Genomic DNA, 121896 nt, shown 5'->3' on the forward strand with positions numbered 1-121896 from the left:
TCGTGGTCGAGCTTCTTCTCCAGCAGGTGCATTCGGGCTGTGGTCTCCGTCAGCATGTCCATAAGCAGTTCCTGCTGCAGCTTCAGGTAGTTGTTCTCCTCCAGCAGCACTTGGCTCTTGACTCGTTGCACCTGTGCCTTCCAGCCCGCGATGGTTTGCGAGGGCAGCTGCGGCCGCGACCACACTGGCTGGCCTTCGGAGGTCCACCGTCCGCCGCGGAACACGAAGGCCTCGTCGTTGAGGCGCGTGCGGGGCGAGCCGTAGCTGAGGCCCAGCTCCGCCTGGCGCGTCTGGTGGTCCAACAGGTAGAAGGTGGACATGGAGGAGATGCGGCGCAGCGGCGGGCGTCGCGGTGAGAAGCGCCGCGAGCAGTGGTCGGTCCAGAACTGCCGCAGCTGCTCCCACAGACGGCTGGTGTAGCCCCAGCCCAGGCATCCAAAGGCCTCCAGGGCGAGGGCCGGCCGGGCCTTGTCAGGCGCACGGATGCCCGGAGCGTAGCCACGAGGACCCGGGTGACTCGGGCTGCGCCCTTGCTTCTCAAGCCCCGATGTCCAGAATGATAAAGGCGAGCCAGGGGCACTGCTGGGGAGCAAGAGTATGGGTGAGCAGCCTGCTCAGGCGAGCTGTTCCACCCCCTATTCCCTAAAACCACGAGGCCTGGTGGACAGGGCTCAGGCCTGCGACGGTGCTCAGGGCTAACAAGCTGCTGGCCACTGAGGAGTCCATCCCTGCCCACTCGCCTAGCAGCAGTCTTCCCGGAGACATCTCCAAAGACCACTTTCGGGTCTTGGGGCTAGATAGGCTGATTAAGCACCCCTGCTCTCTTGAGTGCTGAGTGGCTGCTGGAAGGGGTTAATAGGCCCTTAGGGAAGGAGGGAATGATAGCAGAGACAAGTAAAGAAGCACAGGAATTTTGACAGGTACGTTGGGGGTGGATAAGGGAGAGCCTCTAGGCAGAATGAAGGGCTGCCAGTGTTGTGCATGTGAGGAAGAGCTTGGGGTAGAAAGCTGGAAAGGGAGACCAGGGCGCTCTGTGAGGGTGCTGTACAGGCAGTCTCCAAAGTTTAGGCTTCCTTCTGTGGGTTAGAGGGCGCTACTGAAGGACTACAAAGGCAGTGCTAGGTCTACATTCTGAAAAGTATCTGGTGGACGTCTAGCATACCCAGCAGCGTTACTGCCCTTATCAGTCCCTCATTTTACAACTTTGAACTGACATCTGCTTTGTGCCAGGCTGTGGTTTGGGTAGAGGGTCCCAAGCATAGCCTATGCCTGCCCTCAAGATATTCCTGGTCCATCTGGGAAGCCTGATGTGTGTGTTTAGATCACAGTCCCTTGTAGTCAGTTCAGTGGAGGCATGTGCCATGGGCTAGGACCGATATATGCTTAGGACCTGAGCCAACAGTGGTTGTGCAGACTGGGCATGACTTTTATCCCAAGCAGACTACATGCTCAAGGAAACTAAAGTCCAGGTAACAGACATGTCCCATACGCCCTTTCCTCACTCCTATAAGTGCTGATTCTGTTATGTGAGAAAGAGGACTATGTTTTCTTTTAAATTCCTCTTTGCTCCATGGAGAGTGAAAAGAACCCTGGGGCAGGGTTCCCTCTGTTAGGTCTCCATTAATTCAACACACGCTTATTTTTCACACAAACCTGGGCAGTACTGTCCCCTTGATGTGGTTCAGGGACATGTCTCTGGAAGACCACATAGGGCCTTAGGATAGAGCCAGGCCCACCCTTGAGGTTGCATCTTTCCAGAGGACCCTTCCCCCATAAATCCTCACATGTCGTGCCTCACCTGGAGGATGTGTCGAAGATGCCAAGCTGCTGTCCTAGGCCTGGCCCCATCTCTGAACCACTCAGTTGCTTTTTACCAGCTATGACTCACAATGCCTCTAGGCCAGATCAGCTAAGCTATAAAACAGACCCCAGTGCACGCCCCTGTATTCATTCAGCACACAATTACTGAGGGCCTACTGTGTTCCAGGCGCTGTTCTTAGGGTGGGACAAAGATATTCCCTCATTATTCTTAGATGGGGAGAAGGTCATAAGCAGAACCTAAGAAAAGAATATGTTCCAGGGGGATGAGCAAAATAGTCCCTCATGAAGCTAACCAAGGGTGTCATGGGTCAGATTTCCCAGAAGCAGAGCCTGAGATGAGAATTTTTTTTTTTTTTTGAGATGAGAATTTTTTGAGGGATTTATTAGGGAAGTGATGAAAGCAGGACAGGGCAGGGAAAAAAGGTAAAGCTAAGCAAGAACGTGGCCTCAGGTGGAGACTAGCTCTATTCAGATCTCAGGGAACTGCACACAATTGTGCCACAGAGTTAGGGCTCCTTACTGCCAAGGAGCCAATCTTTTGTGCCCTTCTTCCCCCACCCACCTCTCATTTCAGTCAGTCATTCACAGGGGCAGCTGTGAGTTGTCAACCAACAGTTAAGGCACCTACAGGGTACGTGCACCTCCTGTAAAGGGATCTGTGGGATGTCAGCAGCATAAAAGAGGGAGGAAGCAAATAGATAATTGAAATAACTACATTAATAATTTCTGATTGTGATACATGCCATGAAGAAAAGAGAAATACAGGAAGTGCCTCTAGGACAAAATGAGGGATAGGAAGCAATTTAGAATTGGCACTCAGTGAAGGCACTTGATATTCATACCTAGACCTGAATGATGAGAAGGGGCTAGAGGTTCAAAGGAGCTAGGCTTATCTGAAGGACAAGTGCTGTGTTGAGCAGTGGAAGGAAATAATGTCAGCCCTGTTCTCCAAACATGCTCAGTCAATTGCCATCACCTCTATTTAACTTTGGGAGAAGGCAATGACACCCCACTCCAGTACTCTTGCCTGGAAAACCCCATGGACGGAGGAGCCTGGTAGGCTGCAGTCCACGGGGTTGCTAAGAGTCGGACACGACTAAGCGACTTCACTTTCACTTTTCACTTACATGCATTGGAGAGGGAAATGGCAACCCACTCCAGTGTTCTTGCCTGGAGAATCCCAGGGACGGGGGAGCCTGGTGGGCTGCCGTCTAAGGGGTCGCACAGAGTTGGACATGACTGAAGCGACTTAGCAGCAGCAGCAGCAGCTACTTAACTTTCCTTACCCCAGGGGTGTCCAGTGTCCTGATGGCTCTAGAAGGAGTCACCCAAGCTCCAGAGGAGCTCACAGTGTAGCAGAACCAAGTGGTATTGCCACCTCCCAGAAAACTTTTTTCTTGAACAGGTATGATTGACACAATAAACTACACATATTTATAATGTACTCTTTGATATGTTTGGATAATTTGATGTAAGAAATCATCACCAAAATCAAGATAATGAAGATATCCATTACTTTCAGAAGTCTCCTCTGCTCCCATGACTGTAGAGATTAGTTTGTATTTTGTAGAATTTTATATAAATAGAATTATTTAGTATGTACTTTATTTCTGCAGCATAATTATTTTAGGTTGAAATTCATTCATTCATTTTTTAGTGAGTAGTAATCCATTACTTGGAAATACCACAGTTTGTTTTTCCATCTACCTGTTGATGGAAGTTCGGGTTGTTGCCATCTGAGGGGCTATACAGCTGCTATAAATATCTGTATAACGTCTTTGTGTGGCCATATGCTTCAGTTTTTATTGAGTAAATACCTAGGAATAGGATGGCTAGGTAATATGAGGTGTATGTTTGCCTTTTCATGAAGTTACCAGTTTTCCCAAAATGGTTGTACCATATCCCCACCAGCTGTGAAAAAGTTTCTCTTCCTGTTCTTCCACATACTTGCCAACAGTTAGTATGGTAAGTCCTTTTAATTTTAGTTATTCTAGAGGGTGTGTCTAAATTGTGATTCTGATTTCTTTTCTCTATTGGCTGATAATGTTGAGTGTCTTTTCATGTGTTTATTTGTTACCCACCTTGCTGTTCATCAGTTACATGATGAACAATAAAGTTCAGGTCGGTGGCCTAGTCCTGTCCAACTCTGCGACCCCAAGGACTACAGCACGCCAGGCTTCCCTGTCCATCACCAACTTCCTGAGCTTGCTCAAAATCATGTCCATCGGGTTGGTGATGCCATCCAACCATCTCATGCTCTGTCATCCCCTTCTCCTCCCACCTTCAATCGTTCCCAGCATCAGGGTCTTCTCTAATGAGTCAGTTCTTCGCATCATGTGGCCAGTTTTGGAGCTTTAGCTTCAGTATCAGTCCTCCCAATGAATATTCAGGACTGATTTCCTTTATAATGGACTGGTTGGATCTCCTTGCAGTCCAAGGGACTCTCAAGAGTCTTCTGCACCACCACAGTTTAAAAGCATCAATTCTTTGGCGCTCATCTTTCTTTACAGTCCAACTCTCACATCCATACATGACTACTGGAAAAACCAAAGCTTTGACTAGACGGACCTTTGTTGGCAAAGTAATGTCTCTGCTTTTTAATATGTTGTCTAAGTTAGTCATAACTTTTCTTCCAAGGAGCAAGCATCTGTTAATTTCACCATCTGCAGTGGTTTTGGAGCCCAACAAAATAAAGTCTCTCACTGTTTGCTCTGTTTCTCCATCTATTGGCCATGAAGTGATGGGACCAGATGCCATGATCTTCGTTTTCTGAATGTTGAGCTTTAAGCCAACTATTTCACTCTCCTCTTTCACTTTCATCAAGAGGCTCTTTAGTTCTTCTTTGCTTTCTGCCATAAGGGTGGTGTCATCTGCATATCTGAGGTTATTGATATTTCCCCCTGCAGTCTTGATTCCAGCTTGTGCTTCATCCAGTCCAGCATTTCTCATGATGTACTCTGCATATAAGTTAAATAAGCAGGGTAACAGTATACAGCCCTGACATACTCCTTTCCCTATTTGGAACCAGTCTGTTGTTCCATGTCTGGTTCTAACTATTGCTTCTTGACCTGCATACAGATTTCAGGAGTCAGGTAAGGTGGTCTGGTATTCCCATCTCTTGAAGAATTTTCCACAGTTTGTTGTGATCCACACAGTCAAAGGCTTTGGCATAGTCAATAAAGCAGAAATAGATGTTTTTCTGGAACTCTCTTGCTTTTTTGACGATCCAGCGGATGTTGGCAATTTGATCTCTTGTTCCTCTGCCTTTTCTAAATCCAGCTTGAACATCTGGAAGTTCACAGTTCACGTACTATTGAAGCCTGGCTTGGAGAATTTTGAGCATTACTCTGCTAGCATGTGAGATGAGTACAATTGTGCAGTAGTTTGAACATTCTTTGGCATTGCCTCTCTTTGATATTGGAATGAAAACTGACATTTTCCAGTCCTGTGACCACTGTTGAGCTTTCCCAATTTGCTAGCATGTTGAGTGCAGTACTTTCACAGCACCATCATTTAGGATTTAAAATAGCTTAACTGGAATTCCATTATCTTCACTAGCATTGTTCGTAGTGATGCTTCTTAAGGACCACTTGACTTCGAATTCCGAACAATAAAGACATACCTGCAAATAGTGAGGGAAGGCTGCTGCTAAGTCACCTCAGTCATGTCTGACTCTGTGCAACCCCATAGACGGCAGCCCACCAGGTTCCCCCATCCCTGGGATTCTCCAAGCAAGAACACTGGAGTGGGTTGCCATTTCCTTCTCCAATGCATGAAAGTGGAAAGTGAAAGGGAAGTCACTCAGTCGTGTCCAACTCTTAGCGACCCCATGGACTGCAGCCTACCAGGCTCCTCCGTCCCTGGGATTTTCCAGGCAAGAGTACTGGAGTGGGGTGCCATTGCCTTCTCCAGAGGGAAGGCTAGTCTTTTATAAATGGTGCTGAGTCAACTTGTCATCCGTATGAAAAAACACTATCAACAAAAATTAACTGAAAATGGAACACAAAATGTAAAGTTAAATGGTGAAATGTCTAGCTTCACAAAGCATTCTTAAATATTACACAAAAAGAATGACTCTCAAAAGTAAAAATTGATAAACTGGACTTTGTTCTTATCTTGTTGCCCTTTTTTTTTAAACTGGATTGTTTCATTGAGTATAAGTTCTTTAATGCTGGAAAAAGTCTGTCAGATATGTTTTGCAGGTATTTTCTCTCAGTCTCTGACTTGCCTATTAAAGCAAAAGTTTTTAATTTGAATAAAGTCCAGTATATCAAGTTTTACTTTTGAGAGTCATGCTTTTCACGTAATATTTAAGAATGCTTTGCCATACTAGAAATTTCACTTTTTAACTTTACATTTTGTGTCCCATTTTCAGTTAATTTTTGTTGATAGTGTTTTTCATATGGATGACAAGTTGACTCAGCACCATTTATAGAAGATTAGCCTTCCCTCACTATTTGCTGTTATGTCTTTTTTGTCCATCATGTGACTGTGTATGTATGACTGTTTCTGGGCTGTGTGTGCTCTTCTATTGATCTTTCTATTCTTGTACCAATACCATATTTTCTTAATTATTGTTTACAGAAAATCTTTATTTGGGAATGTTAAATCTTCAAACTTTTTTTTAAAGATTGCTTTGGTTTTCTAGGTCCTTGGAATTTTCATATAATTTTAATTCCACATAATTGAATTTCTGTCCCAATTTTAGAATTAAAATGTCAGTTTCCACAAATAAATCCTTATGCTCACTGTTCAGAGTTCTCTCTTATCATCAGGATAAGCTTGAATCAGCCCTCAGAAGGTTGTCTAATAGACATGGAATCAGAGCCCAGGAATATTTTAGTCCAGCCAATCACATTTTCCCCTTCTCTTCCTCAGTCCCTCTTCTGCTCCTCCCTAGTTGTGTCTATGTTATTAAAGCTAATTTTCATTTATACTCATGACATTTCAGGAAGATCCTGAGTGGTCATCACGAATGGTATACAGCAACTTTCAATTTCCCTTATTCCCATGGTCTGCAAAAAAGGAAAAGCTGCAAAACCCAAAGAAGTCTTTTTTGATGGTCTGAACAGAAGAAGTTTAGAGGAGGAATAATTCCGACTTAACATGTTAACTCCTTTCACAAGCAGACCTTACGTTTGAGGAAATTTAATGAAAAATATAAATTTTTTTTTTTTTTTTGGCCACACAGTGCTACATGCAAGATCACAGTTCTCCAACCTGGGATCGAACCCATCCTTCCCCCCAAAAGTGGAAGTGTGGCGCCCCAACCACTGAACTGCAAGGGAAGTCCTGTAAACTGTAGAATTTAAGGATCCACAATCAATAAGAATGGTCCCTGGCTTCTTTGAGGGACTTGGTCTCCAAGTCACTGAAAAGACCAGACTTGGAGCATGTGAGGAAAGGAGTGAGGAAATCAGATCTTGACAGGCCTGAGTTTAAGGACATAAAGGTCATTCTGATGGCACAGAGAAAAGGAAGGAGGTCCTAAAAAAGAATTTTCTTGTCTTCACAGCTATTAATAGCTGTAAATATCAGTGGAGCCCTTCTCTTAGCAACCAAGAGTACTTATAAAGCCATGAAAGCAAAATCTTGTTCACCCTCATGATCATTTCAACCCAATTTCTAAGATAATCTGTTAGTAATATTTACCCTTCCCTGAAACAATGAAGGGTTGTTTGTGCTAATAGTAGCTTTTAAAAACATAAATATTTGCATTCATATTAAATCTGATAGAAACAGTAATTCAAGAGGAAAACATACAAAATACACATGCTTTCATTTTCCAATCAGTTGCCTGAAGTGACCTCTAAAAATGATACACTCTTTACTTGACCCAGAAAACCTCACAAAATCATGCAGATCAAGAGGTTCAGATCTTTGTGTTCACTTTAAGAACATTCATCAAACTGCCCAGGCCATTAAGGGTGTGCATATCCAAAAAGCCACCAAGTATCTGAAGGAGGTCACTTTCAAGAAGCAATGTATACCATTCCATCATTACAATGGTGGAGTTGGTAGGTGTGCACAGGCCAAACAGTGGGGCTGGACGCAGGGTCGGTGGCCCAAAAAGAGTGTGGAAGTTTTACTACACATGCTCAGAAATGCAGAGAGTAATGCTGAACTTGAGGGCTTAGATGTAGATTCTCTGGTCATTGAGCACATCCAGGTGAACAAAGCCCGCAGGACTTGCAGAGCTCATGGTCGGATCAACCCATACATGAGCTCTCCTTGCCACATGGAGGTGACCCTTACTGAAAAAGAACAGATTTTTTTCTAAACCAGAAGAGGAGATTGCACAGAACAAAAAGATATCCCAGAAGAAACTGAAGATACAAGTGCCAGGAATAAATGCCACAAAAAATTAATGCAAATAAAAGTAAAACCCCAAATACACATGCTTCACCTTGTACCTCCATTTTCTGCAAGGTTCCTTTTTAGAAAGAACAACATTAGCAGGAAAGAATGCCCATCCCCTATTTGGTTCACACTTCCCTTGGGCTTTTTCTTCTTTAGCTTCTCCTTCAGCCTTCCTCTTGGGCTTGGTGATTTCAGCAGGGCTGAGATGCAGTACAAGGGGGGGCTGTGGTGGTGATCGAGGGGTTGCTATTATTTCCTCTCTCATACATATGCTGCCTTAAAATTAGTTACCTCCACGTTCTTTGGAATCTGGAATACTCTGTGGAAAATGTTTAGATTTTCTGTTTTAAAAAAATAGCTGAGTCATATGGCAGTTCTATTTCCAGTTTTTTAAGGAATCTCCACACTGTTCTCCATAGTAGCTGTACCAGTTTGCATTCCCACCAACACTGTAAGAGGGTTCCCTTTTCTCCACACCCTCTCCAGCATTTATTGCTTGTAGACTTTTGGATTGCAGCCATTCTGACTGGTGTGAAATGGTACCTCATTGTGGTTTTGATTTGCATTTCTCTGATAATGAGTGATGTTGAGCATCTTTTCATGTGTTTGTTAGCCATCTGTATGTCTTCTTTGGAGAAATGTCTGTTTAGTTCTTTGGCCCATTTTTTTTTTTTTGGCCCATTTTTTGATTGGGTCATTTATTTTTCTGGAATTGAGCTATAGGAGTTGCTTGTATGTTTTTGAGATTAATTCTTTGTCCATTGCTTTGTTTTCTATTATTTTCTCCCATTCTGAAGGCTGTCTTTTCACCTTGCTTATAGTTTCATTCATTGTGCAAAAGCTTTTAAGTTTAATTAGGTCCCATTTGTTTATTTTTGCTTTTATTTCCATTACTCTGCGAGGTGGGTCATAGAGGATCCTGCTGTGATTTACGTCAGAGAGTGTTTTGCCTATGTTCTCCTCTAGGAGTTTTATAGTTTCTGGTCTTAACGTTTAGATGTTTAATCCATTTTGAGTTTATTTTTGTGTATGGTGTTAGAAAGTGTTCTAGTTTCATTCCTTTACAGGTGTTTGACCAGTTTTCCCAGCACCACTTGTTAAAGAGATTGTCTTTTCTCCATTGTATATTCTTGCCTCCTTTGTCAAAGATAAGGTGTCCACAGGTGTGTGGATTTATCTCCGGGCTTTCTATTTTGTTCCCACTGCTGGGCATACACACTGAGGAAACCAGAATTGAAAGAGACACGTGTACCCTAATGTTCATTGTAGCACTGTTTACAATAGCCAGGACATGGAAGCAACCTAGATGTCCATCACCAGATGACTGGACAAGGAAGTTGTGGTACATATACACAATGGAATATTACTGAGCTATAAAAAGAATGCATTTGAGTCAGTTCTAATGAGGTAGATGAAACTGGAGCCTATTATACAGAGTGAAGTAAGCCAGAAAGAAAAACACCAATACAGTATACTAACGCCTATATATGGAGTTTAGAAAGATGGTAACAATAACCCTGTATGCGAGACAGCAAAAGAGACACAGATGTATAGAACAGTCTTTTGGACTCGGTGGGAGAGGGCGAGGGTGGGATGATTTGGGAGAATAGCATTGAAACATGTATATTATCATATGTGAAACAGATCGCCAGTCCTGGTTCAATGCATGAGACAGGGTGCTCAGGGCTGGTGCACTGGGATGACCCAGAGGGATGGGATGGGGAAGGAGGTGGGAGGGGTTCAGAATGGGGGACACATGTACACTCATGGCGGATTCATGTCAATGTATGGCAAAAACCACTACAATATTGTAATTAGCCTCCAATTAAATAAATTAAAAATAAGTAAAATAAAAATGAATACTTCTAAAAATAAAATAAAATTTAAAAATAACTGAAAAAAGTGTTGATAATGTTCTGTCTGCTCTACATAACCACCAGGAAGTGCCCCAGAACCTGAGAGTTTTCACCTGGGTTTGAGTGGTGGCGGCTAACCAGAGGGGAAGGCAAGCAGATAGGCATGAGAGCACTGAATTTCCCTATGAACGGAAGATTTTAAGGTCTTCTGAAGAGTGGAAAGTGGACTGAGAATGTGCATCATGGCACAGCGTGAAGCGTGTACCAGCTGAACTTGAAAACATCTGCCTCAGGTCATTGGGAGCAGATGGCAAGTCAAATAGCACTTATTTCCAGCAGAAAAACATTTTTTGTTGTCCTATATAAGTATTAATTTGAATGTTTTATAGGTAATTTATAAATCATGGTCTTATATTTGTGTAACAGCTGTAAATAAATGTATGGTACGTTTATGTTTTTAGGCATTTAAACAAGAATGTGTGGTGGGTTAATATTTTGATTAGCCCATACATAGTTGTCCTGAATATTCCTTTTTACACAGACCTATTACCATTTAAACAGAGAAGGCAATGGCACCCCACTCCAGTACTTTTGCCTGGAAAATCCCATGGACGGAGGAGCCTGGTAGGCTGCAGTCCATGGAGCTGCTAGAGTCAGACACGACTGAGTGACTTCACTTTCACTTTTCACTTTCATGCACTGGAGAAGGAAATGGCAACCCACTCCAGTGTTCTTGCCTGGAGAATCCCAGGGACAGGGGAGCCTGATGGGCTGCCATCTATGGGGTCACGCAGAGTCGGACACGACTGAAGCGACTTAGCAGCAGCAGCAGCATTACCATTTAAATGAAAATCTGAGGCTTTCTGCAGAAAACAGAATTATTTGGGGGCTTCTAACTTTCAAAATAGGCTCTATAGGCTATGAATAACTCTAATAATCGTCTTGAATTGTGAGATCCTGGCTTTTTTTTTTTTTTTTTGCCATGCTGTGGGGATTGTGGGATCTCAGTTCAGTTCCCCAACCAGGGATTGAACCTGGTCACAGCAGTGAAAGTACCAAATCCTAACCACTAGACCACCAGGGAGCGCCCCTGGCCTTTTTTTTTTTTTTAACGTTATTTAAATTTAAAAATTGTGCAAGGAGGACTTCCCTGGTGGCACAGCAGATAGGAATCTGCCGGCCAATGCAGGGGACACAGGTCTGAACCCCGTTCTAGGAAGATTCCACATGCCGTGGAGTGACTAAGCCCTTGTGTCACAAGTCACAACTATAGAGCCCATGTGCTGCAGCTCCTGAAGCCTCACATGCCTAGAGCCTGTGCCCAACAAGAGAAACAAATGCAGTGAAAAACCTATACTGGCCAAAACTAGAAAAAGCCTGAGTACAGCCAAAAATAAATAATACGTAAAATCGTGCAAGGAAAAAAAATTTTTTCAAGATAACTTGTGCAGAGAACAATATACGCTTTATCTAGATTCTCCTACACTCAACATTTTACCCTATTTCCTTTGTCATTTCTGAACCTTTTATATGCATCATGGCCCTTTGCACCTAAATACTTCTGTGTGTATTCTCTTACAGAACCATGATACACAGTTATAACCACAATACAGTTACCAACCTTATAAATTTATGTTGATATACTACTTTATAATCAACCATCCATATTTCAATTTTGTCAGTTTACTAATAATGTCCTTTATGGCATTTTTCCTTCTAGAACAGGATCCTGTCTAGGGACAGGCATTGCATTTAAATGTTGCAAAGGAACCTTCCCTACTGTGGGTACTTTTAAGACCATTTAAATATGCTGTTCCTCAAAATTCCCCCTAAAGTTAGCATCCTTTGGTGACTCTTGTGTGATCCCATCTTTACCTTTATAATTGCCAAATTATGCTTTTCCAACACTAGCATTCACTTCATACTTATAAATTGGCCCTCAGCGTTCTACTGTAAGCAAGAGTTCTTTTGCGAGATAATAGAAAATATATGTCAGTCTCTGCCCCCAATTTCTGGCACAGAGTTCCTAAAACCCTTGTAATTTCCTAAGTGTTAAGAGCATTAGGCATATCTTTTGTTTTAATATTTGGTCTTTGACCCCTGTTCCTGACACAGTTTCTAAACCCCTTGGAATTTCTTGAGTTACAGCAGTGTCTTTTGGACTAGAGAAGTGAGTCATGGTGCACTCCTAGATGGGAGCTGTTTACCAGAAAGACCGAGCCATGAACTTTCAGCCCCTCCTCCCCTCCATCATTCTCCAGAGAGGAGAGGGGCTGGAAATGAATTAATGATTGATCATGCTGCCATAAAAATCCCTTAAGTACTGGGTTCAGAAAGTTTCCAGGTTGGTGAACACATCCATGTTCTGGGAGGGTGACAGGGACAAAACTTGGTGCTCCAGACCCTCCCATACCTCACCCTGCTTATCTCATCTGACTGTTCATCAGTGTCCTTTATCGTATCCTTTAATAAGCTGATAGATGTAAGTAAGTGTTTCTGCATTCTGTGAGCTGTTATAGTACATAATCAAATCCGAGGGGAGGAAGTCATGGATACCTCAAATTTATAGACAAATTAGAAATTGTGGATAACTTGGGCTGGGGCCATGGTATTAGGCCTAGCTAGGTTTTGTGACGGAGAAGGCAATGGCACCCCACTCCCGTACTCCTGCCTGGAAAATCCCATGGATAAAGGAGCCTGGAAGGCTGCAGTCCATGGGGTCGCTGAGGGTCGGACACGACTGAGCTACTTCACTTGAGGATTCACTACTTTCGATTAGCATCTGAAGTGGAGTCAGTCCTATGGAACTAAGTCCTTAACCTGTAGGATCTGACACTCGCTATCTTCAGGTGGATAGTGTCAGAATTGAGTTACCTGGTAGGACCTGGTTGGTGTCACAGAATTGCTTGGCATGGGGAAAATTCCTACACATCTGGTGTAGGAAGTATTGTGAATGTGTTGGTAGTGTGACATTAAAGAAGAAACACAGGAGGAGTCTAATTTTTTATTTATAGATATAGACCTATTAAGGCTTCCCTGATGGCTCACATGGGAAAGAATCTGCTTGCAATGCAGGAGACCCAGGTTTGATCCCTCAGTCCAGAAGATGCCCTGAAGAAGGGAATGGCTATGTTGCCAAAATCTTGGCTCTCTGTGCACCAATGCCAAACAGAAATATGGAGACAGAGTTATGGAGGAGAAAGAGTAGCTTTATTATTTTGCCAGGCAAAGGGGGAACACGGCAGGCTACCACCTCAAGAGTTGTGCCCCTCTCTCTGCTGAGTGAGTAAAAGTCGCTCAGTCCTGTCTGAGTCTTTGCGACCCCATGGACTGTACCGTCCATGGAATTCTCCAGGCCAGAATACTGGAGTGGGTAGCCTTTCCCTTCTCCAGGGGATCTTTCTAATCCAGGAATCAAACCCAGGTCTCCCGCATTGCAGCCGGATTCTTTACCAGCTGAGCCACAAGGGAAGCCCCCTCTCTGCTGAGTAGGGAAAGGTTATATAGTCAGGCAGGAGTATGTGATTAAGGATCAAGGCAGTAACATTTCATTCTTTCTTCTGCAAAGTTTCAAAACCACAGGGTTGCTGTCAAGTTAGGGTGTGTGCAGGGTCATAGGTGGTCTAGTTTTTCAATCTTGATGAGCCTCTCTGATCCTTTAACCTTGCCTCAGGTGGTTTCATTGCTATTCCTCCTTTGATTAGCAACTGTTCTGCCCTTTTGGAACTGAGAGGTCATGAAGGCTGGAGTCTTCCCTACAAGAAATCAGGGACAAAAAGGTCTCCGTGCCCTGGAGTCCCACAGGGTCCTGCTCGGCATCAGCTACCCACTCAGTATTCTTGCCTGGAGAAGTCCATGGACAGAGGAGCTTGGTGGGCTACAGTCCATGTCTCAAAGAGATGGACAAGACTAACACTTTTTATGGACTTATTAATTTATATTTTTCTTTTCCTTTTTAAAAATGTGCTAAGTAAGTGAAGTCGCTCAGTCGTGTCTGACTCTTAACGACCCCATGGACTGTAGCCTACCAGGCTCTGCCGTCCATGGGATTTTCCAGGCAATAGTACTGGAGTGGATTGCCATTTCCTTCTCCAGAGGATCTTCCTGACCCAGGCAAGAAGATCTGCTGGGTCTTCCACATTATAGACAAGACGCTTTACTGTCTGAGCCACCAGGGAAGTACAGTTCTCTTTTTCAGTGGTTTATAGCTTATTTATTTTGATTCTCAGATGGCTGGGCCCTCCCCCAGAGATTCTGATATAATGTTCAAGAGGTATAGCTTGGGCACTAGGATTTTAAAAGCTTTCTAGGGGACTTCCCTGGCAGTCCATCAGTTGAGACTAGGTGCTTCCAATGCAGAGGACACAGGTTCGACCCCTACTTGGGGAACTATGATCCCACATGCCTCACAACATGGCCAAAATAATTAAATAATAAAAAGCTTTCCAGGTACTTCCAGTGTGCAGCCAAGGCAAAAAACAAAAAACAAAGCAAAAATCTTAAAATGTAAAACATAGAGACCAAAGCATGGAAAACGAAAAAAACTGAGAGAAAACACATAGAGAAAACAGTTGTTGATTAAAAAGTGGTCTGCTGCAGTGAGGAGATCAGCAGATTCTCTCCCCAGAAAATAACTATGAGAATGGGAGGGAAATTTTTTTTGAAAGATTTCAGGTTCTGGAAATTGACCAAAAGTCATTGAGAAATTGAGAAGCATTTATTTATCCATGAAAAACTTCTGAAATCTGGTTAGAACAGTGAGCATCTGTGGCATTCTTGCCTGGGGCTGCTCACATTCCCATAGCTTGGGAGTGACAGTAGCTGTCCCAAAACTGGGTGGCGGTGGTCGTGTCCGACTCTTGTGACCCCAGGGACTGTAGCCCACCAGGCTCCTCTGTCCATGGGATTCTCCAGGCAAGAATACTGGAGTGGGTTGCCATTTCCTTCTCAAGTTCTCTGTCTTCAGAACTGGGGAGACTGTACAAATCAGCAGCTTCACTGCCTGAGGGAGCTCACTGAATCTGAAATAAATCACAGTGAGATACCACTCTACATCCACTGAAATGGCTGTAATCAAAAAGACAGGGGATAGCTGGTGTTGGTGATGATGTAGAGAAACTGAAACCCTCCAACATGGGAATGTAAAATGAGCAGCCAACTTGGAAAACAATTTGATAGTTTCTTAAACAGTTAATCATAAACTTAGCATTCAAGCCAGCAATTCAATTCCTATGTACTACCCAAAAGAACATGTCCATATACAGATTTGTTCAATAAACAAGGATGTCATCAGCAATTGCAGCCCTCCAGAGTGAGCCGGTGAACCCCGAGGAAACTCAGGAAAGAAAAGAATACCTGTCATCTAGTCGCCATCAGACTGCAGCCCCTCCATATGGTGCGCCCCGAGGAAACTCGGTGTGAAAACATACAATACTAGTCCCAGATAGCTGAAGAACATATCAAAGGAATGATTCAGTGAGTCCAGACTCTTGCATCTTTCCATACATAGAAAAGTGCTAAGTTCCTTAACTTGACATAGCTGATTTCTTTAATTAAGAGTAATCTTTTGATGTACCCAGACTACCCGGCCTTTGCTGCTAAACTCCTATATATCCTAGCTCCTCCCCTTGCCTCCTTGAAGCAGTTTCTCAGAGCTATCTGAAATGTTTTCTCCTGGGGTGTAGTCCTCATTTTCCCCCAAATAAAACTTACCTTGTAACTCTCACACTGTGAAATTTTTTTTCAACATATGCAATGTAATATTCAATAATAAAAAAGAATCAATCCTTGATACATGCTACAACATAAATTAAGTGCAGAAACATTATGCTAAGTGACAGAAGTCAGATATGATTCCATTAACATGAAATATCTAGAAAAGGGAGAAAGCAGTTTCATGGTTGCCTTGGTTAGCTGGGAATTAACTACAAATGGGGAACAAAAAAATTTTGATGATGGAGTTACTCTAAAATTGGATTTTGGTAACTTCCATAAATTTACTAAAAATCAATGAATCATTCACTTACAGTGCACAAACTTTATAGTATGTTAACTATATTTCAATAAAGTTAAACTATGTGAGAATAGAGTAAAAATACTTTTAGATGTGCAAGATTTCAAAACAATGACTACACTTTTTTTGGATGGATGTAACTATCAATTGAGGCAGTAAACCAAGAAAAAGTGAAGATGTTGCGTTTTAAGGGGAAAATAAAACATATGTTTATACAAAGAGTGGTACACCATGTCCATAGTAGTTTTATATCATATAGCCAGAAATTGGGAACAGTCCAGGTGTCTATTACGTGGTTAATATATAAAGAAACTGTGGCATACTTGTATAAAACACCACTACTCAGCAATTCAGTTCAGTTCAGTTCAGTCGCTCAGTCATCTCTGACTCTTTGCAACCCCATGAATCGCAGCACGCCAGGCCTCCTTGTCCATCACCAACCCACAGAGTTCACTCAGACTCACGTCCATCGAGTCAGTGATGCCATCCAGCCATCTCATCCTCTGTCGTCCCCTTCTCCTCCTGCCCCCAATCCCTCCTAGCATCAGGGTCTTTTCCAATGAGTCAACTCTTCGCATGAGGTGGCCAAAGTACTGGAGTTTCAGCTTTAGCATCATTCCTTCCAAAGAAATCCCAGGGCTGATCTCCTTCAGAATGGACTGGTTGGATCTCCTTGCAGTCCAAGGGACTCTCAAGAGTCTTCTCCAACACCACAGTTCAAAAGCATCAATTCTTTGGCGTTCAGCCTTCTTCACAGTCCAACTCTCACATCCATACATGACCACTGGAAAAACCATAGCCTTGACTAGACGGACCTTTCTTGGCAAAGTAATGTCTCTGCTTTTCAATATGCTATCTAGGTTAGCCATAACTTTTCTTCCAAGGAGCAAGCATCTTTTAATTTCATGGCTGCAGTTCCCATCTGCCGTGATTTTGGAGCCCAAGAAAATAAAGTCTGTCACTGTTTCCATTGCTTCCCCATCTATTTGCCATGAAGTGGTGGGACCAGAGGCCATGATCTTAGTTTTCTGAATGTTGAGTTTTTTTTTTTAATTTAATTTTATTTAATTTTTAAACTTTACATAATTGTATTAGTTTTGCCAAATATCAAAATGAATCCACCACATGTATACATGTGTTCCCCATCCTGAACCCTTCTCCCTCCTCCCTCCCCATACCATCCCTCTGGGTCGTCCCAGTGCACTAGCCCCAAGCGTCCAGTACCGTGCATCAAACCTGGACTGGCATCTCTTTTCATACATGATATTTTACATGTTTCAATGCCATTCTCCCAAACCTTCCACCCTCTCCCTCTCCCACAGAGTCCATAAGACTGTTCTATACATCACTGTCTCTTTTGCTGTCTCGTTCACAGGGTTATTGTTACCATCTTTCTAAATTCCATATATATGCGTTAGTATACTGTATTGGTGTTTTTCCTTCGGCTTACTTCACTCTGTATAATAGGCTCCAGTTTCATCCACCTCATTAGAACTGATTCAAATGTATTCTTTTTAATGGCTGAGTAATACTCCATTGTGTATATGTACCATAGCTTTCTTATCCATTCATCTGCTGATGGGCATCTAGGTTGCTTCCATGTCCTGGCTATTATAAACAGTGCTGCAATGAACATTGGGGTACACGTGTCTCTTTCCCTTCTGGTTTCCTCAGTGTGTATGCCTAGCAGTGGGATTGCTGGATCATAAGGCAGTTCTATTTCCAGTTTTTTAAGGAATCTCCACACTGTTCTCCATAGTGGCTGTACTAGTTTGCATTCCCACCAACAATGTAAGAGGGTTCCCTTTTCTCCACACCCTCTCCAGCCCTACAGCTCAACTCCAGAAAAATAAATGACCCAATCAAAAAATGGCCCAAAGAACTAAATAGACATTTCTCCAAAGAAGACATACAGATGGCTAACAAACACATGAAAAGATGCTCAACATCACTCATTATCAGAGAAATGCAAATCAAAACCACTATGAGGTACCATTTCACCCCAGTCAGAATGGCTGCGATCCAAAAGTCTACAAATGAATGTTGAGTTTTAAGCCAACTTTTTCACTCTCCTCTTTCACTTTCATCAAGAGGCTCTTTAGTTCCTCTTCAATTTCTGCCATAAGGGTGGTATCATCTGCATATCTGAGGTTATTGATATTTCTCCCGGCAATCTTGATTCCAGCTTGTGCTTCATCCAGCCCGGCACTTCTCATGATGTATTCTGCGTATAAGTTAAATAAGCTAGTTGACAATATACAGCCTTGACGTACTCCTTTCCCTATTTGGAACCAGTCTGTTTTCCATGTCCGGTTCGAACTGCTGCTGCTTGACCTGTATACAGATTTCTCAGGAGGCAGGTAAGGTGGTCTGTTATTCCCATCTCTATAAGAATTTTCCACAGTTTGTTGTGATCCATACAGTCAAAGGCTTTGGCATAGTCAAAGCAGAAGTAGATGTTCTTCTGGAATTCTTTCCTTTTCTATGATTCAACAGATGTTGGCAATTTGACCTCTGGTTCCTCTGCCTTTTTAAATCCAGTTTGAACATCTGGAAATTTTCGATTAATGTACTGTTGAAGCCTGCTGCTGCTGCTAAGTCGCGTCAGTCGGGTCTGACTCTGTGCGACCCCATAGATGGCAGCCCAACAGGCTCCTCTGTCCCTGGGATTCTCCAGGCAAGAATACTGGAGTGGGTTGCATTGCCTTCTTCACTGTTGAAGCCTAGGTTGGAGAATTTTGAGCATTACTTTGCTAGCAAGTGAGATGAGTGCAATTGTGCTTCTGTAATTCTCCTTCCATAAAACCCCCTAAGTAATGGTGTTTGGAGAGCTTCTAGCTTGTTCAACACATGCAGGTGCTGGGAGGTTGGCATGCCTGGAGTGGGTCTAGAAGCTCTACCCATTCACACACATATACACCCATAACTTGCCCTATGCATTTTTCCATTTGGCTGTTCCTTAGTGGTAGCTTTTTACTTTAGTAAACCTGTGATAGCAAGTAAAGTATTTTCCTGGTTCTGTGTGTTGTTCTCTGAACCTGAAGAGGTGGTCATGGGAACCCCCAAATTTGTAGCTGGTCAAGGTGACCTGTGGATAGCCTGTGTACCTCATCTGCAGCTGAGCATCTGATGTGGGGGCAGTCTTAGCCTTTAAACCTGTGGTGTCTGTGATTAACTGGGTAGTTAGCATCAAAACTGAATTGAACTTGTTACCAAGTCCAAGCTCACTCTGCTTGGCCCACAAGACACACCAGTAAGTCCACAAAATGAGGTGTTAAGCCTTGTAGACCTAGAAGATGGCAGACTTATGTCTCAAAATTACCATCTTATCTGGGTTTGGATGCCAGTTTCTTTTATAGAACAGAGAAGTGAGGAGGTAAAGAAAAACGGCCATTAATCTTAGAAATATCTTCTGGAATGGCCAGCCTGCAGGGATTTGTCCTCAACTTCTTAAGAACATTATGCTTTAGCAGAAAAGTCCCTAGCAGGACCAACAGTCCTGTTCTGTCTTGGGCCCAGACTCAGGATTCCCAGGATCAGCTAAGGTTGAAGTCCCCCTCTTTTAGGGCTCTGTACTTTACCACCAGTCATCTGGACTCACACTTTCACTGTTGCCTTTGGTTCTTCTTTTCCTAGATTTCTGAGTCCTGTGGTGCAGTCTTCAGCATCAACATTTAATGCTTTGTTTCTAGACATCCTGTCGTTCCCTAATTCTGCCCTTTAATCAACTTCAAGAAGTAGTTTCCTAACCAGACTCATAGCTGGTAGTCTCTCTCTCTTTTAGACTCCCTGGAATAATATTAAAATAAAGCTTCCCTAGGGAATTTCCTGTTGGTCCAGTGGTCAGGACTTGGCTTTTTCACTGTCAGGGCCGGGTTTGATTTCTGGTTGGGAAACTAGGATCCTGCATGCCATAGGCTGTGTCCAAATTAACAAATAATAATTATAATGCTTCCCTAAATATCTAAATCATAACTGAAATTTAAAATTTAACCTATCTCCGTAAAGACTCATTGACTAGGTCTTAACCCAACTCTCGAGCTGAGCAAGCTCCCATTACTTTAATGAACACGTACCTTTCTCCAGCCAAAATACATGATGTCCCCAAATATATGATACCCATTTTCCTGCCTTTTCGTATGCTTTTTCATATTTAAAGGAGCCTTTCTCCAACTCTCCAACTACAGAAAACCTGCATATCCTACCTTATCCAGTTCAAGTCACATATTTCCCTGTCCATTCTAGATGAAAGCAGTCCTTCCCAATCCCCTTAAATTCCCTTTAGTACTGCCATCTTTTAACATTTACCTTCTCATTTTCCCTTCCAAGATGGCAGGAGGGAATAAAGCTGGCTCCTCACCTAGAGCCAGACATCCTGGAATGTGAAGTCAAGTGGGCCTCAGGAAGCATCACTACGAACAAAGTTGGTGGAGGTGATGGAACTGCAGTTGAGCTATTTCAAATCCTAAAAGATGATGCTGTGAAATTGCTGCAATCAGTATGCCAGCAAATTTGGAAAACTCAGCAGTGGCCACAGGACTGGAAAAGGTCAGTTTTCATTCCAATCTCAAAGAAAGGCAATACCAGAGAATGTTCAAACTACCACACAATTGCACTCATCTTACATGCTAGCAAAGTAATGGTCAAAATTCTCCAAGCCACGTTTCAACAGTACGTGAACTTCGAGATGTTCAAACTAGATTTAGAAAAGGCAGAGGAACCAGAGGTCAAATTGCCAACATCTGTTGGATTATAGAAAAAGCAAGAGAATTCCAGAAAAACGTCTACTTCTGCTTTATTGACTACGGCAAAGCCTTTGACTGTGTGGATCACAACAAACTGTGGAAAATTCTTATAGAGATGGGAATAGCATAACACCTTACCTGCCTCCTGAGAAATCTGTATACAGGTCAAGCAGCAACAGTTTGAACTGGACATGGAACAACAGACTGGTTCCAAATAGGGAAAGGAGTATGTCAAGGCTGTATATTGTCACCCTGTTTATTTAACTTATATGCAGAGTACATCATGAGAAATGCCGGGCTGGATGAAGCACAAGCTGGAATCAAGATTGCGGGGAGAAATATCAATAACCTCAGATATGCAGATGACACCACCCTTATGGCAGAAAGCAAAGAAGAACTAAAGAGCCTCTTGATGCAAGTGAAAGAGGAGAGTGAAAAAGTTGGCTTAAAACTCAACATTCAGAAAACTAAGATCATGGCCTCTGGTCCCACCACTTCGTGGCAAATAGATGGGGAAGCAATGGAAACAGTGACAGACTTTATTTTCTTGGGCTCCAAAATCACGGCAGATGGTGTCTGCAGCCATGAAATTAAAAGATGCTTGCTCCTTGGAAGAGAATTTATGACCAACCTAGACAGCATATTAAAAATCAGAGACATTACTTTGCCAACAAAGGTCCGTCTAGTCAAAGCTATGGTTTTTCCAGTAGTCATGTATGGTTGTGAGAGCTAGACTATAAAGAAAGCTGAGCGCCGAAGAATTGATGCTTTTGAACTGTGGCATTGGAGAAGACTCTTGAGAGTTCCTTGGACTGCAAGGAGATCCAGCCAGTCCATCCTAAAGGAAATCAGTCCTGAATATTCATTGGAAGGACTGATGCTGAAGCTGAAACTCCGATACTTTGGCCATCTGATGTGAAGAACTGACTCACTTGAAAAGACTCTGATTCTGGGAAAGATTAAAGGTGGGAAGAGAAGGGGATGACAGAGGATGAGATGGTTGGATGGCATCACCAACTCAATGGACATGATTTTGAGCAAGGTCAGGGAGTTGGTAATGGACAGGGAAGCCTGATGTGCTGCAGTCCATGGCGTCACAGGGTTGGACAGGATTGAGCAACTGAACTGAACTGGAGAAGCTGGGGTGTGTGTGTGTGTGTGTGTGTGTGTGTGTGTGTGTGTGTGTGTGCCTGCGCGCGCGCTTGCTAAATTGCTTCAGATCTGTCCAACTTTGTGCAATGGAGTGTAGCCTGCCGGGCTACTCTGTCCATGGGATTCTCCAGGCAAGGATACTGAAGTGAGTTGCCATGCCCTTTTCCGGCCTATCTTCTGGACCCAGGGATGAAACCCTGGTCTGTTACCTCTCCTGCACTGGCAGGCTGGTTCTTTATTGCTAGCACCACCTGGGAAGCCCATGGTTGTTGCTACATTTACCAAATACAGTTTTTTTCACCCTACCATTCAGCCTTTGGGTATCCAAACAAATGGATGACAGAAACCAGGACATATAAAGGTCTAAAAAAACCACACACCACTTCCATTTTCTGAGGTTCTCAGCATATTGAAAACTGAAGATATGCTAAAAGTGAGTTACAAAAGTTGTGGTGTGTTTGAAATCTTTCCATTGCACCATCTTTTTTCTCAATATTGTTGTCAGTGTGTCTCTGTGCGCTTTATGTCTAATTTTACTGAAGAAAACACTGAAAATTGAAATAAACCTGGAGTGTAATACTGTCGACTGTATTTGAGCTTGGGTAACAAGGTGGCCTCAGGCTGCCGGGCCTAGAGCAATGACACTGCAGGAACCGTGGCGCCTGCTTACACAGCGCAGTGCAGTCGACTTTAGGCCGGACCGAGGGAGCCGTTAGCGCTGCGCACTCTCTGCATCGGGGGCAAGGCCCTTCCCGATGGTTCACCAGACTTCCCATCCCTTCTTGCCAGGTGACATCTGACCCCCAAAGAAGGGAACGGAATGCTAGATTCTGAGGCCCGGGTCTAGGCACAGAAGGTGTGGGAACCACAGAGACAGAGAGAGAGGCAACTCCTGAAAGCGCGCCCACTAAGGAATCAACGCAACCGCGCGCGGGAACTCCCGAACGGCTGGTCCCGCCTCAGGGCGCGCGCGCCGGGGAGTATTCCTTTCCGCCCCAGCCCGCCCCCTTCCCTACCGCCCAACCAACGGCCACTTCCTGCCTCACTCCCAGCCAATCCCCACGCTCCACGAAGAATAGCCCTAGGGGGCGTATGGGAAAGTCCTCAGAGCGATGGTCGCATTGACCAACTGAATTCAGAAGCTGGCGCGGGGGGGCTGGCCTTGGCCCTAGCCGTAGCTACTCAGGAGCGAGGGGCGGGCTCAGGGCCGGGCTTCGTGCGCTGGGGCTAGCTCGCGCGGCGGCAGCGGGAGTCAAGGCCTCTTGGTTCTGCGGCACGTGACGGTCGTGCTTCTTCAGCTGCTGTGCTGCCTCAGCCGCTGTATTCTCTGCGGCGCGGGGCCAGTTGTGCGGGTGGGAGCAGGCGCGGGCGCCACCGGCCGTCCCGCTGAGGCTCGAGGTGAGACGGGAGGCCTGCTTGTGTTCGGGCCTGCGAGGACCCTTGGGGGCCTGGATACACGGCGCCGCGACCGGGGGCCCGAAGAGTCGGGCGTGGCCGGGGCAGTGGGGTCCGGTTGGGTTTCGAAAGCTCAGGCCCAGGCTGGCGCTCCAGCCGTGTGGTGTGAGGCCGGGACCTGGGCCGCTTGAGTTAGGGAGCCAGGCCCAGGCCGCACCACCGGGGTCGGGAGGCGTGGCAGGTGCCTTAGAACCTCTTTTGACCTCTGAGAAAGCTAACTTCTCCTTCTGGCTTTGCTTCTAGGGCTTTCTTAAGCCTATTGCTGGCTACCTGTGAAGCTGGGAAGTGGCCTGGAGTAACTGGGTAAAGGTCTGGAATAGGATCGGGCCTAGTCGATGTCCCTTGTAGTGGGGAAGAGTTGATAGTGGGTCGAGAGAAGAGAATATTTAGCATTAGAGGTTCAGTATTTGAAAATTAAAATCACAGAGTGAAGAGTGGAGTATGGAGAATGTGCTAGAACACGCAGTGGCTGGAAAACTTAAGCCCTGACATTTAATTATATCTCTTCATGGATGAGGAGTAAGTAATCTGGTTTGTAAATTCACAAAGACTGGCAGGAAAGCACCCAAAAGCTCTCTGGGCAAGTCATTTTATAGTGGAGGAAACTTGAGGCCCAGAGCTCTGAAATGATTGGCTCAAGGTCATAGGATTAATTTTATGATCACGTTGGAGTTTTAGTTGAGGCAGTTTTGATGTAGTGGTTAAGGCTAAGGCCCTGGTTCAAGTCGTTAATCTGTCATTTGTTGCTATATGAACTTAGGCAATTTACTTCTCCTCTGTACTCCATTTTTCTCCAAATAATGGATATAAAATCTGATGGTGGTGTTGTTAGAACTAAATTGTGTATAAAAAAGGACAGGAGGCACTTTGACTACTTGATAAATGATTTAAATAAATTAAGGCCTGAATGATGTTGGTCCCCTACATCAACATCCTCCTTTTTGAGTTGGTTAAGTTCTGGGACCTGAAGTCACGTTTATGGATATAGGAGGAAGAAACTGGACTTAGTGGATTAACTGCTGGGTATGACACAAGTGAATGCTGGCTGGAGGAAGTTAAACTGAGCTGAATATTAAAAGCTTGGGAGGACAAAGGTGAGCCACAGTTAGGTTTCTTTACCTGAGTTAGGAAATGGAACATTTTGCTAAATTTTTTAATAAGAATTAGTGGGCGGGAGGATTTGTTTTGTTTCAGGGTTTTTTTTAAAGGGAGGAACTGTATTGATCTTTAAAATCATTCTGTATATCAGTCTTTTAACAGCCATGTGTAAGTGCCATGACTAGAATCACTGCTGAGTTGTCCATTTGCTGTAGTAAGAGCAGAGGTAGAGAATTGTGTGGGCGTTCTCCTGTGCCCCAGCACAAGCAAACAAGTCAGGGAACTGGATTATGAGATAGCTAGAATGAACGGTGTATTGGAGTAAACGTGCCGCACAGCAAATGCATTTCCTAACCTGTCTGATAATGAATGTCAGCAACTCCCTACCTGACTATCTTGACTCAACAGTTTCAACTAGCACATTATCTTCCAAGGACCTTGAGGGGTAAACGTTTTGACGGAAGTTGTTGCTGCAGTTTTGGCAATCATGCTCTTGCGTCCTTTCAGTTACAGAGTTCACTTTGCCCTGAGAGATAGCTTAAGGGGATGAAGTGACAATTGGTAAGCACAAAAGCAGGCTGGAGAGACTTGAATTCCAGGCCCAGCGAGGTAACTGGCTTAATGAACAACATTAGTTTCCACATCTTAGAACAGAATGAGGAGTGCCAAGGATACCTTACCATTAGGGATCTTTTAGGAGAGACAAATAAGATGGGGAACATGAAACCGCTTTGAATGGCGTAATGAACTATGCAAGTAGAAGAATTGGCAGCTCATAACAACTCCTAGGAAATAACAGTGCCTGAACATAGTTACAACCTGTACAGCTTACTGTAGAGCTTTGTCAGAAAAGTGCGGGCTGAATGCTTTGTAAACTATAACAGATGATTTTTAAATTAAGCTTAACTGTGAAAATTATTTGGAGAATTTTATTTTTTTAAGTAACTTAGAATCTTTAGCAATGTTTTTGGAATCCACATTTTAAATCGACTTAGTTTATACGAAAAAGGAAAGTGCTATGGAAAGATACATTTTAATGTTCCTGTCAATCAAAAGCAGAATTCAGAACTGAACTAGGCAGTGTACATCTATTTTTTTAGTGGATGAGCATTTACAGTAAGGACCACTTTGAATTTTATGTACTTCCCTCCCACTATTAAGTGCTTTGATGTTTCGACTAGATGTAATCAAGAGGAATGAAAAGTAGTAGTAAAATAGTTATCTGTGACTGGAATCAAATTCCTTTTAAGTGGTTCCTTTTCAATCTAAGACTTCAAGTTTCTTATCGCTGTTAAAATTCAGTGTTTTAGGACCATCAAAGCTTAAACGGTGTCGCTGGGCAATACCTAGTAATAATAGAAATCACTGATAATGTTGCACATTACTGTAAGCCAGGTACTGATATGAACACATTGCATGCATTTTGTTTATATAGCTATCCTAAGGTGTACACAGTGTAAATGTATCCCAGTGTAAATGGCTCAGATGGTAAAGCATCCGCCTGCAATGCAGGAGACCCGAGTTCGATCCCTGGGATGGGAAGATCCCCTGGAGAAGGAAATGGCAACCCACTCCAGTACTCTTGCCTGGAAAATTCCGTGGACTGAGGAGCCTGGTAGGCTACAGTCCATGGGGTCCCAAAGAGTCGGACACTGAGCGACTTCACTTTCACTTTAAAAAGTACACAGTGTTGTTGTTTTAGAGATGAAGAAACTGAGGCCCTGAAGTTAGTAATTCACCCAATATGCCAAGTTATTAAGTAGAAGATTAGGGATTGTGACTTCTGAGTTCCTGCTCCTTGTTGTACAGGAACAAAAGTTGTGTCTGACTCTTGTGACATTGTGGACTGTAGCCCGCCAGGCTCCTCTGTCCTTGGGATTTATCAGGCAAGAATACTAGAGTGGGTTGCCATGCCCTCTTCCAGGAAATCTTCCCAACCCAGCGATCAAACCGCGTCTCCTGCTTCGCCAGTGGATTCTTCACCGTTGAACCACATGAGAAGCCAGTCCTGCTCATTAACCGTACTTTTAACTGTGACCTTGGACAGTTTAGCTTTAGTTTCCTCATGTGTCACATGGATGATAGAAGCTCCTGGGGATCTTATGAAGATTAAATTAGACAATCTAAAGGTGTCTAAAATCAGTGAGACATAACATTTTAAAAGGGTAGATAAATGGATAGCCTACATGAAGGAAAGACTGCCTCGTTTTTTAATTACATTCAGCCTTTGGAAAAAAATCACTTTGTGGAATTCCCTGGTGGGCCAGTGGTTAGGACTTGGCTATTCCATTGCAGGGGGCACGAGTTCAATCCCTGGTTGGGCAACTAACATCCAGCAAGCTGCGCAGCCAAAAGGAAAAAAAATCACTTAAAAAAAAAAAATAACCAATTCTGCCAGCTAGGTCACTTCTGTTCTTTTTTCTGATTTCTCATGGGTTAAAGGAATTAGAGGTGACATTTCCTAACTACTTTTAAGAGATAAAATTCCAAAAAGGAAAGCTTCAGAACTGAATGATTTCACTAGTGAATTCTACCAGATACTTAGGGAAGAATTAATACCAATCCTTCACAAACTTTTCTAAAAAATAGAAGAAAGGAAAACACTTCTAACTCATCCTTTAAGGCCAGTATTACCATGATAACAAAATGAAAGACTTCACAAGAAAACCATAGAACAATATCCCTTAAGCAAATAAATGAAAAGTCCTCAAAATGCTAGTAAGTGGGATCAAGCAACATATAAAAAAGAATTATACACCACAGCCAAATGGGATTTAACCCAAAAATGTAAGGTTGGTTTACCATACAATAAAGAATGTAATATACTGCATTAATAAAGGACAAAAAACCTACACGATCATCTCAGTTTGATAAAGTGCAGCACCCTTTCATGACAGAAGCACTTAACAGACTAGGAATATAAGGGAACTTTGTTGACCTAAGAGAGAAATTCCTTTTGTGGGATTTGTTGTTCCTTTCTAATTTCTCATGGGTTAAAGTAATTAGAGGTGAAATTTCCTAACTACTTAAAAAAATGATTTATTTGGCTGTCCTGGGTTTTAGTTGCTTAGATCCAGTTCCCTGACCATCTGGGGCCACCTGCATTGGGAGCACAGAGTCCTAGCCATTGGACCACCAGGGAAGTCCCCCTAACTACTTTTAAGAAACAAAATCTTAAAAAGCCCAGAACCATGTGGGTTCACTGGTGAATTCTACCAAATGCTTAGGGAAGAATTAACACTAATCCCTCACAAACTCTTCCAAAAATAGAAGAGAGGAGAATAGTTTCCAATACGTTCTATGAGGCCAGTATTACCCTGATACCAAAACTAGACAAAGACTTTACAAGAAAGCCACAGACTAATATCTTTATGAAAATAGATGCAAAATAGACTATCTTGAAAATATCAAACTTTAATTTTAAAATAATTTGAGACTCCATTTGTTTTAAAAATCTTTTTTTTTTGATGGCCCCCTTTGTGAGCATAAAGATACTGCCTATGAGAGGTGACAAATTTAATATTTCTTTAGTGTTTGCCAGTTCCTAAAGTTGCTCTAAATCAACTTTTGATTTGTTGAAATTCAATGCAGAATGTGTATGTTTCTAATAGAATATTTTGTGTTCAGTTGAAGTCTCATGTGTATTTTTCAGTATGTATAGTAAAATAATAGGACTCTTTAGAATGTGTCCTGAGAACAGAGTTATCATTAACCAAAAATAAATTTGGAGGAATTCATGAAATTGGTGGCAGAGCAGAAAATAAGAAAGTCACAGATAAACAGGGATATTTCCCTGTCCAAATGCTACAGTTGTATATACACCATTGCAAGGAAGAGTTAAAGAAAAAAAATCATAGAATATAATGAGAAGAAAGCTAGTTCTTCTTGTTACATAAAATCATTCACCTTTGTTGAAATATGTAGGAGGTGTAGGCAGTCTGGGAATTGAAGATGTGGTTGTACTAATTGTGTATCAAAAGAACAAACCATTTGTGTACTTATGAAGTACTGGACTCTGATAGACTGTGTATTGTCTTTTTGTATTTTCACAGCAAGCCTTTGAGCTAGTAGTACTACTAGCTACATTTATAAAATAGGGAAGAAAGACTCCTGTAAGTTCAATAAGCTGACCAAGGCTACAAAGAGAGTCAAGAAAGCCTTGAACCCAGATTTCTCTGACATGACAGTTTACACCATCACATACACTGTACTGCCTTTTGCATAAGGCCTTAATTTTCTGAATCGTCAGTTTTAAAATAGAATGCTTCCATTTCTAGAATAAAAGGTAAATTCACTCTTAAAAGTTAAAAAGTGAATAGATTAAGGTCTCTTGAAGAATCCTTCTGACCCTGAGATTTTGAGAACTGGGCTTTTTGTTCTGTCCTTGGAAAATTGAGATGCAAGTTGGAAATCATTTATATTATTTATAAATGTATATTACAAATATGCATGTATTTTCTTGGCTTTGTGTACATTTCTTGGCTTTGTGTACATTTGTCCATGTGATCCCAGTGGTAGAGATTCTTTGCCTTGGATATAGGCTGATAATTATATTTGATTATTAAAAGCAAAACACTTATTAACTGGAAGGAAGGGGGCAAGATGTTCAGATTTCTAATCCAACTCACACTTCTGGGTCTTTCTCTGTACTTCTGTGCTTTGAAAGACTGGGTCGATTGAAAGCTGGTTTCTATACAACTTTGATCAAGTCTTAACGAACCAACCATACTGATCCAGTAATACATTTTTTAAGAGAAGCTTTCAGGTTTGAAATAATTACAGACCTACAAAAGTTGCAAAATAGTACAGAGAGATCTCTTGTACCCAATACCCAGCTTCCCAAATAACAGTATAGGTAGATAACTATAGTAAAATATCAGAACTAGGAAAAAATTGCATTGGTACAATCTACAGACCATATTTGGATTTCTCCAGGTTTTACCTGCCCTTGGGTGTACATAGTTACGTACAGTTTTATCATGACACTAGTTGATAGTTAACGTTTTTGCTTTTTGGTGTTTTTTATAGACAAAATATTCAGGCTGGAGTCTTAAGTAGTACTAACAGCTCTCTGCATGTTTTTTCCTAGTTAGATAAAAGGTTATGAGTTTATGTTATCCACCTCCAACTCCCCTGAAACTTGATTGGTAGAACTAATGGTACAGAATATTCATGAACTCTGAAAACATGGGCAAATACATTTTATGTTTCCAGACTTTAAGGACACCCTTTATTGATCCTGAAGGTCAGAGTTTTTTTTGTTGTTTTTTTTTTTTAATATTTGATAACTAGTTGGCCCTCATGGAATTGAACACTATCAGCAAACATTCATTTAGTGTTTAATATGTGCCAGGTTTGCTGCTGGGCATTAGACCCATTTTCTCCTTTAACCCTTTGTAATACAGAATTCTCACACTTCAGTCTTGTGACTGCCAGGAAACAGTCTTGAGCCCTACCACCCAGTATTTATTGAAAGTCCATCTGAGGGAATTTCCTGGCAGTCTCACGGCTAGGCATTTTCACTGTTGGGGCCTGGGTTTGATCCCTGATGTCTCAAGCTATGCGGCACGGCCAAAGGGGGAAAAAAATCTAGCTGAGAAATATTTAATGAGTATTTGAAGGAAGTGCAGTCTGTTCACTTCTCTGGAACCTAGAAATTGTAAGTTTTATTTCCAGATCAAGTTCTGAATCAAGAGAAATCAGAACTTGGCCTGTATAGTCTTGGCCCTCATATTGTTGGTTTTATTGACTTCACTTTTGCTCTAGTTAAGGGATACTGTACGATAAAGCCACACAAAACTATATTTACATATAATTTGAGGGTATTTTTAAGAAAAGTTCACTTTGGTAGACTCATAAATGTTAAAAGATTTTCTTGTTTGTGGTTTTGATTTTTAATTGCAAGTCTCCTGGAGGTCTGTAAGTGATTTGTAATTTGGCCAAGACAGGACTTTAAACGGGCGCACTGAGAGACAGCTGGTGGCACTAAGCAGTTTAGTCATGAATTAGACATCCACCTAGCATTTGTGCCCAAGCTCAAAGGGGCACTGTGGTAGAGTTTAAGGTAATAGCCTTGCGGTGATTAAGAATAAAAATAAAAATGGCTCTTAGAGGAAAATCAGGAAATGAAGTACTCCAAGAAAATGATGGCTTTCAAGCAAAAAGTATGAGAGAAACTGCTATAATGGCATTCAGGAATAGGAGAAATCTTGCACTGGAAGAGGTAGCTTAGTGAGCATGATTCTTTACTGCTGGAAAGTGTTAACTTGGTTTACAGGCACATAATTTCTTTACTTTTATTCTTAAATATTTTAGATTTAGGAGTCATTTGCTCTGGGACTTTGGGGAAGTGGGGGAGTGGGGAAAATGTGCGGTTTATTTTTTTAAAGCATTATTGCTTTGTTATTGAGCTTCTTGTTACATATTTCCTGTTAATAATCTTAAAAATAGTGACAACAGAGAAATACGCTGTCTGCTTTGTTGTTTAGTTGCTAAGTCATGTCCCACTCTTTTGCGACCCCATGGACTGTAGCCCGCCTGGCTTCTCTGTCCATGGGATTTCCTAGTCAAGGATACTGGGAGTGGGTTGCCATTTCCTTCTCCAGGTTGGGATTTTCCCGACCCAGGGATTGAACCCACATCTTCTGCATTGCAGGCAGATTCTTTACCACTGAGCTACCTGGGAAACCCTTACACTCTCTGCTTAGGAGTTTCTAAGTGTTAAGACATGTGAGTTCTATTTATTTATTTTCCCAAAGTAATTAATTAGGCTGCAGTGGGTCTTCGTTGTGGGAGAGGGCGTGAAGGATCTAGGTCTCTAAACAGGGATCAAACCCGGCTCCCTTGTGTTGGAAGCATGAACTCTCAGCCACTGGTCCACCAGAGAAGTCCTTGAAGAGTTCTAAAGGGAGAAAAAAGCTGCTTCTTAGATGTCTTCTTGAACATTAATATAAGTGAAAAAATCATTTTGTGTATAAGACAAAAGTGGTGTAAAATTATCAAGTAAAGTATTGGGAGACAGGAGACTTGGCCTCTGCCCCTCATTTGCCAATAACCGTTTTTGGCAAGTCAGTCTGTTGGACCTCAGTTTCTTCTCTGAAAAGAGATTTAGACTAGATTCCAATAGTATATATTTCAGCCCTGGAATTTTTTTTTGGAGGCTGCTGCTGCTGCTGCTAAGTCGCTTCAGTCGTGTCCAACTCTCTGCGACCCCAGAGACGGCAGCCCACCAGGCTCCCCCGTCCCTGGGATTCTCCAGGCAAGAACACTGGAGTGGGTTGCCATTTCCTTCTCCAATGCAAGAAAGTGAAAAGTGAAAGTGAAGTCGCTCAGTGGTATCTGACTCTTAGCGACCCCATGGACTGCAGCCTACCAGGCTCCTCTGTCCATGGGATTTTCCAGGCAAGAGTACTAGAGTGGGTTGCCATTGGGATAGGAGACAAATATTTGATGCATAATAGTGGAACATCCTTTTTTTAAAAAATGAATTTTTTACAGAATCGTTTTTAAATCTATAGAATCATTTCTGCCATGATTAACATTAGTATAGTACATTTATTATAAATAATGAACGGGTAATGGTAATTACCAAAGTCCATATTTAATTCAGATTTCCTTTGTTTTTATTTGCTGCTCTTATTCCATGGTACCGTGTTACATTTAGCCATCATGTCTCCTTAAACTCCTCTTGACTGTGACAGTTTTTAAGATTTTCTTTGTTTTTGATGTCCTTGAACAATTTGAGGACTACTGGTCAGGACAGCAGTCCCTCTGTTGGGATTTCCTTGATGTTTTTCTCATGATTAGAGGGAATATGGATTTTGGGGAGGAAGACCACAGAGGTTAAAGTACTGTTTTTTTTTTTTAATATAAATTTATTTATTTTAATTGGAGGCTAATTACAATATTGTATTGGTTTTGCCGTACATCAATATGAATCCGCCACGGGTGTACACGTGTTCCCCATCCTGAACCCTGCTCCCACCTCCCTCCCCATACCATCCCTTTGGGTCATCCCAGTGCACCAGCCCCAAGCATCCTGTATCATGCATCGAACCTGGGCTGGTGATTGGTTTCACATATGATATTATACATGTTTCTCAATGCCATTCTCACAAATCATCCCACCCCTCTCCCTCTCCCACAGAGTCCAAAAGACTGTTCTATAATCTGTGTCTCTTTTGCTGTCTCTCATACAGGGTTATCGTTACCATCTTTCTAAATTCCATATATATGCGTTAGTATACTGTATTGGTGTTTTTCTTTCTGGCTTACTTCACTCTGTGTAATAGGCTCCAATTTCATCTACCTCATTAGGACTGATTCAAATGTATTCTTTTTAATGGGTGAGTAATACTCCATTATGTATATGTACCACAGCTTTCTTATCCATTCAAAAAATATAGAATGCTTCACGAATTAGCGGGGCCATGCTAATCTTCTCTTTATCATTCCAATTTTAGTATATGTGCTGCCGAAGTGAGCGCTGAAGTACTGTTTTCAATGACATCACTTTTGGTCTTTACCTTGAGCACCTGGCTGAAGTAGTGTTTGCTGGGTTTCTCCCCTGTAAATTCCTGCTTTTCCTGTTCCCGTATAGGAAAGATAGCGCTCTGTGGAGCCCACTTGTAAGGGTAGGGAGTTACGTTTCTCCTCCTTGACAGTGGACTGTCTGTATCTGTTACGTGGAATATTTCTGCCTGGGAAATTTGCCTCTTATTTGTTTAATCTCATTTATTTATTCATGCAGTAACGTAATGCGTAGATTGATGGGCATTTATTCTGTGCTTTGGAGTATGATCCACCAGCACTTACTTACTGCTCATGTTTTCCAGCTTTGGCCATTGCTCTTCCTTTTGTTCCTTTGATGTAGCCCCCCATCATTGTGGGTGTTTTTTTGTTTTGAACACTTCGTCACTTTCTGGCAGTACAAGATGTTCCAGGCTTGTCTTATATGTTTGCTGCCCTAATCCTAGAATCAGTCAAGGAACCCTGTTTCCTTTTTATTGGAGATGATATTGGAAACCAAAATCTTTGGTACTAGGGTATTTATTGTATTGCTACTGAGGTGTAGTTTCTTGTATGCCCTCTTAACTGATAGAGCAAGAAAATATATGTGTGTATACTAAGTGGTTTATATGCACATATCTATAAATATTTCGTATGTAACCCTCTGTATATTAAGATAAACGTGAGTTCATATTGTAGTCTCTTAACTCTTGCCCATTACCATGTGGATTATCTTAGCCTCTTTCCCTTGCTTGTCCGTAAACTTCCCACGCTCAGCATTGAAAGTGGCTCCTACCATACACCATCCATTTACTTAATTGTTCAATTCTGATATATATGTATAGCAGTATCCCAATTGTTAACCTGTATACTCATGTGACGGAGAAGGCAATGGCAAGCCACTCCAGTGTTCTTGCCTGGAGAATCCCAGGGACGGCAGAGCCTGGTGGGCTGCCGTCTATGGGGTCGCACAGAGTCCGACACCGCTGAAGCGACTTGGCGGCAGCAGCATACTCGTGTGAATCAGCGTAACTTGAATAGCGCTTTTGTATAGTGTGGTTTTTCAGACTTGACTGATTTCCAGAGCTACTTAGGTTAACGTCTTTTCCCGCCACCTCTTTGAGTGAGGTGGTTTCATACATTTGTAATACAGTTGGGTTGTTTTGTCACATCCTGTGTGTATCCTGGATCACTCAACCTCTTAAATGATGTTTTGTAATTTCCATACATCAAGATTCATTCTCTGTGCTGTTAAGTTTTATGGGATTTGAAAAATATGTAGTACCATGTATCCATAATTACAAGAGTATACAGAATAGTTTCTCTGCCTAAAAGAGCCCCCTGTGCTTACCTATTCAACCCGACCGCCACCTCTAAACCTCTGATTTTTCTTTTTTTTCTTTTGATATCTAGGGTTTGGCCTTTTTCAGAATGTACTCTAATTGGAATTATATAGCATTGGCCTTTTCAGACTCAGCCTTCTCTCAGCAGTATCCACTAAAGATTCAAGTCTTTTTTTGGCTTAACAGCTCTTTTTTTTTTTTTTTAATTGAAGTATAGTTTATAGTTTGTTTACAGTGTTATGATAATGTCTGCTGTACAGCAAGGTGATTCAGCTTAGGAGCTAGTCTTGTAATTCGGAACAATATTTCATCGAATGGGCATACTACAGTTTGTTTACTCATTCCCCTACTGCAGAGCGTTTTGGTTTCTTCAAGTTGTGAGTTATTATGGATAAAGCTGCTATAAACATTTGTGTGGCAGGTTTTGTCAAGTCGTAAGCCTTCAGATCAGTTGGGCAAGAACTTGGGAACATGATTGACAAATCATATAGTAAGTCTATGGTTAGCTTTGTAAGAAGTTGCCAGATATGTTCCAGAGTGCCTGAAATTTTAGATTTTCACCAGCACTGAAATGAGTTCCTGTTACTTCACATCCTTGCTAGTGTTTTGGATCTTAGCCGTTCTAATAGGTGTATTGTAGTATCTCATTGTTTGCAGTTACCTAATGGCAGATGAAAGCGCTTCCCCGGTGGCTCAGCGGTAAAGAATCTGCTTGCAGTGCAGGAGCTACAGGAGACCTAGGTTCTATCCCTGGGTCAGGAAGATCCCCTGGAGAAGGACATGGCAACCCACTCCAGTATTCTTGCCTGGAGAATCCCACGGACAGAGGAGCCCAGTGGGCTATAGTCCATGGGGTTGCAAAGAGTCGGACACGACTGAAGCGACTTAGCAATGGCAGATGATGTTTGATCTTCTCATATGCCATCTAAATATCTTGTTTGGTGAGTTTAGATGTTTTGCCCATTTTGTAATTCGGTGGTTTGTTTTCTTACTGGTTGAGTTTGTGTTCTTTGCACATTTTGGAAACCATTTCTTTATTAGATATTTATTTTGCAAATATTTTCTCCTAGCTTGATTTGTTTTTTAATTCTCAAGTTTCTTTCATGGAGTTAAAGTAAGTTCAACCAATTTTTTTCTTCTGTGTTTCTAGCTTTTGATGTATTGGAAACTCTTTGTCAAACCCAAGAATGTTTAAAATTTCTCCTATGTTTTCTTATAGAAATCGTAATAGTGCAACATCCTTTTTGATACAAGGAATGTGGGTAGGAGGACTGAAATGAGGGTGGGTTTTGTTTCTTGATAATATTGGATTTTTATTAATGAAGTGGAGAATTAAGATCACCTTAAAATATAGTGTTGAATTATTTCTAAGTGTGACCAAGTCTTTAACAAAATTTGGAATGTTTGGGCTGGCTTAATAGTGGCTCTTGAAACTAGACCTGTTTACTGTAGCATTTTCTTGGGAGTATTGGCAAATTACTTTGGCAAGTATTGAAGTAGCGTATGTAAAACTAGCAGTGGCTTAGGCTTATAAACACACAGCTGTGAGAATTGATTTGTCATGGTTTGGCAGTGGTGGTTCCTCCACGGCTTTAACAACCCTCTAGATGATGTGAAAGTTAACAGATATGTGCCTGAGACTTCTCAAACCTGAAAAACCAGGTCCTGAAACTCAGGGTGTAGGGGAAATGGTGGTGGAGAGAAGTGCATTTCCTGTTGTTCCTGACTGGGATGGTAGCCTTATGCTACCGGACAACTTTTACTTTTATTCTGCCTCCCCCACACAGATGCCATCTTTCCTGGGTTCCTTGGTCCAGCAACCTGTTCCGCAGTCACACTCTTCTAAACCCTGCCTGAATCCTCCATTCCAGACCACTCCCTTCAGGACCCTTCCTGACTAGTCTTTCTATCCTCTCTATCACACATGTTCGGGATGAGCTACATTTTGTCTAGTGTCATAGAAATAGGACATTTGAATTCTTTGACTCTCACTTATTGGTTGTGATATTGAGTAAATGATTGGGTTGTTTTCATTTCACTACATCTTAGTAATACCTCAAGGGAGGTTTACAAAATAATGAACTGCTTTTATAAACTGGAAAACAAAGCACAGGTTGATTGTTCATAAACCCTAATCAGTGGTTCTCAAGGTAGCAACCTTTGCATCCCCTGGAACCTGATAGAAAGGTAAGGGCCCAGCGCGCACACTGAATCAGCAGTGTGTTTTAAAAAGCCCCCTGATGCATGCTCAAGTTAGAGAAGAGCTGCCTTGTGACTATGCTTAACCTAAGGAGAGTTGTATTAGGCTGCTTGGACTGCCATGACAGTACCACAGGCCGGGTGGCTTAAGCAACAGAAAAGTTTTTTCTTACAGTCTGGAAGTCCACGATCAAGGCGTTGGCAGAGTTGGCTTCTGGTGTGGCCTTTCTCCTCAGCTTGCGGAGGGCCACCGTCTTGTGTCCTCGTTGGACTTAACGTCTGTGCACATGGATTCCTGGTTCTCTTCCTCTCATTATAGACACCAGGCCTATCGGTTAGGGCCCCAACTTTATGACCGCTTTTAACCTTAATTACTTCCTTAAAGGTCCTATCTAGTTATGTTGGGAGTTCGAGTTTCAACATACAGATGTGAGGTGGGAGGCACAGTTAAGCCTGTAACAGCAGTATATGTTGTATGTGTGTATGCTCAGTTGCTCACTGTGTGCAAATCTTTTACAACCCCATGGACTGTAGCCTGCCAGGTTCCTCCATAGGATTTCCCAGGTGAGAATACTGGAGTGGGTTACCATTTCCTTCCCCAGTGGATCTTCCCGAAACGGGCATCTCCTTCATTGGCAGACCAATTCTTTACCACTGAGCCACCTGGAAGCCCATAACATAGCAATAGTGCATCAACAAATTAACAATTACAGAGAAAAAAATCAATCTTCCTGTTCTGCAGTTGTTTTCTCCCTCACTAAACCCTACCTGAATCCCATTTTTGAAAGATGAGTAGTTAGTTCATCTCCCTGATTAGCTTTTCCTTGAGCAGCAGTGTTTTAACATCAGTACATAGTCCTTATTAATTCTTTGGTTTTGTGATTCATTTAATTGCTACTAGGCTTATCATATTTTGCCTTTTTGATTTAACTGTTTTGTGGACTAATTTGATTTATAGTTTATCCCTGGGAACCCAACTACCATTTATAGCATTATTTCTGTGAGGACTTGTTAGGTTGTATACAGTTGATTTAGATAAAAGTGTTGAATCAGCCTGTTTAGTTTCAGAGAATCCAGTGTAGTTGTAAATCAAAGCAATATTGCTATGCCATTGTATATTTTGGTGGTAGAGAATAGAAGCCTTACCAGTGAAAAATTCAAATTACTGGCATTTCTTGGTATAGAAGAAGCCATAGCAGAATGTTAACATTGAGAGTTTTTCCTAACTCCTAGGAAACTCCTAAACCAGTCTTAGGAAGGATTATGAGTGACTTTTTTTTTTTTTTTTAATCTTTTATTTCTTTATTTTCTGTGCTGCCTAGGAGTCCAGTGAGCTTTACTTTCTTTCATTTTGTGAAAACAGTATCCACGATTTATAAATAAAAGAAATACCACCAGATGATACATGAAAATCTAGTTCTATATAGTTACTCACTTTAAAGGATTATAGCATTTATAAGGAATTAGGCGTTAAATTCAGCATTAGAATAAGTTGATTTACAAGTGACCACAAAAATTAAGCTATTTTCTTTATTTTTATTGTAGTGAAAATACTTGTAAGATTTACCATCTTAACCATCAAGTTCAGTGGCATTGAGTACGTTCACATTGTTGTACAGCTTTCACCTCCATCCATCTCCAGAAATCTTTTGTCTTGCAGAATTAGAATTCTGTACTACCTGCTACCAAATCATTTTGTGCATCCATGTAGCTCAGTTTTTATATCTTTAGATCTGTGGTTTTGGAGAGAGGATTGACTACCATCCATGACAGTCTAATATAATATATATGACACTTGAAGGCTTAGAAAAAAGAGATAAAAATAGTTGGTCTGTGGTTTAATATATTTTTTTCTTGAATCTTAAAACTGATTTATTATTTATTTATTTGGCTTATTGGGTCTTAGTTGCTGACAGGTGGGATCTTCATTGCATCATGCAGGATCTTTTTTTTTTTTTTTTTAATGCAGAATCTTGTTGAGCATGGAGTCTCTAATTGTGGCCTGTGGGCTTAGTTACTCTGTGGCATGTAGGATCTTAGTTCCCCAGCCATGGATCAAACTCAAGTCCCCTGCTTTGCACGGGGTTCCCTGGAAGTCCCTTAAAATACTAATTAAAAACCATACCTATGCTTGTTGATCTTTGGACAAAAACAGCAGCATCTAATCTAAATTGAGTCTTTAATGTGAGGCAAGTTAACTCCTCTGTTATTTCATTGTAATGTTTTAACTCATTTAAACTATTCTGTAAAAGGGGCTTTGTCTATTGTAAAGCTCTTTACAAATGCAAGAAGTTATTTTGAAATTGTATTTGAACACCCTAGGTCTGTGTAGCCAACATGATATTCTATATGGGGACAATTGTTTATGTTTGAGTTATATTTTGAATTTTTTCTTAAAATTGGATCTTTTAACTAACTGATTTTAGGAAAACCTGTTATTCTGAGTTCACTTTCTTTATCTATAAAATGAAATACAGTAAAGTTCCTTTCAGCTCTGATTTGAAAGCCTTAATTTTAAATAAGAGGGGTTCAAAATTTTTGAAAGGAGGTGATATATTTAACTACTTTTTTTTTCAAATACTTAGATCATGGAAGGAAAGTGGTTGCTGTGTATGTTACTGGTCCTTGGAACTGCTCTTGTTCAAGCTCATGATGGACATGATGATGATGTGATTGACATTGAGGATGACCTTGATGACGTCATTGAAGAGGTAGAAGACTCAAAATCGAAGCCAGATGCCAGCAGTCCGCCATCGCCAAAGGTTTGACGTGATCTTTGAATCTGTTCATTTTGCCTCTTGAGATAATCAAAAGATGAAGGTACATTTTGGATCCTTACCACAGGGAAAGCAAAATTTGCTAAAATACTTACTGCTCTCTCTGTCAACCTTTGTTATGTTGTCCCAAAGATAAATTATATGGGTTGAATTTGAGGGCCAGTTATGCAAGTTTGAAAGCAAACCAAAAGAATAGATCCTACTGAGAATATTTTAATTCTTAATTCATTTTTATATTTAACACAGGTCACCTACAAAGCTCCAGTTCCAACCGGGGAAGTGTATTTTGCTGATTCCTTTGACAGAGGAACTCTATCAGGGTAAGTATTTCATAGGGGGGAAAAAATCTTAGAGGCAAACATCATGTAAATAAGATAGAATAGTAGATTCCTTTTTAGATAGCATTTTATATTTTTAGTCCCATTTAGGAAAAATCTTTTAGAACATGTGGTTCTTGCTTCCATTTCTTTTCCCTTCACCTTGTCTTTTCTTCTTTGAGAAAAACTTTTTTTTTCTCTTGAGTCTTAAAAAGTGAAATTATTTCATGTATTTGGTACTTTTTGTTACAGATTTTTGATTTGAGTATATTATCACTACTTGAAAGACATATTTAATAAAAGTTGAAAATAGAGTGATTAGGTGGGCTAAGAAGAGCTGAATTGTCCCTGTTTTTATTATTATTTACATTGTTTCTTTTTATAGGCCAACTATAATTTGAATCTTAATTTGGGGGGATATCTTTATTACAGGTGGATTTTATCCAGAGCCAAGAAAGATGACACTGATGACGAAATTGCCAAATATGATGGTGAGAGTTGCATTTGATTTAGATACAATAGCAGATTGAGATACGGTATGTTTCCATAGTATCTCAAGACTAGTTTAAAAGGAGTATGTATGTATACATTTTAAGGTTATTCCTTGGAAGTTTGCTATTTTTGCGTGTCCCATTATATTTTATAGGGTTAGACCTGTTTAATTTTAATTTTTATACTATAAAGTGGAAAGATAATTTATTACCCATGGTACTGTATTTTGGACATGGAAGGTCTTTTCTAGGCATTGGTACAATGCATGTGCTATGGGTTTTTAAAAACTATATCCTAATATTTATCAGTTATGTGTGTTTTATATTAATAGGCCGGCTCTTAGAGGTAAATGAAACATGTTAAACATTTGTCCGTGTGATGAATTTATACAACTCGGAGTTTTATTTATTACCATTTAAAGATCTTCAGAGGTGTAGTTAGGGAGTGAAATGGAACTTTTTTTTGTTGTCTTGCAGGAAAGTGGGAGGTAGATGAAATGAAGGAATCGAAACTTCCAGGCGATAAAGGACTTGTGTTGATGTCTCGGGCCAAACACCATGCTATCTCTACTAAACTGAACAAGCCCTTCATCTTCGATACCAAGCCTCTCATTGTTCAGTGAGTAAAACACTTGCTTGATAGAAGCTTTCTTGGAAGAATGATAACATGTTTAAAACTGTTACTCTATGTAAAAAATAATGAGAATAATTACATGTTGCAGTAGAAGTTTTAGGATGTGTTTCAGCATCTTGTAACATTTTTTTTTCATGCCCAATAAATTATTTTGAAATAAAGCAGCCATTTTTCCTCCTGATACGAAATGAACTTCTGGATTTTGCGGGTTTTTTCGGGTTTTTTTTTTACTTATTTAATTTTGGAGGATTGGGTGGACATAACAATAGAAGACCACCTGAGCTGCCTCTTGAGAAATCTGTATGCAGGTCAGGAAGCAACAGTTAGAACTGGACATGAAACAACAGACTGGTTCCAAATAGGAAAAGGAGTACGTCAAGGCTGTATATTGTCACCCTGCTTATTTAACTTATATGCAGAGTACATCATGAGAAACGCTGGACTGGAAGAAGCACAAGCTGGAATCAAGATTGCTGGGAGAAATACCAATCACCTCAGATATGCAGATGACACCACCCTTATGGCAGAAAGTGAAGAGGAACTAAAAAGCCTCTTGATGAAAGTGCAAGTGGAGAGTGAAAAAGTTGGCTTAAAGCTCAACATTCAGAAAATGAAAATCATGGCATCTGGTCCCATCGCTTCATGGGAAATAGATGGGGAAACAGTGTCAGGCTTTATTTTTTGGGGGCTCCAAAATCACTGCAGATGGTGACTGCAGCCATGAAATTAAAAGACACTTACTCCTTGGAAGGAAAGTTATGACCAACCTAGATAGCATATTCAAAAGCAGAGACATTACTTTGCCAATAAAGGTCCGTCTAGTCAAGGCTATGGTTTTTCCTGTGGTCATGTATGGATGTGAGAGTTGGGCTGTGAAGAAGGCTGAGTGTCGAAGAATTGATGCTTTTGAACTGTGGTGTTGGAGAAGACTCTTGAAAGAGTCCCTTGGACTGCAAGGAGATCCAACCAGTCCATTCTGAAGGAGATCAGCCCTGGGATTTCTTTGGAAGGAATGATGCTAAAGCTGAAACTCCAGTACTTTGGTCACCTCATGGGAAGAATTGACTCATTGGAAAAGACTCTGATGCTGGGAGGGATTGGGGACAGGAGGAGAAGGGGACAACAGAGGATGAGATGGTTGGATGGCATCACTGATTCAATGGACATGAGTCTGAGTGAATTCTGGGAGTTGGTGATGGACAGGGAGGCCTGGCGTGCTGCAGTTCATGGGGTCGCAAAGAGTCGGACACGCCTGAGCAACTGAACTGTATAAAACGTGATCAAAATGAGGGAAAGGGGAAATAAATTAATGCCATATGGTTTCTGCTTTTTTTTTTTTCCCTAAAATTAGGTATGAGGTTAATTTCCAAAATGGGATAGAATGTGGTGGTGCCTATGTGAAACTACTTTCCAAAACCCCAGAGCTCAATCTGGTAAGTACTTTCTGTTTATGTGGCCACCCAATTACCTTTTAAGAATTTCAGAGAAAACGAAAGAAAATTTTCTAAGACCTGTGAAAATAAAGGTCTTCTTTCCTGCTGTTGAAATATCTTGGAAGTTGAAAATATCGACTTTGACATTTCTTTGCTTTTTATTTGAAATGTAAATTTCGAAGCTGTTTCTTAGTTTCTATCCTATGTAATTTTTAGTTTTAGCAAACTTTATAAAAGAAGTATAACTCTCTAGATAAATGCATTATTTTATGTTTTTAATCACTTTCATACAGTCTCAGTAAAATTTCTGGTAATTTCTGGTTATTACTTTTCACTGGTATCTGTACAAATCTCATAAATGAATAAATAGGACACTATTTGGGATTTTGTAAGAGGATATATCATACTTTTTGAAAAGTTGCTTTTCAACACTTTGAGTTATTTAATTCATTTTTGTTTCTGAAGGATCAGTTCCACGACAAGACCCCCTATACGATTATGTTTGGTCCAGATAAATGTGGAGAGGACTATAAATTGCACTTCATTTTCCGCCACAAAAACCCCAAAACGGGTGTTTATGAAGAAAAGCATGCTAAGAGGCCGGATGCAGATCTGAAGACCTATTTTACTGATAAGAAAACACATCTTTATACATTAAGTAAGAAAAACTGTTAATTAATTTGGGGGTTTTTTGGCACTACCCATTTATCATCCTTCTAAAGTTATAAACCTGCAAATAACAATCTCTATTGACTTAAAATCTTAGTGGTGAGAAGAACTTAATTTCTCAGCACTAAAAGAAATGTTTCTTCCTTAGGTTGAATTGAGAAACAGGTTTTAAGAAAAGCTTGTATGTCCTGTATAGAGATTCTTTGCTTGGTTTCCACTCATCTCCTGCCTTTGTTTATTTTCTTGTTGATAGAACATTAAGTAACAGGACATACAATAGAAATGCGTGTACAGTTTTTCTCAGTGTCTTCTAGTTGAACTTGTTTGGATGTTCCAACACCTAGACAGTTGAGAATAGTAATTCAGACATTGGAGTGGGGTTTTTATATTCATAAGGCTTTTTCTGCTGCTTTGAGATCACATATAGTCATGCCTCTTTTCCTAAAGAATGCAATAACTTTTTTTCTTTATAACAAAAGTATACATATTCAGCATAGAAATTTGAAAGGAAAAAAGACATTTAAAGTATCTGAAATATCAACATTGTGATATGTATTTGGCCATATGTGAATACATATGTATATATGTGTAAACACATATAATTTTATATTAACAGAGAAGGCAGTGGCACCCCACTCCAGTACTCTTGCCTGGAAAATCCCATGGACAGAGGAGCCTGGTAGGCTACCGTCCACCGGGTCGCTAAGTCAGACACGACTGAGCTACTTCACTTTCACTTTTCACTTTCATGCATTGGAGAAGGAAATGGCAACCCACTCCAGTGTTCTTGCCTGGAGAATCCCAGGGATGGGGGAGCTTGGTGGGCTGCCGTCGCTGGGGTTGCACAGATTCGGACACGACTGAAGCGACTTAGCAGTAGCAAGTATGTTTTATTTCTTCTCTTCACAAAAGTGTGAGAATTTTCTATGAGAATATTTCATTGATAATGTTGATCACCTTCATTATCGTTTAGGATAGCAGGATAGTACTGTGTTATCTTCCACAGTATTCTGGATGTGCTGTGATCTAGCCACTTGCCTATTAGACATTTAGTTGTAGGATCCAGGCTTTATCATAATTCCACTTAAGATACCTTTATAGATTTAAAGTTATATTTGCATTCTTCACTGGAGTCCAAAAGTACAACCTGAGTAGATTTGTGGTTTAATAAATAAAAGGTTTGTGTGATTGGAACTGATACCGACTCAGAAGATGAGGAAATGGGCCTTTTCTACTGGGGGACGGTTATAATAAGAAAACTTATTTGCCTGTTGACCTGTGTGTACCCATTTGTGACAAACCAGTATCGCAGTTACTTTGCATATCTTTGGGTTTTTGATGTTTTTCTGTTCATATTCCATGTTCATGGAATATTTTGTTGTTTTAAAATTTTACCTGTTGTTTAATTTCTAAAAGCCTGAAGAACTAATGTTTATGATTTACAGATAAGGAAAAGACTACAAACTTGCCTGAGCCTCCATGACCATGTTCCGACTCTTAATACCCAAAGTCATTACTCCATGCTTCTGCCTTCTGTTAGAAATATGATCCTTTGTGGTAAAGAAAACTTGGGAATGAGTGGCTAATTAACTTTTTAAAATTGCATTTAATTTTTTTCAGTCCTGAATCCAGATAATAGTTTTGAAATATTAGTGGACCAATCTGTTGTTAACAGTGGGAATCTGTTAAATGACATGACTCCTCCTGTAAATCCTTCACGTGAAATTGAGGACCCAGAAGACCGGAAGCCTGAAGATTGGGATGAAAGACCAAAAATACCAGATCCTGATGCTGTGAAACCAGATGACTGGTGAGTCTGTTTTTGAATGCAATGGAGCATTTCATATATTTCATGTGGCTTAAGCAATCTTATGATGGTTGAAATGTGATAATTTGTATAATCTGTGATGCAGTCTAAATGTTAGGAAAAATGCAGACTACTATAGCTGAAAATAGAAGTGACCATATGGTGATCAGCAGGGCTGCCGAGGTCATCTGGACTGCCTCACACCATTTTACAGGCTACTAGATGCTGAAACTAATGATAGGGATTGCCTGTGGCAACGCAGTTGGTTTGTGGCAAAACTCCACATCTTTTGGCCTGGCCTTTCCCATGCTTCTGCAATTCAATTTAAAGCTGGAGTCCTAAAATTTTAATTTGAAAAATAACCTTTCTCCTATTAAACTGTACTCAGGAGATCTCTACTCTCTGTTGGGCACTGGAATACAAAGCCACAGGCACATAGCTGCCTGCACAGCTCTCACCGTAGTTGTGAGACAGGCAACTGAAGTTGGCACGCTTATGGTGAATGATCTAATATGTGTTTCCATGGTGACCAGAGCACCAACTATACCAAACTTCAGTATTCTTAAATTGAGAATTGAAAGCGGGCAAGAGATAACTAACTGGTAAAGATGGGAAATGGTATTTCTGGTTGAAGGAGAATATCATGTGCAGAAGTAGAGGAACGGGAGCAAGCTTAACACACATGAGGGAAATTGAGCGGTCTTTTATGTAGGATGCAAATTGAAGAGTGGTAAGAAATGAAAACAGGTGGGTTGTCCTCTTGTATATGACCCTGTTTGAACTCTTGGTATGGTGACTTGTGGAAATGTTAGAAAGTGAACAAAGAGAAATGATAAAACTGACCTTCCATTTATAAAACCATCCTCTTAGGTTTCATAGTGAAATTCTAGTTGATACTTAGGTGCTGCACTGGTGTAAAGGGTGAGTTTAGATTTGGGCTCCCCTTGTTCAGTATTGTATTCCTTAACTAGCTGTTTTGTTGTGGGGGAGGAGAAGTAAATGTTCAGCTTAAAAGGTCAGCTGAATGATAGACAAGTTTTAGTCCTAACACAATTTTAAACTAGCATAGTTCTAAAACAAGCATAACCCTGACCAAGAATAGATGTCCTTGCTTACCAGCTAAAGTGGCACTGTCTTACAGTAACTGCATGAAGCTTTGAAATTAGGTACTTCTTGATAAACTTAGAAGGGTGACTGTAAAGTCATAATTGACACGCTGAAATCCACCCTTTTAAAATGTACAGTTTACTGGTTTAGTATATTCACAGTGTTGTGCGGCGATTACCACTAATTCCAAAACATTTTTATCACCCAAAAAGAAGCCTATACCCACGAAGCAGTTACTTCCTCCGTTTCTCTCTTCCACCAGCCTTTGGCAACCACTAATCTACTTTCTTACGGATTTGACTATTCTGGATATAGGATTAATAAGATATGTGGTCTTTGGTGTCTAGCTTCTTTGGCTTAGCATAATAATTTTAAGACTCATCCATGTGGAACCTTGAATTGATACTTTCTTTTTGTGACTGAATAATATTCCATCCTGTGGGTGATACCACATTTTATTTACCCGTTCCTTGTTTAATTGACATTTAAGTTGTTTCCCTTTTTGGGCTATGGTTGTGAATAATGCTGCTATGAACATTCAGATGAATGGTTTTGGGGTGAATATACATTTTCATTTCTTTTGGGTGTATTCCTAGGAGTGGAATTGTTAGGTCACATGGTAACTATGTTTAACTTTGTGAGGGACTGCCAAACTGTTTTCCAAGGTAGCTGCACCATTTTGCTTTCTTAGAAGCAGTGTATGAGGGTTTCATTTTTTTCCATATCCTTGCCAATACTTAAACTATCAGTCCTTTTTCATTATGGTCATCCTCCTGGTTATGAAGTGGTATCTTATTGTGGTTTTGATTTGCATTTCAAAATGATGACTAGTGATATAGAACATATTTTCATGTGCTTTTTGGGCATTTGTATATCTGAAGAAATGTTTATTCAAATCCTCTGCTGCTGCTGCTGCTAAGTTGCTTCAGTCGTGTCCGACTCTGTGTGACCCCATAGATGGCAGCCCACCAGGCTCCCCCATCCCTGGGATTCTCTAGGCAAGAACACTGGAGTGGGTTGCCATTTCCTTCTCCAATGCATGAAAGTGAAAAGTCAAAGTGAAGTTGCTCAGTCGTGTCTGACTCTTAGCAACCCCATGGACTGCAGCCTACCAGGCTCCTCCGTCCCTGGGATTTTCCAGGCAAGAGTAGTGGAGTGGGGTGCCACTGCCTTCTCCAGTTCTGCATACTAGGCCCTTGCATATGATTTTAGCTATTTTTAGGAGGAGCTATTTCACAAAGTGGGACCACACTGTCATCATTGTAGTTCTGTGGCCAGTGTTGTCATTAATTGTCTTTTTCTTTTGTGCTAAGGGATGAAGATGCCCCTGCTAAGATTCCAGATGAAGAAGCTACGAAGCCCGAAGGCTGGTTAGATGATGAGCCTGAGTATGTGCCTGACCCAGACGCAGAGAGGCCGGAGGACTGGTATGAGCACTGGTTAACTTTAACATTGCCTGCTTCTTACTGAAGGGAAAGTCAGTGCTGAATGCAGCCAGGGCTTCCCCGGGGGCTCAGACGGTAAAGTGCCTGCCTGTAGGAGGCGCTGGCTCACTTTAGCATCGCCTGCTTTTTTACTGAAGTGAAAGTCAGTGCTGAATGCAGCCAGGGCTTCTCTGGTGGCTCAGACAATGAAGCACCTGCCTGCAACGCGGGAGACCCGGGTTCAGTCCCTGGGTCAGGAAGATTTCCTGGAGAAGGAAATGGCAACCCACTCCAGTATTCAACTGCTCAAACTTAAGTGTAGAGCTCAACAAACTAAATTGATTACATTTTCATCTCTCTTTTTAATGTATCTATCACAGAAAATCCTTTGTTACTGGAAATGCAGAAACAAAATGATGCTTTGTAGTATGCCGCTGAATATTCCTACAGGATTTTAGGGAAGCCCTAGGGTAGCTTTTCATAGTCCTGCTTCACAGAATCCACCTGTAGTTTGTTTCTGTCTCCACAGGGATGAAGATATGGACGGAGAATGGGAGGCTCCTCAGATTGCCAACCCTAAGTGTGAGTCGGCCCCTGGGTGCGGTGTCTGGCAGCGACCCATGATTGACAACCCTAATTATAAGGGCAGATGGAAGCCCCCCATGATTGACAACCCTAACTACCAGGTTGGTACCTCCTGATGGTTGAGCTGCTTCATTGAGCTCTTAGTGTTCAGATAGTTCTCGAGTGTGTAGTGAGGCTGCCACAGATTGATCCTCTATATGCAAACAGTTGAATTAAAAACAAAGTAAACTTCAGAATTACGAGAGAACTTATGTGTTGTATTGAAAAGATGAACCTAAAAAGTGGAAAGACGAGCTTTCATAATTGCATTATAACTTAAAAACAAACAAAAGGGAAGACGTGTGGTTTGGACGCCCTGCTGCCATGTGGTGGGGTGCTCCAGCGTAAATGTCCACACTGGCAGTCTCTGGTAGCGTGGATAGGGGACTGTGGTGAAAGTTGGTCCTGACCATGAGTTAGCCCGTTGTTTGACCTCGGTATCTTCAGCTATGAATGCTGAAGCTCAAATGAGATGATCATACCGGTGGTGATACCTTAAAGCTTCAGGTTTACCGTGGCTCTGTAACAGTTCCGACCCTGGTCTCACTTCTGTTTCTATCCCAGTCAGATTATTTAAAACCATTAATTTCTACTTTACAGCTTACTTTGAAATGTAAGTTGTATCTCTACATATAGACTGTGTATACTTTTCTGTTTTAAGTGTATTTTAAGTTGTGCAGGCAATAAGAAAAGTTGCCCCTTAGCTGTTTTGTTGACGGCCATTTAGGTGAATTTCCATATTTGCTTTTAGAATCCTTGCTACAGTGATTTTCCTTGTACTTGTCTGAGTATATGTGGTAACTGTTTCTCTAGGTAGTTGTCTGAGGTGAAATATCTGGTTGAAGAAGTGTGTTCTGATTTATGCTCCCACGCCTACCAGCAGTTAGTTGATAAGAGTGAAAGCTCTTGGAATGTGCCAGGTAGAGCAAGGTGTAGGTCTGAATCAAGGTCATGGGTGAAACTGAAAGTAGAAATTGGAGGTAGTTGGAGTTCAGCCCTCTTAGAGGCATTAGTAGCATTTATTGTTTTCCTCCTGTTAAGTTTCACACGGTCAGCACTTACTTCACAGATAATGCAGAATTCATCTTATTTAGGTTCACTATAAATTTGTGTTGATCATTACTGAAATGATTTTTTTAAATACTTTCTCTAGGGAATCTGGAAACCACGGAAAATACCAAATCCAGATTTCTTTGAAGATCTAGAGCCTTTCAAAATGACTCCTTTTAGTGCTATTGGTTTAGAACTGTGGTCTATGACTTCGGACATTTTTTTTGACAACTTTATTGTTTGTGGTGATCGAAGAGTAGTTGACGATTGGGCCAATGATGGATGGGGTCTGAAGAAAGCTGCAGATGGGGCTTCTGAGGTTTGTGCTTCCTTGTTTCTTGTGCATTTATCTCTTTTATAGGTAACTAATTGCTAATGTTGTGAAGAGCGATCTTCTAAGATTTGTCTTTTCCCTATTTGGGAATGTTGTCATAGAAAGTGTGACCTGTGTTGACTGAAGACAAAATACTGGGGTTTTGGACATGATTTCATTAGGTTAATACAAAGATTTTAGAGTCTATATTTGTGTTATATGCATGGTATTTCTTTTTTTTTTTTTTTTTTTTATTTCTTTTAAAATTGTGTTAAAATACAGTTAACAGGGATTGACATATATACTACTATATATAAAATAGATAACTAATAAGAACCTATTGTACTGCACAGGGAACTCTATTCAACACTCTTTAATGACCTATATGGGAATAGAATCTAGAAGAGGAGATATATGTATAACTAACTCACTTTGCTGTACAGCAGAAACTAGCACATCGTAAATCAACTATTCTCCAATTTAAACAGTGTAAAAAAAAGATTTAACAAAGTTTTCCATTTAGGATCTATTTTAATGCACTCTTAAATATTGAATCTTGGTTTATTAAATAAGTGGAGTTTTCAAATAATTGGTCATAAGGCCAAATTGAAAATTGGAGACACACTAAGAAAAAGAAATTCTTCATTCACTGATCCCTGAGGTTAAGAAACTTTGCAGGTAATTGGGAAGCCAGCTTTCACACCTAGGAAAGAGAAATACCCTTGTTGATAAAGACAGCAGGAAAACTGAGACTTTTATTTCCTTTTTACACTGTGTGGACATCTAGGCTTGAATCCTGAGAAAATGGTGTCTGAGCAGTGCCATGCAGGAATTTAACAGTGGGACAGTACTGCCTATATTTAGTGTCAGAAGCCGACCCTGAAATGAGTGCTGTCTTGTTTTCCAGCCAGGTGTGGTGGGGCAGATGATTGAGGCAGCTGAGGAGCGCCCGTGGCTCTGGGTGGTCTACATTTTGACTGTGGCTCTGCCCGTGTTTCTTGTCATCCTCTTCTGCTGTTCTGGAAAGGTATGAGTTGCCATTGCTTTGTTTTGTTTTATTTTGATTCACTCTTACCATGTTAAAAATAACCAAGATATATTGGCAGAGGTTTTTCTTTGTAGCAGCTCAGTAATGACTGGGCCACATTTGGTGCTGACTTCTGAAACCCTGTTATTTTCAGTGGCCATTTATTGTGCCCAGATGGAAGTAGGATTGTTAGCCCCTCAGTTGCTAGTCTAGTGTATTGCTCTCCTTCGTATTTGGCAGCAGCTTTCTGAAAGAAAAGAAGGGGGAAAAAAAAACTTAGATATGAAACTGACCCATCTGGGCACAAACTAGATTTTCCTGCTGGCATACCTGTTTCTGTTCATATACTTCATAATTCAGTCTTTGATTTCTCATTATCCATTTCTCTTTTCAATATTCCCCCTTTCCCCCAAACACCACATACAGGAGTAATACAGCCTTGATTGTAGTTTTTCTTGTTTAGTCTTTGTTATATGGAATTAAAAAAAGAAGAAGAAAATTTTGTTTAGGCCCTCTACTTCTGCTTAAAGAGACTTGTGCTTCATACTGCATTCAAGACGTTTTGTAACCTGATCCCCAATCTTCTTTTCCAGCTTTATCCTCTGCCACTATTCTGCATATTTGTTAGCTCAGTCACCTTTGACTAGCTAGACTTACACATTCCTGCCTGACCCCTTTGCTTCTACTGTTCCTTCTACTTGAACCACACATGCTCACTGGAGAGGAAGCTCTCAGGCAGGAATTCCTTCTTACACATTTCATTGTACCTGCTCCAGCATACCACTTGTACAGAACTTTGCTCATAGGCATTCAATAATTACATGGTAATATAATACATAAAATATGAACAAACCTGTTGTGCTTTGGGGGAATATTTCAGAAACAGGCCAGCCCTGTGGAATACAAAAAGACTGATGCTCCTCAGCCAGATGTGAAGGAAGATGAAGAAGAAAAGGAAGAGGAGAAGGAAAAGGGAGATGAAGAGGAGGACGGTGAAGAGAAACTTGGTAAGAAGTAGACCCCAAAATATCTGCTCTGAGCCAGCACCCTAAGATGTTGCTTCAAACTCTTATACGCACGTTACTGTCAGGATTGTTTTAGACTCTAGAAGCGTGTTCTAATGCTAGTTTTCTAGTTACCAAAAAATAAGTGTAAGATTTTGCTCAGTTGTTTTACTTTGACTTCTTAGAAGAGAAGCAGAAAAGTGATGTTGAAGAAGATGGTGACACTGTCAGTCAAGAGGAGGACGACAGGAAGCCTAAAGCAGAGGTAATGGAAAGTGGCAGCTCAGGGGAAGGCGCACGTACGGAGAGTGTTTTCATAAGATAGTTTTCAGTGGCTACGACAGTAAAGATTCTGTTATAGCCAATTTTGTAAAAGTGGGATTCTTAGCATTAAAAAATTCAATTTTTTAATTTTAAATTATATCTGAATCTCAAAAATACTTTCTGTGCTGAAAATGGTTTTCTGTAATAAGGAGAAGGCAAGGAAGACTAATAAAGTGCTTTCTAGTAATGGTAGCTTCAGTTGTTTACAGTTCTGTTTCATCAACTGTCTCTCCTCACTGTGCCCTTAAAACTGTTTCTTGGACAGATCACTGCATTCTAAAATTTTTGTCCCTCTTGCTGATGAATTCATTTGTTCATTCATTCAGTAAATATGTCTGGAGTAATTGTTAGTGAACAAGACAAAAATACTCTACCTTTGAGGAGCTTAATTCTAGTGGAAGGAAACAGTAAGCAATGGGCATTTTAAGGAAGTAAATGAACAGTATGATAAAAAGCAATGAGCTATGAAAAATAAAAAGAAGACAGAAAAAGGTTTTGGAAGTACTGGGAGCAGAGTGAGTTGTACATAATTTTAAAGATGATAGGCCTCACCATAGCAAAAACTTGAAAGAGGTAAGAGGCTTTGCCATGGAGATGTCCATGGGAAGAGAATTCTTGGAAGAGCAAACCACCACTAAAAGGACCTGAAATGGTAGTCTAGAAGGCCAGCATGGCCAGTAGATTACGAGGATGGAGAAGAAGAACATGGGGAGGGCTCCAGGTTGGGGGAGGCCTCTGAGGCTGTTGTATGGGACTTGGCTTTTCCTGCTAGTGAAATAGGCAGGCATCATAGTCTACGGGGCAAAGGACCGATGGGATCTGATTACTCTGGCTTTGATGTTTTCTGCAGACCAGGGAGAATCAAGGAGCCTAGTTAGATTACTGTACTAATCCAGGCAAGATATGGTGGCTCTGAGCAGGGTGATAGAGAAGGACATGAGTTTCTGATCTGGATTTCTGATCGGATTGGACAGACTGGATCTGATCCAGTCAGGTGGATTGGATATGAGGTATGAGGGAAGGAAAATAGTCCATGTCATTCTCACCACGGTCCCTTTTCTCAGCACTTCTCTTTCATTCTGATCCTTTCTGGAAACTACCCAGTTTTCATTTCCAGCTACCACAACTCTGCCCTTCTATTGATAAAGGTCAATGCTGCTTATATTTTCAATGGATATATTCTGTCTCAACTAGAATGCAGAATTCTTTCAGGTAGGGGCCAGTCTATTTTCATATTCCCCAAAATTCCTCACACAATAAGTGGGCGTAGCGTAGAAAGCACTGGATTTGTAGTCTTATTTCTTTTAGGCTGTGCCATGCAGCATGTGGGATCTTATTTCCTCAGCTAGGGTTCCAACCTGTGCTCCCTGCACTGGCAGCATGGAGTCTTAACCACTGGACTGCCAGGGAAGTCCCTGGGCTTGTAGTCTTGAATATTATATGAACTCTGCTTGGGCTTGGATAGCCTTTAGTCCTTATGAATCTGTGCTTTCTCAGCCTCAAAGTGGGACTAATATGTCCATAGACCAGTGGATTATTCAGGATTAAGCAGGATAACACATGATAGCCTGGTGTTTGGTCCTTTTTAAAGAAAATATTGATGGGTTAGGTTTAGAAAAGTGCACATTTATGGAAAACAAAGACTGAATAATAACACATGCACAGTTCTACCACCACTGACCCAATCATTGTTTTTGGTGCATTTTTTTCTAATCATTTGTTTGTTTTTCCTCAAATGAATTATACTCAGCTGGTTGATCCTGAAAACTTGGTGAATTTTTACTTTAAAAAAAATGCTAATTATAGTGAATTTCTTGTTTTTTCAACCAACAGGAGGATGAAATTTTGAACAGATCACCAAGAAACAGAAAGCCGAGAAGAGAGTGAAACAATCTTAAGAACTTGACCTGTGATTTTTCTCTCCCTCCCCTCCCCCTGCAAGTGTGGGTCCTAGGAAAGGACCTGGCACACCTTGGGTTGAAACTCAAAAAACCTTCCGATGCACCACCATCAGCAGGTCCCAGCTGAACACTCGCCCGTGTAATTTTAAACATCTAGCAGTAAATAATTGGAGTTGTGACATAAAGGACCCTGTTTCTGTAGAGAGAAAAGCTTAACATAATTGTTGTGAAATGTAACATGAAGCAACTAACTTGTAATTTTTTTTGTTTTTAAACATGTTTGTTTTTTTAAAATAGAGTGATAGAACTTTGCCAGTCTTTAAAAATCTTGGCTTAATTTAATATATTAATCTGTCCGTGCAGAAATAAAACCAACCTTTAAAAATGTTAGGGGAATGAATTTGAAGTTGGTGAATTGTAACTGATTTTAAGTTTGGTATTATGAAACATTTAAGTGTCTTTGTCCCCTAATTGATAATCCTGTTTAAAATGTAGTCATTTGTGGTTATAATCTTGTTTTGCTTGCTTCCATTATTCAGTGCCTCCTAAGGAAAGTGAGAGTGATTGGATGGAAGCCCAAATTTAAGTAAAGATTGTTTAAGTTATATTAAAAATAGACATACAAAAAGAAAAAGCATTTCACTTGTTGGTTAGACTATAAAGTATGTGTGTTCTCTTGCCCTTGGAACAGCTCAGTTCCCACACAGCTTTGCAGTTAGTGGAAGAGGTGGCATATATGGCACTCAGGCATCATGCCATCCTTCACACGCCAGGAGCGTCTGGGCTCCAGCCTTCTCACGCAGGTGGCTTCTCAAGGAGCTACCACCGTGTGTGAGCTCCAGAGTAGGTGCAGATGTTTTCATCACATCTTCCACGTTGTTGACACTGTCTTACCTTCTCAAGTTCCCCAAATTCCCGAGAGCTTTCTCCTCTGCTATGCATTTTGTCTTCACAGCGCAGCTTGCAGTCCCTTGCTAAAGATGATTATAAGCTCTGCATAGTGTTAAGCTTTATTGTGGTTATGTGTATGTTTCTTCTTCCTTTGTTAAGCAGACCCACACCTTTCCAGGTCAAAGTACAGGATAGAGTGCTATCCGTCATCTTTACCATTTCTTTTACTCCGTTTAAAGACTTCAGAAGTCTAATCCAGAGTTGAGCCAATTCAGAATTGACTGTAATTGAACACAGGCTAAAAGTATTTATGGGGGGAGTGACTTTTAGCATGAGTTTTCTGATTTTTGTAGCTGCTAACCTTTTAAATCTTTATTTGCAGTTCATGTAACAGTTGTCTTAAATTACATGATAAAGCAGTCCTGTTCAATTTTTTTTTTAATGTGGCTTGTAGAATTTTTAATAAATGAGCTTAGGTCTGTTTTTTCATGTGGAATGCAGATGGGTGCTATCAGAGCCTCTCCCCCATCACTATAGTGTAATAATATCATTATTACACCACACTGAAATGTATTCAGAACTAGATTTTTTTTATTTTTTAGCTTTATTGTTTCTTCAGAGGTGTTGCAAATGTACCGATGATACTGTTTCTTGCACTGAATATATAAACACTCCAGAGTGTTTATATTGGGGAGATATTGGGGAGGAAGTATATTCATAAAAGATGAAGGCTGTATCTGTTTATCTTCAATTTTTTACTTGTTCACTTAAATTCTTATGAGGGTGGGATGCATTTTCTTGCTGTTCAGTGCTTTATCCTTTTTCATCTGTCATTCTGTGGTCACAGTGACCTTAGCTATGTAGCAGACTTTCCCAAATGTATTGAGTGCAAATAAACAGTTACTTAGCAAGACCTGAAAATATGTCTGCAGGTTTCTCCTTGAAGTAAGCGTGTGGGATCGTTGCATTCTAGAAGTCTGCCGCCTTCACCCTGAATTGACATTGTATGTCATGCTTCCCTTACGGTTTCTTCCAGCTGAGTTGTGGAATAATGAGTATAAATCAGTAGACTGTTCATTTGCAAGATAATTTATCATATCCAGGGTAATTCAGCAATGTTTGTCTACCCTCCCCCCTAGTCCTTGGTCTGGGGGGAACCCACGAAAAAACAAAGCTAAATAAAAAGTCTTTTCTTGGTTCTGTATTCCACTTTGTTGAAGATGCAGCCTCCTAATTAGAAGTCTGACATTAATGAACGAACAGCAGCAGTATTCATCTCTTTAAAAGGCACTTATTTTATATGCTGGTTATCTGCCCCATTGATATAAAATGCCCACTGCATCAGATGTGTTCCTCAATTTCTCTTAACCATAACACACTCCACTTTTCTCAGATTGTTGGCTTTACTAAATGGTGTTCCATTAAAGTCCTGTGTTAAGCATCTGCTTTTGACTGAACTTCACAAATAACCTTCAATTTGTTTTACTGTTTCAGGAGTGGGTTAATCTTCCATTAATTGGCTACTACAGGAAAGTTTGCTAATACACAAACTGTTATGAACAGTAGAATAGTTATTACTTCATCTTACCACATGAAGGCGAATATAATTCAAAGTAGGCTTTGCATCTTTTTCCTGTTGGATTGGGGTTCAGTAATTTCAGTTGTATAGGATGACTAGCACCTCAGAAGAAGAGTGGTGATTTGTAGATAATATTCTTGTAGATTATGGAAACCATTTAACTTCAAAATTTTTATTCAAAAATAAATGACTTTTGGAATCAGACTCCATCTTTTATATTCCTATTTAGGGATATTTTAGAACATTAGGTCAAAACTTTATGTAGTATTAGGCTTTTGAATTGCTTTCTGGAGAGTACACAAAATGTAGTGCTCCTAGTTACAATTATCTTTCCCATTAGAAAGGAACTTTAAGTCTGGTGTAAAATTTATGTTTGAAGAATGGTAAAAGCAGGACTGTTACGGTGTTCATGAGCCCTAAGCACTTTTGCTTTGGTGGGTCACTTGTATTTTTTACAGCATTTGTATAAAAACAAGTACTATTTGAATAAAGACTTGATTTTTTCTGCTGCTTTTAAAACATTTTCATTGGCCTAGTAAGAAGTTACTGTACCAAATGTTTGAGCTGTCGATGGTGTGTCATTTTGTAGCCTTTTGGCACCTCCTGTTTGTCTTTAGCAGTTAGGGTGCCAACAGGTATTGGCACCCTAGTTTCTCTTGACCCAACAGACTGTCTAGTTTGATTGCTCCTGTTTTTACCCCGTCTCCCACTTCCTTTGCCTACTAGGTATAATACTAGAGTGTAATTGTTTTTAGTTGGATTTTGTCGTCTGATTCAGTTTTACCTAACAGACCATCTTTTAAACGTAAAACTTGCAGGCCAGGCTCCCCGTGTTTTTTTTTTTTTGTTTGTTTACTAAGGCATCATCCTTTGCAGTTCTACTGTGCCCACCCCCTCCCCCAGGAGACTTCATATCCTTTTCATGTCGGCTTTTTTTCTTTTAGTAGTTGTAATTTTTGAAATACTTTGATATAAGGGCAGATACTCTCGATTCAGAACAGCGCATGAAGGAACCTTCAGCTCGAGTACGATTCTTAGCAACTGTGAGGCTGAATGTGAGAAGTGAGGTCGAAGAAAAACCGATGACACTGAAAAAGCGTGGCTACTGTTGAGCTTATCAAACCCGAATTTAAGAAGCGGTATGAAAATGGTGACTCGCTATGGTGCCAGACCAGCATTGGGTCTGGCGGGTTACGCCGCGCCTACTGCCCCTCTTTCCGCGGCGGACCCGGAAAGGCCTGTTCGCGTGAGGCGGCGTCTAGAGCCAGCTTCTGTCGGTCACACTCAGCTGAGAGTTGAGGGCCGAAGCCCGCCCAGCTGCTTCCCTCCGCCTGACTTTGAGAGTTCCTTTTAAACTCCGCAAGGGAACAGCCCAGCGGGCCTCTAGTGTGCGCGGCCCCGCCCCTCGGGCGGCCCGCTCTTCCTTCTCTAATTGGCCGCAGTGTCTGTTCATCAGCTGTGACGGCAGGGTCGGCTGCCGGAGCCCCGCCCTCTTCCGAGAGCCCCGAAAACAATTTTAAGATGGCGGCGGCGGCGGCGCGGAAAACAATGGGGCCGGGCCGGCGGGGACAGGCCGAGGCCTGAGGTGGGCAGCAAGCGCCTGCCCGGGTTGGGCCGAGCGGGGCCTGAGAAAGACCCCCGCCGCGCGCGAGCCCGTTCCGCAGCTCGCGGGACCATGGCGTGGCCGTGAGGCAGCCGGGCAGCCGGCGGAGAGCGGGGCGTGCAGTGCCAGCCGGCCCGAGAGGCCCGCCTCGGGCCTGGCCCGTGCAGCCCGCGGCCCATGGTGCTGCCCACCTGCCCCATGGCGGAGTTCGCGCTGCCGCGGCACAGCGCGGTCATGGAGCGCCTCCGCCGGCGCATCGAGCTGTGCCGGCGCCACCACAGCACCTGTGAGGCCCGCTATGAGGCCGTATCGCCCGAACGCCTGGAGCTCGAGCGCCAGCACACCTTCGCCCTTCACCAGCGCTGCATCCAGGCCAAGGCCAAGCGCGCCGGCAAGCACCGGCAGCCGCCCGCCCCGGCCCCAGCTCCGGCCCCGGCGCCAGCGGCGGCCCCGCGCCTCGATGCTGCCGACGGCCCTGAGCACGGCCTCCCAGTCGCGGTGAGTAGGACCCGGGGAGCAGCCCCTTCTCTGGAGATGCTGCCCCTCACGCCGCCCAGGGCCCTTTGAGCCTGCCCCAGTGCCCGCAGCCCCCTTGGGTCTCGCTCCGGGGAGGCTAACATGGCTGGGACTGAGCGGTTGTCATCTGCGGGAAATGGCACTGTGGCGTTGCCTTGGGAAAACAGGATCCTGAGGACCGACCTTAAGGCCCCGGCAGGGAAGGCTGGTGAACGGGCGGTGAAACAGTCTTCTTCCAGACTTGATTTCGAAATTCTGAGAACTCTGTTTTGGAACAGACTGGCATTAAAGTTGCCTGTGATAATGGCCTCATTTATTCTGCAGCTGTTGTTTGAGTCCTTGCTCTTTGCAGAGTCAGGGCTTAAATATGGAAATAAGACGGACTTCAATTGACCAAATGAAACTGTTCTGAATGGAAAGTCAAGAATCTTTGGAAATCTTCGTAAAGACATAGATGTACAAAAGAATTCTTTGTTTAGGCAGCTCTGAAATTTGTGGATTTGTGATTACAGCAGTATTTTTGGCAGTTCCAGTTTTAATTAGAAGCCTGTGTAAAACCTCTGATGATATTAGAGTTTGTTGGTAAATTATTACACCCTTTTGGGCTCTCAGTAGTGCTAGGGAAGTTTGTTGCTTAGAGGTTTTCCTTCCTGAAACTACTTAGAAGGTTCGTTGCTATTGTTTTCTTGGTAATTTAAAGTTTAGAACAAACGCTACCAATTTAATTTCTGTGTATTTTTATAATTCACGCCTTTATTCGGTCTCACCGGGCTGTTGGGAGTACTCTTCCCTAATTAGTTTTCAGGTATTTAGTCTTAACCCTTTAAATGCTATGACCCTCACAGGCCCTATGCTCGATTTGTATTATTTTTCCTATTCTCTCCCACACCAGTCAGGACGGCTGGACATCTCATTGCTTATTGTTATCAATTCTTATATAGTCAGGACTCCTCGTCCTCACTTTTCTTCTCTGTAAATTGAAGATGTGTCTGACTTCCTCTGGGATTCTTGTAAGATTCAAAAAAAATGAGTGTCAAGGTGAAAATACTTCATAAATGGGAGGCTGCCTGTAAGACCCACCCCGTCACCTCTCAGAATCTTGACATTCTTCAGGTCCAGTTCGTCTTCCTCTTTAAAACCAGTTTTTACCCTGCTCCACAGCAATTAGAATCTCCTTTGTCAGAACATTAAGCAAATGCATTGCCTGTGCTGTTTTAAATATTTTAAGCACATCATTGCATGCTACCTTAGAAGTGTCTTGAAAAACTAGACTGTAAGCCCTAGGAGACACGGAGGGGTGCAGCTCAAAGGAAGGACTTCAGATTTTGGGTGGTCATTCCATTTAAGTAAATAGTGAAAGCCCATTAAAAAAAAATCTCAGTTTTACACACAAATAGTTGCCTTGAACACCCGCTAGAATATACATTAGTAGTGATTCAGTTTGTTTAACAAGAGTAAGAATTTAGATCCTCTATGATATTTTTAGCCCTAAACTACTAGAGAGAAGTTGGACATGCTGTTTGAAGAGAAATGAGTCCTGAGTGTGTTAGAACTTGAGCCTGGCCTGTTAGCTACTCCTTTGGGTGATCAGGTGTGTCGTGTTATGTTGGTGTCTTATCACATTAAACCTTGACCCGTGGGTTTCCTGAGTTAAACTTTAGAATGGAATTGCTCTACTGCCTCCCTGCTAGGAAGAGGGACCCTGTTAACTTCAGTCTCCACACGGTTCTAGGTGAGCTCTTTGGCTTTGGAGTGAAGTTTTAGGAATGGAAGATGAGTGTCTAGTAGAACCCGTTTTAGTGGCTCCTTCAGTTCAGAGAGAGGCAGAGTTCTTGCCTTTTGGCCTTGAGAGAAAGCACAGCTTTGCCCACAGAGATGGAGGGGAGAAAGTGATTATTGTTTTTTGACAATTCTGTGTATGTATTTGATCTAATTAATATTCTTTAGTGAAAGTCATTTCTGTCTCTTTGCAACCCCACGGACTATACAGTCCATGGCATTCTCCAGGCCAGAATACTGGAATGGGTAGCCTTTCCCTTCTCCAAGGGATCTTGCCAACCCAGGGATCGAACCCAGGTCTCCCACATTGCAGGTGAATTCTTTGCCAGCTGAGCCACCAGGGAAGCCCAATACTCCTTACATAAGGAATATTATTCTTATTTTTTCCAAAAGTCCTGTAGTACTCTTAGGCATCCGTTTCCTAGCAAAGTTACCATCAGCAAACCGTTTGTACAAGTGAAAATGGATCAAATCAAATTTACTAGTAGAGTCCACTCTCTGCTTGTTTTTTCCCCCTTCTTAGGATATTCCACTACAGCAAAATCTTGACCAATATCTATTTACGGTAAATACTGTTACAGATGAATCAGAAACTGTGCTTCAGACTTTTTCTACTCTAGTTGTCAAGGAATGACCTTATTAGGTTTTGTTTGTACTGCGTGTGCTCATTGAAAACCAAACAGTAATTTTCTAGTGACAGGATTGACTTCTTTTTATTAGGGATGCCAAATAATAGAGAATTACCACTCACTTTATACAAACATTAATTCTGTCATGAAAATAGCCTTCTACAATAGCTTCAACATTTTCTTTTGGTAAAATGTTACAAAGGTTTATGCCTGGCCCCCTTGGACAGCGTTGTCATACTTTTGCTGCTTACTTCTTAAGTTGTTGTAATAGTTACCAAGAAATTTGACAGTTCCATGTCAGCCATTCATGGAAGTTGCCTTTCCTGCTTAGTTTAGGAAATTATATTGTTTGTTAGGAAAGAATTACCAATACACTGTTAATTGTTTAGGAAATAATATTTCTGTCACTCTCTTTTTAACTTTTATCTATACATAACTACACAAATAGTGCGAAGAACACCTGCTTACCTTTACTTAGATTCTGCCCATTGTCGTCATCGTTCCTTATTTGCTTTATCGTGTCACACATACTCTTTCTGTCCTCTCTACCTTTCTATCTCCCTAAAAGTTCTGTTCTCTGAACCATCTGTGAGGACACTGCACACCTCTCTACCCCAAACACCTCAGTGTGTACCTTCTAAGAGTTAAAGATGTGCAGAATTTTAATAATTATTTTGTAGACTGAGCCTATGTAAGAATTATATAAATAATAAATTATTTTCAGAGAGTAGGTATTTCTGAACATGACAGACATTGTGGGATAATTTTAGAGAAAAGATGAGTAACATGGCTTCAGGATTGCATTTCTTCCTAGAACGTTCATGACCTTGTCCTAGCATCTTTCCTTTTTTATCAGTATCCCCTTTTCCACTGGGTCCTTGCCTTTAGCTTGAAGCATGAGCAGATCTTTTCCTTTCTTTTGTCTTTTCTCACCCTCAAAATAGTGTCCTAGCTCCTTCCTTCCCTTTGCCCTTTCCACCGCACTTCCCATTTGCTCATTTCCCCATTGTAATCTGCCTTCTGCCTCTTCTACTTTTCCGAAGCTGCCCCTTAAAGGACACCAAAGATGGACTTGCCAAATTCAGTGGTTTCTTAGTCATCATTCTTTTTGACTTCCTCCTTCCTAAGACTCTTCTGTTAGCTTCTACTCTCTTCTGATTTTCTTTCCAGCTTTCTGACTTTTCCTCCTGCTTTCCTTTATTAATTCATGCAAAAAATATTTGAGTGCCCACTGTAGGTCAGAACATTTTTTGGTTGCTAGGGATACAGCAGTGAACAAGACAGACTGAAACTCTGCTCTCATGGAGAGAGATCAATAATTTTTAAAACTAATTTTAAGTTATAATAAATGCTAAGAAAAAATGTAAAGTGATGTGATTCTGAGTGATTTATAGTAGCAGTTTTAGATATGATAGTAGCAGCTCTGTCTTAATTTGGGCTGAATGACAGAAGGTAATGAGTCAGCTGAAAGTTTCAGAAAAGAACATTCCAGTTAGAACTACCACCAGAAAGTTTCTGAGGCAAGAACCTTCTGAGCTTGCATGAAGGACAGAAAGGAGCGACAGTATGGGCAGAGCAGCCGGCAGTCGGCTGGTGTGAGAGCTGGGTAAGCGAGGGTCAGATCAAGTGCAGGATTTGAAGGGAAAACATCACATAATCTGACATTTTTTAAAGGCCACTCTGATGCTGGAGGGAGGGTGGGATCGGTCTGGGCATGAGTGGGCGCAGTTCGGGCTTTTGCAGTGGTCTAGGCTGGAGCCGTTCGTGGTAGTGCAGATGGAGAGGAGGTGAGTTCTGGAGAGCTTCCGAAGGCAGAGGTGACGGAGGGCGGTGAGGGGCTAAATGGATTGGATTGGAGGCACATGGAGGGAGTTGAAGGGAATTCCAAGTTTTTTGGCTTGAGAAATGTTCTTTGGACACTTTTAAAATAGTCATGTTCCCTAGTTTTTTCACTCAGTTTTCTTTTCTAGGGTTAATGTCATTGATTCTTTCATGCATCTATCACCTATAATAGATTCTTCACATCTCTACCCAGGGTCAAATGCAGCTGTGTACTGCACATTTCCACTTTGATTCCCACGTTATCCAAAAGGGACTCTCCGCTTTTCTTGCCAGTCTTACGTTTCTTCAGAGTATTTTCCCTTGTCCAGTCAACCAAAGTAGGGGCTTGGGAATTATCCACCCCTTTTCTTCATTTCCATCTTTTTGTTTTGGCTCTGTCCTGCAGCATGTGAGATCTTAGTTCCACAACCAGCGAGCGAACCCGTGCATTGGGAGCGCGGAGTCTTAGCCATGTACCATCAGGGTAGTCCCTATTTCCATCTTTGAGTTGGTCATTTGTTCACCCAACATTGAACTCCTGCTGGGAACCAGGAATTGTGGTGCCAGACCTATGTCATGTAGTCATCGCAAAGCCCTGTTGAAGGCTGTAAAACCTATGGGAATACTAGGAGAGGTGAAGTTTCACCCTTGGGTGAAGTTTGGAAAGTGTTACTTCTAAAGTGGGTCTTAATATTTTGCCAGATGTTTTCCCAAAGGGTGTTAACATGAAGCACTAATTTCATGGGCTATTAAAAGAGTTCTAGAGTTGCACAGATTTGGGTGATACTGGAATAAACAAATTTAAACAGTTTCCTTTATTGAGGAGGTTTCCAAGCATTTAATAGCTTAATATGCATGTGGGCTTGCACTCATAAGAGCAGGGAACATCTAATAGGATTTTGATCCCTTTGGAAAACTAGGCAAAAGCACAAAACCATGACAGTGACTAATTCTTTGAATTTAAGACTTTAAGTGCCAGAGGCTGGAAGATAAAACTGGAAAGGGAGGAGTCATATCACAAAAAGCTTTATGTTTGATACTGGGTGTATGGACTAAATAATTTTGAAACATTGTGAACCTCCCTGACAGATTTTTGTTGACATTTTAAGCTTATCAGAATTATAATGCATATGTCGTGTTGATCAATAGTATACTAAATTACCATAACTCAATTTAAATGAAATATATGAACTAAGAACATTTATGTAACACATGAAGTACTACGTATGTTTAATGTGAATCAGCTGTTTTAAAAAGAGAAAAGGGCAAAAATGCTATTTATAGCGGCAGAGGATATAACTTCCAGAGAATCATAAATGTTAACATTTTAAAATAAAATGATTACATCACTTTTAAAAAATGTCTAGTGGAATCTGAAAACTTTAGTGATGTGCTTTTGTCAGCCACTTAAAGAATGCTTTTCTATAACAGAAATTTCATTTTTCAATTAATTGATTTTTCCTGGCTGCACTGGGTCTTTTGCTGCACGTGGGCTTTCTCTAGTTGTGGTGCGCAGGCTTCCCCTCGTTGCCGTGACCTCTTGCTGTGGAGCACAGGCTAGGTAGGGTGTGCAGGCTCGGTAGTCATGGCGCGTGGGCCCAGTTGCTCTGAGACGTGGGATCTTCCCAGACAAGGGATCAAACCTGTGTCCCCTGATTGGCAGGTGGATTCTTGACCACTGGATCACCAAGGACGTCCCGGACATTTTTCTCTTGAAACTTGCATTTCTTTTTTCTTTGTCTTTATTGAAGTATAGGTGATTTACAATGTTGTGCTAGTTTCAGGCACATAGCAGAGTAATTCAGCCATACACACATGTGTATCTATTTTTTCTCAGATTCTTTTTTCCTTATAGGTTATTAAAACTATGCAGTGAATTCCCTTTCTGCTCTTATTAAAGTCAATTTATAAGGAATTCCCTGGTGGTCTAGTGATTGGGACTCTGCTGTTTCACTTCAGAGGACCCAGGTTCGATCCCTGGTAGAGGAAAAAATCCCACAAACCCCATGGTGCATCCAAAAAAAAAAGTTGATTGATACAAAAGAATATAGTAGCATTTATAAGATTATATGTGTTATATATATTTGATATTTTAATAAGTTATTATAGTAAATTAGTATACAACAAACAACATGCATTATGCATTTTTATAAATAACTTATGCAGAAAAGTACAGGTTTATTATACTTATCTGGCGATCACCAAAGTGGTTTTCCCAGGTCAGTCCTTCGCACTCCACATGTGCTGACTCCTGCAATTCCCCAGACGTGGGAAGTTCGCCTGCATAATTTGTGGTAGTAGGGGACTGTGTTCACGTGTTCCCCTGAAGAAAAAAAAAAGTACAGGTTTATTAGACTTGCCTCTCAGTGAGATGGAGGAGGCTTTTCCGCCTAAATTTGTTCACATAACTGTGGCTGAATATTACTTATTGACAAAATGACAGTTTTTAATTCTATTCCTATTTTTTTGTCTTTACAAATTTAAGTTCAAGAAATCCTTGTTTGCCTAAGCATAAAAGAAAGGAGGAAATTTAATTCTAGTAATGTTCAAGTTTTTGAAATTTGAATTGTATGCCCGAAATCACATAGTGATATGTATCATCAAAAATTAATTTGTTAATTAGACAACAACTTGGTTAGGTACACTGTCAGTTTTAATGAAAGCAGAAAATTAGAGACCATCTGACTTATAAAAGGATAATCTCATCATCAGTCATTCACTTTCTCACCAAGAAATATAACAGAGGCTTTACCAAATCTTATCAATTGATTGTCGATTATACCTGTTATTCTTTCATTTAGAAGGATCTTGTATAACCTAATTACTCAAAATTGATTGGGAAAATAAAAATATTATTCACTTCAGTACACCTTTGGCAGTAGTTTTTGATAAATACTTTTATCCACTTCAGGTATGTTTTCATCAAAACCTTAGAACTGTGACTGTCACTTGTTCACTGTTTGCCAGTGCCTACCAGGTAACCCAGTTGGCAGAATCAGTCTTCATTGTCTGGTTAATCAGCTTCCTGTCAGAAAAGGTTTGACTTCATTTTTCAAATACACATAATACCATACATCCCATGAGTACCATCTCACTTCTGAATTCTAAGGGAGAGAGTTGAACAGTGTGGAGCCTTGTCGTGAGTTTTATTGTCCCATCAGACACTGTGCATTGCCTCCATGTGTCTTACTCATATTAAGCATTCTTTTGAAGCGCTGTATGTTATTGGTGAGTTGAGGATGGAAGAATGATGTTTCTATGATGAAAAATATCAGCACTCTGGCGGCCCACTCTGCGCAGTCTAATTGAGAGCGTCCCAACTCACAGGCTGAACTTTGGCAAGTTAAGTACTCAAGGCCCTTAAGTTAGTGAAGAACTACTGTGCCTAGCAGAGCAGTGTAAGACGCTGTGGTATTCAGTGAACTTTGGAGCAGCATCCGTGTTGCTGGCCTGGTGGAGCAGCCTGTCATTGAGGTATTACAGCAATTGGCACCATGGAAATGAAGCCCATATGCAGCACTCCAAGATCCCTAAAATGCTTGGATTGCAGTTCTTTTAAAATAACCTAATTTCTCTAGATGTCTTTACATGTATGCCCTTCCTTAGTCACATAATGGCTGACACCTGCTCACCATTCAGAACTCTGCTCATGTGTCATCTCCTCTAGGACCTCTTCTCTGAGGCCTTTCTCTAGCCAGGCTGGGTAATTAACCTCTGCCAGAACAACCACACTGTACTTTAATTGTTGTGTTTGCTGCTCTCCATTAGACTGAGCAACCTGAGAGCAAGACCAATAACGTAGCACATACCTGCTACATACTTGGCAGTCAGCAAGCATTTGTTGAATAAATGTTAATGAGATTGTGGAAGGAGCTGTGAATTGGGAGTCAGAAGCTGTATGTTTTTAGGCTGGAGTCATGTCAGAGGTGGACTTAACAGAGGTGACCGTAGCCCCTGATTTATACTGCCATGTTCATTGTGGCCTTGTTCATAATAGCTGAGAGGTGGGAGCAATCTTAAGTTTCCATCAGCAGATGAATGGATGAAGAGAATGTGACATATACATACAGTGGACTATTATTCAGCCTTAAAAAAGAGGGAAATCTTGTCATATGTTGAAACGGATGAATCTTAAGGACATTGTGCTAAATGAAATAAACCCACAATATTCAGATATCACAGATATCTGAGATATCTAAAATAGTTGAACTCTTAGAAAGTATAAAATGGTAGTTGCCAGGGGCTGGAGGGAAGGGGAGAATTATTTAATGGATGTGCAGTTTCAGTTTTGCAAGATGAAGAGCACCAGAGATTTGTTGCACAGCAGTGTGCATACAGTTAACACTGCTACTGCACTGTACACGTAAGACAGCTCAGGATGGAAACGTTTATCATAAGGCTTTTGGCCACCTTTTTTTCCTAAGTATAGTTGAGTTGCAGTGCTGTGTTACTTGTTGCTGTATAGCGAGGTGACTCAGTTTTACATACACACACTTTTTCATATTCTTTTCCATTATGGTTTATCACAGGACATGGAGTGCAGCTACCTGTGCTATGTAGCAGGACCCTGTCTATCCATTTTGTATATTACCAGTTTGCATCTGCTAATCCCAAACTCCCAGTCCAGCCTTCTCCCATTCCTCACTGCCTTGGGAACCACAAGTCTATTGTCTGTGCCCCTGATTCTATTTTCATTTCATAGATAGGTTCATTTGTGACCACAATATTTAAAAAGTATAATATACACAATATTTTGTATATTAACTACAAAACAAAAACTATAATTTTCTAAGTCATATGCCTGGAAAATTTTTAGCAGTTATAAGGGTTTTATTTATTGGCCACGCCATGTGACATGTGGGATCTTAGCTCTGTGACCAGGGATGAACCTGAGCCCCCTGCATGGGGAGTGTGGAGTCCTACCATTGGACAGGCAGGTGGACTGGATCCCGCATGCTCCAACTAAGAGCCTTCATGCCACGACTAAGACCTGGTGCAGCCGAAAGAAAGGATAAGGCTTGTCAATGGTGCTAGAAAGACCAGAGTCATTTTAAGTGTTAATAAACATTAATAAAGAAAGATATGATAGATGCTAAGATTTTCTGCCTAAATATAGTACAAGGAAGAACCTCATATGTATGTATCTCTAGTCCTATATCATATCTTTATTACCATATATGAATAAAGTCTGTTAATCTAAACAAAAATAAAGGTTGATGCTGTTAATGAGCACAATGCATGCAGGCGAGATAAAGCTGTTTATGGGCCAGGAGTCAAAAAACCTGCATGCAGTGAAAATTTTGGCCTAAAGTAATCTTGTGATTTTAGGCATGGCACTTACAGCTAATGCTGTAAAGAACAGTATTGCATAGGAACCTAGAATGTTAGGTCCATGAATCGAGGTAAAATTGGACATGGTCAAGCAGGAGACGGCAAGAATGAACATCACCATTTTAGGAATCAGTGAACTAAAATGGACGAGAACAGACATTTAATTCAGGTGGCCAGTATATCTACAACTGTGGGCAGGAATCCCTTAGAAGAAATGGAGTAACCCTCATAGTCAACCAAAGAGTTCAAAATGCAGTAGTTGGGTGCAATCTCAAAAACAACAAAATAATCTCAGTTTGTTTGCAAGGCAAACCATTCAACATCGCAGTTATCCATGCCCCAACCAGTAATGCCAAAGAAGCTGAAGTTGAAAGGGTTCTGTGAAGACCTATAAGACCTTACAGAACTATAAGACCTATAGACCTTATAGAACACCCAAAAAGACATCCTTTTCATCCCAGGGGACTGGAATGCGAAAGTAGGAAGTCAAGAGATACCTGAAGTAACAGGCAAGTTTGGCCTTGGAGTACAAAATGAAGCAGGGCAAGAGAACGCACTGGTCATAGCAAACACCTTCTTCCAACAACACAAGAGACAACTCTACGCATGGACATCACCCAGTGGTCAGTACTGAAATCAGATTGATTATATTATTTGCAGTCAGAGATGGAGAAGCTCTATACAGTCAGCAAAAACAAGACTTGAAGCTGACTGTAGCTCAGATCATGAACTTCTTAATGCCAAATTCAGACTTAAATTGAAGAAAGTAGGGAAAACCAGTAGGCAATTCAGGTATGACCTAAATGAAATCCCTTATGATTATTTAGTGGAAGTGACAAATAGATTCAAGAGATTAGATCTGATAGAGTGCCTGAAGAACTATGGACAGAGATAAGTAACACTGTACAGGAGGCGGTGACTGAAACCATCCCAAAGAAAAGTGCAAGAAGGCAAAATGGTTGTCTGAGAAGGCCTTACTAATAGCTGAGAAAAGAAGAGAGGAGAAAGAAGAAGTTATACACAACTGAATGTAGAGTTCCAGAGAACAGAAAGGCGAGATAAGAAAGCCTTATGTGAACAGTGAGCCTTATGTGAACAGTGCAAAGAAACAGAGGAAAACAATAGAATGAGAAAGACTAGAGATCACTTCAAGAAAATTGGAGATACCAAAGGAACATACCATGCAAAGATGGGCACAATAAAGGACAGAAATGGCAAGGACCTAACATAAGCAGAAGAGATTAAGAAAAGGTGGCAGGAATACACAGAAGAACTGTACAAAAGATCTTAAGGAACTGGATAGCCACGTTGGTGTGGTCACTCAACTAGCACTGGACATCCTAGAGTGTGAAGTCAAGTAGGCCTTAGGTAGCATTACTGTACAAACAAAGGTAGCAGAGATATGGAATGCCAGCTGAGCTATTTCAGTTCCTAAAAGATGATGCTGTTAAAGTGCTGCACTCAACATGTCAGCAAATTTGGAAAATTCAGCAGTGGCCACAGGACTAGAAAAGGTCAGTTTTCATTCCAGTCCCAAAGAAGGGCAATACCAAAGAATGTTCAAGCTACCATACAATTGTGCTCATTTCACATGCCAGCAAAGTAATGCTCAAAATCCTTCAAGCTAGGCTTCAGCAGTACATGAACTGAGAACTTCCAGATGTACAAGTTGGGTTTAGAAAAGGCAGAGGAACCAGAGATCAAATTGCCAACATAGAAAAAGCAAAGGAATTCCAGAAAAACACCTGCTTCATTGACTTTGCTAAAGCATTTAACTGTGTGGGTCATAACAAACTGTGGAAAATTCTTAAAGAGATGGGAATACCAGACCACCTTACCTATCTCCTGAGAAACCTGTATGCGGATCAAGAAGCAGCAATTAGAACTGGACAAAGAACAACAGACTGGTTCAAAATTGAGAAAGGAGTTCATCAAGTATGCATATTGTCACCCTGCTTACTTCTGTGCAGAATATGTCATGCAAAATCTGGGCTGAATGAATCACAAGCTGGAATCAAGATTGCCAGGAGAAATATCAGCAACCTCAAATATACAGATGATATCAATATAATGGCAGAAGGTAAAGAGGAATGAAAGAGCCTCTTGATGAAGTGAAAGAGGAGAGTGAAAAAGCAGGCTTAAACTCAGCATTCAAAAAGCTAATACCATGGTATCTGGTCCCACCACTGCATGGTAAATAGATGGGGTAAAAGTGGAAACAGTAACAGATTTTCTTTTCTTGGATTCCAAAATCATTGCGGACACTGACTGCAGCCATGAAATTAAAAAAAACAACAACACTTGTTCCATGGAAGGAAAGCTATGACAAGCTAGACAGAATATTAAAAAGCAGAGACATCACTTTGCCAACAGAAGTCGGTGTAGTCAAAGCTATGAGTTTTTCAGTAGTCTTTTGTGGGTGTGAGATTTGGACCATAAGAATTATAAGCACCAGAGCATTGATAATTGTGGTACTGGCGAAGACTCTTGAGAGTCTCTTGCACAGGAAGGAGATCAAACCAGTCAGTCCTAAAGGAAATCAATCCTCAATATTCACTGGACAGACTGATGCCGAAGCTTCAATGCTTTGGCCACCTGATGCAAAGAGCCGACTTACTGAAAAAGACTGTGATGCTGGGAAAGATTGAGGGCAGGAGGAGAAGGGAGCGACAGAGAAATGAGATGGTTGGATGGCATCACTGACTCAATGGACATGAGTTTGAGCAAACTCCACAAGTTAGTGAAGCACAGGGGAGCGTGGTGTGCTGCAGCCCATGGAGTGGCAGAGTCAGAGATGGCTTAGCAACTGAACAACAATTGTGTGATTTTAGGCATGGCGCTTACTTTCTGCTCCAACTTTTTTACCTTTCAAAGGTATTAAGGAAATACTCTAAGAGACCAGAAATTGTAAAATGAGTAGAAAAATTTTACCTCCAAAGGAGGGAAACTAGTCTAGCACAGTCTAGGCTCTGAGGCATGGATGTGAGTGGTTCAGGGGAGGAAAAATTGGATGATCTTTTTAAAACCAGAAGACCACGAACCATCTTCTCCCTCATTGGGAAAGCAGAGTCTCTGAGAGTTGCTGATTGGCTAATGATACCAGGGCCTTTCCACTACGGAAGCCACAGGCTGGCTGCAGACGGCCTGCTGTGGAAGGGGCCCGCTGTCTTGGACTCTGCCCTCAGCCACCTCTGCTGCTTATACACAAGGTGCCTGCTTTGGGATCATGGCGTCCAGTCAGGTCTGCTCTGATATAGGTGACCTAGCTGTTCATGTCAAGAGAATTTTGAAAGAACCAGACTCTTTTAAATTTATCGTCATTTAGTCCTCTTGGAGTCTCATAGGATAGATATTATATCCAGTTTTACGTGTCAGGAAACTTAAGACTCATAGATTAACTTGCCAGGATTGCCAGCTCAGTGATAGGACCAGAAATTCAGACCAAACTCCAGTACCAAAACTCTTTATCCTTCTACTGTGCCATTTGGCTTCTGCAGATGAGATCCTGCATGAGAAAGAGTTTCATAAAAATTAGATTTTTTTTTAATTGGTTAATATTTAGTGTAGAACAATGATTTTTCAAAGATACTCTGGCAGAGGGTCATGTATATCAGAATTACAGTGGTCCCCACTTAACTGCACTTTTGCTTTTGACTGTTTGAGTTACCTGAGGTCAACTATTGTCTGAAAATATTAAATGGAAGATTCTAGAAATAAGTCATAAGTTTTCAATCATGTGCCATTCTGAGCAGTGTGTGAAATCTTGTGCTGCCTCGCTCTGCTGCCTGGGGGTATGAATCACCCCTTTGTCTCACATGTCTATGCTGTGTGTAGACACACCCTGTAGTCACTTAGCCATCTGGGTTATCAGATTGATTGTCCTGGTATTTAAGTGTATGTGTTCATCTGACTCTCATTTTACTCAACAATGGTCCCAAAACAGAAGAGTAGTGATGCAGGAAATCCAGAGCTGCCAAAGAGGAGGTGTGAAGTGCTTCCTCCAGTGGGACGGGCCAGAGTTCAGCACCTTCCCGGCCTCAGCATCCACCGAGGGTGGCGCCCCACGCAGCACTTGGGGCATGTTTACCTGTGTATCTTTTTTGTCTGCAGGTACCCTCCCTCTTCCACCTCTCCCTTGACTTTCATCCCTTATCACTGCTCCAATGAGTCACTCTTATTGATGGGACTGTGTCATATCCCTTAGTTGTGTGGGGATAGCTTAAATGTTTGGTTTCAGTTTTTCACTCTTTGGGTCATATTATACACCTGCATCCTTGCCATAGCTTCAGAACAGGCAGAGTATACACCCCCATTCCTTAATTTGGAGCTTGGACTTATGAATTACTTTGGCCAATGAGATGTTATGAAACAGTGTTTTTTTTTAATTCAGAAAACAAAAGCTGAGAAATATTATAAAATGTGAAATATATGTGTGAATTGTACATATGAAGTATGAGTAATTTTCCCAAAATTTAAAGAAAAAAAAGAGAAAAAGCTAAAAATCGAGAAGAAAATTTGAGGATGAGTGTAGGAGATTGAACATCAGAAAAATAGAAATGACTGGAAGAAAGAAATGATTTAACTTGAGAATTTGAGGGCGTGAGTGGCCAGAGTAAAGGGGCACATTGTGCTCAGCACTGGGGAAGAAAACAGACCCGTGGCAGTCATACAGTTTCTCAACATGAGTTTAAAGAGGAGAACAGACTTCCAGCATGGGGAGGGTACCAGCTCACATCTCAAGAATCAAGGGTATCTTTGGACTTCTAGGCATCAAGAAGGCAATAGTACGGTGCTGAAATTCTGAAGTAAAACGATTACCAACCTAGAATTACATAGCTAGCCAAAGTATACAGCAAGAATGAGTATAGAATAGTCATTTTCAGAAATCAGATATCTAAAAAATTTTAACTGTCACATACCTTTTCTTAAGTTACTGTAAGAAATACTCCATCAAAATTGAAAGAATAAATCAAGGAAGAATGAAACATGAGACACAGAAAATAAGAGACCCAACAGAAAAAAATGGCAAGGTTTCACTTGGAGGAGGAAGAAAAGTGATGCCAGCATGGTAGCTCTGCATCAGACGTGACAGGCAGCCGAGCCAGGCGGCTGCAGCGTGAGCCAGTGTGTGTACTGAGGGCAGAATGCCGAGAGAACCTGGCCCAGACCCTCAGCGGTGCCTGGCTCATCTTGATCATGTCTTCTATCCAGGCTTTGCCAAGGACACTCATGGACGTTAAAACTTTTCCCTGAGAGCAGGGGGTAGGCCACATTGGACTCAGAAGCCGAAGTGCAGATCAGCCCACTCTCACAGACCAGACTTCTGCGGCATGTCCAGTGCCTGGCCCGCACGCTGCTTGTCTTGCCGGGCTCCCAACTGTGGAAAGCACTGTGTTTCCCAGGACTGGCTTGTGACCTTGCTTGCATCTTCCTCAGAGGGGGCCTTGTCAACTTCCATGGAAGCGGAAGTCAGACCGTGGCCTGAGACTGCTCTGCTCTCCTCCTTCTGGAGCCTCCGTCCAGTGAGATCAGTGCTGCCCCCTCCTCGCGTGGCTGGTGTTCGCTGGCCCTCCGTTTCCAAGACGAGGCGCTATGTGGAGTGGGGATGGATTACATGAGGGTGGTAGAGCTATTATTAAAAGCGGTCAACACAAAATCAGGGTATTAATGATTTGTGGCAAGTGTTGAAGGGAAGAGAAATGGGCTTCTAAGGAAAACTTCTCCGACTTAATGTGCATATGAATCACTTGGAGATCCTGTTAAAACGCAGATTATAAGGCAGAGGAGGAAGCTGAGATTCAGCGCTTTTTAAACCTTCCAGGTGATGCTCATTCTTTTGTGGGACAATACTTTGAGTGCTAGCTTTCTAAAGTGCTGGACTCTTGTTTCTTAGCTTGAGCAGTTGATACACAGTGTTCATTTTATTATTACTCTTCATATATGCATATATTGTGATATCTTTCACAACAAAAAGATTTTAATTGCAAAGGAAAAATGTAATAGAAGAAAGATATATTGAGCAAAAATCCTGGAGATGTAAAACATGTCAAATTATAAAAGCCTTGACTACATTATTATATTAGGGTTCACCCGAGAAACAGTGCCATTAGGAGACATATATATGGGGCCGGGGAGGGGGGCAATGATTGGTTTTATTGTAATGAATTGGCTCACACAGTGACAGAGGCGGACAAGTCCCAAGATCTGCGGTTGCCAAGCTGAAGACCCAGGAGAACCAGTGCTATAGTTGCACAGTTTGTTATGCTCCAGACTCCGTGAAGAGCTGGGGTTCGAGGCCCCAGTGGAGAGGGGCCTCAGAATGACAGTAGTCAGTCCGCACAAGAGCTTGTCAGGAACACCAGACAGGTCCCCAAGAAGCTGAAGAGATGGAGTGTCTCAAGATGGAGATGAAATGCATATCTCAAGAGACACTTGGAGCACTGGCACAGAATCCGGTGGACAAATGTGTGGAAAACCACAGAAAAAGAGTGTAACCGTTTACACTGTTGTCCTAAATGTTTTTATTAGAAAGTCTAGTCCTAGGTTGGATTCTGAGGTGTAGCTTGAGCACATGTGTGCAGTCTGTTATGTGGAGAGTTGGGAATTTACGCGTGTTCTGTGCCTGTGCGGCCCCAGCCTGTAGCAGGGAGCTGTGACGCTGCAGGTGGGTGTTTGCGGCTCGTTTCTCAGTGTTCTCTATTGTGTCTTCTAGACGTGAGCAGTTATGATGTGAGCAGCTGTCACTCCCGTGGTCATTTCGCACACACACTCTTCTGCCATTGCTTTTGAGTTACAATTACCGCTGATCTTCCTCTCGCTGTCTTTACCCTTTCTGAGCGTAAGTTTCCTTCCGTGTAAAATGGTGATAACAGCTGCTTTGCAGAGTTACTCTGCCTAGCATAGAATATATACTTAATAAATGATAACTGTTCCTGCTTTACGAGATTTCTTTTCATATTTATATTTTTAAAATTTTTCACTTATTCCTGGCTGTGCTGGGTCTTTGTTGCTGTGCTCAGGTTTTCTCTAGCTGCAGTGGGGTGGGGGCGCTGCTCTCTAGTTGGGGGCACAGGCTTCTCATTGCAGTGGCTGCTCTTGTTGCCAAGCACAGGCTGTAGGTGCGAGGGCTCAGTAGTTGCGGTACATGGGCTCAGTAGTTCGGGCACACAGGCTTAGGTGCCCTGAGGTGTGTGGGATCTTCCCAGACCAGTGTCTCCTGCATCGGCAGGTGGATTCTTAATCACAGGACCACCAGGGAAGTCCAGGGGATTTCTTTTTAAATGTTTGTTTTTATTTTGTTGTTTTTGATCTCCTGCTGACCTTTGTTCATCAAATGAAGTATGAACTGGTTTGGCAAACTTGGCAATCTGAACCACCAGGCAGAATTTAGAGATCTGTTTACTGATGAGCGTTAATGACTCAAGTCCCAATCTAGTGCTGAAAAGACAGAGTTGAATGAGGGAGTGACCCTTCCTTTGGGGCTAACAGAGACGGGCCATCCCTGTGCTGTGTTACATGTGCCACATTGGAGGATAACATGAAAAGCCAGTGGAAAACTCTGCAGTCGCCTCTGGGAATTGAGGAAGACTTTAATGTGGGCACTGGGTGCTCTTTACTGTGGAGTGCCGAGGGGTGCCCACATAGCTCCCTGTGTTCCTGGGACATCCACTTCTCTGCCTGCTCACCTCCATCCTTAGGACTCGTGGCCTCTCCCCATCACAGGCCTGGGAGTCCCTCAGAACAGCGCCACTGAACCTGACCTCTCTGCTGCCACCGTCATTTCTTACTCTGCTCTACCCACACACGAGCCTGCCAGGTACACACTTTTCCCAAAGACCTTTGGGCAAAACCCTATCAGCAAACCTGCTAGTTCCACCTTCAACATACGTCCAGAATTGGCCACAGCTCTCCACTTCTGCTACTGTCACCCCGATCTAGGCCACTGTTTCTTTCTTTAGAAGAAAAAAGTATTGTTTCGGCTGTGCTGTCTCTCCGCTGCTGCGCAGGCTTTTTTCCAGTTTTGGCGCGAGGGGGCTGCTCAAGTTGCGGCCTGTGGGCTTCTCAGTGCAGCGGCTGCTTGTGTGCAGAGCACGGGCTCTAGGGCATGGGCTCAGCAGTTGCAGCCCTTGGGTTTCAGGGCTCGGGCTCCAGAGCTGTGGCTCACAACCTGAGTTGCTCCATGGCATGTGGGATCTTCCTGGACCAGGGATTAAACTCATGTCTCCTGCATTGGCACAGGGATTCTTTACCACTGGTCCGCCCCTGGTCCACTGTTCCTTTTACCTGGATCATGGCCTCCGGACCATTCTTCCTGTTTCCCTGTTCTTCTTGTGGTCTCTGTCCAGCAGCCAGCACAATTTTGTTTTCCTGCTGGACCCTGCCACAGGTTTTCCATCTCGCCAGCCTTTAACCAGAGCCCACAGACCCTGTGCAGTGTGGTACCCCTGTCCTTCTTGCCCCCTACTCCTCCTCGATCCTTTCTGGCACCATCTCTCCATGCTCCCCATCACCACCACTGGGCACACTCCCACTCAGCCTCTGAATCACTCTTCCAGGAGATGGCACTGCTCACTCACTCATCTCTCACAGATTCTAGTTCAGAATTCTCAACACTCAGTGAGGCCTTTACTGAGCAGACTTAAAAAATCATAAGCCCCACATAAACTCCCTTTCTATGCTTTATTTCCTTGGGAGTACAAGTTGATTAAAATTTCGACTCTAGGAAAGCAAGGGATTTGTCTTGTTTTGTTCCCTCCTATATCGCCAAGGCCCAGGCAGTGGCTGGCTTGGCAAGGGCTCAGTAGATTCTGGTTGAATACTCTGAATGAGACGAGAAGGAAGTTGGGAGAAACCGAGAAGGGGCAAGGTTGAGGCTTCCTAGCCAGGTAGCTGCCCATGCAGAGTCATTACAGGGCCTGGTGTGTTGAAGTTCAGCTTGCCTGACACAGGAAGGCAGGCTGTGAGAAGGAGCCTTGTGTGCAGCAAGGGGCCTGCTGGCAGAAAGAGGCAGCAGGTTTAGGAGCCCTCCCTTGTCTTAGTGTTGTCCTGGAAACTTAGCTTCAGCGCTGGTTTCTAGAGCTGTGCTGTCCTGCTGTGCCTCCATAGCCACCAGCCATGGAGGACTGTTAAATCTTTGAAGTTTGTCTGGTGGTTAGTCGGTAAGTCGTGTCAGATTCTTGCAACCTCATGGACTGTAGCCCACCAGGCGCCTCCGTCCATGGGATTTTCCAGGCAAGAATCATCACTTCAGTTCAGTCGCTTAGTTGTGTCTGACTCTCTGCAACCGCATGGACTGCAGCATGCCAGGCTTCCCTGTCCATCACCAGCTCCCAGTGTTTCCTCAAACTATGTCCATCAAATCAGTGATACCATCCAACCATCTCATCCTCTGTTGTCCCCTTCTCCTCCTGCCTTCAATTTTCCCAGCATTGGGGTCTTTTCCAGTGAGTCAGCTCTTCACATCAGGTGGCCAAAGTATTGGGATTTCAGCTTCAGCATCAGTCCTTCCAATGAATATTCAGGACTGATTTCCTTTAGGATGGACTGGCTGGATCTCCTTGCAGTTCAAGGGACTCTCCAGAGTCTTCTCCAACACCACAGTTCAAAAGCATCAATTCTTTGGTGCTCAGCTTTCTTTATGGTCCAACTCTCACATCGATACATGACTACTGGAAAAACCATAGCTCTGACTAGATGGACTTTTGTCAGCAAAATAATGTCTTTGCTTTTTAATATGCTGTCTAGGTTGGTCTTCGGAGAAGGCAATGGCACCCCACTCCAGTACTCTTGCCTGGAAAATCCCATGGGTGGAGGAGCCTGGTAGGCTGCAGTCCATGGGGTCGCTAAGAGTCGGACACAGCTGAGAGACTTCACTTTCACTTTCCACTTTCATGCATTGGAGAAGGAAATGGCAACCCACTCCAGTGTTCTTGCCTGGAGAATCCCAGGGATGGGGAGCCTGGTGGGCTGCCGTCTGTGGGGTCGCACAGAGTTGGACACGACTGAAGCGACTTAGCAGCAGTAGCAGCAGCAGGTTGGTCTTTATATGCAGAGTACATCATGAGAAACGCTGGACTGGAAGAAGCACAAGCTGGAATCAAGATTGCCGGGAGAATCAATAACCTCAGATATGCAAATGACACCACCCTTATGGCAGAAAGTGAAGAGGAACTAAAAAGCCTCTTGATGAAAGTGAAAGTGGAGAGTAAACAGGTTGGCTTAAAGCTCAACATTCAGAAAATGAAGATCATGGCATCTGGTCCCATCACTTCATGGGAAATAGATGGGGAAACAGTGGAAACAGTGGCTAACTTTATTTTTTGGGGCTCCAGAATCACTGCAGATGGTGACTGCAGCCATGAGATTAAAAGACGCTTACTCCTTGGAAGGAAAGTTATGACCAACCTAGATAGCATATTCAAAAGCAGAGACATTACTTTGCCAACAAAGGTCTGTCTAGTCAAGGCTATGGTTTTTCCTGTGGTTATGTATGGATGTGAGAGTTGGACCATAAAGAAAGCTGAGCACCAAAGAATTCATGCTTTTGAGCTGTGGTGTTGGAGAAGACTCTTGAGAGTCCCTTGGGCTGCAAGGAGATCCAACCAGTCCATTCTGAAGGAGATCAGCCCTGGGATTTCTTTGGAAGGAATGATGCTAAAGCTGAAACTCCAGTACTTTGGGCACCTCATGTGAAGAGTTGACTCACTGGAAAAGACTGATGCTGGGAGGGATTCAAGGCAGGAGGAGAAGGGGACGACAGAGGATGAGATGGCTGGATGGCATCACTGACTCGATGGACGTGAGTCTAAGTGAACTCCGGGAGTTGATGATGGACAGGGAGGCCTGGCGTGCTGCGATTCATGGGGTGGCAAAGAGTCAGACACGACTGAGTGACTGAACTGAACTGAACTGAGGTTGGTCTTAGCTTTTCTTCCAAGGATCAAGTGTCTTTTAATTTCATGGCTGCAGTCACCATCTGCAGGGATTTTGGAGCCCAAGAAAATAAAGTCTCTCACTGTTTCCACTGTTTCCCCATCTATTTGTCATGAAGTGATGGGACCAGATGCCATGATCTTCGTTTTCTGAATGTTGAGTTTTAAGCCAACTTTTTCACTCTCCTCTTTCACTTTCATCAAGAGGCTCTTTAGTTCCTCTTCACTTTCTGCCATAAGGGTGGTGTCATCTGTGTATGTGAGGTTATTGATATTTTTCCTGGCAGTCTTGATTCCAGCTTGTGCTTCATCCAGCCTGACATTTTGCATGGTGTACTCTGCATGTAAGTTAAATAAGCAGAGTGACAATATACAGCCTTGACGTATTCCTTTTATCAACTTGGAACCAGTCTGTTGTTCCTTGTCCGGTTCTAACTGTTGCTTTTTGACCTGCTTACAGATTTCTCAAGAGACAGGTAAGGTGGTAAGGTGGTCTGGTATTCCCATCTCTTGAAGAATTTTCCACAGTTTGTTGTGATCCACAGAGTCAAAGCCTTTGGTATATAATCAGTAAAGCAGAAGTAGATGTTTGTCTGGAACTGTCTTGCCTTTTTGATGATCCAGCGGATGTTGGCAATTTGATCTCTGGTTCCTCTGCCTTTTCTAAAACCAGGTTGAACATCTGGAAGTTTACGGTTCATGTACTGCTGAAGCCTGGCTTGGAGAATTTTGAGCATGACTTTACTAGCGTGTGAGTTGAGTGCAATTGTGTGGTAGTTTGAGCGTTCTTTGGCATTGCCCTTCTTTGGTATTGGAATGAAAACTGACCTTTTCCAGTCCTGTGGCCACTGCTGAGTTTTCCAGATTTGCTGGCATATTGAGTGCAGCACTTTCACAGCACTTTAACATTTAACAAGAATGGATTGCCATTTCCTTCTCCAGGGGATCTTCCTGACCAAGGGATTGAACTGCATTACAGGCAGATTCTTTACCAACTGTGTGTCTAGTCCAAATTAAATTTTGCCAAAACTATAAAATTCATAACTGGGTTTTGAAAACTGATTACCAAAAAAAAAAATGCAAAATGTTTTCTAAAAATAATTTTTATTTATTTTTGACTTCACTGGTTCGTCACCAATGCCCATGGGCTTTCTCCAGTTGTGGCGAGTGGGGCCTAGTCTTACTGTGGAGCTCAGGGTCTAGGCTCACAGGCTTCAGGAGTTGTGGCACCTGGGCTTAGTTGCCCCTCGTCATGTGGTGTCCTCCTGGACCAGGGGTCGAACCCAAGTCCCCTGCATTGCAAGCAGATTCCTAGCCACTGGACCACCCGGGAAGTCGCACAAATTTTTTTTTTTTTTAAATTTATTTTTCAGTGAAGGATAATTGCTTGACAGAATTTTGTTTTCTGTCAAACCTGAACACGAATCAGTCATAGGTATACAGCTAGCCCCTCCCTTTTGAACCTCCCTCCCATCTCCCTTCCCATCCCACCCGTCTAGGTTGATACAGAGACCTGTTTGAGTTTTCTGAGCCATACAGCAGATTCCTGTTGGCTATCTATTTTACATATGGTAATGTAAGTTTCCCTGTTAACTCTTTCCATGCGTCTCACCCTCTCCTCCCCTTTCCCCATGTCTACAAGTCTGTTCTCGATGTGTGTTTCTCCATTACTTCCCTTAAGTAAATTCTTCAGGACCATTTTTCTAGATTCCATATGTATGCATTAGAATTTATCTTTCTTTTTCTGACTTACTTCATTCACTCTGTATAATAGGTTCCAGGTTCATCCACCTCATTAGAACTGACTCAAAGGCGTTCCTTTTTATGGTTGAGTAATATTTCATTGTGTATATGTACCACAACTTCTTTATCTATTCATGTGTTGATAGACATCTAGTTGCTTCCATGTTCTAGCTACTGTAAATACTGTTGCAATGAACAGTGGGATACATGTGTCTTTTTCAATTTTGGTTACCTCAGGGTATATGCCTAGGGGTGGGATTGCTTGGTCATATGGTGATTTTAGTCCTAGTTTTTTAAGGAATCTGCATACTGTCTTCCATAGTGGCTGTATCAGTTTACATTCCCAACGACAGTGCAAGAGCGTTCCCTCTTCTCCATACGCTCTTTTTGATGATGGCCATTCTGATTGGAGTGAGGTGATACCTTATTGTAGTTTCGATTTGCATTTGTCTAATAATGAGCGATGTTGAGCATCTTTTCATGTGTTTGTTGGCCATCTGTTTGTCTTCTTTGGTGAAATGTCTGTTTAGGTCTTTTTCCCACTCTTTGGGTTGTTTGTTTTGCTGGTACTGAGTTGTATGAGCTTCCTGTATATTTTGGAAATTAATCCTTTGTCAGTTGTGTCATTTGCTTTTATTTTCTCCCATTCTGAGGGTTGTTTTCACCTTGCTTAGTGTTTCCTTTGCTGTGCAAAAGCTGTTAAGTTTAATCAGGTCCCACTTGTTTACTTTTGTTTTTATTTCCGTTACTCTAGGAGGTGAGTCATAGAGGATCTTCATTTGATTTATGTCATCGAGTGTCCTGCCCATGTTTTCCTCTAAGAGTTTTATAGTTTTAGGTCCTACATTAGGTCTTTAATCCATTTTGAGTCTATCTTTGTGAATGGTGTTAGGAAGGATTCTGATTTCATTCTTGTACATGTAGCTGTCCAGTTTTCCCAGCACCATTTGTTGAAGAGGCTGTCTTTGCCGCATTGTATATTCTTGCCTCCTTTGTCAAAAATAAGGTACCCATAGGTGCGTGGGTTTATTTCTGGGCTTTCTATCTTGTTCCATTGGTCTATATTTCTGTTTTTGTGCCAGTACCATACTGTCTTGATGACTGTAGCTTTGTAGTATAATCTGAAGTCAGGAAGCTTGATTCCTCCAGCTCCATTCTTCTTTCTCAAGATTGCTTTGGCTATTCAGGGTCTTTTGTGTTTCCATATGAATTGTGAAATTTTTTGTTCTAGTTCTGTGAAAGATGCCATTGCTAATTTGATAGGGATCACATTGACTCTGTAGATTGCATTTGGTAGTATAGTCATTTTTACAATATTGATTCTTCCTACCCAGGAACATGGAATATCTCTCCATCTGTTTCTGTTATCTTTTATTTCTTTCATCGGTGTCATAATTTTCTGTATACAGTTCTTTTGTCTCCTTAGGTAAGTTTATTCCTAGATATTTAATTCTTTTTGTTGCAGTGGTGAATGGGATTGATTCCTTAATTGCTCTTTCTGATTTTTCGTTGTTAGTATATAGAAATGCAAGTGATTTCTGTGTATTGATTTTGTATCCTGCAACTTTGCTAAATTCACTGATTAGCTCTAGTAATTTTCTGATACTATCTTAGGGTTCTCTATGTACAGTATCATGTCATGTACAAACAGTGAGAGCTTTACTTCTTCTTTTCTGATATGGATTCCTTTTATTTCTTTTTCTTCTCTGATTGCTGTAGCTAGGACTTCTGGAACTATGTTGAATAATAGTGATGAAAGTGGACAGCCTTGTCTTGATTCCTGATCTTATGGGGAATGCTTTCAGGTTTTCACCATTGATAATAATGTTTGCTGTAGGCTTAGCATATATGGCCCTTACTGTGTTGAGGTAGGTTCCTTCTGTGCCCATTTTTTGAAGAGTTTTAATCATAAATGGATGCTGAATTTTGCCATAGGCTTTTTCTGCTTCTATTGAGATTATCATGTGGTTTTTATCTTTCAGTTTGTTAATATGGTGTATCACATTGATTTGCGTATATTGAAAAATCCTTGCATTCTTGGAATAAACCCAACTTGATCATGGTATATGAGCTTTTTGATGTGTTGCTGAATTCTGTTTGCTAAAATTTTGTTGAGGATTTTTGCATCTATCTTCATCAGTGATATTGGCCTATAGTTTTCTTTTTGTGTGTTGTCTTTGTCTGGTTTTGGTATCAGGGTGATGGTGGCCTCGTAGAATGAGTTTGGAAGTGTTCCTTCCTCTGCAATTTTTGGAGAGTTTTAGAAGGATAGGCCTTAGCCCTTCTCTAAATGTTTGATAGAATTCTCCTGTGAAGCCATCTCATCCTGGGCTTTTGTGTTTTGGGAGATTTTTGATCACAGCTTCAATTTCAGTGCTTGTAATTGGGTTGTTCATAATTCCTATTTCTTCTTGGCTCAGTCTTGGAACATTGAGCTTTTCTAAGAATCTGTCCATTTCTTCCAGGTTATCCATTTTATTGCCATATAGTTGTTCCTAATAGTCTCTTATAATCCTTTGTATTTCTGCATTGTCTGTTGTAACCTCTCCTTTTTCGTTTCTAATTTTGTTGATTTGATTCTTCTCTCTTTTTTTCTTGATGAGTCTGGTGAAAGGTTTGTCAATTTTGTTTATCTTCTTAAAGAACCAGCTTTTAGTTTTATTATTTTTTTTACTATTATTTCTTTCATTTCTTTTTCATTTATTTCTGCTTGAATCTTTATGATTTCTTTCCTTCTACTAATTTTGGGGGTTTTTGTTCTTCTTTTTCCAGTTGTTTTAGGTGTAAAGTTAGATTGTCTATTCGATGTTTTTTTGGTTTCTTTTTTTTTTTTTTTTTTTAGGTTTCTTTTATTTTATTTATTTTTTTTTTTTATTTTTTTTATGCGCATTTTTAATTTTTAATGTCAAGCAAAGAAAAGTTCCAAAAATAATACAAATAATATCCATATAACCTCTGCCCAGATTTTTCACTTGTTCTTATCATTTCACCCCATTTCTTTATTATTTGTCTGCTCCCCACCCAAAAAAGTTTTTTTCTAAACTCTTGGAAGGCCTGCTGCAGATATCATGGTTTTTATTCCCATGAAGTATCCCACATACTTCAGTACATATTTCTGAATTTCCTAAGAATAGGGATATTCGGTTAATAACTGTAATAGTACAGTTGTCAACTTCAGTAATTTAACATGGATAAAATACTTTTATTAAATCTACTGTCTGTATTCTAATACTGTTAACTGACCCTCAGTGTCCTTTTTTAGCACTTTTTCCTTCTAGTACAAGATCTAGTCCAGGATCAGATATTGCATTTCATTGTCATGTTGATAAAGTCTCTTTTAATCTGGAACACTTTTACAGCCTTTCTTTGTTTTTTATGATATTACTTGTTAGGATTTGTCTTACATACTGTGGTGCTCCCATGTTGGGTGGATATATATTTATAATTGTTATATCTTCTTCTTGGATTGATCCTTTGATCATTATGTAGTAACCTTCTTTGTCTCTTTTCACAGCCTTTGTTTTAAAGTCTAATTTATCTGATACGAGTATTGTGACTCCTGCTTTCTTTTGGTCCCAATTTGCATGGAAAATCTTTTTCCAGCCCTTCACTTTCAGTCTGTATGTGTCCCCTGTTTTGAGGTGGGTCTCTTGTAGACAACATATGTAGGGTCTTGTTTTTGTATCCATTCAGCCAGTCTTTGTCTTTTTGGTTGGGGCATTCAACCCATTTACGTTTAAGGTAATTACTAATAAGTATGATCCCGTTGCCATTTACTTTATTGTTTTGGGTTTCGAGTTTATACACCATTTTTGTGTTTCCTGTCTAGAGAATATCCTTTAGTATTTGTTGGAGAGCTGGTTTGGTGGTGCAGAATTCTCTCAGCTTTTGCTTGTCTGAAAAGCTTTTGATTTCTCCTTCATACTTGAATGAGATCCTTGCTGGGTACAATAATCTGGGCTGTAGGTTATTTTCTTTCATCATTTTAAGTATGTCTTGCCATTCCCTCCTGGCTTGAAGAGTTTCTATTGAAAGATCAGCTGTTATCCTTATGGGAATTCCCTTGTGTGTTATTTGTTGTTTTTCCCTTGCTGCTTTTAATATTTGTTCTTTGTGTTTGATCTTTGTTAATTTGATTAATATGTGTCTTGGGGTGTTTCTCCTTGGGTTTATCCTGTTTGGGACTCTCTGGGTTTCTTGGACTTGGGTGATTATTTCCTTCCCCATTTTAGGAAGTTTTCAACTATTATCTCCTCAAGTATTTTCTCATGGTCTTTCTTTTTGTCTTCTTCTTCTGGAACCCCTATGATTGAATGTTGTAGCGTTTAATATTGTCCTGGAGGTCTCTGAGATTGTCCTCATTTCTTTTAATTCGTTTTCTTTTATCCTCTCTGATTCATTTATTTCTACCATTCTATCTTCTAATTCACTAATCCTATCTTCTGCCTCTGTTATTCTACTATTTGTTGCCTCCAGAGTGTTTTTAATTTCATTTATTGCATTATTCATTATATATTGACTCTTTTTTATTTCTTCTAGGTCCTTGTTAAACCTTTCTTGCATCTTCTCAATCCTTGTCTCCAAGCTATTTATCTGTGATTCCATTTTAATTTCAAGATTTTGGATCAATTTCACTATCATTATTTGGAATTCTTTATCAGGTAGATTCCCTATCTCTTCCTCTTTGGTTTGGTTTGGTGGGCATTTATCCTGTTCCTTTATCTGCTGGGTATTCCTCTGTCTCTTCATCTTGTATAAATTGCTGAGTTTGGGGTGTCCTTTCTGTATTCTGGCAGTTTGTGGAGTTCTCTTTATTGTGGCGTTTCCTCGCTGTGTGTGGGTATGTAGAGGTGGCTTGTCAAGGTTTCCTGGTTAGGGAAGCTTGTGTCGGTGTTCTAGTGGGTGGAGCTGTATTTCTTCTCTTTGTTCAGTCACGCTATGGGGGAGGGAGGGAGGGATGCTGCAAACAAATGACACTGGCGTGCGCTCGCAGTGCCTCAGCCACACTGGGTCTGCCCCCGCTCACGGCGCGTGTAGCCTCCCTGCCCACACTGCTCAGGCTCTAGGTTGTTCCGCCGGGAACAATCCGAGGCTGGCCCTGGGTTGCATACACCTCCCAGGTCCAAGCCACTCAGGTTCAGGCACTCAGGTAGTCCTCAGAGGCGCAGACTCAGTTGGGGCTGCGTTTTGTGCTCTTCCCAGATTCGAGCAGCTCAGGTGATGAGGTGTTTGGCGAGCGCCAATGCTGCGACTTACCGCCTCCCCGCCACTTGGTTATCTGGGTGTAAAACCGGCGCACCTTCTCAGGCAGATGTTGACCGTCCAGACCCCCAATAAGTTTTAGTTAGCAAAGAAGCCAGTTTTATAGATAATGTCTCTCTGGGGCTGCGATTGCCCCCTTCCGGCTCTGGCTGCCTGTCACCGGAGGGGGAAGGTTTGCAGCCGGCTACCTCTGTTTAGTCCTTTGTTTACGTCGTGGGCTGGCGGTGTCTTAGGTTAGGGCTGGCTTTTCGCATGGTAGGTATCCCACAGTCTGGTTTGCTAGCCCAAATTATTTCGCTCAGATAGTGCTCAGGTATTCAGGCCAGGTCCTTACTCTCAGCGATGCAGCCCGCGCCATCTCCCTGCCCAGCCCCGCTTGCTAATGGCGGATGCAGGTGTCTCGCGCTGCTTCTCCGCTGGAGGAGTTACCGTAGGGCCTCGCAATCTCAAGAGTTTTAATTGTTTATTTATTTTTTCCCTGTTATGTTGTCCTCTGTGCTTCCAAAGCTCGCACGGTTTCGCAGTGAGAAGGTTTCCTGGTGTTTGGAAACTTCTCTCTTTTTAAGACTCCCTTCCCGGGACGGAACTCCGTCCCTCCCTCTTTGTCTCTTTTATTGTCTTTAATATTTTTTCCTACCTCCTTTCGAGGAGTTGGGTTTGCTTTTCTGGGTGCCTGATGTCCTCTGCCGGCATTCAGAAGTTGTTTTGTGGAATTTACTCGACGTTTAAATGCTCTTTTGATGATTTTGTGGGGAGAAAGTGTTTTCCCGTCCTACTCCTCCGCCATCTTGGCGCCTTCCCTGAAGTGGGTTTCTTGTAGACAGCATATATATGGGTCTTGTTTTTGTATTCGTTCAGCCAGTCTGTCTTTTGGTTGGACATTTAATCCATTTACATTTAAAGTAATTATTGATATATATGTTCGTATCGCCATTTTCTTAATTGTTTACAGTTGATTTTGTAGGTCTTTTTCGTTCTCTTGTATTTCTTGACCATATAAGTCCCTTTAACATTTGTTGTAAGGCTGGTTTGGTGGTACTGAATTCTCTTAACTTTTGCTTGTCTGAAAAGCTCTTTATTTCTCCATCAGTTTTGAATGAGATCCTTGCTGGGTACAATAATCTTGGTTGTAGATTTTTCCCTTTCAGTACTTTGAATGTATCCTGCCATTCCCTTCTGGCCTGCAGAGTTTCTCCTGAAAGATCAGCTGTTAAGCATATGGGGTTTCCCTTGTATGTTACTTGTTGCTTCTCCCTTGCTGCTTTTAATATTCTTTCTTTATATTTAGCCTTTGTTAGTTTGATTAGAATGTGTCTTGGCATGTTTCTCCTTGGGTTTATCCTGTATGGGACTCTTTCTGCCTCTTGGACTTGATTGGTAATTTCCTTCGCCATGTTGGGGAAATTTTCAACTACAATCTCTTCAAAGATTTTGTCATACCCTTTCTTTTTCTTCTCTTCTTAACTGGGACCCCTGAAACTCAAATGTTGGTGTGTTTGATATTGTCCAGAGGTCTCTGTGACTGTCCTCAGTTTCTTTTTACTTTATTCTGCTCTTCAGAAGTTATTTCCACCATTTTATCTTCCAGCTCACTGATTCGTTGTTCTTCTGCTTCAGATATCCTGCTATTGATTCTTCCAGAGTGTTTTTAAGTTCAGTAATTGTGGTGTTTGTATGTTTATTCTTTAATTCTTCTAGGTCTTTGTTGATTGATTCTTGCATTTTCTTCATTTTGTTTTCAAGGTTTTGATCATCTTCACTATTATTATTCCGAGTTCTTTTTCAGGCTGTCTGCCTGTGTCCTCTTCATCTATTTGGACTTCTGTGTTTCTGATTTGTTCCTTCGTTTGTGTAATATTTCTCTGCCTTTCATTATGTTTTTTTTTAACTTATTGTGTTTGAGGTCTCCTTTTCCCAGGCTTGAAGGTTGAATTCTTTCTTCCTTTTGGTTTCTGCCCTCCTAAGGTTGATCCAGTGGTTGGTGTAAGCTTCATATAGGTTGAGATTTCTGCTGAGTTTTTTGTTTTTCCTCTGATGGGCAAGGCAGAGTGAGTTGGTAATCTAATCTGCTGATGATCAGGTTTGTATTTTTGTTTTGTTTGTTGTTTAGATGAGGCGTCCTGCACAGGGTGCTACTGGTGGTTGGGTGATGCTGGGTCTTGTATTCCAGTGGTTTCCTTTGTGTGGGTTCTCACTATTTGATACCGCCTAGGGTATCAGTAGTAGGGTACCGCTGCTTGGCTTGCAGGAACCCTGGTGGCACAAAGTGTGCAGGGACACGGACTGCCTCTGCCCCAGGAATTATGGCCCTATCAGAGTCTTTTTTTCGAGCCTCTTGTAGCTGGTGGTCAGAAGGCCTCTTTGGCCTGTCTTTCTCCATACCTCCTCCCGTTCAGGCACTTAGAGGGCTCCCTTGCCTGGGGTCCTTCTCTGTTTTTCTGTGTGCCAGGCATTTGATGGTCCAGCCTCTCTATTTTTCAAGGGTCCTGCTCTGTAGATCAGCGTGTCAGGCACTTAAAGGGGCACCCTGGGTGGGGTCCTACTCTGTAGTTTGGCACATCAGCCACTTAAAGGAGCCCCTGGATGGGGCCTACTCTGTAGTTCAGTGCATCAGGCGTTTGATGGGCCAGCCTCTCTATTGTTCAGCTGCCAGTGCTGGTGTGTGTGAGGAGAGAGACTCTGGTGATGGCTCCACCCCCTACGCATGACTCAGCAGTGTCACCTTGCTACCATGGCTGCCCTGCTTTCCTCCACACGCATTTCCCACCATAATCTCCTCCCTCACATCCCCTCGGTCCGTCTGTCCGTAGTCAACAGCAGCCCTGCCCCTGGGATTGCTCCACAATCCCTAAATTCCAACTTCCAGCCGCTGAGACTTCCAGGGGACCTGCGTCCCTGTCCGGGGTATGTATGGCTGCAGCAAGTTCTGATTCTCATCCCATTTAGGCTGCCACAGATGAGCTGTTTCACTCCCAGCCTTAAATGTTTCTGCTCTGACTCAGACGTTTGCCCCATGTGGGGTTGGACCCCTGCTTCAGTTCCCCCACCTGCCAAGGGCAGGTCCAGTCCTGCTAACACTCCTGTGTTTCCCCCTAGTTCCTTCCTCCTCCCGAGTTTTGCGTGGGTCTATATATTCTTTTCCACTAGTCAGGTATTCCTGTCCGTTCTCAGCTGGTGTTCTGCATGCACTTCTGTGTCTGAAGGTGTATTCCTGATGTATCTGTGGAGAGAGATGTACTCCAAGCCCACCTGCTCCTCTGCCATCTTGTTCTCTGCAAAATCTTTTAAATATTACACTTGAAATAGCAATATAGTGAGTTAATAAATAAGATGTTAAAATTAGTTTCACCTGCTTGTTTTCATGTGATTACACTTGGCGGCCTTGTTAGAATTGTTTCCTGAGCCCACACCCACACTTCTCATTCAGTGGGTCTCATTAACCCAAGTCAGTGCCTCAGAGTTTGCATCTGACAGGTCCCCAGGTGACACTGCTGATCTGGGACTGCGCTGAGAACCACTGCTCTAGGCTCAGTGGTAAGGATCACCTGACAATTCCGGATACACGGGGTTGATCCCTGGGTGGGAAAGATGCCCTGGAGAAGGAAATGGCAACCCACTCTATATTCTTGCCTGAGAGATCCCATGGACAGAGGCTGCATAGGATAGTCCACAGGGCTGCAAAAGAATCAGACAAGACTTAGCAACTAAAGAACAACATTAAATTTTTCCTAAAAAAAAATAATAAATTTTTCCTGAGATGGAAAGGGGAAGAATTTGAAGGAAGAAAGTCTCAGATAAGGCAGGTTCAGAGAAAATAAGAAGGTGCAGCTGAAGGAAGTTAATCTTTGCAAGGTGAGATGTTTCCCTCCAAGAGGAGCGGGAAAGAAGAGCATTGATAAGTAAAGACATTAAGTTTTTTCTTTTTTTAATTGGAGGCTGATTACTTCACAGTATTGTAGTGGTTTTGCCATACATTGACATGAATCAGCCATGGGTGTACGTTAAGTTTTGAGGTTAAGTTTTAAATCAGATAGATCTGTGTTTAAATCCTGGTTCAGCACTCACTTTCCATTAGCACTAAGTCCATGACATAGGTAGTTGTGGAGATTAAGTGAGCTCGTACTGCAGAACTGGTACCGTCCATTATTGGGCAGAGCCCATGAAACTGAAGGACAGACATCCATGGGGCTGAAGAACCAGTAGAGTCAGACTGTGAATGGAAGTGATGGGGAAGGTGGGCGGGTTCCTTCTGGAAATGTTCATGGGGTACCTATAACTTTGAGCATTGGGTCCGGCACTGGAGATGAAAGGGGCAGGGCTGTTGCCCTCCGTGGGTGGAGGGAGATGCAGAGACAGATCAGTGAGTGTACAGTGTGACTGGTGGTGGAGTGTAAGTACAGAGTTCTGTCAGGGCGCTAGGGGGCAGCATAAGGAGCTTGGCCAAGTTTGGGGGAAGTGGCCAGAGAAAAAGTACTGCAGGGGAGTTGATGTTTGAGCTAAATATTAATAGTAGGAGGTTCCCAGGCCAGAGATACATTCTCAGTCCTGAAAGGAGTTCAGTTTAAGTCCAGGCTTCAAAGTACTAGCAGGAGATAAAGCAGAGAAGGTTACTGTGATCAGATCAAACAGGCCTGTACATGCTAACTTAAGGAATTGGAGCATCATGTGTAAGTGATAGGGAAGTAACTAATTTTAAATGGTTAAAATACGTGTATTTTAGAGATCATGTTGAAAGTATAAAGAGTGGGTTAGAACAGAAGGAGAATAGAAAGAGATCAGCATGAAGTTATTTCAGTAATCTAGGGGGGAAAATAAAAGAACTAAGATGGAGGTGGCATGGAGGAATCTCACCAGAGAATGATTAAAAAGATACAGTCAACAGAAATCAAGCCCTAATCATCTGATAGGTCAAGATTTCAGTCATGCACCGAGTCAGGGGGCAAGAAGGGAAGGGGCTGAGTTGGGGAGAAGGCAAAGAGTTGAACTTGGAGGGTGGCCTATCTAATCTCCATGTGGACATTACCAGTCTCCAGTTATGTGGGGCACAGGACAAGGGCTGGTCGCAAAGATGATGGTTTGGGAAATGTTCACTCAGTAAATATTTGAGTGCCTGCTCTGTGCCAGGATGTCACGCTGTGGATAGGCTTGCCTGGGGAGATGAGAACAGTGAAGAGGGACGCACGTCCTGTGCTGTCATCCCTGAAGGAGCAGGCATGAGGTGCAGCAGCCTGCAAAGAGTGGCCTTGGAGACAGGAGCAGGTCCAGAGTGGTTGCATGGGCCTTAAGGAAGGAAGGAGTTTAGCGACGCTTGGAGCTCAGTGCCTCAAAAAGGTCAGGTAAATACAGTTTGAAAAGTGTTGCTTGGATTTGAGAACCAGGAGGTCACCTTGATATGACAAAATAGAGTCTGGTCTTTGAAGAAGCTCAATAAGAGGCAGTGGTGCTCCTCACAGTCCCTCCTCCCACCCTCCAGAAGTGGCTCTTCTCAGTACTCACCGCCCCGCCCCCGCCCTTGTTTTTTACAAGAAACCAAAGCTTCTCTGGATGTTTGATAGTTTGCCTGTGGGCATACAGCAGTTAAGCAGCCGAACCAGGGTTCAAGCTCAGCCTCCCTGTGCGCTTAACACTGTGCTCAGTGGTGTGTAGAGTAGGATGGAGTTTAAAAGATTGGAGGTGCTGAGCATTTGTCAGTGCTTAGGGAAGGAACTGGTAAGGAGGGAAATGAATAGCAAATAGACAGTAAGATGGTAATTGAATGAGCCAAGATCTCATTGAAAGGCCAAATAGGGTGAGAATCCAGGTGGAGGGCTTGGCTAAGGTCATAGCCTTATTTGGTTGGTTTATTTTTTTAATTGTTCTAAGTTTATTTATGTATTGTTGGCTGTTCTGGGTCTTTGCTGCTTCGCCCGGCTGCTGTCCGGTTGCGGTGACCAGGCTTTTCATTGTGGTGCCTTCTCTTGTTGCAGACACGGGCTCTACAGCTTGGGCTCATAGTTGTGGTGTACGGGCTTAGTTGCTCTTCGGCACGTTGAATCTTCCCGGACCAGGGATAGAACCCATGTCCCCTGCATTGGCAGGTGGATTCTCAACCACTAGGCCACCAGGGAAGTCCTGAGCTCCTAATTAAGTCAGAATTTCCCCACAGATGGAATGATCATGGTGTTTATACTTTTAGTAGTTGTCATGATTGTTGTTCAGTCACTGAGTTGTGTCCAGCTCTTTGCCATCCCATCTGCTGCAGCATGCCGGGCTCCCCTGTCCTTCACTGTCTCTTGGAGTTTGCTCAGATTCATATCCTTTGAGTTGATGATGCTATCTAACCTCAACTTGTGCCACCCCCTTTTCCTTTTGCCTTCAACCTTTCCCAGCTTCACGGTCTTTCCAATGAGTTGGCTCTTGCATCAGGTGGCCAAAGTATTGGAGCTTCAGCATCAGTCCTCCAATGAATAGTCGATTACTTTAGGATTGACTGCTCTGATCTCTTTGCTGTCCAAGGGATTCTCAAGAGTCTTCTCCAACACCACAGTTCAAAGCATCAGCTCTTTGATGCTCAGCCTTCTTTGTGGTCCCGCACTCACATCTGTGCATGGCCACTGGAAGAGCCATAGCTTCGACTAGACAGACCTTGGTCTGCAAAGTGATGTCTTTGCTTTTTAATGTTCTGTCTAGGTTTGTCACAGCTTTCCTTCCAAGGAGCAAGTTTCTTTTAATTTCATGGCTGCAGTCACTGTCTGCAGTGATTTTGGAGCCCAAGAAAAAAAAATCTGTCACTGCTTCTACTTTTTCCTTATTTGCCATGAAGTGATGGGACTGGATGCCATGATCTTAGTTTTTTTAATGCTGAGCTTTAAGCCAGCTTTTTCACTCTCCTCTTTCACCCTCATCAAGAGGTTCTGTAGTTCCTCTCTGCTTTCTGCCATTAGAGTGGTATCATCTGCATATCTTAGGTTGTTGATATTTCTCCTGCAATCTTGATTCCAGCTTGTGCTTCATCCAGCCCGGCATTTTGCACGATGTACTCTGCATATGTTAAATAATCAAGGTGACGATATACAACCTTGACATACTTTCGGACTGGAATGAAAACTGACCTTCTGACCTTTTCTGGTTCTGGGGCCACTGTTGAGTTTTCCTTATTTGCTGGCATATTGAGTGCAGCACTTTGACAGCATCATCTTTTAGGATTTGAAATAGCTCAGCTGGAATTCCATCACCTCCACTAACTTTGTTCATAGTGATGCTTCTTCCTAAGGTCTACTTGACTTCGCGTTCTGGCTCTAGGTGAGTGATGACACCATTGTGGTTATCCCAGTTGTTAAGACCTTTTTAGTATAGTTTTCCTGTGTATTCTTGCCACCTCTTCTTAATCTCTTCTGCTTCTGTTAGGTCCTTACTGTTTCTGTCTTTATCGTGCCCATCCTTGCATAAGATGGTCCCTTGATAGCTCCAGTTTTCTTGCAGCTATCTCTAGTCTTTCCCTTTCTGTTGTTTTCCTCTTATTTCTTTGCACTGTTCATTTTAGAAGGCTTTCTTATCTCTCCTTTCTATTCTCTGGAACTCTGTATTCAGTTCGGTGTATCTTTCCCTTTCACCCTTCCCTTTTGCTTCTTTCTCCTCATTTTGCCTTTTGCTTCTCTCATTTTGCCTTGGAGTGCAAAATGAAGCAGGGCAAATGCAAACAGAGTTCTGTTAAGAGAACACACTGGTCACAGCAAGCCCCTTTCTCCCAACAACACAATAGACGGCTCTACACATGGATGTCACCATATGGTCAACACCGAAATCAGATTGATTACATTTTTTGCAGTCAGAGATGGAGAAGCTCTATGCAGTCAGCAAAAACAAAACCTGGATCTGATGGCTCAGATCATCAACTGCGTATTGCAAAATTCAGGCTCAAATTGAAGAAAGTAGGGGAAACCAGTAGGCCATTCAGGTATGACCCAAATCAAATCCCTTATGATTATACAGTGAAAGAGATGAATAGATTCAAGGGATCAGATCTGATAGAGACAGAGTGCCCAAAGAACTATGGAGGGAGATTAGTAACATTATGCAGGAGGCAGTGACCAAAATCATCCCAAAGAAAAAGAAATGCAAGAAGGCAAAGTGGTTGTCTGAGAGGAGGCTTCACAAAAAGCTGAGGAAAGAAAAGGATATCATGATACATTTTTCGTATTCATATTCCTATGCCTGATTGAATTCTTAGAACAGGGTTCCAGAGGATATCAGAGAGATCTAGTCTAATCAATAAGTGATTGATTATCTTCTGTTCTTTAAGTGAGCTCAAGTATTACTCTAAAATAACCCTCCTTTGACCCTCTTTGGCTATCAAGCAGTTTCTTTCCTCCGCTTTTTAAAAACAGATTTATTGAGACATAATTTACATAGCATCCATTTAAAGTGTACACTTCAGTAATTTTTAGTATATTCTCAGTAATTAATCGTGCCTAAGTGTGACCATCGGCACAGTCAACTTGAGATCATGTTATCACTGCAGACAGAAGCCTGCACCCCTCAGCCATTGCTCCCCCACCCGCTTTCCACCCCTAGGCGGCCACTAACCTGCTTTGTCTCCATTTCTCCCTCTGTAAACTCGATTATCCCTAGTCATGTTTCTATAATGTCTTTGTTTACATTTTTTAAAAAATATTTGTTTATTCTTGACTGTGCTGGGTCTTTCTTGCTGCACATGGGCTTTCTCTGGTTGCGATGCAGGGCTTCTCACCGCATGGCTTCTGTGGTTGCAGAGCACAGACTAGGGTGGTGGGCTCCGTGGTTGCAGCTCAGGGGCTCCAGAGCACAGGCTTGATAGTTGTAGCTTACAGGCTCAGTTGCTCTGAGATATGTGGGATCTTCCCAGACCAGGGATCAAATCAGTGTCCCTTGCATTGCAAGGTGGATTCTTAACCACTGGACCACCAGATAATCCCCTATTATTACTACTGACATTTTTAGCTCATATTTTTAAAGTACTTCTTTGGTGATTATCTTCTGTTTTCTTTTAAGACCTGAAGGCTCACCTTTGATTTATTTAATTTATTTATTTGGTTGTGCCAGATCTTAGTTGCAGCATGTAGGATCTTTGATCTTTAGTTGCAATGTGTGGGATCTGGTTCCCTGACCAGGGATGGAACTTGGGCCCCCTTCATTCGGAGCTTGGAGTCTTAGCCATACTAGGGAAGTCCCCGTGATTGTCTTTTAAAGAGCATTTATATTTTATCAATACATGCTGAAGTGTTTAAGGAGAAATTCTGTGATTCCTCGGCTAGCCCCAGGAGCATGGGTAGGATGTGAGTAAGGAAGGTGGGCTGTGTTGTCTCACTTGGGCAGAGTGTACAGAGAGGTCATGGTATCTTTCTCCTGTAGTGTATATTTGAAATTTTACATAATTTATTATGCTTAATTTTGTTTTTGTTTTGTTTGCAAAAGGTATTGATGAGACAGGAAAATGTGAACACTGATGGGATATAGGATAATAATAAAGAGTTAATTTTAAATTGTGGTAAAAGACATATAACAAAGATTTACCATCCTAACCATTTTTAAGTGTACAGTTCAGTGGCACGAAGTTCAGATTTGCAACCACACCACCCTCCATCTTCAGAACTTTTTCATCTTACAAAACTGAAAACACTATAGCCATCAAACAATAGCTCGCATTTCTTCCTCTCTCCAGCTTCTGGCAACCACCATTCTACCTTCCGTCTTGAACGAATTTGACTGCTTCAGGTGTCTCGTATGAGGAGAGTCACAGAGCGTTGTTTCGTCCTTTTGTGACTGGCGTGTTTCACTTACGGTGTATTGGGGTTCATCCCTGTTGTAGCATGCGTGCAGTTTCCTTGCTTTGAAGGCTTGTGTGGGCACACCGTGTTCTGTTTTATCCACGCATCCACTGATGGACGCCTGGCTTGCTTCTGCCTTTTGGCTGTTGTGGGTGGTGCTGCTATGAGCCTGGGTATACAAACCCGCGGTTTCAGTTCTTGTGGAAATGGAATTATCCTAGACGACAGGCTGCTTACCAGCACGGAGGGCTTGGTTTCGGGACCCGTGTTGTCTTCATAGCGCTGCAGCATTTGTACAGCCCCCGTTTTATGTGCACAAGGGTTCCCGTTGCTCTGTATTCTCGCCAGTACTTGTTACTTTCTGGCTTTTTGATAGCAGACATCCGCATGAGTTTAAGGTGGTGGTGATAAAAAATTATTTAGGATAAGCCAGAGACTTAGTAAATTAGATGTCTGCTCACCTCAGGGAAGAAAAAAGAAGTTGTAAAATACAATTTGAAAAAAATTTTTTTATCAGAATAAGATTTTAAAAGTCCCAAATGATTGTTAAAATGTTTTGGCTATTTAAAATCATTTAGTTAAAATAAAATCATTTAGTGTCCATTAAATAAAAAGTAAAAACTAATAAATTTTTAAAAATTAATGTTTTAGTTGTGATAATGGTATTGTGATGTTATACCCATGCTTATATGTTTAAGAGTTCTTACTTTTTAAAGATACATACTGAAGCATTTGTGGATTAAATGATGTTATGTCTAGGATTTGTTTTTTAAATTGTCTAGTTGGGGGAGGGGGTAGAAGGGGGAGGATAAGGAGATAGAATTGAATCAAAAGGACCAAATCCTAATAATTAAGGTGAGGGACAGGCATATTGGGATTCATTGTACTGTTCTCTCTAGTTTTGTGTATTTTATTTAACATTTTCCACTAAATCACATTTCGGGACAGTCACAGTCCATTCCAGCCTTTCAGCACTCCCTGTTGTGCCATTTACGCTTCATCGATGCTGAAGAGCTCATTTTGTTCTGCTTGCTTCCCTCGGTCTACCGCCATTCCGTGCTTATTTGTATGTTTTCGCCTGTGTCTCTCAGCCGAAGTGCCTTCCCCCTCTTCTGGATGGCTTCTCTGCGTATTGAATACCTAACTCAGTCATCCCTTTCTCTGAGAAGTCTACCATGCCATTCGCACACTGTTCTCTCCTCTCCTCCCATAATACTTCATTGATTCTCCATCAGATTCCAGAGGTAGAGCAGGAACTATGTCTTATTTATCTTTTTTTTTTTTTTTTAAGTGAATGCTTTATTTATTTTTAATCATTTAATTTTTGACCGCACTGTGGCACGTGCAGAAACTTAAATTTCCTCAACTGGGTTGGAACTTGCGCCCCCTGCAGTGGAAGCTTGGAGCCTTAAGCACCAGGCTGCCTAGGAGGTCTCATGTCTTGTTTATCTGTTTATCTCCAGTGCCTAGTGCTCTGCCTGGAATAGAGTAAAAACCTCCCGAATATCTGAATTCACCATGATTTTGTCCACAGCTTGTATAGGGCATTATGTGGCACATGGTAGGATCTTGGTAAATGAACCCATGAGGGTATCTCCCTCTGTTGTCATAACACCTGGTTCCTCCTGAACTTCAGTTCAGTCACTCAGTTGTGTCTGACCCTTTGTGACCCATGGACTGCAGCATGCCAGGCTTCCCTTTCCATCACCCACTCGTGAAGCTTGCTTAGACTCGTGTCCATCGAGTCAGTGATGCCATCTAGCCATCTCAGCCTCTGTTGTCCCCTTCTCCTCCTGCCTTCAATCTTTCCCAGTATCAGAGTCTTTTCTAGTGAGTCCGTTCTTCGCATCAGGTGGCCAAAGTATTGGAGCTTCAGCTTCAGCATCAGTCCTTCCAATGAATATTCAGGACTGATTTCCTTTAGGATTGACTAGTTGGATCTTCTTGCAGTCCAAGGGACTCTCAGGAGTCTTCTCCAAACCACATTTCAAAAGCATCAATTCTTCGGCACTCAGCTTTCTTTATAGTCCAACGCTCACATCCATACATGACTACTAGAAAAACTGTAGCTTTGACTAGATGGACCTTTGTTGGCAGAGTAATGTCTCTGCTTTTTTTTTTTTTTTGTCTCTGCTTTTTAATATGATGTCTAGGTTGGTCATAACTTTCCTCCCAAGGAGCAGGTGTCTTTTAACTTCATGGCTGCAGTCACCATCTGCTGTGATTTTGGAGCCCAAAAAAATAGTCTGACACTGTTTGCACAGTTTCCCCATCTATTTGCCATGAAGTGATGGGACCAGATGCCATGATCTTTGTTTTTTGAATGTTGAGTTTTAAGCCAACTTTTTCTTCACACTTCTCTTTCACTTTTATCATGAGGCTCTTTAGTTCTTCTTCGCTTTCTGCCTTAAGGGTGGGGTCATCTGTGTATGTGAGGTTATTGATATTTCTCCCAGCAATCTTGATTCCAGCTTGTGGTTCATCCAGCCCAGCGTTTCTCATGATGTACTCTGTGTATAAGTTAAATAAGCAGGGTGACAATATACAGCCTTGACATACTCCTTTCCCAATTTGGAACCAGTATGTTGTTCCATGTCCGGTTCAAACTGTTACCTCTTGACCTGCATACAGATTTCTCAGGAGGCAGGTGAGATGGCCTAGTATTCCCATCTCTTTAAGAATTTCCCACAGTTTGTTGTGATCCACACAAAGGCTTTGGCGCAGTCAGTAAAGCAGAAGTAAATGTTTTTCTGGAACTCTTGCTTTTTTGATGAACCGTGGATGTTGGCAATTTGATCTCTGGTTCCTCTGCTTTCTGTAAATCCAGCTTGAACATCTAGAAGTTCACGATTCATGCACTGTTGAAGCCTGGCTTGGAGAATTTTGAGCATTATTTTGCTGGCATGTGAGATGAGTGCAATTGTGCAGTAGTTTGAACATTCTTTGGCATTGCCCTTCTTTGGGATTGGAATGAAAACTGACCTTCTAACCTTTTCTAGTTCTGTGGCCACTGCTGAGTTTTCCAAATTTGCTGACATGTTGAGTGCAGCACTTCCACAGCATCATCTTTTAGGATTTGAAATAGCTCAGCTGGAATTCTGTCCCCTCCACTAGCTTTATTCGTAGTGATGCTTCCTAAGGCCCACTTGACTTCACACTCTAGGATGTCTGGCTCTAGATGAGTGATCTCACCATCGTGGTTATCTGGGTCATGATGATCTTTTTTGTATAGTTCTTCTGTGTATTCTTGCCACCTTTTCTTAATCTTTTCTACTTCTATTAGGTCCATACCATTTCTGTCCTTTATTGTTCCCATTTTGCATGAAATGTTCCCTTGGTATCTCTAATTTTCTTGAAGAGATCTCTAGTCTTTCCCATTCTGTTGTTTTCTTCTATTTTCTTTCCATTGATCACTGAGGAAGGCTTTCTTATCTCTCCTTGCTATTCTTTGGAACTCTGCCTTCAAATGGGTATAGCTTTCCTTTTCTCCTTTTCCTTTCACTTCACTGTCTATAAGGCACATAGCCCAGTTTCCTGGTGTTACTACACTGATTCCTTAGTATGATTGAATTGTTCCCAACATAGAGGAGACTTTAAACTTAAATTACCATAGCCTGGTGTTATCTTCATAAATCCATCCCATAATTGTGGGAGATTTTATTCCTTGGCTGAAGCTTTGCTTGTTGCTCTGATTAAGCTTGAGTAATAGAAGAAAACTCATATTTATGGCCAGGATCAGAGCAGGCATTGTTAATTGACCAGGTGAGGGGATCCCATCTAGTAATGTCAGGAGCAGACAGAACAGAGCTGAACTTTGCTAAAGGTCATCCAGTTCAAGGCTTGGAGGGGAGAGATCCACCAAGGTAACCTGGAACTACTTGATACAGGTAATTGGCCATAAAGCCAACAATTGGATTGATTTCTAAAAGTAACATTGGATCATGCCTACAATAGAAAAAAAAATGGATTCACACACAAAGGTCCAAGACATCAGGAAAACATAAATGATCGTATGAGTCACATCGAGGACCTTGGGCAAACTGTTTCTCTCTGACGTCGTCACCTTCTCATCCTGGTGTGAGTATAGTTCTGCCTTTGAGAGTCATTTTAAGATGATTTTGAGGGCAGCCATCTTCACGATAGACCAGTCCATTGCAGGGGCCCTGACAAGGGTCCTTTCATGCGGGTTGGAGATACTGCTTCAAAGAATTATGACTGATAACATTTTACCAGGATATATCAGATTTTTAAGAACTCCATATAACCTCTAGAATATCTGTATTAGTAATATTTATCATACAGTGTATCCTGAGAGCATTTATTACTCATTTGATAATATTTCCATATAATGTAACCAACCAAATGAACATAATTAGTTTAATATCTCTCTTTGGGATGTTTCAGGGCCCCTTTGAAGCATCTTAAAGGTAAGAAAGGTCAAAAGAACTTCAGTAGAATTTGATTTAGGATGTTTTGTCAAAAAAAATCAAAAGAGTTGAGAACACTCGGATTCAGCCGATGCTGGTGGGCGTGTCGCTCAGCTTACTGATCTGTCACAGTGGGTGTGCACTGCGGCTCAGGTCTAGTAAAAGTGCACTCTGCCATCTTGGACCTAGTTGGTTCTATGACGGCGTCATTCCTAACAAAATCGTTTACCCAACTAATCCAATTTTAGAAAATCCTGATCATGCATAGCTTACTCATTTCAGTACTTCTTCATTTCTCACACCTTCTTTTACTGAAAACACATTTATTTTTCTTAGACGTTTTTCCACATTAAGTTCCTTTTGTTGTTGACAAATTTGTAAGAGATAGAATACGGTCGTATTTGACCTTAGTAAAGCTCGGTACAATGGAAGTGTTTTGCTTATTGATGGTTCTAAAGGCATGTCTGTATTACCAGGTATTAATTTAATACTAGCTGTTTCCCAGTTCATAAGGACCTGGAATTTATTTAGCTTAATTTAGAATTGTTTGATTTGTAAATGCTTACTTTTCCTTAAACCAATTAAGCAGAGCTCATTTACAAGTTAATCTCAACAATATTAACCAAAAACACATACAGAGAGACATACATCTATCTAGACAGAACGTGAAATCTAACTTCATTTTCTAAGCTTAGTTATGAATCAGATGTTGTTATATCAGATTCACTAGTTTATAAATGACAGTTGGAATAAATAGACTTTTAAAGGCTTCTTCCTGTCTCCCCCCAGTCTCAGGAGTTAGAGATCATCTAGGTCTAGTGTTCCTGAGAGCCTGGTTTCAGGGCACAGGGAGAGACAGTCAGCTCTACTAGAACTTGTTCCCCTCTGGCTCAAAATTCTGAAAGGTCTTTTAACCAAGCTTGCTCTTACTGTTTATGTAAAACAAACCAACTTTGGAACCAGTTTTTCACACTTTTACCTAAACCAGCTTTCTCTGAGGTCTAAACAAAATGGCTGTCACAAATCACAGCGCAGAACACAAAGTATAAGACACACAGGCCCGGTAGGCCTAGTCAGACACTCCCTTAAATACAAGAGTACAGGTGCTCAGAAAACCTCCTACAGGGACAAGTACCAACAGAGTAAATGGGAATATCTCAGGTCTTCAGAGATTTCAAAGGGAGGAAAGGAGGCCAGGTTGAAAGAAGAGAGGGAAGGAGGCTGGGGAAGGGGGACTAAAGGGATGACCTTACAGATGTCTCTTGCTACCTGCACACACCCAGGCATCATGGACTTTACCCTGAGGTTCCAGGGATGGGAGGACTGGAACTCGGCCCTACCAGAAACCACACCAGAACAGAACCAGAATTCTAGTTCTCTCTCTGCCAACCAGAGATGATCAAGCTCCAACCCTCAGCTCAGACTGAGGCCCTTTGACCAGACTCCTGCGTCCAGGACTGGGGGACTTAAAAAACAGGGTAGGATAGGAAGGGTTAAGGAGAGGAAAGAGAGAAGGAAGGGGAAAGAGGTCAGTGAAGTCTCTTGTTCCTTACCGGGTCAGGGCACTCTGGCCAGTTGTCCACGTCGGGAGAAGACCAGAGACAAAAGGGTCCGAGTTGCGGCCGCTGGGTCTGGTCCATCAGTGAGGAAGCGGGTTGGTCCCTCAGTACCCCGAATGGTTAGGATGTCAGTCGCAGCAAAGAACAGTCCGCCAGAGTCACCCTTCATTGCAGGAAGGGGAACCCCTTCCAGGATCCAAGAGTGGGCTTTTGTCTAACACTCAGAAATGGATTGTCCAAAGAGACGTATGAGCTGACGAAGCAAGAGACTTCACTGACAGGGGCCCAGGCGGAGAGCAGAGTCAGGGAATCCAGGGGAACTGTTCTGCAACGTGGCTTGCACTCTCAGGTTTTATGGTGATGGGATTTCTTTGGCCAACCTCTCTTGACTCGAGGTCCTTCCTGGTGGCACATGCATTGCTCAGCCAAGACGGAAGCCAGCCAGCAGGAAGGATTCTGGGAGGCGGTAGGACCAGTGGCATCTCCTTTTGACCTTTCCCAAACTCTTCTGGTTGGTGGTGGCTGGTTAGTTTCCGGTTCCTTACTAAGACCTGTTGTGAAATAACTCATGCAAATAGTTACTTTGGTGCCTGGCCAGGGTGGGCAGTTTCAGTCAGTGTGTTTCCCCAAACAGATGGAGGGAATAGAAACTTCCTCGGTGGTCCAGTGGTTTAAGACTCTGCCTTCCAATGCAGGGGATGAGGGTTCCATCCCTGTTCAGGGAACTAAGATCCCACATAGTTCTCGGTGCAACCAAATGAATGAGTGAATGAAGGGAGTCATTATGTGGCAGATGATAGAAGAGCGAGAGTGCAGGGAAGGAAGAGACACAGTGTTAGACTGTGTTTGATAGCTTGAAGGCCATCGCCAGTCTCTGAGAAAGCAGTCCTCCCGTCCAACACTGAGTCACTTGCGGGTGGTGAACCAAAGCGCCGTCTGGCTCTCAGGGATGGAGGTGGTGGTGTTGGGCTGATAAAAGGGTGATGGAAGAGGGAGGGGGAGGAAAGCCAATGTCCAGTGAGAAGAGGCAGGAAGCGCTGGTGGCTGCCCCGGGTGACTGGCAGTGCCTACTGAACATTGATAGGAGCCACACCCCATCTTAATAGCCACAGCTGCTGGTGAACTTGGAGCGGAAGAGCTCTCACTTGGAAGAGTTGTACCACAGAGCAGCTGAAATTCCATTGGTAGGTGGTGGGAGTGGGAGGAAGCAGGGACGAGGAGAGGGACTCTCCTGTGAGGCTAGCGGGGGGACACAGGACACTGATCTGTTGTTCATAAGGCATGGCAGCTCCAGCTTGACTCAGCGTTGATAATCTGGGAGCCCCTCTCCCAAATAGAAGATGATGGGTGGCACAGGCGAGGGTAGGGGTCATGACTGGCTGGGTGAGCATTGCAGGGCCTCCAGTTTACCGTCAAAACATGCAGTATTCAACAAAACCTCTGTGTGAAGGAAGCGAGCTCCAGATCACATTATGCCAGAACTGAACCCCCAGAGACCCTGCTCATGGGGAGACTGTTTGGTAGTTACACTAGGACCCTCTGAGCGGACTGCCCAGGAGCACCAGACAGCTGAGGGCAAGCCAGTTGCATATGCTTTACAGCTCTTACCATGATTGCTCTTAATAATGTAAAATCTCTTCAGACCATTTCCCCATCTCGTTGCTTTCCTCTGCAATGCCCTGCACTCCTGCAAATGCTCAAGATGTAAAGGTCTGCCAGAGCCACCACATTCCACACTTCCCAAACCTGCCTACAGCACTCCAGCTAAATTTTGTGAGCAGTTGAGAAAACGACCAGGTGTTTCCTTTGGCTAAAAGCAATTGGTATTGCAAATTTAACTTGTTTGCAATTGTTTGCATGTGGATATTGAAAGAGGGAGTGGTAGCTTTTATAACTGTTAGGGCAAAGAACGGAGAAGGCAATGGCACCCCACTCCGGTACTCTTGCCTGGAAAATCCCATGGACGGAGGAGCCTGGTAGGCTGTAGTCCATGGGGTCGCTGAGAGTCCGACACGACTGAGCGACTTCACTTTCACTCTTCACTTTCCTGCATTGGAGAAGGAAATGGCAACCCATTCCAGTGTTCTTGCCTGGAGAATCCCAGAGACAGGGAAGCCTGGTGGGCTTCTGTGTATGGGGTCGCACAGAGTTGGACACAACTGAAGCGACTTAGCAGCAGCAGCAGCAGGGCAAAGAAGGATTCTTTTCCTAATCTGAGACAACCGTCAAGTGCGTTGACCTTTTAGGTGTCCATCTCCCCCACTTAGGAAAATAGAAAACTCAGCTTAGCTCCCAGGTTTACAAACAGCCCAAACCTGACACTGAGGAACACATGATTTTCCAGAAAGAATATAATAAAATTAAAAATCCCTGGTGGGAATGTAAATCAATACAGCCACTATGGAAGACGGTGTGGAGATTCCTTTAAAAACTAGGAATAAAACCACCATGTGACTCAGCAGTCCCACTCCTAGGCATATACCCTGAGGAAACCAGGGTTGAAAAAGACACATGTATCCCGTTGTTCGTTGAAACACTATTTACAGTAGCTAGAACATGGAAGCAAACTAGATGTCCATCAAGATGAACGGATAAAGAAGTTGTCGTACATATTCACAGTGTATACACAATATTACCCAGTCATAAAAAGGAACGCCTTTGAGCCAGTTCTGATGAGGTGGATGAACCTAGAACCTATTATACAGAGTGAAGTAAGTTAGAAAGAGAAAGATTAATATCGTATTCTAATGCATATATACGGAATCTAGAAAAATGGTACTGAAGAATTTACTTACAGGGCAACAATGAGAAACAGACATAGAGAATAGATTTATGGACATGGGGAGAGGAGAGGAGAGAGTGGGATGTATGGAAAGAGTAACATGGAAACTTACATTACCATATGCAAAATAGATAGCCAACGGGAATTTGCTGTGTGGGCTGAGAAACTCACGGTGGTGTGGTCACTCACCTAGCGCCAGGTGTCCTGGAATGGGAAGTCAGGTGGGCCTTAGGAAGCATCACTATGAACAAAGCTAGTGGAGGTGAGGGAATTCCAGTTGAGCTATTTCAAATCCTAAAAGATGATGCTGTGAAAGTGCTGCATCATCAATATGCCAGCAAATTTGGAAAACTCAGCAGTGGCCACAGGACTGGAAAAGGTTAGTTTTCATTCCAATCCCAAAGAAAGGCAATGCCAAAGAATGTCCAAACTACCGCACAATTGCACTCATCTCACACACTAGCAAAGTAATGCTCAAAATCCTCCAAGCCAGGCTTCAGCAATACATGAACCATGAACTTCCAGATGTTCAAGCTGGATTTACAGAAGGCACAGGAACCAGAGATCAAATTGCCAACATACGTTAGAACATCGAAAAAGCAAGAGAGTTCCAGAAAAACATCTACTTCTGCTTTATTGACTACGCCAAAGCCTTTGACTGCATGGATCACAACAAACTGGAAAGAGATTGGGAATACTAGACCACCTGACCTGCCTCCTGAGAAATTTGTATGCAGGTCAGGAAGCAACAGTTAGAACTGGACATGGAACAACAGACTGGTTCCAAATAGGAAAAGGAGTACATCAAGGCTGTATATTGTCACCCTGCTTATTTAACTTACATGCAGAGTACATCATGAGAAACACTGGGCTGGAGGAAGCACAAGCTGGAATCAAGATTGCCGGAAGAAATATCAATAACCTCAGATATGCAGATGATACCACCCTTATGACAGAAAGTGAAGAGGAACTAAAGAGCCTCTTGATGAAAGTGAAAGAGGAGAGTGAAAGAGTTGGCTTAAAATTCAACATTCAGAAAACAAAGATCATGGCATCTGGTCCCATCACTTCATGGGAAATAGATGGGGAAACAGTGGAAACAGTGACAGACTTTATTTTTGGGGGGCTCCAAAATCACAGCAGATGGTGACTGCAGCCGTGAAATTAAAAGACACTTACTCCTTGGAAGGAAAGTTATGACCAACCTAGATAGCATATTCAAAAGCAGAGACATTACTTTGCCAACAAAGGTTCGTCTACTCAAGGCTATGGTTTTTCCTGTGGTCATGTATGGATGTGAGAGTTGGACTGTGAAGAAGGCTGAGCGCCGAAGAATTGATGCTTTTGAGCTGTGGTGTTGGAGAAGACTCTTGAGAGTCCCTTGGACTGCAAGGAGATCAGCCAGTCAGTTGTAAAGGCAATCAGTCCTGGGTGTTCATTGGAAGGACTGATACTGAAGCTGAAACTCCAATACTTGGGTCACCTGATGCAAAGAACGGACTCATTAGAAAAGACCCTGACACTGGGAAAGATTGAGGACGGGAGGAGAAGGGGACGACAGAGGATGAGATGGTTGGAGGGCATCACTGACCCAATGGGGACATGAGTTTGAGTAAACTCTGGAAGTTGATGATGGACAAGGAGGCCTGGTGTGCTGTGGTTTATGGGGTTGCAAAGAGTCAGACACGGCTGAGCGACTGAACTGAAACTGGATGGCTGATTCTGGTTGAGTTTTAACAGACAACAGCAAGATTCTGTAAAACAGTTATCCTTCAATAAAAAATAAATTAAAAAAAATCCGTTCAATATTAGCAATTCATTTTGATTTCCTTCTGACTAATTAAATGGGTATAAATTTTACTTTCCCCAAAGGAAACTTTTAAAACAATGGATCTTATGCAGGGTCCATTTTAGGATCATGGTTCCTTTTTCCCCCTCTTACCGCTAGGTGGCAGCAAGAAGCAGAAAAACCTACATGAAAATAAAGCACATGTCCTTGTGTTGCAGGGACTGTATTCTTAGTCCTTTTTTTATAATTGAAGTATAGTTGGTTTACAATGTTGTGTTAATTACTGCTATACAGCAAAGTGATTCAGTTATATGTATATGTGTGTGCATACTTCTTTTTTGTATTCTTCCCTATTATGGCTTATCATAGGATATTAAGTATAGTTCTCTGCTGTACAGTAGGGCCTTGTTTGTTCCTTCTGTATATAAGAACTTACAGGTGCGGGCCCCCGCCTCCCTGTCAGCCCTCTTCCCGCCCTCCCCTCTTGGCAAGCGTCAGTCTGACTGTTTCTATTTCACAGACAGGTTCATTTGTGTCACATTTGCCGCTGTTGTTGTTTAGTCTCTCAGTCGTGTCCACCTCTCCGCAACCGCATGGACTCTAGCCTGCCAGGCTCCTCTGTCCATGGGGTTTCCCAGGCAGGGTCTCTGCAGCGGGCTGCCGTTGCCGTCTTCTCCAGGGGGTCGTTAGGTCCCACATATAAATGACAGCACGTGGCATTCGTCTCCCCTTCTGACAGACTTTGTTTAGTGTGATCATCTCAGCCGTGTTGCTGCAGGTGGCACTGTTTCCTCCTCCTCTGTGGCTGAGCAGTGTTCCACCGCGTACACGCCCCCCAGCATCTGTATCCATTCACCGTCGATGGACATTTACGTTGTCTCCAGGACTCCTCTGAGGCTGAGCAGTATTCCACCGCGTACACGCCCCCCATCATCTGTATCCATTCACCATCGATGGACATTTATGCTGTCTCCAGGACTTCGCTGTTGTGAACGTGCTGCAGTGAACATAGGGGTGCACGCATCGTTTTGAACTACAGTTTCGTCTGATAGATGGCCAGGAGTGCGACTGCTGAATCGTATGGTCATTCTGTTTTTAATTTTTTGAGGCACCTCCATACTGTTCTCCACGGTTGCTGCACCAGCTTACATTCCCACCACCAGTGTAGGACAACAACAACAGCATTTGTTATTTGTAGGCTTTTAAATGATGGCCATTTTGATCACTGTGCGGTGCTACCTCATTGTAGTTTTGATTTGCATTTCTCTAATAATTAGCCATGTTGAGCATCTTTTCATGTGCCTGTTGGCCATCTGTAGGTCTATTTTGGAGAAATATTTGTAGGTCTGCCCATTTTTTGATTGAGTTGTTTCAGTTTCTTTGTTGTTGAGTTGTATGAGCTGTTTGTATATTTTGGAAATTAAGTCCTTGAGGGTGGCATCATTTGCAAATATTTTCTCCCATTCTATAGATTGTCTTTTCATTTTGTCGATGGTTTCCTTTGCTGTGTAAAACCATTAACTTTCATTAGGTCCTATTTGAGGTTTTTTGCTTTGTGTTTTGGTTTATATTTCTTTTGCCTTGGAAGATCTAAGGAAGCATTGGTACAATTTAGAGCAAGGAATGTTTTGCCTATGATCTGTTCTGAGAGTTTTATGCTGTCATGTCTTATGTTTAAGTCTGTAAACCATTTTGAGTTTATTTTTGCGTATGGTGAGAGGATTTGTTCTAACTTCATTGATTTACATGCAGCTATCCAATTTTCCCAACATTACTTTCTAAAGAAGCTGTCTTTTTCCCCTTGTATAGTCTTGTGTCCTTTGTCGAAGATTAATCGATCACAGGTGTGTGGTTTAACTTCTGGTCTTTGGTTCTGTTTTATTGATCCATAAGTCTGTTGTGCCAATATCACACTTTGATTACTATAGCTTTGTAGTATCATCTGAAGTCTGGAAGGGTTATGCTTCCAGCTTTACTCTTTTTCCTCAGGACTGCTTTGACAATTCTGGGTCTTTTATGGTTCCATATGAATTTTAGGATTATTTGTTGTAGTTCTTTGAGAAATGTCATGGGTAATTTGGTAGGGATTGCATTAAATCTGTAGATTACTTTGGGTCATATGGCCATTTGAACTGTGTGAATTCTTCCAGTCCAAGGGCGTGGGATTACTTGACATGTCTTTCAGTCATCTTCAGTTTCCTTTTTTAATGTTTTATAATTTCCAGCATGTAAGTCTTTCACCTCCTTGGTCAGGGTTATCCCTAAGTGTTTTATTTTGGGGTTTACTTTTTTAAAAGTTTTTGTTTGTTTTTTAAACATTCCTTTTCTGTTATGACTTTTTGGGGCTTCCCAGGTGGCTTAATGGTAAAGAATCCGCCTGCAGGAGACTCAGGAGACACAGGTTTGATCCATGAGTCGGGAAGATCCCCTGGAGAAGGAAATGGCAACCCACTCTAGTATTCTTGCTGGGAAACATTTCGTGGACAGAGGAGCTTGGCGGGCTTTAAGTCCATGGGGTCACAAAGAGTCCAACACAACTGAGTGACTGAGCACACATTTTAGAAGGTGGTGGTGTTTTTTTTTTTTTTTCCCATTTCTGATGTTTCACTGTTGGTATAAAGACATGCAGTTGATTTCTGTATGTTAATCTTATATCCTGCTACCCTGCTCGAGTTATCAGTTCTAGTAGTTCTGTGTGAAGTATTTAGGGTTTTCTATATGTATTACCATCTGCATATAATGATAATTGTATCTTTTCTCTTCCAATCTGGATACCTTTTATTTCTTTTTCCTGCCTAATTTCTGTGGCTAGGACTTCCAGTACTGTGTTGAATAGAAGAGGTGAGAGTGAGCATCCTTGTCTTATTCCAGAATTAGTGGGAAGGCTTTCAGCTTTTTACCATTGAATATTATATTGGCTGTGGATTTGTCATAAATTTATTATCCTGAGATATGTGTCCTTTATACACAGGGGCTGTGTTCTTGAGTTGGGTCCTAGGATCATGTTTTGCTTATACCTCTGACCTACAGTTTCATTTATTCAGCATTTATAACTTTTTCTGAGCTAACTTAAGTATCCAAATATCTATTTAAAGAAGTACTTAGCCAGAATTTATAGAACACTGTGCAGTCAGCTTTAACAGTAAATCTTGAAGGAGAGGGAATGGAACATTGAAACTCAGAGATTGATAAAATTACCCTCCTTATTTTCTTGCTCATTGCACATGTGTGTCTACAGGTAGTTTCTTGCTGAGAGCTGGTGCCCTTGGCTCCCTTTGCACCCCACTCCCACCTGGGGATCAGGTACCTCTGCATTCAGCCCCATGGAGGGGGTGGGGTGGGTCTTTGTGGTCCTTCTCTGCAGCAGAAGACAGCGGCGCAGGGTGTCCTGTGCTGTTCTCTGAACTCTACTTAATGATAATATTGAAAGCTGTTATTTGGAACTTTGTAAATAGCACTGTATAGATGCTTAGGGCTAGTGGGGGGTGTGGAATTGAGAATGGGGGATAAAGGATAAAAGATGTAACAGAAGGAAGCATCGGCAAGGAGCAGCCACGTTTAGAGGTTGCGTGTTGGTGCCTCTGTGAGTGGAGGAGTTGAGTCCTGGCAGCTGGAAGCAAAGCTGGGAGATGTGGGGAGATGACACCGCTTGTCTTCCCCACCTCCACTGCCGTGCTGTCTCTGTGAAGCGCCTGTCCCTGAACTCTCAGGGTGCTCACTGCTCTACTGCTTGCATGGAGTGTTCATCTTATTCTGTAGCTATGTCCTAGAAGATTGGAAGCCCATGGGACCGCCTCATTTGTCTTGATATCCCCACAGCACTTGTCCCTGACACATGGTAGACTCTTAATGAGGTTAGGTGAACAAATGCAGTTGAGGAGAAGATGAGAGGTAAGGAACAATGCCAGGAAGATAGGACTGTATTGGAATTAGCGGTCCTGTTCAGAAGCGGTGGGGTCTGTGAGGGCTGGTGACTGGGTTCAGGGGGTGGAACGTGCTCAGGGTTGGTGGGGAGGAGAGTAGGACAAAAGGCAGAGGACCTGTGAGGCGTGTGAGGAAGCAGCCAGGCCACCTGAAAAGACTGGGGAGGGCATGGGAGTGCTGTGCTCTGAGAAGGAGCCTGGAGCACATGGTCAGCCCCCGACAGGGTCCAACCTATGCCAGCCAGGTCTCCTTCAGCTGTGAGCAGCAGAAATCCAAGTTAAACCAGCTTAAACATAAGGAGGAATTCGTTGGTTCCTGTGAGTGAAAAGTTGAGGGGGATGGCTGGTCTTAGGCATAACCTAGATCCCAGGACTTAAATGATGTTCTCAAGAATGTATATATATTCTGTGGCTCTTTATCATTGGCTCCATTATCAGGCACACCCTCAGGTTAGATGACTCTGGGCCGCATCAGACTTGTGTCCTACAAAAAGACCTGCATATGTCCAGGGAATGACTCACTGACTGCAGCTGTGTTGCTTAGCCACAGCTGAGCTAGTCCTGATTCAGGCAAGGCCACAGGAAAGGAGAAGGGGAAGACAGCCCTGGAAGGGAAATGGGAGTGTGTTCCTGGAAGTGGAGAGTGTAAACTAGGCAAGCAGAATCGGCAGGAGAGCGTTCTAAGGGGTACAGACCCTGGTCTAAGTCACCCTCAGAAGCAGAGGGATCACATACGTGGTGCTGTATATGTGAGTCACTCTTTTTCATGTTTTTCAGCATCTCCATGATACGGTAAAGAGGAATCTCGACAGTGCCACATCCCCTCAAAATGGTGATCAGCAGAATGGCTACGGAGATTTCTTTCCTGGGCACAAGAAGACGCGCCGAGAGGCCTCTCTGGGAGCCGCCATCTCTTCCAACGGCCTGCCCCCGGCTTCCCCGCTCGGCCAGCCCGACAAGCCTGGCCCTGAAGCCCTGCAGGCCACTGGGAAGCATGCACTGGGGCTGGACTCCATCAGCAAGAAGTGTCTGGCAGACTCGAGCCTCCACCTGAACGGAGGCAGCAACACTAGTGAGTCATTTCCCCTGAGCCTGAATAAAGAACTGAAACAGGAGCCCATGGATGACCTGCCTTGCATGATCGCAGGGGCCGGAGGCTCCATCTCTCAAGGCAACCTCATGCCTGACCTCAACCTCAATGAGCAGGAGTGGAAGGAGCTCATCGAGGAGCTGAACAGGTCAGTTCCTGATGAAGACATGAAGGATCTGTTCAATGAGGACTTTGAAGAGAAGAAGGACCCAGAGTCTTCTGGTTCTGCCACACAGACCCCCTTGGCACAGGACATTAATATTAAGACGGAATTCTCTCCAGCGGCCTTTGAACAGGAACAGTTAGGCTCTCCACAAGTGAGGGCTGGGTCTGCAGGACAGACCTTTATGGGGCCTTCATCTGGCCCTGTGACCACAGATTCACCCAGCCTCGGGGGCTCCCAGCCCCTCTTCCTCACCGCTGGTCAGCCTGGAGTGGATAGCCCCAGTCCCAGCCTGATGCCGGCATCAGCCCAGGCTCAGAATGCACAGAGAGCCCTCTCCAGTGTGGTGCTGCCTAGCCAGGGCCCAGGCGGAGGCTCAGAGCTGTCCTCTGCCCACCAACTCCAGCAGATCGCTGCCAAGCAGAAGCGTGAGCAGATGCTCCAGAACCCGCAGCAGGCTGCCCCAGCACCCGCTCCAGGCCAGATGTCCACGTGGCAGCAGACAGGCCCCGCCCACAGTCCCTTAAACGCCCCTTACCCCGTGGAAAAGCCAGCCAGCCCTCCTGGTTACAAGCCAGACTTCACCACTTCCAAACTGCTCATGATGCCCAGTGTCAACAAGAGCTCCCCTCGACCTGGAGGCCCCTACCTCCAGCCCAGCCATGTGAGCCTCCACCAGCCGCCAAGTAACTTGAATCAAAACCCCGTGGCTAGCCAAGGCTCGGTGCTGGACTATGGCAACACCAAGCCCCTTTCTCACTACAAAGCAGACTGTGGACAAGGCGGCCCTGGGGCTGGCCAGAGCAAGCCGGCCCTGATGGCTTATCTTCCCCAGCAGCTGCCTCATCTTAGCAGTGAGCAGAGCTCCTTATTTCTGATAAAACCAAAGCCAGGAAATATGCCCTTCCGATCACTGGTTGCACCTAGCCAGGTGAGCACGGGTCTTTGCTCTGATACTCTGCATTCACATACACCCACCGAGTGGTTTTTCAGGTCCCAGATAGTTGGGGAACAAAGGGAGTAAGTGAGCAGCTACTTTTTGACTTCCAGCTCCCTTGGGAATGAAAATCAATCAAGCAAACCAGGATTGACTCTCAGTAGAATAGGATAGAACCCCTTGCACTTGGCCTGATGTCTCTCTCATGCCACACAACTTAAATCATTCGTGGCCGTGTTTTAAAGGTAAAGATCATCTTTAATGTCCTTAGAGGCTCTGTTTTTTTTCTTTTTTAAACAAACTTTCAGATATGTATGTCCAAAATGCCCTAAGTTTTAGTAAGCTTATAGCATTTAGGTGAATGCTGCTTTCTAACAGGTCTCAATTACATGGTTATTTACTTAAGGCTCTCAAGCCTGGCAGAATCACTGGGTCTGAAGGGTGGAGGATGGTCGAGAACCGTTTTATCACGATCATTGTCTGCATTTCTACTCACATTCACGTTCTAAAGTGTCCCCCAGCCCCGGAAGAGTAAACAAACAGCATTCCCAGCCTTCCTCAGAGCTAGCGCTGGCTTCTGTCCACCGCGGTGTGTCCTGCACTGCCGTCCACACTGTCCACATAGAGGGACCCACTGACACTGAGCTGACAGTCATGTGACTTTATAACAGTTGTATGACAGTTGTTTTGTCACGGTGCAGTGAGGTATCTCCTTCCTTTCGCTGCTGTAAGTAAAAGGCTGCAGTGAATGAACCTTTGTGTATTTGTAACACTAACATTTTAAACTCATCAGATTTCCTGTACAGATATTGCTAGATAAATTAAAATTATTTCCAAAAATAAATAAACTCATCAGTGGCCACAGGACTGGAAAACGTCAGTTTTCATTCCAGTCCCAAAGAAATGCAGTGCCAAAGAATGTTCAAACTACTGCACAATTGCACTCATCTCACACACTAGCAAAGTAATGCTCAAAATTCTCCAGGGCAGGCTTCAAGAGTACGTGAACCAAGAACTTCCAGATGTTCAAGCTGGATTTACAGAAGGCATAGCAACCAGAGATCAAATTGCCAACATCCGTTGGATCATCAAAAAAGCAAGAGAGTTCCAGAAAAATATCTACTTCTGCTTTATTGACTTACACCAAAGCCTTTGACTGTGTGGATCACAACAAACTGTGGGAAATTCTTCAAGAGATGGGAGTACCAGGCCACCTTATCTGCCTCCTGAGAAATCTTTATGCAGGTCAAGAAGCAACAGTTAGAATTGGACATGGAACAACAGAGTGGTTCCAAATAGGGAAAGGAGTACGTCAAGGCTGTATATTGTCACCCTGCTTATTTAACTTATATGCAGAGTACATCATGAGAAATGCCAGGCTGGTGGAAGCTGGAATCAAGATTGCTGGGAGAAATATCAATAACCTCACATACGCAGATGACACAAAACTTATGGCAGAAAGTGAAGAAGAACTAAAGAACCTCTTGATGAGAGTTAAAGAGTTGGCTTAAAACTCAACATTCAGAAAACTAAGATCATGGCATCTGGTCCCATCACTTCATGGGAAATAGATGAAGAAACAGTGGAAACAGTGACAAACTTTTTTGGGAGCTCCACAATCACTGCAGATGGTGACTACAGCCATGAAATTAAAAGACACTTGCTCCTTGGAAGGAAAGCTATGACCAACCTAGACAGCATATTAAAAAGCAGAGACATTGCTTTGCCAACAAAGGTCTGCCTAGTCAAAGGTATGGTTTTTCCAGTGGTCATATATGGATGTGAGAGTTGGACCATAAAGAAAGCTGAGCACTGAAGAATTGATGCTTTTGAACTGTGGTGTTGGAGAAGACTCTTGAGAGTCCCTTGGACTGCAAGAGATCAAACCAGTCAATCCTAAAAGAAATCAGTCCTGAATATTTGTTGGAAGAACTGATGCTGAAGCTGAAACTCCAATACTTTGGCCACCTGATGTGAAGAACTGATTCATTGTAAAAGACCCTGGTCCTGGGAAGGATTGAAAGCAGGAGAAGGGGATGACAGAGGATGAGATGGTTGGATGGCATCACTGACTCGATGGACGAGAGTTTGAGCAAGCTTCGGGAGTTGGTGATGAACAGGGAAGCCTGGCGTGCTGCAGTCCGTGGGGTCGCAAAGAGTTGGATGCAACTGAGCTACTGAACTGAACATTTTAAAAACAGAAAAACTCGATGCTAGTAATATCTGAGGAAATTGACATGTTTCAGATCATAGTAAGGATGTGTAAATAGGCACAGTGCTTTCAGAAAGTAATTTGACATTATATAGTTTTCATAAGCCATAAAAATGTTTGTAAACATTGACACATTATACCCCTGCAAGAAATAATACCAAAAAAAGAAAAAGAAGAATGTTATGTACAAGATGTTCATTGCATGATTATTTCTAATAGCCAAAAACTGAAAGCAGTGTAAGCATCTCTCAGTAGAAGAATGTGTGTGTAATGTCCATCCTTCTACTTATTTCAGCCACTATATTGTCACATGGACAGAAGAGCCTGGTGGGCTACAGTCCATGGACACGACTCAGTGACTAAACAACAACAACACATCTGACAGAAGCCAAGCAGTCTGTTCCCAGGAAAATGCTGTTCGTAGGTGGACAAACCGTTAAGTCCTGTTGCTTCAGGGACAGCCCTGCCTCCAGGGGCCCAAGGTTTGCACACTCGGTGTAGCCTCTCCATCAACCAGTGTCCCTCAGAAACTTCTTCTCTGGGGGCCTGTCTGTGCCCATGCATTCCAGTAAGGGAGCATTTAGAAGCTGCAGTTGCTTTTGGAACTGGGTATGCAGGTATACAAGTTTAAGTTTAAGCCACTGGTGAATTGTAGGAAACAAAGCTAACACTCAGCTACTAACTGTTCGTTGCCGTGCCCGGGCACTCAGGTGTCAGTGCTTTTGGTCTCAGCCCTGCCTTGCAGTGTGGTTGCTCTGGAGTCACGTGCCGAAAGAGCAGCGGCCTCAAAGGAGAGCCTGGAGCCAGGCTTTCACTAGGCAGAGCTCGTCCGCTCTGATCAGGGCTTATAGTCCCCAGTGTGTCCCACCTGACTTGAGACCCCCTTGTCTCTGTTGACAGGACCAGAACCCTCCCAATGTCCCTGTACCAACCCAGGCTGCCAGTGTGGGGACTCAGCCGCCAACTGTTTCCGTGGCCAGCACGCACAGTAGCACCTCCTATCTCAGTAACCAGCAGCAGGCAGCGGTGATGAAGCAGCATCAGTTGCTTTTGGACCAACAGAAACAGAGGGAGCAGCAACAAAAACATTTGCAGCAACAACAGTTTTTGCAAAGGCAACAGCACCTTCTGGCAGAACAGGTAAAGAGAAAGGCGGGAGAAAACCCGACCCCCACCTCTTGCCGTGTTTGCCTGCGTCCCAGGTCACTGCGGTGGCCGCAAGCTTCGGTATGTATGTGTGTGGATTTGTGCTTATTTGTATGTCTGGTTTTAGAGTACTCTGGGAAACAAGAGTGTGCTATTTCTCAAACAGTGGTAGCCTGTGTCAGAGCAGCTTTATGTCACTTAGTGGGGATTAATGAAAGTGGAATCGCAATGTATTAGAACCATTTTTCCAGCAGCTACCAAAGCACTGAGCTCACTGATCCACCAATTTTCTGTGAGATCCTGCTTTGTTGTAGTTTGCTATAAGGCAGAACATAAAGTAGGGAAATGAAGATATCCCTGAGGTCCTGGGATTCGAGAACCCCAGGTTGTCAGGGACTGACAGCCCCCTCCTAGTCCTGCAGTTTGTTTGCCCCCTCGGTCATCAGATTGTCCTACGCAGATTCCAAGGTTACAGGAATTCTCAGGACTTTAAATTACATCCTTAAGACAGAAGAAAACTAGTTACCCAGAGGATAAAGTTGATTGAGGATGACTTTAAAACTCATATTACTGCCTCAGTTTCACCATGTATTAAATAACAGCTTTTGGGGGTATAATTCACATGACATACAATTCACCCATTTAAAGTATACAATTCAAGTGGTTTCCAGTTTAGTCAGAGTTACGCACCATCACCATAACCAGTTTTAGAACATTACCTAAAAGAAACCCTGTACCCATTAAAAAGTTATTCCTTCATCTTCCTAAGCCTAGGCAACCACTGTCTACTTTTTATCCCTGTAGATTTGCCTGTTTGGGACATTTCATATAAAGCATTCGAGATTCAGCTGTACTGTCTGTGTATCAGAACTCCGTTCCTTTCTGTGGCTCCTTAGATCTCACCCATCATTCTGTGTCATACTGTTTATTAAGAATCCCCCAAATGAGATTATGAACATTATCTCCACAGATAAAAAATTGTCCACTTGGACAATTTACTTTTCTCTGATCGCTTTGTTTTTGTTTTATGTGGGTCTTGTTTTCTGTTGATCTTGGCATTTTCTAGGAGAAGCAGCAGTTTCAACGCCATCTGACCCGACCGCCCCCCCAGTATCAAGACCCAACACAGAGCACCTTCCCACAACAGGTTGGACAGTTCACAGGTGAGGAGTGTTTGAGACGATGATGTGGGGCAGGGCAAGGCAGGCGCTGAACAGACGTTCCCCTCGTGCTGACTTTCTGCTGCCTGCTCAGCTTTCCAGTATAGGTGCCAAATGGACTCACATGCTCCTGTAGCTTCAGGCTGCGTAAGGAGCCTGGCTCTCTGGGTGCCCTGTAGGTGAGCCAGAGAAGGACAGAAGCAGGCTGCTTTGGCTGGGTCCCTGGCTGTATAGTCGTTTAAGGCAAAATCATCTCTAGTTGATAGATATCTTATCCATAGGAAGTGGCTTCTGTAATTCTTAAGAAAGTTCTTTGCTTCTACTGTTATGTGTCTCTTTAAAAAATGACCTTGTCCTATTTTCCAGATAAGGAGAAACTTCATGCACTTGTGGCCTTTTGCTTCTTTTCTTCTTTCTGTCTACTCATGTTGGTGTTAGCAGCAGACAGTTGATCTGGTGGGGGCAGGAAACATTCTGAGGTTTCAGCTGTCATGTCTCAGATATGTGAGAGAACCTGACCAGCATTGCTCAGGCTGTTGCTCTAGAAATAGAGAGTTCAGTTGATAGATGCAGAAAAGTCCAGGCCATACTTGCTTTTCTAGCTCTTGGACTATCTTCAAAACCTGTGCTTTCCTTGGTCAGTGACTCTTGCTATAACATGTCCTGATGAAGTTGCCCACAGCCGTGCTTCCAGAGGAGGCTGAGTGGGTTTTATGTTATGCTGACAGGACCAGGGGATTGAAGTCTGTGGGCAGCTCAGAAGATGAGCCTTGGCCAGCTTTCCTGCCTTCACCCCATTTAATGTTGCTGTGTGTTATCATTGGGAAAGAAGTGGATTATTTCAGCATTTCTCTCTTTTTCAACTCAGTTTTTAGTTAGGTGCTAATGGAAAGCAGAAGAGGAGAAACAAAGTGTACCCAGTTGTGGCCAACTCCTGAACAGCCCCTCTCCTACGCACACAGTGCTGTCACCACGCAGTCACTGCTTGAGACAGAGTCCCAGGTGGCAGGTTCCCCGAGGACAGGCCCTCTGTCCCCCCAGCACGGCCTGCGCCACAGAGCAGGCGCTCAGTACACGTCTTCTGGTGGCCCCCCTCCCACACCCTGCGGTACCACATCGTGTGGGCCCTCATCCGAGTGGTCCTGTCAGTCCCCGGCCAGTGAGGTCTAAACCAGCCACAGTCCAGTTACCCTGCGGCTCTACAGCCCTGTCCCCATAAGGGGGCTGCAGCTCCTCTGAATCTGGCCAAGACTATCTCTTCCTTTTATCCCAGACACTCTCCCCACATCCTAGCCACAGAGTTTTCCCCTTCCTCTGTGCCTTTTTTTTTTTTTTTTTAATGTACCTGTCTTAATCTCCTTATTGCGGGCTCCATTCTACCCTGTGGGGAACTTTTGGCCCCCAGGGCTCTCTTAATGCATTAAGGTTGCAGTGATCATGAGGTATCTGGTGAGGTATCAGAACACTGACTTTGCCTTTCATGCCTGTAGGATAGCAGTTGCTGTGTGGGTCTTAGATGTATCTCCATAGTGGTGATGAAGAAATGCTAGCTTGGCTGACAGCACTTTCTCTGTCTTCTAGGGTCCTCTTCTGCCATGCCTGGCGTGAACAGCTTGGGTCCATCTAACTCCAGCTGTCCCCGAGTGTTCCCTCAGGCTGGGAATCTGATGCCAATGGGCCCTGGACACACTTCAGTTTCTTCTCTTCCCTCAAACTCAGGCCAGCAGGACCGGGGTGTGGCTCAGTTCACTGGCTCCCAAAGCATGCCACAGAGCAGCCTCTACGGCATGACTTCCAGCATAACCCAGATAGTTCCCCAGCCTCCGCCACAGGCCACCAATGGACATGCCCACATTCCACGGCAGACCAGCGTGGGCCAGAACACCTCGGTTTCAGCTGCCTATGGACAGAACTCGCTGGGGAACTCTGGTCTCTCCCAGCAGCACAGTAAGGGGACCCTGAACTCGGGTTTAACTAAGCCACAGGTCCCCAGGGTATCAGCAGCCATGGGAGGCCAGAATTCCACGTGGCAACATCAGGGAATGCCGAACCTGAGCGGCCAGCCCCCGGGAAACAGCGCCGTAAGCCCGTTCACTGCAGCCTCCAGTTTCCACCTGCAGCAGGCCCACCTGAAAATGTCCAGCCCGCAGTTCTCTCAGGCGATGCCCAGCAGGCCCATGGCCCCCATGAGCTCAGCAGCTGTGGCAGGGTCCATGCTGCCCACTGTGAGCACACAGCAGAGGACCAGTGCCCCTGTGCCAGCACCTCCCCAGGGAGCCCCGCAGCAGGGCTTGTCGGGCCTGAGCCCGGCGGGGCCTGAGCTGGGGGCCTTCAGCCAGAGCCCTGCCCCAGCCATGGGCGGCCGGCCAGGCCTGCACTGTGCCCAGGCCTACCCCGTGCGGACCGCAGGCCAGGAGCTGCCCTTTGCCTACAGTGGGCAGCCGGGCAGCGGCGGGCTGGCCAGCATGGCTGGGGACGCCGACCTGATCGACTCCCTGCTGAAGAACAGGACTTCCGAGGAGTGGATGAGCGATCTGGACGACCTCCTCGGGCCTCAGTAGCAGGAGGATTTGTGGTATTTTCAGTGTTCACACAGCCTGTAGTTTTGTTCTCAGATTCAAGAAAGAGTAACTGCTTTGGACCAAATCCCACAGCCCAGGGAGCCGGGCAGGCAGAGCTAGAGCCGCAGAGCCGAGGCCTGGTCCTCCCGGGACCGTGGGGCCCACGGCTCCCAGCCAGCAGTTGGGATGTCGGGCTGGCCCCCCCATCTGCTGGTGTCACTGTATGGGGTTGGGACAGCAGGACTGGGTTCTACGGGGGTTTTTTCTATCCATAAGACCAAAAAGCCAACCGTAAAACCCCACGACGCCAGCTTTATAAAAATCTGTGCTATCATTTTGATCTAATCCAAGATTTCTCCACTTGGCCCAGTGTTGGGACAGATTTTTGTTGAAACTTTATAGTGGAACTATTTGCAATTTGTAGCATAGAAAAGATTTTTTAAAGGTTTTAAGGTTTTAAAAGAGGTTAGGGTAGGTGGTTAAAATCTATAAGTGGCATTGGAAACTTAGGGTTTCCTTTTGATTAAGAGCCTTTTTTATTCCTGCTCTTTGTCAGCTTTCAGGACAAAGAGAGGCTCACTGGAAAATTGCATGTGCCAAAAAGGAACAGGATGCCGTGAGAAGCAGAGCTAGTGGCAGAGATGCAGTCGTTACTGCAGCCCCGCGTTCTCCCAGAATGCTGTTCTTCCAGGTTGGCATTTAGGAAGACTTGGGCTGAGGAATCCCTTCCTCCAATGTTTTCAGAGCAGGACCCCAGGCTAAAGGCTGAAATACAAACTGGGGTTCCTGTGTCTCTTTTGTTGTGACTCCTCACCTTTTGCAGTTTCTCTGGAGACTCGTATTTAATGTATTAGGAAGGTGATCATTGTTGAGTTGTGCACAGATGTCTTTTCTTTCACCCTATCTTCATTTCCCATAACCGTTCTTTCTGCCTCCTGTTCTTTATATCTCCAGCCCAAGTGGAAAACCTCCTTATGGCACTAATTTACTAGATTGGAGAGGAAAAGAGTCATTAGAATTCCCCAGGGAACCCTAGCGCTGTAAGGAGGCGGGTGTCCCCTCCCCAGAAAGCAGAGGTTCAGGGGAAGGAGGGAAAAGGACACAGGCCAGAGGAAGGGCCCCCGCTCCACTCTGCTCCCGCTGCCGCTGCCTCTTCAGACGACTTGCACTTTCTAGAGAGAATTGCTGTGTAACACTAACACGTCCTTGCTAAAAACTCAAGTGGATTTCTCTTTTAAGGTCTGTGACTGTCTAGGTCTTGACTAAGCTAAGAGTCCACATAGTATTACCTGTGGGCTGTTTGTGGAAAGTGAAGACGGAGAGAGCACTTCAATATAGCAAAAGCAAAATGGTAAGCATAGGGTGGAACTCTTTCAAATGGAATATTGGAAGGAAAATAGTACACTGAAAAGAGTGGCTTATATGCAGAATGATCTCTGGCAAAATCACCACCCCATTTTTATTTCCCTGGAGTTTCAAAATGGATAATTCAAGGAGTATCATACGTAAAGAATTGAGCCAAGAAAAATGCTCACACAGCCAGCTTGAGTGGCTTTGAGGGGATGAAGGGTTGTGCACACATTGGTCGTTACTTTGCACCAGCAGTGCCTTTCATGGGGGTGCTTGGACCCTCAGGTCTTCTCTAGTAGCCATTTGCCGCCGTGAGTGGCGTTGGGGCCATTTCCCTTTTATCTCCCTCGAAGCCTTCCCCGGAGGCTGAATATAGCTTAGAGAAAGGGATGCATCATAAAGCCAGTGAAGACGCCACCCTCTGAGTGAGTTCCCGAATCTGAAGGGGAAGAGGGTGACTTCAGTGGGTTTTTTTTTTACCAAAAATAGCGGGCTGGAGGCTGGTGGTGGGTCCCTGTTCCTCTCCCGGTCTCCCTCTGGCTGCCGCTCACCTCTGTCCTCGGCACTCACACCTCTGCCCCCCCTTTTGGGGAGGGCTGCCCCTGCCTTAGTTCTGGGGCCACCTAGACAGACGGCAGGCTTCTGCCCCCCCTTTTGGGGAGGGCTGCCCCTGCCTTAGTTCTGGGGCCACCTAGACAGACGGCAGGCTTCTCACCTGCTGCAGTGTCAGAGCAATAAATGTGATGCTTGGGGTCCCCCCAGGGAGCTGCCAATGGCTTTATTTATGAATCTGGTTTTTGGGTAGTCAGGGAAGGAGACAACTCCACTTCAGTGCAAATCCCCATCTTCCAGGAGCCATGACTCAAAAGAAAAGGGTGCTCGGACTTTTGTTATACACATTTGCTTTGTGTAAATAAATGTTTACAATTTTATATTAAAGATGGAATAAGCGTTAGAGCTTCTGACTGTATATTTTTTACTTTTATAGATTTAAAAACTATGATCCTTTATATATGTGTTTTGGGGGGCTATAAGTTTTATGACAAACAGTTGGTATTGTTAACTTTTTACTGTCATCAAAGTACATAAAAATTCTATTAATTCCCTTATTCTTTTACTTCCTTAACTCTGGTATACACCAAAAAGAAGTCTTTACTTTCCTGTTTTATCACTATAAAATAATAAAAGTATTTTGCTAGTATGGAAACTGCCCACGTATTTTACTTCACATGGCCACGCCAGCAAGGCAGGAGGCGGACCAGCACGCAGCTGCTCTGCTTGGTAGTTGTGTGATTTGGCTGCTTTCTTAACGGACATTGGTGGTGGGGGTGTTGGGTTTGGTTTCCCTCAGAGTGACTTTTACTTTTGATGCTGCTAAGTCACTTCAGTAGTGCCTGACTCTGTGCGACCCCATGGACGGAAGCCTACCAGGCTCCCCGTCCCTGGGATTCTCCAGGCAAGAACACTGGAGTGGG

General features: G+C 42.8%; 3 protein-coding genes and 1 pseudogene across 3 annotated transcripts in view; 2 read left to right on the forward strand and 2 right to left on the reverse strand.

Annotated features, from left to right (window-relative positions):
* The window catches only part of CBY3 (chibby family member 3), a 1954-nt gene extending 106 nt beyond the window's left edge, over positions 1-1848 (reverse strand). Inside the window, exons 1-2 of the mRNA XM_070374707.1 lie at positions 1799-1848; positions 1-582 (exon numbers count right to left, since the gene is read on the reverse strand). The exon at positions 1-582 is cut by the window's left edge and continues 106 nt beyond it. Of these exons, the coding sequence (XP_070230808.1) occupies positions 1-582; positions 1799-1848 (632 nt within the window). The remainder of the gene's footprint in view (positions 583-1798) is intronic.
* Positions 1849-23162: 21314 nt separating this feature from the next.
* On the forward strand, positions 23163-56443 carry CANX (calnexin). The gene is made up of 15 exons (XM_005893432.3): positions 23163-23345; positions 39136-39312; positions 39574-39647; positions 40077-40135; positions 40613-40754; positions 42121-42202; positions 42668-42860; positions 44492-44681; positions 47099-47212; positions 47739-47895; positions 48987-49202; positions 50104-50223; positions 51104-51230; positions 51413-51492; positions 53385-56443. The coding sequence occupies exons 2-15, from the start codon at positions 39139-39141 to the stop codon at positions 53436-53438; spliced, it is 1782 nt and encodes a 593-aa protein (XP_005893494.2). The 5' UTR covers positions 23163-23345; positions 39136-39138; the 3' UTR covers positions 53439-56443.
* On the reverse strand, positions 32896-32986 carry LOC138988672 (U6 spliceosomal RNA; annotated as a pseudogene).
* A 975-nt stretch (positions 56444-57418) lies between the features above and the next one.
* MAML1 (mastermind like transcriptional coactivator 1) lies at positions 57419-121622 on the forward strand. Its single transcript, XM_005893439.3, has 5 exons — positions 57419-58023; positions 110580-111986; positions 115105-115344; positions 116417-116513; positions 118092-121622. The coding sequence occupies exons 1-5, from the start codon at positions 57703-57705 to the stop codon at positions 119069-119071; spliced, it is 3045 nt and encodes a 1014-aa protein (XP_005893501.2). The 5' UTR covers positions 57419-57702; the 3' UTR covers positions 119072-121622.
* Positions 121623-121896: the final 274 nt, after the last annotated feature.

The sequence above is a fragment of the Bos mutus genome, chromosome 7 (assembly GCF_027580195.1).
Source record: "Bos mutus isolate GX-2022 chromosome 7, NWIPB_WYAK_1.1, whole genome shotgun sequence".
NCBI lineage: Eukaryota > Metazoa > Chordata > Mammalia > Artiodactyla > Bovidae > Bos > Bos mutus.

Bases quoted from the DNA above. Each gene is read 5' to 3' on its own strand.
- CANX (XM_005893432.3), top strand. From the start codon at position 39,139: ATGGAAGGAAAGTGGTTGCTGTGTATGTTACTGGTCCTTGGAACTGCT. The intron at 42,861-44,491 runs GTAAGAAAAACT...AATTTTTTTCAG, and splicing joins AACACATCTTTATACATTAA to TCCTGAATCCAGATAATAGT. The intron at 50,224-51,103 runs GTATGAGTTGCC...GGAATATTTCAG, and splicing joins TCTTCTGCTGTTCTGGAAAG to AAACAGGCCAGCCCTGTGGA.
- MAML1 (XM_005893439.3), top strand. From the start codon at position 57,703: ATGGTGCTGCCCACCTGCCCCATGGCGGAGTTCGCGCTGCCGCGGCAC. The intron at 111,987-115,104 runs GTGAGCACGGGT...CTCTGTTGACAG, and splicing joins CACTGGTTGCACCTAGCCAG to GACCAGAACCCTCCCAATGT. The intron at 116,514-118,091 runs GTGAGGAGTGTT...TCTGTCTTCTAG, and splicing joins ACAGGTTGGACAGTTCACAG to GGTCCTCTTCTGCCATGCCT.